General features: G+C 52.4%; 5 protein-coding genes and 1 long non-coding RNA gene across 10 annotated transcripts; 2 read left to right on the plus strand and 4 right to left on the minus strand.

Annotated features, from left to right (window-relative positions):
* Nucleotides 1-512: 512 nt before the first annotated feature.
* Nucleotides 513-3,450, minus strand: LOC137451649 (keratin, type I cytoskeletal 9-like). 3 transcript variants are annotated; one of them, XM_068159325.1, is made up of 7 exons: nucleotides 3,388-3,450; nucleotides 3,028-3,083; nucleotides 2,357-2,683; nucleotides 1,986-2,033; nucleotides 1,469-1,579; nucleotides 1,166-1,264; nucleotides 513-900 (listed from the first exon to the last, which is right to left on the minus strand). In XM_068159325.1, the coding sequence occupies exons 2-7, from the start codon at nucleotides 3,029-3,031 to the stop codon at nucleotides 878-880; spliced, it is 612 nt and encodes a 203-aa protein (XP_068015426.1). In that variant the 5' UTR covers nucleotides 3,032-3,083; nucleotides 3,388-3,450; the 3' UTR covers nucleotides 513-877. The 3 variants fall into 3 exon arrangements, with proteins under 3 accessions (XP_068015426.1, XP_068015423.1, XP_068015424.1); XM_068159322.1 differs by having other exon boundaries at nucleotides 515-900; nucleotides 1,469-1,630; XM_068159323.1 differs by having other exon boundaries at nucleotides 517-900; nucleotides 1,469-1,630; nucleotides 2,357-2,638.
* Nucleotides 3,451-3,667: 217 nt separating this feature from the next.
* Nucleotides 3,668-5,651, minus strand: LOC137451469 (uncharacterized). Its single transcript, XR_010989843.1, has 5 exons — nucleotides 5,345-5,651; nucleotides 5,039-5,106; nucleotides 4,651-4,686; nucleotides 4,229-4,291; nucleotides 3,668-3,880 (listed from the first exon to the last, which is right to left on the minus strand). It is a non-coding gene; the product is annotated as an uncharacterized lncRNA (long non-coding RNA).
* Nucleotides 5,652-19,987: 14,336 nt separating this feature from the next.
* KIAA0319L (KIAA0319 like) lies at nucleotides 19,988-54,785 on the minus strand. 2 transcript variants are annotated; one of them, XM_068159326.1, is made up of 21 exons: nucleotides 54,522-54,785; nucleotides 53,204-53,364; nucleotides 49,061-49,743; nucleotides 42,420-42,696; nucleotides 39,659-39,760; nucleotides 38,709-38,806; nucleotides 37,229-37,316; nucleotides 35,982-36,074; nucleotides 34,975-35,107; nucleotides 33,716-33,944; nucleotides 32,545-32,668; nucleotides 31,889-32,021; nucleotides 30,884-31,032; nucleotides 29,934-30,085; nucleotides 29,626-29,764; nucleotides 29,190-29,349; nucleotides 26,679-26,821; nucleotides 24,666-24,788; nucleotides 24,088-24,178; nucleotides 23,637-23,728; nucleotides 19,988-21,765 (listed from the first exon to the last, which is right to left on the minus strand). In XM_068159326.1, the coding sequence occupies exons 2-21, from the start codon at nucleotides 53,337-53,339 to the stop codon at nucleotides 21,578-21,580; spliced, it is 3,333 nt and encodes a 1,110-aa protein (XP_068015427.1). In that variant the 5' UTR covers nucleotides 53,340-53,364; nucleotides 54,522-54,785; the 3' UTR covers nucleotides 19,988-21,577. The 2 variants fall into 2 exon arrangements, with proteins under 2 accessions (XP_068015427.1, XP_068015428.1); XM_068159327.1 differs by having other exon boundaries at nucleotides 53,204-53,461.
* A 169-nt stretch (nucleotides 54,786-54,954) lies between these two features.
* On the plus strand, nucleotides 54,955-59,307 carry NCDN (neurochondrin). The gene is made up of 6 exons (XM_068159328.1): nucleotides 54,955-55,154; nucleotides 55,987-56,973; nucleotides 57,177-57,403; nucleotides 57,674-57,898; nucleotides 58,124-58,266; nucleotides 58,582-59,307. Exons 1-6 carry the CDS (start codon nucleotides 55,053-55,055, stop codon nucleotides 59,016-59,018), a joined length of 2,121 nt encoding a protein of 706 aa, XP_068015429.1. The 5' UTR covers nucleotides 54,955-55,052; the 3' UTR covers nucleotides 59,019-59,307.
* A 6,080-nt stretch (nucleotides 59,308-65,387) lies between these two features.
* TFAP2E (transcription factor AP-2 epsilon) lies at nucleotides 65,388-89,430 on the plus strand. Of its 2 annotated transcripts, XM_068159329.1 has the most exons (8): nucleotides 65,388-65,532; nucleotides 65,656-66,102; nucleotides 66,417-66,468; nucleotides 80,253-80,471; nucleotides 83,435-83,663; nucleotides 83,944-84,062; nucleotides 88,039-88,180; nucleotides 88,991-89,430. In XM_068159329.1, the coding sequence occupies exons 1-8, from the start codon at nucleotides 65,506-65,508 to the stop codon at nucleotides 89,277-89,279; spliced, it is 1,524 nt and encodes a 507-aa protein (XP_068015430.1). In that variant the 5' UTR covers nucleotides 65,388-65,505; the 3' UTR covers nucleotides 89,280-89,430. The 2 variants fall into 2 exon arrangements, with proteins under 2 accessions (XP_068015430.1, XP_068015431.1); XM_068159330.1 differs by lacking the exon at nucleotides 80,253-80,471.
* A 12,725-nt stretch (nucleotides 89,431-102,155) lies between these two features.
* Nucleotides 102,156-116,742, minus strand: PSMB2 (proteasome 20S subunit beta 2). The gene is made up of 6 exons (XM_068159331.1): nucleotides 116,583-116,742; nucleotides 115,697-115,819; nucleotides 115,044-115,114; nucleotides 105,921-106,083; nucleotides 103,964-104,013; nucleotides 102,156-102,423 (listed from the first exon to the last, which is right to left on the minus strand). The coding sequence occupies exons 1-6, from the start codon at nucleotides 116,671-116,673 to the stop codon at nucleotides 102,316-102,318; spliced, it is 606 nt and encodes a 201-aa protein (XP_068015432.1). The 5' UTR covers nucleotides 116,674-116,742; the 3' UTR covers nucleotides 102,156-102,315.
* Nucleotides 116,743-138,509: the final 21,767 nt, after the last annotated feature.

The following is a 138,509-nucleotide window of genomic DNA, read 5'->3' on the forward strand; positions in this document are numbered from 1 at the left end:
AGCTGTGGCCTGTGGCTCACAGCTGACCAGAGCCACACCAACACACAGCACTCCTAGGGTCTTGGCTCTACAAGTTTTGGACTTTTTACTCTTTTTTCTACATATTTATATAACACAACAAGCCAGAACCATGTGAAAAGGTCCTTTGGACCAGCTGGGAGCCAGGCAGCTCCCGGAGAAGGGGGCAGGTGATGACACTGGGCATCGTCCCCAGCTAAACAAACTGACTCAGCCCAGGGTGCAGGGTACACATCACATCCCTACTGTTGTACCAGTGAAGCCTCATGGTTGATCCCTTGCCAATGTGTACCTTGAGTGTACCCAGCTGTAAATTGGCCAAGCCTTTTCCTACCTCGTTTGGGCATTATGAGGCTAAATTCTGTAGGATGCTTTGCAGCCCCCCCACCCCCACCCCCCCGATGAAAGGTGCTATACAACTGCAAAGTGTTACTTCAAAAGATTTAAAACAGGTCACCAGTGCATCAGAACCTATATTAAAAGAGAAAAAAAAACAGAGAGAAAAGACTTTTTTCTTATATGAGAATTTATAGAGTCCAATGTATGGTATTCATAAGTGAATTATTGAGACCCCAACAATAGTTTTGGTTTGAATCGTTATCTGTATCCTGGAAAAGTGATTAAAACAACCCTTTAACCTTAATCAGTAGTGAGTGCATCCTCATTTCCTGCACCATGGGCCAACCTGAAGGTCAAAAAGCAGAATCTCATAGATTTCTTTCTTTTAAGGGGAAGGGAGAGGGGTTGGGGGGGTGGGGGGGTGTCTCCATGGGCTTCCCAGCTCCGGCAGCGCTGCCTGGCAGAAACCTGGCACTCAGGAACCTTCTTGGGTTTGCTCACGTTCATCAGCTGGACTTGGCTACTTCTTGGGCTTCTTGCCTCCTGCAAAGACAGAAGGAGGAGTGATGCCCCTGGAGCATTGATGCTGCCTGCTGAGGGATGAGAAACTTGAGGCTCAGGAACCATGTGGCCCTCCTCCTGGACCACCATGTGGCCCTCCTCCTGGACCACCATGTGGCCCTCCTCCTGGGGAGAAGCAACATGAGGAGGAGCATCCCGAGGAGGAGCTCACCATCAGGCTGCTCACCAGCAGACCTCCCCTCTGCCAGGCCAGCAGAATCTTCTTGTGTCTGATTGGGTTTCTCACCTCGAGGTTCAGGTGTTGATGCTGCACCGACAGCACCACCGACTGTTCCCAGGATAGATGACAGCCCAACTTGGGTAGCAGTAGAGAAACCTGCAGCTCCTGCAATGACAGAAAGGAGTTGGTACCCCAGGAGCATCAACACTGCCTGCTGAGGGACTGAGCCCTGAGCACAGACAACCAAGGCCTTGTTTTGGGGAGAGACAACCAAGGATCTCTCTGGACTGTGCCAGGGAGCTGGCCGGGGAGCAGGCACCCCTGTGGGGATGAGCCCAGCACAGCTCACTCCCTGACATCCTTACTCACCCACTGACTGCAGGATGGACACCAGGCTGCCAGCAGCCACTCCTCCACCATTGGCTATGGCAGCTGCAGACATCATCTTGGCAGCGATGGAGCCAGCAGCAATGCCAGATCCTGTAAATCCCAGTGCAAAGATGCCCGCTGGGATGCCGACCAGTGCCAATCCTGCCAGCAGCACACCATGAGGTTAGAGTGTTCTATGTGACCCACATCTCCCCCAGCCACCACAACACCAGACCTGGCCTCCCAGCAAGGTCAGAGGTGTCAGAGCAGGGAGTGAGGGATGTGGGGTGCAGCGTGGGGAACCCCATGCTGGGGGGGGAAGAGCAGAGGTGTGCAGGGCTGCAGCGAGGGCAGCTGCAGACATGATGCCAGGCACAGCCCATTGCTGCCCCTCCTTCAAAGCACCACCCGAAGTCTCCCTGACACTCCCTCCCAAAGTCCCTCAGACCAATCCCCACCGCCATCCTGAGGCTGGCACCAGGCAGTGAACCCTGTGCTCATCCTACACCAGCCTCACCTACTCCAACAGCAGCTCCAATGAGTCCTCGTGTGACTTTACCCATCCCTAGGAAGGAAAAGGGCAGGCAGGAAGGATTCACTCAGGCAAGGCCAGGCAGCCAGTACCGGCTCGGGCACCCAGTGCCAGGCAGGGCAGGGGTGGTGGCCAGCAGCAGCTCTCCCTGCCCAGCAGCAGCTCTCCCTGCCCAGCAGCAGCCCTCCCTGCCCAGCAGTGTCCTTGGGTTCAGCCACGCCCAGCTCCTGCAGCCCCAGTTGGAGGGGTCCTGCTGCTGCTGGCCAGGAGGAGAGAGTAGAAGGGGAGCACCCGAGGGTGCCCACTGCCCTGCCTGCCCATGGCCACCCCCTGACGTTTCTTGCTTTCCCACTCACCTCGTCGCCCACCGTGTGCCCCACGTCCTGGGTCACCGTGTGTCCCACGTCCTGGATCACCGTGTGTCCCACCTCCTGGATCACCGTGTGTCCCACCTCCTGGGTCACCGTGTGTCCCATGTCCTGGGTCACCGTGTGTCCCACGTCCTGGGTCACCGTGTTGCTCCTCTTCCTCCTCCTCCTGCTGCTCCTCTTCCTCCTCCTCCTGCTGCTCCTCTTCCTCCTCATGAGGCTGCATGTTTCCCTGCGTGCTGTGCTGCCTGTCCTGACCGCTGGGCCGTGCTGACTCAGACAGCAAATACTTCACAGCGGTGGGGACCTTTTCCGCTAAGAAGAGGAGGTGCCCCAGCCCCAGCCCCGCCCCGGCAGGGAGCTCTTATTTCCTGGGGCAGTACCCAAAGAGGACCCCCCTGAGAAGGAGCACCCCATGGAGGAGCCCCATCAGGCTGCTCACCAGCAGACCTCCCCTCTGACAAGCCAGCCCTGCCAGCAAGCCTGCATCATATACCCCAAAGCAGGTGGAACCCTGAGGGTCCCTGCTCCCATGGCCGCCCCAGTCCCTCCCCATGCTGCTGGTACCACCCACAGAGGCCAAAACAGGGGGTGCACTGCGGTGACCCCATGGGCACCCTGCAACCTCGGGCCAGGAGCAGTCACCAGCATCAGCTTACCCATGCTGGGCTGGAATGGGGGCAGCCACTGCAGCAGGCTCTGCTCTGAGGCTGGTCTTTCAGGGAGCAAGAACAAGAGATTCTTAAGCCAAGGGTGCTGGGGGTGGTGAGTGGAACCCTTGAGGCCTCAATCTCCCCTTGCCAGGATGCCCCCTCCCAGCCTACCCTGCCTCCAAAGTCCCTCCAGCCACCCCACTACAGACCCCTCATTTCTTCTCAGCCCAGCAGGGTCAGCTGCCCCACACTTTGGTCCCTCCCCTCAGAAAAGGGGTACTGTCCCCAACACCCATGCTGGGACCCCAACACCCATGCTGGGACCCCAACACCCACGCTGGGACCCCAACACCCTGTGCCACCAACCTGTCAGTTTGCTGCCGACCAGGAGCTCAGGTCCAGGGGAGCACACTTGACACTGGTGGCAGGAGCGAGCTTTGACCTGCTCAGATCGGCAGGTCACTGGCTTTCACTGGTCCATGCTCCAGGTCGGGATTTAACCCTTGGTGTGTCGGTTCTGCTGGAGCCAGACCTCCTGCTGCCCCATCTCACCATCCCCACTCAGAGCATCACTACACGCAGGCAGAGGGCTGCATTTGCCAGAGCCCACCCAGAGCATCACGACATGGAGCAGGAGGCAGAGAGCTGTGTTTGGGCATCTTTATTTCAGGGGTCAGATACAGCAGAAGGGGAGAGGGGGAGTGGGCCAGCTGTCACAGGAGAGACATAGCAGGTTACAGACAGGGTCCAGGTTTCTGGATCATGGCAGACATCAGTGAGGGTCCCAGGGGGGATCCAGGGGGTCACTGCCACTCAAATTGAGCCTCAAAACTTGCCTTGACTTTGAAGCCTCGTGTCCCTGAGGGAGAGGAGAACAAATCAGCCCAAATTCCCCAGCCCTGGCATTATGCTCCCATTGTCTGGGAGAGCATCCTGAGGAAGAGCACCCCAAGGAGGAGCACCCCAAAGAGGAGCACCTTCAGGTTGCTCGCCATCAGATATCCCTGCAGCCAGGCCAGCACAGCCAGCAGGGCTGCATCAAACACCCCAAAATGGGTGGAAGCCAAGGGTCCCTGCTCCAAGACCACCCCAGTCCCTCTCCATGCTGCTGGTACCACTGAGGGACACCAAAACGGGGGGTGCACTGCAGTGACCCCATGGGCACCTGGCCAAGAGTACTCACCAGGGTCCTTCATAAATTCTTTACCTGATTTGTTTGAGGACAGGGACATGGCCACAGCGGCCACAGCAACCACAGCCACACAGAGTCCTGCACCCAAGAACGGCAGTGGTTACATCCCAAAGGCACAGGTGAGTAGCCAGGAAGAAAGCCCCACAGCCCCAGCTGGCATCTCAGTCACACAAGTCCCCCACCCTCCACACTTGGCTGCATGCAGGCAGAGCTCTGGGACAGCCCAAAGCACAGCAGGTGGTGCCCCCTCACCCCCCACCCCCCAGCCGGGTCCTGCATATTGGTTTCCCGGGAGAGGGCCAGGGGCAGTGTTTTGGGGAGGGGGCAGCACCCGGCGGGAGGGGGTCTGTGGGAAAGGGTCTGTGTGTGTGCAAAGCCTCAGGCAGTGATTGATTTCTTTGTGCCATCAGCCATCCCCGTGCCAGCCAGGGCCTTACCCACGATCACGAGCGCTCCGAGGATAAAACCTAAGACTAAGGAGAGAGAAAGAGCAGTTAGACACAGGGCAAGAGCAGGACTCAGCTGTTACCCTCATTCAGGGCATCCCCTGCCCTCACCCCACACCCCTCCTGCCCCCTGCAGCAGCCTGGGCCCCTTCCCAGTACCATCCCAGCCCCTCGCAGCAGCAGCTCCGTGGCTCTCAGCTTCTCCAAGCTGCCAGGAAGTGAATCCCTGATGGCACAGCCCTGAGCTCCATCCCACAAGAAGCCTGAGCCCCCTGTGCCTTCCCTCAAAAGCAGCAGGAGACTTGCCCTGTGCCCAGGAGCCACTCTCCACTGCGCCCTGCCCTGCACTGCTGCAGGGCCCCAGACCCCATCAGCTTACCCATGTTGGGCTGCAAGGGGGGCAGCTGCTGCAGCAAGAGCTGTGCAGGGGCTGCTCTGAGCCTGGTCCTTCAGGGAGCAAGAACAAGAGATTCTTATGCCAAGGGTGCTGTGGGCAGTGAGCTGGGGCCGTGGAGATCTGAGCTCCTGCACAGGCACCAGCACCCAACCCCCACCCACCCCATCCTTGCCCCCCAGCCGCCCCTGAGCTTCTGGTTCTTGCCAGCCCAGCAGGCAAGTGTGCAATCCCCTGCTTTTGTCCCCAACACCCATGCTGGGACCCCAACAAACACCCTGAGCCACCAACCTTTCCGCCTGCTGAGGAGCAACAGCTCAGCGCTGCTGAAGTGCTGCTGAAGTCCTGGGGCTGGACTCGAGGGCGGGGTGTAAGGGGAGGTGATGCAAAATCAGCAGATTTCCGAGAAACTCTTTTGCTTTCACTATCCTGACCTCTTGGCTATCCTGGTGTTGATCCTTGGTGTGCCTGGTTCTGCTCACAGAAGGAAGGTGCTGGGCAGTGGGGCTGGGGCTCTTCCCATCCCTGGCGTCGGGGCTCAGGGCTCACCCAGCAGGGAGTCCTCTCACCTCTGCCCCCTGATGGGCACAGGGGCTGTGGTGGCTTCCCCATGTGCAGTGAGAGTGACACAGATCATAACAAACCCACCCCCAGCCCAGGCAGTGTCTCAGTGCTGCATGGGCAGAGGGGGCAGGATGGGCAATGCTGACAGCAAGCTCCTGGCCAAGCTGGCAGCCCCTGGCTTGGACAGCAGCACTCTGAGCTGGATTAGGGACTGGCTGGAGGGCTGAGCCCAGAGAGTGGTGGTGAAAGGTGCCACTGCCAGCTGGCAGCCAGGCACCAGTGGTGTCCCCCAGGGATCAGTGCTGGGCCCAATCCTATTCAATATCTTTATTGATGATCTGGATGAGGGGATTGAGTCCAGCATCAGTAAGTTTGCAGACACCACCAAGTTGGGAGCAGGAGTTGATTTGTTAGAGGGCAGGAGAGCTCTGCAGAGGGACCTGGACAGGCTGGGCAGATGAGCAGAGTCCAACATGATGCATTCAACAAGTCCAAGTGCTGGGTGCTGCACTTTGGCCACAACAACCCCATGCAGTGCTACAGGCTGGGGTCAGAGTGGCTGAGAGCAGCCAGGCAGAAAGGGACCTGGAGGTACTGGTTGACAGCAGCTGAACATGAGCCAGCAGTGTGCCCAGATGGCCAAGAAGGCTGATGGTATCCTGGCCTGCAGGAGCAGGGAAGTCATTCTGCCCTGGGCTCAGCACTGGTTAGGCCACACCTTGAGTCCTGGGTCCAGTTCTGGGCTCCTCAGTTTAAGGACGTTGAGACACTTGAACATGTCCAGAGAAGGGCAACGAGGCTGGGGAGGGGTCTGGAGCACAGCCCTGTCAGGAGAGGCTGAGGGAGCTGGGGTTGCTTACCCTGGAGAAGAGGAGGCTCAGGGGAGACCTTATTGCCATCTACAACTACCTGAAGGGAGGTTGGAGCCAGGTGGAGGTTGGTCTCTTCTCCCAGGCAACCAGCACCAGAACAAGAGAACACAGTCTCAAGCTGTGCCAGGGGAAGTTTAGGCTGGAGGTGAGGAGAAAGTTCTTCACAGAGAGAGTAATTTGCCACTGGAATGTGCTGCCCAGGGAGGTGGTGGAGTCATTGTCCCTGGAGGTCTTCAGAAAAGGCTTGGATGTGGTCCTTGGAGCCATGGTTTAGTTAGTCATAAGGTGTTAGGTATTAGGTAATAGGTTGGACTTGATGATCTTTGAGGTCTTTTCCAACCTTATTGATTCTAGGATTCTGTGACAGGCTGGGGCTGTCCCTGCAGCCCCACAAATCCTGAGGTACTTGGCTGCTTCCTGGGCCCCAACCACACTCCCCCCACAGCAGCACCAATCCTGACAACCACCACCACAATACCACAGCCTGCAAAGCACTTCTATTGATTGCGATGCATTTAAGCCTCAAGCAGATTCAGAGCTCTTCAGAGAGTGGCCAAGTCACTGAAGGGGCTGTGGAGACTTACCAGCTCCTGCCACGCTGTCTGGCAGAAACCTGGGCTCAGGAATTTTCTTGGCTTCACTCAGGTTCATCATCTGGAGTCATCTGCTTCTTGAATCACTTTCTCCTTGCAAAGACAGGCAGAGGCTTGGTGACCCAAGAGCCCTGGTGCTGCCTGCTGAGAGACTGAGCACAGGGCAAGGACAGACAAGGACCTCTCTGGGCTGTGCCAGTGAGCTGGACTGTGCCAGGGAACTGGCCTGGACCCTTCTGTTCTCCCTTTCTGGCTCTGGCCAACACTGCCACCCCATGCAGGCCTTTTTTTGAGGACAGAACCCAACATACCCCTGCATGGTGAGCCCAGCACAGCTCAGGTCCCTGCTCTCCCCACTCAGCAGATTGCTTCAGCACAGCTGTGCCCTCGACGACACGGGCACCCACGGCAGCCAATGACTGCTGCTGACTGTGACTTATCAACACTTAGGGCACCAGTGACCAACAGGACAACAAGTAGTGCCAGTTCTGCCAGCAGGACACTATGGTGTTAGGGTAGTCTCTGTGACCCACATCTCCCCCTGCCACCAGAGCACTGGGTCTGGCCTCCCAGCAGGGCCAGAGGCATCACAGCGGGGAGCCAGGGCTGTGGGGAGCAGCACAGAGAACCCCGTGCTGGGGGGAAGGGCAGAGGTGTGCAGGGCTGCAGCAGGGGAGATGATGCCAGCCACAGCCCAGAGCTGCCCCCTCCCTCACAGCACCACCTGTTAAAGATGACTCCAGGTGAAAGTTGCTGGTCACAATTTTATTGGCAATAAAAGACCACAAAAAGCAATAAAAGCAGCAAAGCGAGCGGCTGGGCTTGCGAGGGTGCCAAATGTCACCCCCACAGCACTGCCACAGCAGCTTTCTCTGTCTTGTAGAGCTACATCAGCAAACTTATGCTAAGCAGAAGGCAGGCATATGACAATGAGCTCTCAGTAGAGGTGATCAAATCCCTGCTCGTGCTCACTCTGCGTGGTAAGGGTCCTCCCGAGGCTCAGTCATCCAGGCTTCTTACCTGAAGAAAACAAACTCCTAGCCCTGGATAGAACTGGGTGTTCATCTCCATACAGCTTCTCCTCAGCCTTGGGGTCTCCAATTAGCCAAACACACAGTGTTAAGTCTGTCAGATGTGCAGCTTTCCCTTTATCCTCAAAACAGGCTCTTGCAAGCTTCTGACCCCAGGTCTCAGTGCACTCTGAATTTCACACTTTGAACACAAGTCACTGGTGTATTCACAACACCGCCCACAGAACGTGCAGCCCACTCCCACCTTTTCCAGGTCCCCACTGCCAGCTTGGGCTGGCACCAGACATCAAACACCAGACTCTCATCTGTTCTAACTACAGCTCAGATGGCTCCAGCAGTGACTTTTTCTTTCGTAAGAGAGCTGCCAGGAGGGGAGGCAGAAGGGCTGGCACGAGAGCTGGCATTGAAGTTTTGCTCAGGTGAGGCTGAGCAACTGGTGCCAGGCAGGTCGAGGGCAGTGGGGCTGGCAGCAGCTCCCCCATGCCCTGCATCTCGTCTGCATTGAGAGAAGAGGGGAGAAGAGCCACATCCAGGCTGCTCACTGCCCACGGGTACCCTACCTGCTTACCTCCTCCTTCTACCTGCCAACCGCTTATCTTCCTGTGTGTCCTGCTGCCCCTCTTCCTCCTTGCTATCCTACTCATCATCTTTTCTGCCATGCTTCTTGTCCTGCTGCCTGCCCTGCCTCCCGTGCTGTGAAGACCCCGAAGAGGGTTGGAACTAGATGATCCTTGTGGTCCCTTCCAACCCTGAATGAAACTATGAGGCGTACCTCTCATCACGGTAGTGTCCGTCTCGCTCCGAGTAGTGCCGGAATTCCCTGAATGCACACACAACCGCAGCCAAAGCAGCTGTGCAAAGGAGATGGAGGGTGGTCAGTCACAGGGTGATGGCAGGGCTCAGCTGCTGCCCTCAGGCAGGGCAGCCCTGCCAGGGCTGCTCCACCCCCTGCCTGCACTCCCACAGGCCTCCTGCCGACTGTGCCCAGGCAGCCAAACCCTCAGCCCCAGCTGGCATCTCAGTCACACAAGTCCTCCACCCTCAACACTTGGCTGCATGTAGGCAGAGCTCTGGGACAGCCCAAAGCAGAACAGGTGGTCCTGGGGCAAGCCTCCCCAGCTGGGTCCTGCCTCCCCAGCTGGGTCCTGTGCATGGGCAGGGGCAGTGTTTTGGGGAGGGGGCAGCACCCCATTGAAGCACAAAGCCCCAAACAGTGATTCAGTTCCCTGTGCCATCAGCCATCCCCGTGCCAGCCAGGGCCTTACCGACGGTTAGCACGATAAGTCCAGCGAATTGGGCAAAAGCAACTGTGCCAAAGAGGAGAGGGAAAGCAGTTAGACACAGGGCAAGAGCAGGACTCAGCTGTTACCCTCATTCAGGGCATCCCCTGCCCTCACCCCACACCCCTCCTGACCCCTGCAGCAGCCTGGGCCCCTTCCCAGTACCATCCCAGCCCCTCGCAGCAGCAGCTCCGTGGCTCTCAGCTTCTCCAAGCTGCCAGGAAGTGAATCCCTGATGGCACAGCCCTGAGCCCCATCCCACAAGAAGCCGGAGCCCCCTGTGCCTTCCCTCAAAAGCAGCAGGAGACTTGCCCTGTGCCCAGGAGCCACTCTCCACTGCGCCCTGCCCTGCACTGCTGCAGGGCCCCAGACCCCATCAGCTTACCCATGTTGGGCTGCAAGGGGGGCAGCTGCTGCAGCAAGAGCTGTGCAGGGGCTGCTCTGAGCCTGGTCCTTCAGGGAGCAAGAACAAGAGATTCTTATGCCAAGGGTGCTGTGGGCAATGAGCTGGGGCCGTGGAGATCTGAGCTCCTGCACAGGCACCAGCACCCAACCCCCACCCACCCCATCTTTGCCCCCCAGCACTCCCCACCCACACCACAACAATTCAGACCACCCTGACCCTGTAGTTCTTGCCAGCCCAGCAGGCAAGTATGCAATCCTCTGCTTTTGTCCCCAACACCCATGCTGGGACCCCAACAAACACCCTGAGCCACCAACCTTTCCGCCTGCTGAGAAGCAACAGCTCAGCGCTGCTGAAGTGCTGCTGGAATGCTGCTGAAGTGCTGCGGAAGTCCTGGGGCTGGACTCGGGGGCGGGGTGTAAGTGGAGGTGATGCAAAATCAGCAGATTTCCGAGAAACTCTTTTGCTTTCACTATCCTGACCTCTTGGCTACCCTGGTGTTGATCCTTGGTGTGCCTGGTTCTGCTCACAGAAGGAAGGTGCTGGGCAGTGGGGCTGGGGCTCTTCCCATCCCTGGCATCGGGGCTCAGGGCTCACCCAGCAGGGAGTCCTCTCACCTCTGCCCCCGGATGGGCACAGGGGCTGTGGTGGCTTCCCCATGTGCAGTGAGAGTGACACAGATCATAACAAACCCACCCCCAGCCCAGGCAGTGTCTCAGTGCTGCATGGGCAGAGGGGGCAGGATGGGCAATGTCGCCAGGCTGGGGTTGTCCCTGCAGCCCCTTGAATCCCGAGGTGCTCAGCAGGTGCTGGGCCCTAACTGCACTCCCACCACAGCAGCACCAACCACCAGGGCACAAACCAGCATGATACCAACCTCCACAGCACCAATCCTGACACCAGTCCCCAGGCCACTGCAAACTGCTTTGATTGCTTTGGATGCATTTATGGCTCAGGCAGATCCACAGCTCTTCAGAGCGTGGCCAAGCCACTGAAGGGACTGTGGAGACTTCCCAGCTCCTGCCACACTGTCTGGCAGAAACCTGGCACTCAGGAACTTCCTTGGCTTGGCTTGGCTCAGGTGCTTCTTCCAGAGTTACCTACCTCTTGGTCAATTTCTTTGCTGCAAAGACAGTAAAAAGCTGTGGTGTCCAGGAGCACCCACGCCGCCTGTTGAGGGACTGAGCAAAAGGCAGAGGTAGTCAAGGACTTGTTCTGGGCAGGACCTCTCTAGGCTGTGCCAGGGTGCTGGCCTTGGAGCAGGCTCTATGCTCTGAGTGCATCCAGGCCCCTTCTGCTGTCCCTTTCTGGCTCCAGCCAGTGCTGCCACCAAACACAGACCTTGTTCTTGGGTACAGAACCCAGTGCACACCTGCACCTCCGTGCTGCCAGGAAGTGAATCCCTGATGGCACAGCCCTGAGCTCTGTTACCAGCTCTGGCCCTGCCCCACAAGAACCCTGAGCCCCCTGTGCCTTCCCTCAAAAGCAGCAGGAGCTTTGCCCTGTGCCCAGGAGCCACTCTCCACTGCGCCCTGCCCTGCTGCAGGGCCCTGGACCCCATCAGCTTACCCATGTTGGGCTGCAAGGGGGGCAGCTGCTGGAGCAAGAGCTGTGAGGGGCTGCTCGGAGCCTGGTCCTTCAGGGAGCAAGAACAAGAGATTCTTATGCCAAGGGTGCTGTGGGCAGTGAGCTGGGGCCGTAAGGAGCCCTCCCACCCCATTCTGCCCCCCAACATCCCCCAGCCACCCCACAGTAGCTGAGCCTGTGTCTCCTGCTAGCCCAGCAGAGTGAGCAAAGCCCAGCTTTTGTCCTTCCCCTCAGAAAAGAGGTGGTGTCCCCAGCACTCATGCTAGGACCCCAACTCCCTGCGCCATCATCCTTTCTGCCTGCTGCCAACCAAGAGCTCAGGTCAACAGGAGAGCTGCTGTGCTGGTGGCAGGAGCCCTGGGCACCCTCAGATCCGCAGGTGCCATGGGGACCTTTTGCTTTCACTTTCTGTGCCTTCTGACACATCCCAGTGTCGAAGCCTGGCGTGCCCGAGTCTGCTGCGGCGGGAGGGGGCTGGGCAGCAGGGCTGAGGCTCTCCGACGGGGACCGAGGCTGCGGCTTGGAGCACACACCAGGTCAGGAGGGGGCTCCTCACAGCCCTGCCATGGAGGCTGGGTCTGTATGGGACGTTTCCCAGCCAGGCTTGGGACCAGCAAAGCTCAGCGGTGTCAGACCTGGGCTTGGCCAGCACAGAGGTTTGCACCAGCTGGCGGCAGAGGCGCAGCCCCTCCGGCTGCTTCCTATCCACTGGGCAAGCTCAAAGACCCCCCGAAGGCCCACCTTGCAAGCCCCCAAAGCCCTTCCCCCTGCTCCCCACACCCACTCCTCACCCTGAGTGGCCAAGGGCGGGCTGCAGCCAGCCCACGCAGCAGCAGCTCCTCTCGGCCTGGGCAGCGAGGGTGCCGCGGTGCATGCGCCGCCGCAGCTGGTTGAAGGGGACCAAATCCAGTTGCAAGTTGATCTGGTTCCTTTTTACCAGCCCCAGGGACACAATATCTCTCCGAAGGGTCCTCCTGGGCCAGGGTGCTGGTGGTGGAGGGTCCTGGCATGGGGGTCCCAACCCAAGGATACATACTTCTTAACATTCCATAACGCCGGCCGACTCCATATGGGCATATGAAGAAGTATGTAGGGTTGGGAGGGAGAGGCGGGTGGCAGGGGGCTGGGCACGCCAGGCCTGAGGCTGCCCACTGCTGCCAGCAGCACCCACTAGTTCCAGCTGGTGGATTCCTTGAGCTGGTGACCACGCTGAACCCGGAAGCCAGGCAGGGGCTGCAGGTGTCACCTTCTGCCCACCCAGTCCCAGGTATGTCCCCAACAGGGGCACTGCCCACACAGCCCCCAGTGCCTGGGGCCATGCCAGAGCAAGGGGACTCCTGTGTTTGGGGAGAGGGTGGCCAGAAGCTGTGCTTGGTGGGATGCTCCAGAATGTGTCTGAGGCTCAGCAGTTGGGAGAGGGGCACTGTGCAGGGCTGCACCCCCAAGGCACTATGCCCCGTGAGCAAACAGGGGCCAGCATGGGTCGCAAGGCTGGATGCCTGTGCTCACAGCCACTTCTGCAGGAGGGGTCCCCACTGCTGCTGCACCAAGTCAGGATGTACCAGCTGCACTCCCACTGCCATCCTGCACTGCCCCCGCACCCTGCAGTCCCCTGTCCCTCTCCCTGCTGCAGACCCGGTGCTACAGCAGTGGCTGCAGCTCAGTGCAGCCAGGACCAGCATAGGGCAGGGAGGGATCCACCTCATTTGGAATAGGACTCCAGGGTCCAGGTCCTCCCCCTGCCCTTCCCAGATCACAGCTCTGCCCAGGGGAAGCTGGAGGTGCTTTTGCCCATGGGAAGAGGGTTCACCTGAGATCTCAGGGACTGGAGACCCTAAGGGGGTTGTGGGGGAGCTCCCCACAGGATGGCCAGGGCAAGGTGATGGAGCAGGCAGGTGTCACCACTCTCCAGTTGTGCCTCGACCCCAGTGACCTTCCTACCCCTAAACTGGCAGCCAGAGGGGTACAATGGTGGGTGCAGGGAGCCAGCCTGGGGGGCCCAGCCATGCTCCCTCCCTGGCCAGGGGACAAGGTGGGCTCAGGATGCAGGCAGGGGGAACAGGGGACTGGCCAGGCCCGCTGTGGCCGTGACTCAGCGCTGGGAGCCATGGCCACAAGCGCTGCAGCTCCCTGCAAGGAGCCCGGGGGGGTGCCAAGTGCACGCTCACTGCGCTGGCCCCACTCGTGGTGCCCACAAGCAGCAGAGACACTGCTCTGTGGCCCCTCAAGTCCCCCTCCATTGATGTGGGGCACAGGGCTGTCGCCAGCGTGGCCACAGACCCCTCAGGCTTATCTGCCGGCACCCCAGGACCTGCCGCAGAGCCAGAGCCCAGGGGTGCGGTGCTGGGGACTCCAGGGACGCAGTTCCCAGGACCCAGGTGCCCAGCCCTGCAGCAGAGCATGTGGAGATGGAGCAGCACCCCTGTCCCCCAAAAGAGCAGGCTGAGTGGGTGTCCCGAGGCTGAAGGCTGCAGAGTTGTGCTCACTTAACCCTTTGGGCACCACCAGCCCCACAGCACAGAGGGATTGTGCCACACAGTTCTGCCTAGGGGTGCAGGGGAGTCCAGGATGTGGCAGCGTGCTGCAAGACCCTAAAGCTGGGGGCTGTGCCTATGCCCAGCCCCCAGAGCCAGGACACAGGGTCAGGGATCTCACACCCCAGCCTTGATCCGCTCCAGCCACCTCCGCTGACCTTGGGCAGCCTCCCAGGACTGTGGTGCTAGAGGTGCCCCGGTTTGGGTGCCCACGCAGCCCCATCCCACTGCACACTCCCTGCCTCCCTTAGCTGGGCTCTCCTGGTGACCTTGGAGGTCCGCACCCAGCACTGCGGGATGCTCACCGTATCTGGGCAGCTCCACCTCCCCCAGCCCCAGCCTTGGCCACCCCTGCCCGCTCCCACCCCCCACCCACACCCTGCCCCATCACCCTTTGTGCCCAGATGTTCCCAGTCCTCACTACGAGCTCCCCTGCAGCTTTAGGGGTGTCCCACGGCCACAGGCGGCACCAAGCCCTCCCCAGCCCCCCCGCTGCCCTTGTCAGCTGCAGAAATGTCCCCAGGCTGAAGCCCTCCGGGGAGCTCAGCCCTGGGGTAGCCTCTCTGCCGTAGCTCCTCCATGCCCCGGTGCTGGCCAGGAGCCCCCAGCCTGGGCAGTGCCCAGCTCCCTGCCTTGAGCAGGGCAGCTTTGAGGGTACCAGGAGCAAATGGTCTTGCAGGAGGGAGGCAGAGGAGCTGCTGGGGCCAGCCATGGTAGCACCCAGGCGCTCACACGGCACCCAACAGCCCCAGTCTGTCTATAAAAGGAAGCATCTTTTTTCCCTGCTCCCCCCAGCCTGGCTGTGCTCTGCAGTTGCTGTCTCTCAGGGGCCTTTCCAAGTTTTACTGTTTATTACTAACAACCCCCCCTCCCCTCCCCTCCCCCAAACAGCTCCCCCCAAGCTCATCCATCCCCAGCAAACCCACTGCAGCAGCAACTCTAGTCGCTGTGTGGCTTAAAAGAGGCCCAGTGAGGAGGAGGAGGAGGAAGGTGGGTGTGAGGGCAACGCTGGAGGAGAGGGGCTGGAGGAACACCCCAGCCCCTGTGCTGCTGCCCTGTGGACAGTGCCTGTTTTGGGGCTGAGGGCAGGTGGCCTGGGAGCCCCTAGGTGTGGTGGTCAGGTCTCCCCCCCAGGCACATCCAAAATATGACACTGAGGTTCATCCATGTCCAAAACATGACACTGAGGTGCCCAGGAGTTGGGCTTCCCTTCCCACCCCATCCCACCAGCATGGAGTGTCCCTGCTTCACGGGGCTGAGGGCACCCCAAGCTCCCTGGGGAGGGGTTGACCACCCACAGAGCCGAGCACCCACCGCCCTCCTGCAGCCAGAACCTGCCAGGGCTGCCCCATTGCTTCCCCCCCAAACCCACAAAGAGTTTGCTGCTGTCCCCTCTCCTCCACCTGCGTTGGCCCAAAGCGATGGGGGGACACCCGTGACCCCCAGCCCCAGGGCTGCCCCCTCCGAGCTGCTGCCAGGAGCTGAGCACGGGGCTGCCAACAGCAGCAGCAGCCCCAGCTCGGCACCAGCCGGGCTCGCTGAAGGTTAAACGCTGCTGGTGGGGAAATCCCCGCTGCCCCCCGCAGACCCCGCACCTCCCGCCCCGCATGGCCACTTACGGTCCTGGAGGTGACACCGGCCGGGTAGAGAGCCTCGGCTGGTGGCAGCGGCAGCGGTGACACCCGGCACGGCCACGCTGCTTCCCCGCTTGCCTTGACTTTGCCACAGGACTCCTCCGGCTCGTCCGCAGGAGCTTGCAGCATCCTCCAGTTCAGCGAGAGAAGTTCCTCGCCAGGGAGGAAGGGAGGGAGGGATTTAAGGCAGACCCTGGCTGAGATGCGGATGCCTCCAGGCGCAGAGGAAGACCCTCTACTCTCTGGGCATCCCTGCAGCCCCCTCCTCGCAGGCACCATTCCGAGCTCGGTGCCCCTGGCCCACGATTCACGGTGTGCCCAGCTCCGGGGATGCTGCGTGGGTGATCACTGCTGAGAAACCGTCTCCCTCCTGGATGAAGCAGCCATTGGCATGCAGCCAGCCAGCCACCTCTGTCCCTCACCGCCTGCCCTGTGTCCCCCGGGGTGCCCGGACAGGGTCCCAGAGCAATGCCTGGGGCATATCTGGCATGCATGGCTGGGCCCGGCAGCAGCAGGGGGCAGCTTGGAGGGTGAAGCAGAGCCCGGGGGGTACTCGAGAGGGTGACACTTCGCACCACTGCAACCAGCACCAGCGGCACCCCGTGGGGATCCCCAGGCTACCCCAGGCCACACACTCTGGGTGTCCCCAAGAGCCACAGGGCAGCTGCTCCAGCACACAGAGCAACAAAGCCCAGGGGGCACAGGGTCTGCTTTGCCTACTGTGCGACCAGTCCTACCTCTGCCTGCAGAAAGCTGGCAGGGTGAGGGGAACCCGCTGCTTAGGGCTGGGATGGCAGGGGGCGGGGGGCAGGATGCCAGAAGATACCTTATTGTGGTTCCCAAAGGGAAAAGCCAGAAAAAGCAGCGTGGCAGCCCCAGCAGCTCCCTGCCCGCCACACCACCCTCCCCACCCCGGGTGCACTCTGTTTGCCTGCTATTTTTGGCAGCCTCCTCGGAGCTCCTCTCGGGCTGTTAATAACAGGAGTGAGAAACTCGTTGGGCCTCTCCTATATAAGGAAAGGTAGAGGCTGAGAGGCAGCTAAATATACTGGGGCAGGCAGGAGCAAGCAGGGAGACCTTGGCACCCAGCATGGAAAAGAGATTGTGTGAACAATGGAAAGATGGACTCACGGGGAGCAGGGGCCCCGGGTGGATGGACAGACCGAAGGACGGAGGGAGGGTGGAAGGGTGGAGTGAGGGATAGATGGATGAGGACACTGCCCATGGGTGATGCTGCACACACAACACGCCCTGATGCCCCTCAGGGCCCTGCTTCAGCAGGATGAGCACTGGGAGGGCGGGAGCAGGGGGTGCCCCTGTGCACAGCCCCCATGCCAAGCCAGCTCTGCTCCCCACAGAGCGCCTATGGCAAATCCGGGGGGCCCGTGGTGACCCAGAGACAAACACAGGGTCTGTGCTGGGTGTGGGGAGCAGGGAGGGCTGTGCCAGGATCACCAGTTCCCATTGGGAACGCAGCCAGCACAGGGTCGCTCCTCCAGCCGAGCCCCCTGCAAATCCCAGCCTCCTGTCCCAGCTTTGCCCCCCTGGCACAGCTCCGGGGGCAGCTCCTGTGCTGAGGGGGGCATGTCGGGGTGCTGGCAAAGCCACACTGTCCCCAGTAAGCCACTAGCATCCCTGCATTGCCCTTTGCTCGCCCACACTCATCATGCCGGGGATACTGAAGGAGCAGGTCGGTACCGTCACCGTGTCACCCCCGTGGCTGCAGGGTGTGGGAGCTCCCGAGGCCGGGGAGAACCCGGCTGGGAGAGGTAAAGCAGCAGCAGCTCAGGGAATCCTGATGACAGGGAAGGCGCTGGGGAGCGGAGCCAAATTCACATGGTCGGAGCAAGGACAGCGCAAGCAGAGGGGTGAGAACGTGCGGAGAGAAAAACCCCGGAGCGCCCCCGGGGCTCCCGCAGGAGCCTTCTGCTGCTTTAACTCCTCCCAGTCACGGGCGCTGCTCGGCGAGCTCGGAGCGGCGAGCTCGGGGCTGGATTTGCAGCTCCGCCGAGCTCCCTGCTCCCAGGCATCTGCAGCGTCACCGTGTCGCATCCACGCACCCCCTTCCCCAGGGGGCTCCACGCATCCCCCCAAGGGACTCCAGGAGCTCCCCGGCTAGCAGCCGCCAAAACTCCAGGACAGCGTGAGCCGAGTCCTTGAGCTGCTGCCCTGGCACGGTCACCACTGCCTCAGTTTCCTGAGCTGCAACACCCCTGCAAGAAGCCCTCTGTGGCTCCAAATACCCAGCAGCCTGGGGCTCCTCTGGAGGCTCTTTTGCATGACAGTGAACTTCGCAGACAAGAACAGACATACTCCCTACCTGGACAGCGGCAGATCAGGGGCCCTCCCGGGCTCAGGCTGAAAGTTGACTTCAAGTAGCAGAAGCAAGTGGTGGTTGTGCTAAGGCAGGGGCAGATAAACCAGGGGTCAAAACACGAGGCCATAGCATGAGGCTCAGCATCTCCCACTCCCCGCACACAGCACAGCTCCCAGCACGCAGAGGTTGCTGTGCCGGTCACCGAGCAAGGAGAGGACTTGGCCACCTGTCAAGCAGGCTCCTGGCAGCTCCCTTCACTGCACTGGCACTGGAGCCCCACCACGAGCTCCAGTGGTTGGAGCAAAGGCAGCCCCTTGTCCAGCAGCCCCCACATGGCACCCTGACACCAGGCAGTGAGCAAGAGGAACAAGGGAGAAGTTCCAGCTCTTACACATGGAGTGCAGTGGCCTCAGGAGGAACCATCCAACAGCTGCAAGTGGGAGAAAAAAGCAGCAGGCTGGGCAGCAGCAAAACATCTTCCTTCTTCATTTGCAAGAAACATTTTGTTAGAAAAGGGAACATGAATTACTTTTAGCCATGCCCCAGGTAACACTGCAGTCCACAAACACTGCTGGACCTGAGCTGGGCAGCCTCTGCTACACAGAAGAGCAACAGGAAGGAAAAAGGTTGAAGAGAAAACTCTTTCAAAACTAGAACCCAGCAGTGGCCTCGGACACCTTAACCAGAGGAAGAAAACAAAATCAAGCAAAGCTGATGGATCATCTGACAGATGTCTCAGCTTTTAACTTCCACACATGGGTAACTCGTTGCCCATGCCTCTAATTGTGGAATCACCAAGCATAGCAATGCAGAAACCATCCCCAGCAAGGTCAGCCCTGCTCCAGGAGCTCGGGGAACAAGCCAGCAGCGATGGTAGTGATGCCACGGAGCAGGAGAGGCCGGGGAGGGCTCCGGAGTCATGCCTGTGCTCTGCCCATGCACACCTTGGGAGAGCTCTGCATTAGCAGGGTGCTAAAGCAGGCAGCCACCCCATCCCTGCGGTCGGGGGGGTGGGTGGGTGTGCTACACTGGGCCAATATCTCCTGCTTCAGCCTGGGAGGGTCTCAGCAGCTTCGTTTGCACTGCCCCGCAGCCGGGGTGTGGGGGCTGAGCGTCCCTGCTGCTGGCAGCCTGTTGAGGGCTCAGTGACACCGAGGGTTAACACGTGGAGCTAGGAAGAGGCTGCACAGCCAGGGAATGCTAATGGGAGCCGGGAGCCTCCCGCAGCTTGGCTGTGCTCTGTCACCAACCTGCTCTGCTGGGTGATGACAAATGGGGAGTGAGGCAGCTGCCCAGAGCGAGCGCTCGGTGCTGCCGCTGACCGCAGCGCCCCAGCCCCGGTGCTGGATCCCCACCCAGGGGAGCCTGGGGGCAAAGGAAATACCCTGGCTTTATAAAGCAAGGTGGTGCTGGCAACAGCTGCACAGCTTCCAGTTCCCTTTGCCTGAGCAGCAGCCAGGCTGGCTGGAAGCACAAGCTGCATCTCCTCTGAGGGCACTGATCTCTGCAGCAGCCATGGCTGAACCACTGCACACAGCTCTGAGCCACTGCAGCAGGGGCTTCCCTGCATGGGCAGGAGAAAGTGGCTGAAAAAGAACAAGCCCCAAGGACCAAAAAAATCAACCAAAGACCAACAGCTCTCCTGTAACAGCCCCAGCACATCTGATCCATCCCTGCAGCTTCAGAACCTCCTTTTCTCACAGTTTGTTCATCTGCCACCCACATGGAGGGAAGCACATCAGAGAGTGGTGGCACCCAAGAGTTAAGTGTCCAGCCACAGTACAGCTCACAGCCTGGTTCTGCCCCTTTGAGGCACACCACAGGGAGCATCCCAGCGTCAGCCAGCCCTGTGTGTGGTCCCATTTGGGCTTGGGGGGAAGGAGCTGTTGGGAGAGAGGGTGCAGGAGCAGCCTGGGAAGGGGAAGCCATGCTTGGAGCACCAGCTGAGTGCCAGACAGGCTGGGGGGTGGCCTGTGGCAAGAGGCAAGCCCTGTGCCTGGCCGAGTTGGGAGGGCAGGAGGCTAATGTTTGAGTCCTCAGGAGAGCAGCAGGCTGCAGAGCCGGTGCCTGAGGAGAAGAGCTGATTGTCCAGACAAATCAAGTCAGCAGCAGCCAGGACTACATTCAGCGAGGGGAGATTCCATCGCCTTCAATAGTGTTTAATCTTCATCTAGCTCAACACAGATCAGTAGTGCAGCAATATAAATACAACCAAGGAAGTTGAAGCCTTTTGGCTTTCACAGCTCAAAAAACAAAAAATCCAAACCAAAGAACCAACCCCCCAGTAAAAGCCAATTAAACAAGGTTCCAGTTCTTAAATTAAACACAAAGAAAGGCAATGAACTGCCCAGCCACCCACCCAGAGAGGAGCACTGGCATCCTTCGTGCCAGCAAGAGGCTGGGTTCTGCCCCAGGACAGGGGTGCAGCTCATGAAAGCAGCACAGTGAGGGAGAGGAACAGGTATAGGAGAGGACCAACCACTCCTGCCTCCAGGCAGCAGAGTCATGGCCACTTGCTGCTGGCACTCACTGTCATGCCCTCAGCCACAGAGTTCCCTTCTCCATCCACTGAAGGACACTGAGTGCACCTCACGCTGTGTTGCACACAGGGCTCTGCAGCCACTCAGCTGCCAGCCAGAGGGAGCAGCCAGCTGCTGGGAACTGAAGAGACCAAGTTCTGTTTGCCTGGGTTGTGCAAATGTCCAGGAAAACAAAAAACCAAACCCCAAACCCACAAACCAAAACCCAACCTCCCCCTCCCCAAGACCCCAACAAACCACAGGATCTAGTGTTTGAGAACTGAGACGGGGTCAGTGTCCAGGCTCACGGACGGCTTGGTGACCAACAAAGTGCTGGGGACACTGGACAACATCTCACAGCTTTGGATTGAGCCAGACTTTAGACAAAAACAAAGGTACCAAAGGTGGGTGTCCCCTCCCAGCTCTGGTACCCAGTGGGAGAGCTTGCTGCAGGAGAGGTCTCCTAGCCCAGCCAGATCAGCTTCTCAGGTGTGAATGGGCACCGTGTCATCAACACTCCCAGGCAGAAAAGCCTGACAGTAATGTAGAAGAGCTACAAACCCCTTTCCTACCTGCAAGCTGATGGAGTGTGACCAGAGTGTTTAGATCCCCCCCTCCCCTACACTCCAAACACAGCCAAGTGCATGTGAGAGGACAAGTCTAAATTAAAATAGTGCTTAAACTATTAGGGAAGGTGGGAGTAAAAGAGGAGAAAGCTGTTGGACAGAAGCAGCAGCCTGTGGTAGGCTACTGGAGTCTGAAGGGAGCTCAGAGCACAACTGAAAGCACAGCCTGGACCTTCCTTCTCCAAGGAGCTCCCAGGGCAACTGAGCTGGAAGTCCATGGGTGTTTCCTCCACTGCAGTCCGAGGTGGGCTAGGAGGGCCCTGGGCATTCACAGTTGCTTCAAGTGGTTCTGTCCTGCTGCTCTCCAGATGCCAGCTGTCTTCTCTATGACACCTGGCCTGGGCTTCACAGCTGCCTTCTCCTCCCTTTGATTTCCCTTGAAGGTCAAATTCAAGTACAGCCAGTTTGAACTGAATGAAAAGAAACCCACACAAAGAACAGTTATTTTCTGTGAAACGAGTTAGCAGCGTTGTCCTCATCGAAAGGGCCACCAAAGGCCCTGGCAGGCTAGGGGCAGGAGTGGCCTTTCCCACTGAGCTCCAGCAAATGGCCACCTGAGGGGTCCTAGAGGATCTCCTCCCTCTGGTTCTTGGGTTTGAGCATCACTTGTCCGTTGCGCACGGAGCCGTTCTGGCTGCGGAGCAGCTTCCCTTTCTCACGGTCAGGCCAGGTGAAGATGGCTTCATCGCTGTCCAGCTCAGACTCTGAATGCATCAGGCTAGTGTTGAGGACCTGGGATTTCTGTCTGCCCCCTTGGAAAGAGAGAGATTCCCAGGTTAGGAATACTTCTAATGATGGTCAGCAGCCTCCCCTTGTTCCACCCCCTGCCACGCTAAAGGGGCGGCCTCATCAGGCTTCCTCTGTGTGCCCCTTTATCCCCTCGAATGCTGAAGCCCATGTGATGCTGTTTGAGATGCTTTGGTGTAACAGAGGCCACACTGACACCTCAGCACAGTGCAAAGCACAACAAACAGGGAGAAAGGCAAATTGTGTTAGCAGAGGGGGCTGTGAGGACATGTGGGAGCTTTGTCTCGCTGACTTTGCTCAGGGCACTGCCTGGAAAGCTCTCCCAGGGCTGTAGAGAGGAGAACCTGCAGGTGTGTGAGGGAAGTTCCCTCTGTTCTTATCACCCTCCCTACTCTCTGCTTCTCCTGCCTGCAAAGGGAGAGAGAGAAATGAGCCAGGCTGAGTTTAGATTAATGCACAAGGACAGGAGAGAGACATTTACTGATCCTGTCAGCAGAGGGAATATTTAAATTTAGCTTTTCCTCATTGGAGAAATGCAACATTTCCTCTGTGAGCAGCATGCTCCCTGGACATAGCTAGCAGGGGGAAAACAACCACCAAACAAAAAACTACTTTAGTCAGCAGCCAGCCTCAGAAGCAGCAAAATGAGCACAGTTACCAGAGAGCAAATGGTTGGGGCACATTTGCCACAGACTGCAGAACAATGAGGCCTTTACTGGGCTCCTCAGAGCAAGGTGACAGATGGGCAGATGAAAGCAGAGCTGGGTGCTGAGGGAGGAAAACACACCCAGGGTTTCCTTCAAGGGTATCTCTGTGGGTGCAGCTGGGACAGCCTGGTGCTCAGGGGAACTGCCTGAGCAGCTCTGTGGCTGCAATGCCCTCCTCTGCTGCTGCTGGGCACTGCTCACTTTGCTGGAACAGCACTCAATGGGACAGCACTGGGCTGAGCAGTTGATAGGTTGGACTCGATGATCCTCGAGGTCTCTTCCAACCTTAGTTAGTTAGTTACACTGTGATACTGAGCAGCTGCTTTCCACTAGCAAACAAGGATCAGGGACTACTTTCCATGTACAGTTACAATAACCCCTCCTCTGGAACAAACCCAGGAGGCATCTTCTTGTTTGGAACAGGGATTTCATCAGCTGAAGTGCTCCCAGCATACAGAGAAGGCTGAGGAGACCTCAGAGCAGCCTTCCAGTACCTGAAGGGAGCTACAGAAGAGCTGAGGAAGGACTTTTTGCACAAGGGGCAGTGGCTTTGAGCTGAAAGAGGAGAGATTGAGCCTGGATATTAAGAAGAAATTCTTTCCAGTGAGGGTGGTGAGACGCTGCAACAGGTTGCCCAGGAAGGTTGTGGATGCCTCCTCCCTGGAGGTGTTCAAGGCCAGGTTGCTTTCAGATGTTGACACTGGCCCAGAGTGGATCAGTTCAGGGAAATGATTCAGCATTGAATTTGTGCTTTGCTGTAGAGCAAAGTCAAGGAACTGCCTATTGGCAAGACACAAACTACCAGAACCCAGCAGAAAACTTCAGAGCAAGAGAAGTTACAATCAAGGCCCAGGTTTGGGCTCCCTGAATCAAGCCACAGCAGAGCTTATGTGCATCCCCTGAGTACTTCAGTGATATGGAGATGTTAGGATGAGGCCAGTTTCAGCCTCAACTTCTAAACCAAACACCCTGTACACAGATCTGGAACAAGCTCTGAGATCTTCTGAGGCTTGTCTGTCAGTGCCCAGCATCACATCTGTCTCACCCTGTGATTTTAAGTCCACTGAGGAAGTGTGATAGTTTTAGGCTGATACCTTGGAACCCACCACAGGAAGGGTCTTGTTAGTCAGCATTCTGGAGACACTGAGCTCTTGCCTCTCATGCTTTACCTGCTTTGGGATTTGGTTTTAGCTCCAGGCTTTCTTGATCTGTTGCATCCAGAATCTTGTATTTGCTTTTCCTCTTGGATTTCCCTTTTCGTCTAGAGGGGAAGAAAAGGCATTATGAGGCAGGCCACTTGAAAAGAGCCAGAAGAAAAAAAGCCAGCTGAGCTTCAAAGCCAGGGTACTTGCTTGTTTCAGATTATGGCCCTATCACAAAGCAAACCACTCAAGACACTGCTTCAGCTGCACATTCAGAGGCTAAACCAGATCTGGCTTCTTAACTGAACCCAGAGTTGCAGGACTTCAGCGCTTCCCTTGAAACACCAAGTGACACAAACCAACATCCCAGGGCTAAGCAGGTGACCTGCTGGGATGATGGGTTTCAATCTTTCACCTCCTACTGCAGCTACTTGGCTCTGAAGCACTGACAGAGTGAGGGTTATAGCCTCAGTCCCACCTCTTGCAACAGCAGATCACCATCCAGGAGAAGATCCCAAGGGCAACCACGATGACAAAGGACGCAATGATCACATACAGCACACTCCACTCTGAAAGCAAAACACCCCACAGAGAATGTTGGTTTGGCACTCTTAGATGCCTGACCTTGGTAAAGAAAGAGAAAGGCCTGAGCCTTGCAGAGCTGGAGGCTGGCATCCACCACTGGCAGCACCACCAGCCCACCTCGGGAAGCCAGAGGCTGGAGATCCAGCACTGCACACCGGCGCCTTCCAGCAGGTGCTGCTTTATGGTGCTTGCTTTCCCCTGGCAGGGAAGCCTCTGCAGGAGCACAACAGAAGAGAGGTGCCACCTGTACACTAAACCCAGACTCAGCTCCTCAGGAGTATTCACTGAGAGGGTCAAATATTGCCTGCACAGGAGGCTCATATGAGGACACCAGGGCAAGGACTATCTCCTGGTGTCAACATCATGTTAAGAGGCTCTAGGGGGAAGCAGGTCCCTGTTCCTCTACCCACCCTGAGTTTCTAACACTGCTTGCTGTTCACAGATGGAGAACCCCAGGCAGGCTGCACCTACCACAGTTGCTCTCTCCATCCCCCATCTGCACCCTGAGGAAGTTCTCCATCCAGAAAGGGTCACAGACGCAACGCTTGGTGAAGGAGTCGCAGCGGCCGTGCTCAGAGCAGTTCAGCTGACAGGCTGGGGGACAAAACCAGCAAGGTGACCTCAGTGACTTGCATGTGAGGCAAAAAGCATAGAACTGCAGAATTATCACAGCTGGAAAAGATCTCCAAGGTCATCCAGTCCAACTGTTAACCTAACACTGCTAAGTCCAGCACTATACGATGTCCCTCACGCACAGCTACACCCTTCAGGAACACTTGCAGGGATGGGGACTCCACCACTGTCCTGGGCAGCCTGTTCCAGGGTTTAACCACCCTTTCAGAGAAGAAATTGTTCCTAATGCTCAATTTAAACCTCCTTTGGTGCACCTTGAAGCCATTTTCTCTCATCCTGGTGCTTGTTACCTGGGAGAAGACATCAATCCTCACCTGGCTCCAGCCTCCTTTTGGGGAGTTGTAGAGAGCCAGAAGGATTCCCTTCAGCCTCCTTCTGTCCAGGCTGAAAAACTCCAGCTCCCTCAGCTGCTCCTCACCAGCCCTGTTCTCCAGACCCTTCATCAGCTTTGGTGCCCTGCTCTGGACTGGCTCCAGCACCTCAATGTCCTTCTTGCAGCGAGGGGCCCAAAACTGAACCCAGGATTTGAGATGTGGCCTCACCAGTGGTAAGGCACAGGGGGACAATCTCTGCCCTGGTCCTGCTGGCCAGGGCCAGTTTAGTTCAACATGGCCAAGCCCTGAAGGCTCTAAACTTGAACCCAGTCACTCTGTAGCTCACCCATAGCTCAGCCATCCTCACAAGCAGTCAGGAATACAAACATTAATTTGGCAGGAGGCCCAAGTGCTTCAGTTCCACTTCACTAACAACGTAACACACACGCACACAATAGGCTCAGAAATTTTTTTGCCTACTAACTGATGATTTGGATACAATTTGTAGCTTTGTCAAGGAGATGCTTTTCAATAAAGTTTTGATTTTCAACTTCAAACCCCAGCCTGGGAGAGAGGCAAGGAACAAAAGGCCCATTAAGGGACCAAACAGAACTGAAGAGTGGTTTTGGAAGGCCACAAAATCCTAAGATCAGGAAGGCATGAAAATAATGACATCAGTCTAAAATATCTAACTGGCAAGTGATCCTCATAGGATGGAGCTCCTGAAAGGCAACCAATGCTGCTGTGAGCTGGTAAACAAATGACAGAAGGGGAAGCATTTCCTCTGCAGCACACATGTCAGGCTGAAGGAAACGAGCATGTTCACAGCTACCAGGATCTGTGGGTTTAATGTTTGCAGTGTGACACTCATGTCGTTGGCAGCAGTCCACCAACACACTGTTTCAGTTGCATAAGCATCAATCTGCTTCTGATTTGGTGAATCTTTCTCTTCCCAGCAGCATCACAAGTAACCATTTATGGCAGGTTGAAGAGTGAGCAGAATCACTTGGTGCAGAACTGATTTGTGGCCACTCTACCAGACTGATGTTTCTGTTTCTCATTTACTAGCACATGAAAGCTCTGTGTGTGCAGGCAGCTGCTGTTAGCAGACAGGAAGGACTTTATTCTGGCAGGCACCTGGGAAGGGCTCTTGGTTTCACACAATGGCTTAGGTTGGAAGGTACCTCGGAGGTCATCTACTGCCATGGGCAGGGAACCCTCCCAGCTAGACTTGGTTGATCATGGCTTCACCTAGCCTAGCCTTGAACACCTCCAGGCAGGAGGCATTCACAACCTCCCTGGGCAGCCTGTGCCAGAGCCTCACCACCCTCCTACTGAAGAACTTCCTCAGCTCCAGTCTAACCCTGCTCTGCCTCAGCTTCAAACCACTCCCCCTTGTCCTGTCGCCAGACATCCTCATGAAAAGTGCCTCTACAGCCATCCTGCAGGTTCCCTTCAGGTACTGGAAGGCAGCTGTGAGGTCCCCCCAGAGCCTCCTGCTCTGCAGGCTGTTTGCAGCACAGTGACCCTCACTTACTGACTGTGTTGATCTCCAGGGCCCGGAAGATGAGGAAGTCTGACTGCTGCTTCCGCAGCTCATTTTTCAGCGTCCAGGCTACCTCTCGCCCTTTGAATATCTGATGGGGAGGCTGATTCTGCACAAAAAACACCATCTTCGTGCTGCAAGGCAGACAGAAATGGTTACCTGCTGCTTCTCCACACAGCAGCTACACAGCCCTTCTCCCCAGCCTGTCACCAGAGGGATTTACCCAGAATGGCAGATTTGAGGACTGGACTTCTGGCTCCATCCAGGAAGCAGCAATGGCCAGAGAGCAGAAACCCCTTTGGGACAGCTGATCCATCCATGCTTTCAAAGCTAGGGCTGGACTGCTCTCAGAGTTTGCTACTCAAGCACATCTTTGCATGTCCATGCTAAGCATGCAAATCCCCAAATTCTGTGGTCCTGCCATTTTCACAGTCTCTTCCCTCCCTCCTTTAAGGATCCTTAGACCTTCCCACTCATGGAAGCTGGGGCCTCATCTGAGTGCTCAGCACAGAGCTCCACCATCAGAGGAGGCAGTGAAGGTTTACAGCCTTCTGCCAAGCTTAGTTTGAATGCACAGTGTGTTATAGCTAGAAGAAAAAGCACAGGTGTAGAGGACACTGCACTCTGCATCTTTTACTTGCAGAGGATCTTGCTCCCCTAGGTTGCAAGCCTTGCAGAGCCCTGGGTATCCTTCAGAGTCACCGAAGGATGCACGGAGGCTCCAGATGGATGAGTACCAGGGAGCCTATGAGTCAAGGGGATATTAGTGAAGCCCTCAGTGTCTGAAAAACCCTCAGCAGCCAGGGAAAAACAAATAATCTTTCTTAAACAGTCCAAGTTACTTTGATAGCTGAGGCAAAAATGAGATCTTAAAGCCACCTGCCAGAAAATACTCTCTGCTCCTTCGTGGCACTTGCCACTCTTTTGTCTGCTTAGTAAACGCAGAACCAGAGGAAGCAGCCATCCCAAGTGAAGAACAGTGGCAAGTGGCCTGGTGGTGGCAGGGATGGAGAGGTAACATCACCCCAGAAAGTGCTGGCTCCTCTCTTCTGAGCTACTCAGGTTTGCATGGACAATGAATTCTGATTTCACTGCCAGAGCACAGGCAACGTGGGCACGGAGGAATCGATTCATCACCGAGCTCAGGACAGTGCAAACTCTAACTGCAGATTTATAGCTGACTTGCTGCATCCCTTAAATCTTCTCCAGTGCTTTATCCACCTTAAAACTACTCTATTTTTAGTAAAAAGTAACTGCAATATTGCCTTTATTTCAACAGATGACCACTGCACCCTCCAGAAGCTCACTTCCATGCCATTCAGGCAGCCTCAAACACCCACAGGAGTGATGGGATGCAGCTGGCAGTGAGGGCATCTGGGCAGCTACTGCTGTGATGAGACTGAAGGTTTCTATGGAAGAGTGAATTTCCCTCACCAGCCATTTGGGCTGAGGTGGAAAGCTGAAGTTGATCAGGTTCTTTCATGCCAAAGCAACATGGCCAGAATCCAGCTGGGCCAAACCACCCTGTGCATGACTCTGTGGTTACTGAGCAATGTTGTCCAGGCAGACAACATGACCCTGGCCCACAGCCCTGCCCCTAAGCAAACCTCCACTTGTTTAGAAGAGACCAGCTTTAGTTTACTGTAAGCTAAAGAGAATCATTCAAAGCCAAGTTTTCCTTCTCTCACCAAACAAGAACTGCATTGGCTTGCAACATTTTCCTTTGCATTAAACCTGAGCAGTTGTGTCTGCAGTAAAGCTCATGTAAAACTAAAGCTGGCAAGCAGGGCTGCTGCTGCTGCTCAGAGGGTTGCTACACCACTTCCTCTGGTATGGGGAATCCATGTTTCACCAAACTGCTCCTGTACCAACCCACATTATTGCTCCAGTTATAAACTGCAGCTGCAGAGCATCCTTCAGATCACAGAATTGTTTTGGCTGGAAAAGACCTTTAAAACGATTGAGTCCAACCGCTCCCTAACTCTACCAAGGCTGGTGCTATACCATGTCCCTCAGCACCACATCTTTGCCTCTCTGAAACACCTCCAGGGATGAGGATTTGACTAAAATGCCTCCAGGGATGAGGACTAAGGCCCCTCCCTGGGGAGCCTGTTCCAGAGAGCTTTCATGATTTTCAAATCTAAGTAAGAATTAGTTCTTGTTTTACAGGTCCAGGGGGCAAAGACAGTAACAGCAGCAAACAGCTTTAGAGGACAATGCATCACCTCCAGAGGGTAAAGACACCCAAGATCTGCTTGGCAACACACCTTCTCTGAGCCAAGCAAGCAAGAATATCAAAGTTAAGCAACATCTCCACACATTACAGAATCCCAGAACAGTAGGGGTTGGAAGGGACCTCTGGAGATCAACTCCAGGCCCCCTGCCAAGTGAGGTTCACCTAGAGAAGATGAGTGTCCAATCTGCTTCCCAAAGGAAAACAGCCCTGGGTTTACTAAACCCTCAAGCAATTCCTCACCACACAGGCTCACAGACAAAGCTCACCTTTGCTCAGTGTAGGGCTGGATCTTCTGCACAGTGATGTCCGAGTCGAGGACCCCCAGCAGGACACCGATCTGCCGGATGAACATCCCCTTCTGCCTCTCAGTCAGCTGGCTGACATTAACATCCAGAATGATCTCCACAAGGTTATTTTTCCTGGGATCTAGTCAGAAAGTAGATAATACAGATGCTCAGAACTTCTGCTGGGCACAAGTCAGGTTTCTGGTGTGGTTTTTGCTTTGAACACAAGATTACAGCTCTGCAGGGACAGGAGTCTGTGGCTTTCACAGCAAGCAGTAAGAGTCAGCCTCCAAGAACTACATGAGAATAGAACCACATCCCCCCAGCACTTTGGACTTTCACAGTTCTGAGCTGGATTAAACTACACATTTTCATCTCAGTACACTGTATCCAGGCACAGCACAAAAGCCAGGCTCACCAGGTTTGACTTCCACCGTGCTCCTTTCCACATCACTCTCTCCTTTAGCATCTGTCACTCTGAGGTGAAATGTGTAGGTCCCTTCTACTAGGTTGGACAGGAGGAGGACTGGGTGATGGTCTGAATTATTTAAGACCTCCTGGAAGGCAGAGCAAAGTAAATATCAGGAACCAAAGAATGATACTGGTGTGATGTATCCTCACACTAGTAAGGTGTAACAGGAGCAACGATCAGCTTTACACTTCCCCAGCTAAACCTCTGACTGATTTTGTGGTGCTGCAGACTGCTATTGAGAACAGAAACCTCACCCCAGCTGCAGGGCTGCCCTCATCCCGGGTCCACAAGTAGCTGACAATTCCCTTGTCATCAGAGGACTTGGATCCATCCAGCTCTGCTGTGTTTGTGGGCAAGGTGATGACGACGTTGCCAGCGATCTTCGCAACCGGCGGCTTGTTGATCTCTGAGGGGAGGAAAAGCAGTTGGAGAAGAGTCTGGTAACACCCAACCTAAAACTACAGCTCCAGAGCTTCACTGTAACCCAGAAATCCCTATCTAGCCCTGGGAGAAGGGTTCTGCAGGATTCAGCTGAAGGTGCTGCTCCCCTAGAAAAGGGTAAACCCGAGCTAGAGAAGACCATTTCAGTGCTCTCCGCACAATTTTCAGCCATTCCTCACTCCTCTTGTGCCTCTGAACACAGCTTTTGTTCAACTGCTCAGAGACAGGCACCAGGAGTGCTGCTTCAGCTCTGGAGCCCCCAACACAAAACCAACATGGAACTGTTGGAGAAGGTTCAGAGGAGACCAGGAAGATGGTGAGAGTGCTGGAGAACCTCTGCTCTAAGGGCAGGCTGAGGGAGTTGGGGCTGTTCAGCCTGCAGGGAAAAAGGCTTCAGGGAGACCTTAGAGCAGCCTTCCAGCACCTGAAGGGGGCTTCAGAAGAGCTGGGAAGGGACTTTTGACAAGGACAAAGGAAAATGGTTTGAAACTAGAGCAGGGGAGATTTAGGTTGGACATTAGGAAGAAATTCATCACAGTGAGGGTGGGGAGGCACAAGAACAGGCTGCCCAGGGAGGTTATGGAAGCCTCATCCCTGGAAGTGTTTAAGACCAGGCTGGATGAGGCTTTGAGCAACCTGGTCTAGTGGAAGGTGTCACTGTCCATGGCAGGGGGTTAGAACTAGATGCTCTTTAAGGTCCCTTCCAACCCAAACCATTCTGTGATAACCTGCCCCAGGCTCTGTGGCTCATGGCTGGCTGTACCTTCTTTGACAATGACGTTGACAGAGCTTTGGCTCTGCAAGTTCCTCTCATCTTTAACTGTCAGAGTGAACTCGTAGGTCCCAACCTGCAGGCCTGTTACAGTGGCAATGCTGCTGTTTGCATTCTCCAGCTTGACACCATCTGGGCCTCTAACCAAAGCAGAAGAGGAGCAGTTTAAACTTTGCACAGACCATGGGAGCCAGCTTCACACCAGACTCAAACACTTCACATGGATGCAGAAACAGAGAGTTCAAGACAAAAAGCAACATTATTTTCTCCAGTTACAGCAAGATAATCAAAAGAGTGAGTTTGGCATTCAGAACAAAAGAAAATATATAATTTCTGGTGCTTCAGTGCTTTGGTTATTTTTAAACCAGGGGAGCACTGACAGCAGCATTTAACTGGGGTTTGCAAACAGTGGTACTTTGTGAACTGCACAATAAGCCAACTTGTAAGAAGAAGTAGAGAGCAAAAATAGTTCCTTTCTAACTTTTCTGTAACAGACCTTTGATTAGCAAACAGCAAAATCTCCTGCAAGTCACTCACAGGCTTTCTCCTCAATACCCTAAAGCACATCAGGGAATTCAGTGTCTGAAGGGAAGCATGACAATGAGAAGAGAAGAACATGCTGCAACATTCAAACACACTTGCAACAGCACCAAGTTTAAAGGCCCTGCTGCTGTTTGATCACAAGAGTCAGCCTCTTCACATGACCAAGACCACATTACAGTGCTGTGAATCAAACACAGTTGGTCTCCTTTGCAAGCCACAACCATGCTGAGAACGGGAATCAGGCCTAGAGGCGACAGCAAAACTATTTCTAATGTTCACAACTCCACCTCTCTTCCAATTAAACATCAATCCTTGCCTCATTTTAGTCACTGGTAAAGCCTGTCAGGCCCAACATGACCAGGATTTAACACAAGGGAGGGATGTGGGAGGCTGTCTTGTTCCAACTGAAGACTCAGATAGCGGCATCAGAAGAGTCTGGAGGTTGATACTCACCGTGTTTTCTCCCAGAGAAAGGAGACAATCTTCTGGTCATCTGAGCTCTTGCTGCCATCTAGAGTGGTGCTGTCCACAGGAAGAGTTAATTCTTTATCTGGACCAGCATCTGCCTTTGGGGGCTTATTGTTCTCTGCAAAAGGATGTGGTGTTTTTCATACACATGCCATAAAAGGTGGAGCTTCAAACCCCAGCATGAAGAATTTTCTCCATCATCTCTAATACATTTCTTTCCCACTAGCTCAACCTTGTGCTCAGGAAAAAAAAATGAGGTCAGGTCAATGTTACATTCACATATCTGCAGTAAAATGAGAATGAAATCTAAGAGTTCTGGGTTTTGCTCTCATTTTCTAAGTCCTACTCTTGTCTCAGGACCTTGCAGTGTGGTTAGAGACAGCTGATGGGAAATACAATCTTGTTCTGATGGGGTAATGCCAGGTACAAATAACATTGTGCAAAACAAGAGAATAGCCTAGAGGAGCAACATTCCTAGAGACTTTCTCCTGTTTCTCAGCACTTTTCCAGCCCAGAATGGTCCTGAACTAGAGCTGCTGGAAGCCACACAAAGCTCCCCTAAGATCTAGAGCAGCTGACAGATCGATGCTCACCTCTAACCCATGGGATGAAAATGGCAACCACAGCTGAAGGCAGCTTACCTGGCTGGACTATCACAGTGACCTCTGCAGTGGACTGGTGCCCAGCAGAATCAGTCACTATCAGCTGGTAAGTGTAATCCCCTTCTTGCATTGCAGAGAGCTGCAGGACTGGTGTCCTCACCCCCTTGGAGAAAACACAGGCTGGCATTAAAAGGAATCCTCACACAGATGATGGTGGATCAGAGCAGACTGCTTCTAAACCAGCTGTTATCAGCAGATTCCAGGGACTCATTACTACCTCCTGCTGTGGGGCCAGAAGTCTGTGTCACACCAGCATGAAAGGTGCTTACAGCTACATTTATGCACAGCAACAAGGACACTGCTGTGGCAAGAGTAACACCATGCAGGTGTTCAGACCTTCTGGGATTCAACAGCTAACAGCTCAAGCAGAACCTCTGGGGAGCTCTGTGTGAAGCATGCACAGTGAAGGTGATTCATGGCCTTCTTATTCCACCACTTTGACAGCAGTAAATCTTCAAAGGACCAATGATGTCCTGAAAACAAGTTCCAGCTTTTATTGTTTAGGACTGAGGAGTGTCTGGAGAGTACGAGCAAAGTTTAGACTTCATGGTTCAACCCCCAAGAGCCTGTCCAGTGTGTTTGACCAGCATGACCTGGGACAAGGAGTTATCTGTGTCTAAATGTCATCCTGAGTGAGTCACCTAAAGATCACAGCCTGGCTTCCACACCTGCTGAGAGAGAGCACTTAAAACATCCCTATTTTACCATCATTGATTTAGCTACCACTGATGTTCTCAGAAGTCAGCAACTGAGCAGAGGAAGAACACGTTTCCCTAACAGCCACGTAGGCTGAAGTGAGGTACAGAGGTGGGATCAAGTTGTGCTGAGATCTGTTGGATGGGACATCAGAATCCAGAGCCACCAGATCCCACCTCTCTGTCCTCCACTCTTCAGCAGTATTTAAAACTGCTGCTCAGGACAGGAAACAGCATGCCAGTGAAAACCTGCAGCTGGACTGGTACACCTGCTCAGCCACTAAGCTAATACCAGCTTGGCGTGGATTTAGTTTTAAGCATCTGTTTAATCATCACATACTCACTCTGTAGGATTACAAGAGGTATTTGCTAACAGGCAATTAAAAATGGTTTGATTATAGACAAAATTCCAGCTAGAGAGTAATCCAGGTTGGGCAGCAGAGATCTGCACTGACCTGCATCTCCATCACCTTCCCTTTGCTGTTGGGGCTGAGCAGCCACTCGTAGCTGACAATGCTGTGGTCGTCGGTGCTCTGGTTCCCGTAGAGAGTGATGGAGTTCTGGGGCAGGGTGATCACCTGGTTTGGGCCTGCATTTGCCACTGGAGGGTAATCCACTGCTTTGTTCACTGTCAAGTTTGCAGTGGTGGAGTTGCTGGCACCATCTGAGTCCACTACTGTTAGACTGAAGAGGAGGGTGGAAAAAAAAGGGGAAATCAGTGAAGAGTTGTGGTTATCAGAGCTGAATACACCACACTGGCTTGAAGTCAACTGAAAGGCAGAAGAAGAGTTAGAAAATGAAGACATTTTTAAGGGCAGGAGAGTCTTTTTTTTCCCCCCATGGTTTGAAGCAGCTGTTCTTTTTCTGAACAGAAGATTCCCCCAAACACCCAAATATCTCCCTCAAAGTCACACAAGAAATGAACTCATCAGGTCCATCTCTCAGCTTGAAACCTATCAGCTAGCTCCAAGATAAAACTGTGCTAGTAAAAGAGCATCAGCTTCCACATGCAGAATTGTGATGGAAAAGACCTCCCAACAGGAGACACTCATTAATGTGCTCACAGAAGTTCAGCATTAACCCTCAAGTGGCCTGAGAATGGCTCTTCAGGCAGGCAAGGACCACAAAACTGAATGAATCCGGATCTAGATTTGAACAGCAACCTGATTAGTTCAGCTAGTAACTGCTCAAGAGGAAAGAGTGCTCAGGTACAGGTACTCTGGATTATTTCAAATAGATCTGCTGAAGCACTGCATGGACATCACACCAAAATGCAGGGCACAGAGGAAACAGAACAAACCTGACAGTACAACCAGCTCAGGTATGTGCATAAACCCATCAGGCCTCACTCACTTATCTGGGACAAACACATTGCATTTAAACACTGGATCTAAAGACTGCATTTCTTCCTAAGCCCAAACAGTTTAGATCTGACATTTCAAGAGACATTTTGTAGTGCTGGCAGACCTTTCATTCCTTTCTTGCCATCCTCTTAAAGCAGTGCTACAACTCAAGAATAAGAAGTAGCTTGGTAGCTTATCTCTTCTGAAGTGAAAAAGCTGTGAACGACCTTAAAGTGCAGGAGCAGGGAGAGAGTCCATCACAAATTGGAGTTCTCTCTCCTTGTGGTTTAGGGGCTTTTTTATTTACCAGACTAACACTTGAAGGATGTGGATAGATGAGATCTGGTCAACTCTTGCAGAGTATAACCCACCTGAATGTGTAATTGCCAGGCACCAGGTTGGTCAGTGTCAGTATGGCAGTATCGCTGGAAACCTTCTCCTCCCGCAGAGGGCCTCTCAGCTCCTCCCAGTGATAGCTGACAATTTTATCATCATCAGTGCTCTCTGTTTCAATCAGGATGAAAATACATACATAAAGGAGTTGGGAAAATGCTGCATCACAATACCCAGATGTTCAGTCCCCTGTTTCAGCGCTGAGGCATTTTTGGTCCTAGCTCTGAGGTCTCTGTTATGCCCCGACACCTAAACTGAATGTTCTCCTCCACCCTGTTTCACCCTTAATCCCAGGTTTCTCTGTGTGCTGGGGGAAGACACAAAGCCCCTAACAAAATACCAGTTGGGGGTAAGACAATATGAAGCTTGAGGAGAGAAGATGTAGACTGGAGATCAAAAAGAAATTCTTTACAGTGAGGGTGGGGAGACACTGGAACAGGTTGCCCAGGGAGATTGTGGATGTCCCTTCCCTGAAGGTGTTCAAGGCCAGGCTGGATGAGGCCTTGAGCAAGCTGGGCTGGTGGGAGGTGTCCCTGCCCATGGTAGGGCAGTTGGAACTGGCTGGGCTTTAGAGTCCCTTCCAATCCAAACCAAACCATTCTTTGAATCCATGAACACATTTAAACAAAGTCCTGCAAGGCTCTGGGGGGGGCCAGGATCAGTAGCAGTGTTAGCTAATTACCACCTCTGAAGCTTAACACAAGAGATCAGTCATTTTGACTGAGAGCAACTGGCTCTATTCTAAGCAGCAACCTCTAGAGCTTCTCCTCTTTTAGGAGCCTGGCTCATGCCAGTGCCCTTCCAAAGCGGAAGGATGGAGAGGTGCTGCTGTGGGTGCATTCCCCTCTCCTGGCAAGAGAAGCTGGTTCTGCTTGCTGAAGTGTGTTTGACAGTGTCACAGTCAGTTCCTCTTAAACTTCACCCAAAAGGCCAGCCCAGACCCAAGCCCTGCTAGACTGCTGGCTTTCAGAGTGCAGGTACTCACGGCTGCCATCAATAACAGTTGAGATGGTTGGCAGTGAAATCTCCTGGAACTGTGGGGACACGATGGCAACAGGAGGCCGATTCACCCGCGGCTCTGCAACGAGAACCAAGCTGTTACAAGGCCATCTACAGGCAGATCACGACAACGAGCCCTGGCCAAGGAACTCTGCAAAACCACTCTGCCTCCCTGAGCCAGGAGTAGCAAGCAGAATACATATTGCACATCCTCTGCCTTCTCTCTTGTACTCAGCCAATCCAGGAGAGGAGTCCAGAGTGTGGAACTGCAGCTCACAGACAGCCACAGTTCAAACTGACTGCAGAGAACTGCACCATCAATCACAGTGGTTCCTGCTTTCAGCTGTTGCTGTACCAGCTCAGGGAGTCTGCTAGCAAAAGGGGTTTTAAAGAGCAAGGAGGTGAGCTGCCACCACACCAGGACTCTGGCAACAGCTGCATCACTTCTCCCACACTGGGTCAAGCATTCAAGCACAGACCTCTCTCACAGAGCAGCACCTACAGCTTCTTGCCAAGGTTTGGCTGCTGCTCTGAAAAATGGAGGATTTTGATGCATGCTGCCAGCTGCAGATTCACTGCTTATAAGGCAATGATCAGCATCCAGAAGGCTGGCCACACACTCCTGCTAACTTAGGGATTGTAAAAGCACTTCTTTGCCACAAAGGTTATGGAGAAAGTCTTGCTGAAGTGGGCAAATTAAAGGGATTTTTGCATAAGAGGACCTGTGGGTGCTTCTTCACACAGACCATCTAAAAAGTGAGACCTGGTGAGAGAGCACAAGCTGCTGTACCCACAGCAGCTCATCTGCAAACCATATCTCACAGGAGGGAATGAGATTTAACTTCACCTGCCTGTGGCTGGGATGACAGGGGATGAAAGAGCCTCCAAATGGAGCTTCAAAGCTCAGCCTTCCCTTCATTTTTTTTTTTGCTCCTGCTGCAGTAAGCATTTAACCTGGTTACAACTAGCTGTTGTGGAAGCAGGGGCCTCCCAGGGCCAGGAATTTACCAGGCACTTCTGTAGCAGTGGTTGCAGCTCTTCGACTGAGTGGTTGGACTGCGTGCAGCAGAGCAGCAATACCAGTGTGCTTGGGCAATGGCTCCTCGCCTCAGCAAATGCCTCAGCACACGTGCATGCACCCTGAGTTCACAGCACAGAGACTCTTCTCTATGTTAAAGCAGGGTTGAGTCAAACAAGTGCCACGGTTGGCCAGAGGAAGGGGACACAACTCACTTGGATTCACCGTGACATTCACGTAGCCCTCTCCACGCGCGTTCTCCCCATCCACCACGACCTTGAACTCATACAGACCCACAGTCAGCTGGAAGCAAAGACACAAAAAAAGAGTACAGAATTGTTTGGTTTGGAAAAGCCCTCTGAGATCATTGAGTCCAACCATCAACCTAACACCACCATGGCCATTAAACCACGTCCCAAAGGCCACAGGTTTCTTCAACGCCTCCAGGGATGGCGACTCCACCGCAACCCCCGGCAGCCTGTTCCACTGCCTGACCACTCCTGCAGGAAAGAAATGCTTCCTCATTTTTCCCCCATTTGCCTTCAGGATGGTGGCACCTTGTCAGGAGCAATTAGGAGGTCAAGTTACCACGCTTTGGCACAGCAAGCACATTAGCAGCACAAACCACAGGCGATTATGCTTCAACCTACGTGTACACAGCACAGGACGGTGTCCATGCCAAGGGGGTATTATGTGTCTCTTCCTTTACAAAGGCTATGCAGAAACCAAAGCCTAATATTTCTTTCTGCCCCAGGATTGTCAGTCAAGCTTTATTTTCTACCAACAATAGGCAAACAGAAGAGAGATAACAGAGATTAGTTCAGGTTGTCTGCCCACAGGAATCTGTGGGCAGATTGCATTCGAGATGAGAAATGCTGCATGGAAGGGAAGAGGGGAATAAAAAAGGAGAGAGCTTTTCTTGTGTGTTTTAACAAGGGAAAGTATTTCTTCTTTTCCTCCTAGGTGACATGAGTTAGGCAGTCACCCCTCCATCATTCACTACCAAACCAAGATAAGAAGGCAAAGGGCAGCACCCATGATATTCAAAGGGCTGAAACCCTGACAGAGGCAGACATGCTCCTATCAGAGGGCTTTCCTCTGCACAGTATTGTGACTAAAGCCTGCAGATGTTTTTCTGAGTGCAGCAGAACCCAAGATGCTGCAAAGAAGGTCTCATAAATACTGGATATTCACACAATATTTAAAGCCATTTCCTTGTTAAGATTCCCATGTGCAGAACTTGGCAACTCTTTCACTGGCAGGGCTTAGCCTGAAAGCAGCAGCCAGGGATGTGCTGGGAGGTGCTCCCCAGCTCTCGTTATTGGAATCAGTGAGTCCTTTTTACAGCAGGTAGCACAAAGCTTCAGCCCTGAACAGCCCCACCACGCTGTTCCAGCAGCAGAAATATTCCCAGCCCTTTGTTCATGTTAAATGGTGCTGTTTGGGTGGCTTGACACACCACTGGTAGGCAGCTTTTAGATCCTGAAATCAATTTCTTCTTTCCCTCATGCCAGATCAATCTCCTTTTCATAAGAGATTTAGAAGAGGGCTTGCAGACAAATGTTGGCTGCCTGCCCATCATGCAATTTCCTATTCATCCTGAAATCACACACAAGTCCTTCCCTGGCTGCCAGGGTCCCCATCTCCTCCACTTGGCATTTAACACAACAGGATACAAAGCAGCAAAAGCTTTACCTTAGATAACTTAAGGGTCTGGGAGTGCTTCCCTTCCATCTCTCCACTGTAGTCTTTTGGATGAGTAATCAATTCCCACTCATAGGAATAAGTGGTTCCTGCAAAACAAAAGAGAGCAATAAAAAAGGTGCAGATGTTTGTTTTTAAGGCTGCCTTTCTGCCAGGCTACAGAAAAGCAAAGGTATTAAACATTTATAAGGCACATTCTGCTGCACTATGGAGAAAGGAGGCAGCTTGGAATTTGGGCTGCAGCTTTTTGGGAATATACCCAGGAAAAGAGACAATCTGTGCTTCTAAAGACATTCACTCTGTCTTCAGCCAAAACCCATCCTGCAGCCTCAGAGGCATTAAAGAGCTTTGGAATGATCACTGCTCCAGGATAAGGAGAGAGAAAAGCCTTATCATGCCCTCAAACCCTGCAGGCACAAGGTAAGAGCAGTTTCTGAAGAGGAATTCATCCCTGTTGCTACACCACGTGCCTGGCTCTCCTCTGCAGCCTCCCCCTGCCACCGTGGACAGAGCTACAGGCAAGAGCTTCCCAAATACCTCTGAACAATTTGCCTGATGAAACAGGGAATGTATAGAAACCAGTTCCTCAGCATGTCAACACCCCCCCAGATCAGAGCCCAATCCACCAGACGAGACATCACCAGCTCAGACAGCTTGTCACCTATCAGTAAATACCCCAAAGAGATGCTGCAGACCCCCTGCTCCCTCACAGCCCACTTGGAGAACTCACCACCTCCCAAACCTGACCCTGTAGCACCTTCGGTGGGCTTCGTCTTGCTGTTTCCTGAGAAGCAATACCTCAGGCTGAAAAACTTCTACAGGGAAGTGTTCCCCAACAAAAGGCATTTCAAGATTGCCCTCATCTAATGCCACATACAAGAAGAGTCCATTTCCCACTTCCCCACCAGAAGCCCTCAGCAGGATTCCCAGGGAAGCCTTACGAGGTGGTGGCTCAGGAAGCACAAAAGCATTCAGCTGCACTTCATTCTTGGGCAGGGTCACTTCCACGCTGTCCCCAGCAGAAACAACCAGCTCCTTCATAACTGAGAGAGGGAGAAACACAGGATTGAAAGGGCAACAGGGGAAAAAACCCACCCAAAATATTAAACATATGCACAAACCCTGCCTTGGTTGGAGAGCCTGAAGAATGGAACTGCCTAGAAATGGCTTTATTTTGTAAACACCTCCTCGCTCAGCACAGCTCCCGGTTCAGGTTTCCCTCTCTTCATTAATGCAGAGGCACTAATGGGGTTTTACAACTTGAAGACAAGCCCCAAATTACTCAGTCATCTCTCTCTCTGCAGATACTGTGCAGCTTTTGCTCCTTTTCTAAAGAGCTGAAATGTGACCCTCAGGCCCTGTACGGGAGAATCCATTCAGCCAGGCCCAGCAGGATGGGAAGGGCTTTTACCTGAGAGGTTTGCAGCAGAGAAGCCAGCTGCAGTCTCCTGGCACAGCAAGACAAACCCTGTCATTTCCCAAGCTGCAACTCCAGAGCTTCACAAGCAGGTGAAGAATCTGTGGTATTTCTGCTCTGAAGAATTGCTTGGGGGCTAAGGGATTTATTTTTGTTCTTGAAACCTGCACAGCTACTGCACCAGGAGGGGGAACTCAAAACACAAACCTCCTCTTTTTATTTGTATTTCCTATCCAATCTCTGCTTAAGAATTTTCTTGCCATTCCAGTTCAGATAAATGGACAGGTAGCTTGTTTTGAAAGCCTAGGGTTGGAACTGGATGATCTTTAAGGTCCCTTCCAACACATTCTATGGCTACAGGTTAAAGACTTGGTTGCTGACATGAAGGGAGGCAGAAAGTTGACCACATTTCTTCTTGGCCTCCTCGTCCTCTTCTTCCTTCCCATCTGCTTTATTTTCATCTTTTTATTGTTGGGCCTGGGAAATTATGCACAGACAACAAGACTTTAAGCTGCTTTACCCTAGTTTGACCCTGTCACTGTTTCAGAGGTATGCACAAGCAATTCAAGTTAGAAGAGATGAGGAAAATGGCAATAAACCTTTCTTCCTTTCTTTCCATCTGTTCTTTCATCCTTCCTCCATCTGTTTATTAGCTACTGGAATGAAGTTGTTAACTGAAAGAAAACAAAGTCATCCCTTTTTTTGCTTTCCCCTCTCAATTACACCAGGTCTTGAGATGATATTGCCCAGGGAGGTTGTGGATGCCCCCTCTCTGGAGGGGTTCAAAGCCAGGTTGGATGAGGCTTGGAGCAACCTGGGCTACTGGGAGGTGTCCCTGCCTATGGCAGGGGGGTTGGAATACGATGATCTTTAAGGTCCCTTTCCAGCCCAAACTGTTCTGAGACTTTTAACTCTTTAGGTCTTTCATCTGTAAAAGAGTTCCAAGGTAACAAGAAATCTGATCCCAGTAGGAAAAAAAATCCAACACACTGAAACCCAAACAAACAAACAAAGCCCCACATCCTGCTTGGAAAAACGACCCTCCAGCTCCTCTTTCTATTACTGAGCAGAACAAGGAGACCCTGATTATGTTATTTTTCCACCACAAGCCACTGAAGACATTTCAAAGGGATTTTCCAGCCTGGGCTGGGGTAAGCCCATATTAAGAACACTCTTAACTTGTGGACACAAACATCCAACGAGCTTCCTGCCAAAAGAGTCCTTGGATGCAGTGTTTCCTTTACACTTTCCATTTGTTCCCTTGTAAGGGAAAAGAACCTTAAAATCAAAAGAAATTCAGCTGGGAATACTTCAGCACACTGGGTGAGCTCAGTCCTGAGGTATCACCCAAGCAGCACACACCAAGCACCACGTGCACACATCCTGACAGGGTGAGCTGATGACTGGGTGAGTTAACAGAGCTCTCCAAAGAGCAGTTTGGCTTTTACACATCCTCAACACTTTGAGAAATACCAGTGTGGCCAGAAACATCATCATGCTGCAAAGCAGAGCATGAGCTAACAGCCAAACAGGCTGCTCTCCATGGCTCAACTCTGCACTGACACTTCAGGGACAGAAGGGAATCAGTCACACTCTGTTTTGAGCAGACATTAAGAGGTCTGCTCAGTTTGATAGATAGCAGCATGTCAAGACTACTGGAAGAATGCTTCATGGGACTGTGCCTTGCACCAGGTCTCAATTTTCACTTTGAGAGCATCACCATTATTTCAGGCTGTTCTTGGAAACAGAGTCAATGCTCACAGGCAGATTTATGATGCCAAAGTGCCACTCTCAGAGCTCAGGAGTTAATGGGGTCCAATCAGCACATGCACTGAAGCACTACCTCAAAGGTAACACTTCTGAAATCATAGAATGGCAGAAGGGACCTTAAAGGTCAGCCAGCTCCAAACCCCCTGCCTCAGGCAAGGACACCTCCCACTAGATTATATTGCTCAAAGTCTCATCTAGCCTGGTCTTAAACACTTCTAGGGATGAGGTGTCCACAACTTCTCTAGGCAACCTGTTCCAGGGTCTCACCACCCTCATAGTAAAGAGCTTCTTCCTAATCTCCAGTCTAAATCTCCCCTCCTGAAGCCTCAATCCATCACCCCTCACCCTAGCACTACAGGCCCTTGACAGAAGCCCCTCATGTCCAACCTAAATCGCCCCTGCTCTAGTTTCAAACCGTCCCCCCTTGCCCTACCCTAAAAGGAGCTCATTTTTTCCAACACCGTTTTTCCCTGGCTTGTCACCCACGGGCAGGTGGCACTGCTGTGTGCCCTCACCTGGTGTGGTGGCAGTAGTGCTGGGTGGCAGGGCAGTGCTGGGCTGGGCTGGGGAAGCGCTGCCGTTGGTGGGAAGCCCGCTCGGCACAGAGGTCGCTGCCTGCACCTTCGCTGTGCTCCTCGCGGGCGCGGGGCTGGCTGTGGGCAGCACGCCTGAGGCCTGAGGGTGGCCCAGAGCATCGGCTGCCTGCCCAGGCTTCTCGGTCCTCCCTGTGGCTGCAGGACTGGAGAGCGTAGCCAGCACTGGTGGCTCTGCTGCAGGTGTTCCTGTGTGCATCTGGAAAGGACAAAGTTGTCTTAGTTTGACTTGAACACTCAGTGGCAGTCTTGTTCTACTGCAGCTGCACTTCACCTCCTTCCTCCTCCTAGGGAGGCTGGAAAGTCCCTGGTTTGTTTTTTCCAGGACATATCTTTTACTATTTCCTTTCTTCTCTCCTGTTTCTCCATATTCTTCACAGGAGATTCATAGAATGGTTTGGGCTGGACAGGACCAGCCCCTGCCATGGGCAGGGACACCTCCCACTAGACCACACTTCTCAAGGCCTCATCCAGTCTGGCCTTAAACACCTCCAGGGTGTTCTTAACTGAACCCCAGTTAAGAACACAGGTTCAACTGCAGCATCTGAAGTACCACCATGGCTGTTGATGTGGCAACCTTAGAACTGCTGAGGTTGGAAGAGACCTTTGAGATTGAGTCCAACCCCTCAGCTAGAGCTCACAGTCCCACCACTACTACTAAGCTACTACCACTAAACCACATCCCTCAGCACCACATTCATGCAACAGAAGATCTAGGTTTAAAACCACAGTGAGTGGAGCTAAAAGAGCAGAGAGGTGAGATAAAACAGGAGCAAAAAAACACCAAATCCAGGAACCAGGAGCTGGGGTTCAAAATGTCTTTCCTGCCAGAGTGGTCAGGCATTGGAGCAGGCTGCCCAGGGAGGTGGTGGAGTCCCCATCCCTGGAGGTGTTCAAGAAACCTGTGGGACTTTGGGCCATGGTTTAAGGGCCAGGGTGGTGTTAGGCCAATGATTGGACTGGATGATCTTAGAGGGCTTCCAGCCAGAGCAGCTCTCTGCCTCTGTGATTTGCTGTGGCCACACATTCCTCTGTGCAGCGGCGAGCACGAAGCAGGAGGATTGCGATGGCATTTTTATGTAATCACCAAACCACTGCAGCAGGAGGAAATTCATCTCAGGATCACTCTTCAAAGCAAGGTGACCTGACAAACAGCTCCCTGCGTGCATGCCACAGGAGATGCTGCTGGGGCAGCGAGCTGAGCTTGTGGGCAGAGTTTGCTCACACAGGATGAGCCACTTGATTGAAAACAATCAAAGGGGCAGGAACAATTTCCTCTCTTTCATCAGAAAATTCCTTTCACAGTACCTAGCCCCCACTCCAGCTCTTAAGCCTGCCAGGAAATACTCCTGACAGTTTACCTTCCACCATGAAGCACATGTGTGGAGCACATTGGGGTGAGCTGACTATTCTGAGAGCATCTGCTAAATGTTTCAAAGGGAGCAGTTTAACATCTTCCACTTGGGAAGTGGTGTGGAGCTGAACTGCCCACCACCACTCCAGGCTGGAGGAGCTGATCTGAAGTTCATAGTGGAGGAAATATTCTCAGACTTTTACATCTTGCTGTTGGCATTCAGTTCAGGAAAGAGGAACTGGAGAAATCACTCCAGAGCGTGGTGGGCAGCATCCTGGTCACTAAGTGGGCAGGGCTGCAGAAAACACTAACTGCCAGTTGGAAAACTAAAGCCATGCTGCACACAGTAAGCAGCCAGCCAAGCCAGGAGGGGCAGTGAAGGCACTGAATGCTTCTCTGCAAGGTCTGACTGCAGGTTTGGGCAATTCTTTTCCTCTCCCATACCTCAGGTACCTTTCTTTCAGCCACAGAACCGAATGAGCTGGGGTTGTTCAGCATAGAAGAGCTGCCTTCCAATACCTGAAGGGATCCTGCAGGAAGGCTGCAGAGGGACTTTTCATGAGGGTGTCATGAGACAGGAGCAGGGAGAATGGTTTGAAGCTGAGGGAGAATAGGATTGACTGGAGCTTAGGAAGAAGTTCTTCAGTACAAAGGTGATAGGACACTGGAACAGGCTGCCCAGGGAGATTGTGGCTGCCTTCTCCCTGGGGGTGTTCAAGGCCAGGCTGGATGAAGCCTTGAGCAGCCAAGTCTAGTTGAGAGACATTCCTGCCCATGGCAGGGAGGTTGGAATAGATGATCTCTGGGGTCCCTTCCCACCTGAGCCTTTCTATGATTCTGTGAACTTCAACCAGTTCAATTCATTTGTGTTTATCAACATTTTAGCTCTATGGACCAAAGACTCAATCTCTGTTACAGACATCAGCTATCTTCCCTCCATCTGCTTACTTCCTGACAGGCTTCCTTTATCTTCACCCAAACTATGGATTCCTTGGAACAAAGGTGAGGGCAAAAACCTGCCCTCTGTGCTGCTCTTCAGCAGCTGCCCCAGGACAGCTGGCTGTGCAAGCAGCAGCATCTTACACCCATCCATAACAGGTCAGCTCAGGATGCTGATTCCCTTTCCCTTTTCAAGTACATGAATGAAATAAGTTAGGAATGGTGGCACTAGAGGGGAACAGCCAGGAAGGGGCTTGGACACTTGAGATAAGAGTCTGGAGGAAAGGCACAGGAGCAGAAATCTCCACAACTTGATACCATTAAGGGAAAATACTTTTTGCTGAGCAAGAATCAGCTCAGCTGGGTCACAAGAGCCATGACACAAAAAAACATGCAGGAGACCACCATCCTCCTGCTGGCCATGGCAGCCCCATCTCCACTCTGCCTGGTAACAACTTCAGCGAGCCAAACGCTTCCCTGACTCACTTTTTAATGCCTAAAGAAAAAGCACTTTCCAGTTAAGAGAGATCCTCTTCCTCCCAGAAGTCTTCAGGATAAATTGACAGCCAAATGTCTGCAGAGAGCTTGAATTAGATAAGCTTTGCCTGGGGCAACATAACAGTCAAAAAATGCCTGTAATGCTTGCAAGCTGAGACATTTCTTATCTTTACTCCATAACCCTGAATTCTTTACAGCAAAGAACAGAAGAATTCATACTTGAGGATAAATGAGGAGGAGGCCAGAAGCTTGCCAGCTGTCCTGTCTTGTTAGCTTGGAAATCAGAGAGAAGTGGCACATTGGCCTGCGTGAGCAGAGGAGTGTCAAACACCTCTGACTCCAACCCCTAATTGCCCTTGGCCTGGGATAGGTGACCTGAGTGTTTGATGTCTTGAAGGTGGGACTAGAGCAGCTATGTGCATCAAAACCCACACTGAAGCAAAGCTGTTTGAAAGAAAAATATCTGTGCTCTGCAATTCTAATTGAAATGGGTCTTGCTTTGCCAAGCCTGGTCTAAGCTTACAAAATAAGCTCTTTTCAGCTTCCACTGTCCTTAGCTGTTTGTGAAGCTTGCCTGTGAAGACAAGAATGTCTTGCCTTAAGACATAAAAATATGGATAATGCCACACATCATTAGAGTTAGTGCTGGCTGTGAAGAGAGACCTTTCCTCCCAGCTCCCAGGGTGAAAAGCACCCAGCACTAGCAGGGAGCTGGACAGCAAGTGTCAAACTGGGCTTGCCAGGAACAGCAGCAGCCAGAATTGTGAGGACAGGAAGGAGTGCCCTGGCTCTGTTCTAACAACTCCACTTTGAAAGCTGCAGCTTTTTCCAGCCCACCTGCAGAGCTGCTGCAGTGCTGCACTTCACCACCTCTCCCAACTGGCTGGCAGATGCATTGCTGCATTTGGAAACTGCTGGGCAGTTCTAGAAGGCAGAGAAAAAAAACTGGTGCCTGGAAGAAAAATGTCTCTCACCTTAATGGAAAAGTACAAATTGTTCTTCCCTAGTCCAGAGCTGAGGAGCAGGATGCCCTGTGCCTTACCCTGGGCCACTCTCCTTCACCTATCCCTGGTTCCATCACATGGGTACAGTAAAACCATGAATTAATGGGGCTGCACATTAACGAGGGACACTGCAGAGGGCTACAGAGCCACTGCAACTGAGAGGGGGAAATTAAAACCCTGAATCAATGTTTCCCTAAAAGGGTCCCCTGGCTTCTCCCTGAGTCTCCAGGAGCAAAGGAAAGTCTCCAAGAGCAAAGGAAAATATCTGCCTTCCTCAGAGCAGAAGAGGGGAAGATGCACATTCATTTCTTTCTCCTCTTTTAGAGGGGAGCAACTCTGCCCTCAAATGTCCTTTCTCACTTCAGCTGTTTGATGCTCCCAGGTTTGAACTGCTTGGCATGCAGCAATGACCCAGTGCTGTCCCCACCCTGCAGACTTTAAAGAATACAGCATTGAATTCACAGCATTCCCCTCCTGGAGCCATGGACACGAGGGACTTTTTAGGGTGTCAGGGAGTGACAGGACTAGGGTGAATGGAATAAAAACCAGAAATGGGTAGATGATTCAAAGTGGGTGTTAGGAAGAAGTTCTTCCCCCATGAGGGTGGTGAGACCCTGGAACAGGCTGCCCTGGGAGGTGGTAGAAGCCTCATCCCTGGAGGTTTTTAAGGCCAGGCTGGATGTGGCTCTGGGCAACCTGATGTAGTGTGAGGGGTCCCTGCCCATGGCAAGGGTTTGGAAGCAGATGATCCTTGAGGTCCCTTCCAACCCCAACAATTCTATGATTCTATGACAGGGCCACATCTAGTCCAGGTGAAGGTCCACTGTCACTTCACTTACTCTGGCCCATCACCAACTGAACCTGGAAGACACCCTGCTTCAGCATCTCCCTCCTGCAAAGGCTGGCCATGTCCCAAGTACACAGCCTCCAATGTTATATCCTTGGCCTAAATTAAGCTGTCTCAGATCAGGGACACAGGGACAGCTGCAGAGCTTGCCTTGGACTTTGCAGGTGAAAGTTGGATGGTTCAATAATCAAGGAATTATTAGCTCAGGGCTGGGTAGAACCAGCTTCAGATCAATCCTCCTGTTAAGGTGGATTGTTTTAATTCCTTCTCCTCCCTCCAAAACTCCATCCTAAAGCTCAGAAATGTGCCTGCCAGGAATTCCAGCACAGCCAGTTTATTTTAGTGAGGTTTTATTCTGGTGAGCCTGCATTTTGGTAAGAGATGCAGATCTTCTTACCAGCAAAAGCCCAGTAAGGAGAGGAAAAACCTTTCCCCAGCACCTATCTAACAGCACACCTTAAAGACAACAGGACCCCTTCCTAAAGATGGGAAAATCTGGATACTCAGCAATATTCAGAAGCTGATTAATCCATGCCATTTAATGTGTGTCACCAATTTACTGGGCAGGCACTGAACAGGCAATTCAGAATGCAAGACTGAAAATGGGACAAGCAGGGAGCTATAACTGTTACCCAAGAGCAACAGAAGCCTTTTAAGACTGGCAGTGAAGAAGTCTCTCTTCTGCTGCATGTGTAACAACTGAGAGAATGAGGTCACTGTGTAAACCTCAACTGTTAGGAGGAGAAAAGAACAGGCAGGGTGGAAATGCTGCAGTACTGCAGGGGAGAGGGAAAGCTGAGATCTTGAGTCAACCCTAAATGCTGTGGGGTTCTGGAAAATCAAACATTTGTAAAGCTTTAGTGCATGATTTCACACAGCAGCCAGGCTGCCCTGGAGCTCTCAGCAGTGTCCCTTGGCTGCTCTCCACATCCTGCTCTGCAGGGTGGTGGCTCAGACCAGTTCCAGCTCTACCTGCAACTAAGGTTTGAATACAAGGGAAGAGAGAAAAATTCACTCAGGTTTCCAGAGCAAGAATGTAACTAGAGGAAAAAGGCATCAGGCTTTAGTGGTGCCAAGTCCTAGAAACAGGGCAAAAGGTATTTAAGGACCAGTGGCACCAGGCAGAATTCTTTCACTTCCACCAGGGGCTTTTTGGTAATTCTAAGGCTCAAAATCCACACAGTTGCAGATCTGAACAAATCCAAATATCATTTAACAATGCAGTTGTGCCAATTCCTCTTTCCACAGCCAGATTTACTAGCTTAACATGCCATGTGTTTGGAGCAGAGACTAAACTGGTTTCATTCAACCAGTGCCAATGGAAGCTTTCATGGCTTTGAAAAACTGAAGCAGCCTTCAAAACCAGAACAAATAAAAAGAGGGGAAAAAAAATGGTTGGCATTAAGGTGCCAACTCAAGCAGACTGAGCTGAAAGCACACTGGAAACTCTATGCCTGAGTCTATAAATAACATTTAACTGCCTCAATTCAGCACTCAAAGGAAAAGAGCTTATTTTGGTTTGTGGCTTTAAAAAGGTACTTCTACAGGTGATGGTTTTCAGCTCCCAGGCACTGGCAACACATCTCACCTTTCCTTCTCATCTGGCTGTGTGATCAGACAAAGGACAAGCATTATCATGACCTCCATCTCCCCTCACCTTCCCAAAGACAATTTATCCCAGAAAGGAAGAAGAGGGGAAAAAACCAACCAACCAACACTCCAAACCCACCTCTGTGCTCCCCCAAAACGGAACAAAACCCTAACCCTTGGCTTGCCTTGTTGAGAGAAGGCTGAAAACAGGCATCCAAGAAAGGTGTTCTATTGCTTGAGCAGTTTGAAGTCAGTCTACATACAGCAAGGCTGAGCAGAGCTGGGTGACAGCCACCCAAGGCAGCCCTACCTCAGCCCAGCAGTCACTCACCTGTGGCAAGCCAACGCCATCCGCATCACTCGACCTGTTCACATTATTGCTGTTAGGAGGGGGCAGGCTTTTGGGTTTCTGCTCTCTTGAACTCTGTCCTTCTTTCAGGAAGTCTTTCTTTTCATGGGGATGGTCACCAGGAGCAGACCTGTCTGCCACCAAGTGCCTCAGCACCTGCTCCTTCAAGCTCTCTGCTTCACTTTGGCTCCTCCTGGATTTGCGGTTGGATGTCCTGGCTGCAGGCTCAGTGCTGGGGCTCGCTGCTGTGTCCCTTTCCAGGAGTTCCAACCTGTCACCTGCCAAGCTCCACCTCTGGAATGACCTCTGCAGTCTTTTTTTCCTCTGGACAGGGCTGCCCCATTTGGGAATCCAGGTCTTCACATCATCTTCAGTGTGCAACTTCAAGTGCTCTGTGCTGTCAGATTTCTTCAAGAACACCAAAACAGAGTCAGAAAAGCCAGTCCTGGCCACCTGGCACATGCCAGGCACAGTGCAGTTCACCTGGATGCACATATCTTCCAAGAACCAAAAGGCATCACAGGTGGGACTCTGGCAGCAGGCAGTTTGACAGGACTGAAGAGTGTGAAATCCTTCCAGAAGCTCTAAGTGGTGATCTTCCCACACCTGCAAACGGCCAGACAGGACCTTCCCTGGCTCACATTTAGATCTATTCCAGTTTGCATCTGGGAGAGGAGAGGGAAGACAAAGACAATTTGCAGTCTTTTGAAGCACTGGACAACAGATCCTTGTCAAGGTGAATTTAGGGCACAGGAGTAAACTGGGGGCTTCTCAGAATAGATGCCTGGCCTCAGTACAGACCCAAAACTTCAAGCAACAATCTGCACCTCCCACCAAAGGGACCACAACTCTTCTTGACAGTAATGGAGCTAAAGCCATCTGACAACAAAAGAAGTGAAACCAAGAATGCTCCTGATTCAGAGAGGACTCCAAGGCACAGACTCAACAGAAGAGCCAGAAACTGAATCCCAACTGCAGGTTCCTGCTGTGACCAGTAAGCAGCACTGCCTCTCTGCCCACAGTGGGCCTTGAAGGGGAACACTGCAAACAGTGACACTGGCTTGGTTCACAGCACAAAGGCATTTCCCCCCCACCCCTCTTCCAGGCTGACTGTTTTTTAAGGTCTGTTACTTCTTTTGACTGAAATGGCTTCACTTGAAGTCTTTACATCTTCTAGAACAGAGCTCTGCAAGGCCTGTTCCCACCACCTGCTCCCCCATCATGTTTTCTGCCTGTCTGTATGTCTTTTTTATTTGTTTAAGAGTCAGATCTCAGATCAGTGGTAAAACAGCAACAGCTTTGCATATGGATTTCTTGGGGTTCCCCCCCCCCCCCCCTCTTTTAGCATCAAAAATTAAGAGTGCTTGCAGGGATCAATGGATTAAAGGCTTCCAAAATTCAGAGCTCTGCAGATTAAGGACTCCCTAAAAATAGATTAATGACCTAGGGGGACTGTTAAACTCTGCTGTCTTCAGCAACCAAGGGATAATAGGTCACTGGAAGATTACTTTACAAACTGCCACTGGACCCTGAGTAGTGCCAGCAGAGAATATGCTCCAGATCTCCTCCCTGTCTGTCATGGAAGGAGCTCTTGAGTATAACACAAACAGGAAACCTTCTCCTCTACTGAAACAGCCTGAATTTAAATGCCAATACTCTGGTCCCCATTTCTTGACAAACAGAGGAGGATGGGGAAAACCTCTCAGTGCTCTTACAACCAGAGAAAGCAGGTGGGGAAGGTGGAGGACACACTTCATTGTAATTCAATTATCCCAACCACCACAGTAGGTCTAACAGCTTTTAGACTCCTGCTTATTAAAGGCACCCCCATGCAATGATTTCCTCAGCCAGCCAGCATGGATTAGTCACTTGTTTGAAATGAAGGACAAAGGTCTCAGTCACACACCCTTCGTGTGGAACCTCTTGCTACACCACGAATTTCAGCCCCAAAAGGGAACCTCACATCACCAGCAGGAAAAGTCTGGTTCTGAGACATCAGAAAGCAGGAACCAGAAGTGTGATTTATAGTTTACTGTGAGGCCAGCTCAGCAAAGGCACTTTGAAAACAAGGCTCCAGAAAGCATCAACTGCAGAATGCACTCAAGATCTGTGAGCATAGCACAGGGCACCAGAGCTCCCTGTAGGTTTCTGAACCCAGAGCTGGGAGGGGAAGCTCTTACTTGGAGCAATGTCCAGCTGCAACATGTAAATGAAACTTTGCACATGTTCAACACAGAGAGAGAAGTTGACATCAGCACCTTTGAAACCATCACCAGCATACTTTTTTCCTCCTCTGATCTATCAAGTCCAAACCCCACTGCTCCTCTCAGCAACTCAGAAGCTCCTGTCAGAGCAGTGCAGCTCGCAGCTGCACTGACCAGCAGGGGAACGGAACAGACAAGAACAGCTATTAATAAACTGAGGTTCACAGACTTGCCCAGGCAGTTAATTCCTCCTGATATCAGATTAATGATTAAGGACTTGACTCAATAGACTTTTAGAATCTGTCACATGTAACTAATTATGTCAACACAGTGCCTCTTACCTAACTCTGCATGATCACACTAATTGCAGGCAGCCATAATTCCTCCTCAGTGTAACTAACTCTGCTGCCTCAGCCACACAAACAACCACCAAAAGAAAGACAACAACACAACCAAACCCTCTAACAATGGAAAAAGTGCCCACATCAGGATAAGCTGGGCTTGGATAATTATATTTCTTTCCAAACATGCAGTGGCCTTCATGGTTTTAACTCTCCCAAGCAGAGCAGCAACTGCCCAGAACATTCTGAAGATGCTGCAGCAGCCCAGAGAACATAGCCACATGGCCCAGAAATTAAGCAAATCAACTCCCTTTTCTCATCTTGCTCTCATTAAGGCAAAGAAACCTTTCCAGCAAAAAACAAAGCTGGAAATGTGGGTGGATAATAAGAAGTGAGGTCACCACCTCAAACCTAGAACTCACTGCAATAAGGGGAAAAGAAAGCTGGAAAGGGGGCAAAAGGAAAGCTGGAAACGTGGGTGGATAAAAAGAAGTGAGGTCACCACCTCAAACCTAGAACTCACTGCAATAAGGGCAAAAAGAAAGCTGGAAAGAGGGCAAAAAGAAAGCTGGAAAGAGGGCAAAAAGAAAGCTGGAAAGAGGGCAAAAAGAAAGCTGGAAAGAGGGCAAAAAGAAAGCTGGAAAGAGGGCAAAAAGAAAGCTGGAAAGAGGGCAAAAAGAAAGCTGGAAAGAGGGCAAAAAGAAAGCTGGAAAGAGGGCAAAAAGAAAGCTGGAAACGTGGGTGGATAATAAGAAGTGAGGTCACCACCTCAAACCTAGAACTCACTGCAATAAGGGGGAAAAAGCACAAACTTTCTTAGCTAGGATCTGGTGTAGTGGGGAAAATACAACCTCTTGGTGAAGATGTGGCCCCAAAACACTCAACAAGTCTCTCTGGAAAGTCAGAATCTGAACTTCAACACCACCACCCCAAACCCAGCCAAAACAAACTAAAACCCTCACACAATCCATTACATGAGAACTTCCAGACAAGCCACTGAGTTGGTTATTTACTTGAGCAGGAGGTTGGTTGCTCAACTTTGAACAGGAAAAAAACAAACCCCAAACATAACAATTGCCCATAAGCAAACACAGGCTATTGACACACTGAGTCTGGGGAGAGTGTTAAACATCTGAGGGCTTAAAAAACCCCAATCCCATTCCTGCCTCCCAGCTTTGCTTTGAATATTCCTCAGGTGGAGTTGTTCTCCAGATTATCACTTGTTCCTTTAAAAAAAAACCAACCAAAGGAGATTCTCAGCTCAGAGAAAGCTCTAAGAGATACAGGCAAGTGTGTAGTTGGGGGACAGACACTCTGCTGCTGAGCACTTTGGTTACTCCCAACAGCAGCTGGTTCCCCGAGCCATGAAGGGCTGGAAAGGGACCCCCCCCCGCCTCATGCCCCACATCTCTCCTACCCTTTTGTCAGCTCATTTAGTTAAAGGTTGTTGCTGTTTGCCTTTTAAAGCAGCTACCATGTCATGCAGCAAATAATTTCACTTTCAGAGCATTCTGAAGAAGTGGAAAGGATAAATATCACAAAATCCACAGAGCCTTCCCCAAGAGTCCCAAAAGAATCACCTGCTGAGGAGCACAAGGCACACAGGCACAGGTAGAACAGCTGCAGGCTTCTCAGCTCCCTTGCAGGTTTTCCCAGGCAGTTTTGGGGCAGAAACTGGGCACTATTGCTGGACTTGGCTTCCAACCTCTTCTCCATGGCCTCTGTGGGCAGCAGCAGGGTTCTGGAGGCATGTGAGATACAAAACACAGAAGATCCACCGGCAGTCGGTACGTTCTTGCACAGACCTGGTCAACACTACGAGGAGCGTGGAGCGTTTGCTGAGGACAAGGAACATCTTATCTTATCTACAGTGACCTAGTACAGCTGCTGCTAAGTAACTATCAATGTGCAATACTAAAGTGAAATCCAGAGTGGAAAAGTTTCCAGTGCCGACCTGCAGCAGGCCGCCACCATGGCCCTTCCCAGCCCCCTGGTGACCTCCTTCTCCAGCCTTTCACTGGCAAAATCTCCAACATCACAGCCTTCCAGATTGCAAAGGCACAGCTGGGGCAATCCCAGTTTCAGATATACCAGAAGGAAGGGACACCCTGCCAGCCCCAGGAGCACAAGGCAGGCACTGATAAACCCAGCACAGCTGCCCAGCGATGTCATCGCCTGCATGCTGGTGCTGGCTGGTACCAGCCAGACACAAAGAGGAACAAGAAGATGGCAATGCTGAGAAACACGGAGCTGAAGACCTGGTGTGCCTCTTGTTTTGCTCCAGAGGGCAAAGATCACACAAAGCACTGACACTCCGTCTCAGATGTCCCAAGGCAAAAGGCTCTTTTACAGCCTCCTATGTCACGGACATCCAGATTAGCTCTGGGTGATGTGTAACTGAGCATTTGCCATTTTTAAAGAGTAACGAAGCACCACTTAGGCACAAGGAGTGAAATTTGCTGTTCCCGAAGAATTAAAAGGGAATACTGCCACAGATACGACTTAGCGTTGTTACCCATCCGACTCAGACGGATCCCTCGAGGGGATTTCGCTCTTTGCAAAGCCCGGGCGCTGCAGGAGCACCGGCAGGGCCGGGCACGGAGCGAAACTCCCGACCGGACCTGTAGAACCTCGGCTGTTCAGCCAACAGGTCCCTAAGGAAACTTCTCGCCCACCCTGGTTCCCACTCCGCCAGCTCCTCCCTCCCACGGGGGCTGCCCCCGCCGGACCACACGGTCCGGCCCAAGCCACACGCGGAGCCGGGTCTCGCCCCGCACCTGCTCGGCTGGCAGGGACAGGCTGATTGCGGAGGCCCCGGCGCAGAGCCGCTCGCAGCCCGTCGGTGCCCCCGTACCGGGCCCGAGGAGGGTGAGCGCCGGTCCGCCAGCGGGTACGTACCAGGGGCGCATGGCGAGGAGAGCTCGGCGGCTCCTCGGCGGCCTCAGGCGGGCGGCAGGACCGGGCACCGGGCGAGGCCGGCCCTCCAGCACGGCGTGCCAGGGGGCAGCGCGGCCTCCTGCCCCGCGGCCATGGCGGCGGCGGGAGCCCGCTCACCCCTCACCCGGAAACTGAACCACCACCTCCCGGAACCGGGACCGCCTCTATGGGTGCCGGCCGGTCAGTACCAGAGCTGCGGAGCTGCCTGTCCCGGTTCACACCGGCTCGGGGCGGGGCGTGCAGGAGTGTGGGCGGAGCCGACCCCCGCAGCCAACGGGCAGAAGGCCTCTCAGCAACAGGTGATTTGCCCACAGGCCGTGTGGAGGCGGTAGCTTCAGGGACTACTCAACAAGGCGGCAGGCGGTTGGCCGGCCGCGCAGCGAGCCGTACTCGGATTGGTTGAGAGGCGTAAAGGAACCGGGGGTGGCCTGGCCGAGAAGAGGTGAGGAAAGGAGCTGTGGGAACGCTACTGCCAAGCGACCCTTCTTGGCCATGGCCGCTGACGGCGGGGACAGAAACTCGACGCTGAAGAGGTGTCTGGATGTGCTCAGAGACGCGAGAAACGACAGCGAGCAGTTCGCGGCCCTGCTGCTGGTAAGGAACGGCTGCGGGGCAGCACCGTGGGCGCCATCACCTCGAGAGTGGGCAGGGGGCGGCGAGACCCGCGCGGGAAAGCGGAGCGGAGTCTGCTGCTGGGCCTAGGGGCTTCAGGGTGAGGCGATGCAACATCCCCGTGTTCCCCTCAGCACTGTGAGGACAGCCTGTATCTGCACTTAGGCCCTCCCTGGGGCTGAACCACGGCAGATGGTCCACCACCCTGTGAGCCATCCCCAATAATGAAGGGGATCAGGAAAAGGAGAGGGGAGCGGAGGGGTGAAATAAAAACGTATTTGAGTGAACAGCCAAGCGAATACCAATGCCAGCAGAAAGTATGCAAAGTTATAGTCAGCTCAACAACTTTATGGTAGTCACCCTGAACAGGAGAGCAGTGGTCTGGAGCAGAAGGAAGATGAGCAGGCAAAGGATGCTGAGCAGGAGCTCAAGCAGGAAGCCTTTATTTTCAACAATCTTTTCTCTTTCTCCTGAGCAGGACGTGCCTGGGCTGGGATACACCTGTAGCCAGCTCAGGTCAGCTGCCCTGACTGACCCCAAACTGCTGTTGGCCTGCAACCCATGGCTACCCTCATGTTGTGTCCCAGCAAAACCAGGACAGCCTGGCCTTGGGTGTGCTAGGGGATAGTCAGCACTGCTGCATCCTGACAAAGCTCTGGGTTAGCACTTGGACCAACCACCCAGCTCAGTGGTCAGGGGTTCACTTTTCCATCCTAAGGAGAGCTGTTTAGGTTCCTTATTTCCTCCATTCAATCCTGTATGTTTAGCAAAGCCTCTCGCTGTGCTGCAGACTCAGCCCTGCTTTGCCTTGCAGGTGACCAAAGCAGTCAGAGCTGGAGAGGTCGATGCCAGGACTCGGCGCCAGATCTTTGATGCCATTGGGTTCACCTTCCCCAGCCGCCTGCTCACCTCCAGGCAGCCCCCAGCAGGCTGCCCTGAGCACACCTTCCGGGCTCTGGGCCTCACTCTGCTGGCATGTTTCTGCACTGATCCAGAGCTAGCTGGGCACTCCCAGATAATCAACAAAATCCCAACCTTCAATGACATCCTGCTCTCCCCCTGCACTCCAGACAGCAGGTCCATGGTCGATGATGTGTACCAGTGCTTGAGTGCTGTCATGGCCACTGCCAGGGGCCCCAGGGAGCTGGTGACCAAAGGGACGGTGTCTGCCTTGTGCCAGGCCTACGTGAGCTGCAGTTATGGCTCTGAGCGTGCTTTGGCACTGCTCTTGGGGCTGTTGGCCATAGCAGAGGCAAAGTGCTGGCAGAGAGACACTCCACACCTCCTGGCTGTGCTGAGCAAGTTCTCCAGTGATTTTCTCCAGAGTGAAGACATGACCAAATTCGAGCTGTGTGAGGTTCTGCCTCACTTCATCCCCCTGTCACCACCCCTCACACAGGACTCACAGGGCTCTGAGTGCCTCCACAGACTCTACAAAGGGCTGGCTGCCATCTTGGGCAGTAAGCTCAGCCAGGCGCAGCGGGACCCTGCTTTGAAGCTTGCTGCCTGCCTCGTGCAGGCCTGTGGTTCAGAGTGGATCCCAGCAGAGAGTGCTGGAAGCAAGTTCCTGGCCTTACTGGTGAACTTGGCTTGTGTAGAGGTCCGCCTGACCCTGGAGGAGCCAGATCCCCTGGAGGTGGAGGGGAAAAAACAAGTTATAACAGCCTGCTATGTCCTGATGGAGATGGGGATCCAGGAGTGCCTGAGGGAAGAGAAACCACTACTGGAAGAGGTGCAGAAAATGCAGCTCATGAGGATCATGGAGGAAGCATTTGGAGCTGTAATATTCTACTTGAAACAGGTAATGCAGGGCTTTCAGGCACAGAGCATGGTTTTGTGGGCTTCTCTGGGGTGCTTAGTGGATGCTCAGCAGCTTGTGGCCCTACCTGGGTAGAGCAAAATGTCCACCTTGGCCTACTGTGGTTTCATAGCTGTGGTAACTTGATAGGGCAGCAGCTGTGGCCTGTCATTTGTCATTTTCTGCCTGCTTGCCTCTTCATGCAGGTTGAACAGGAGCAGCTACAAGATCCTTTCATATTTGCTTCTGTTCGAATCCTTGGAGCCTGGATGGCAGAAGAGACATCCTCCTTCAAGCAGGAGATCTGTGAGCTGCTGCCTTTCCTTGTTCATTATGCCAAGAAGCTTTTCAAAGAGGGCAGCCCAGCTGCAAGTCTTCCTCAGCCAGATGTGGTCAGCAGCGAGGGCTCTGGCTTGCCCCAGGATGCTCTCAGGTGTGTATTTTAAGCAGAGGGCTGATCCATTTTAGCACAAACCTGCTCAAACCTCTTTCCTTTTTCCCATTCTCCCTGCAGTGCCAATTCATGGCTCTTTTTCCCCCCCTAGTTGGATGTAAATGCAGGGCTTAGACCCATTCTACCTCACTGGCACTTGGGGACATGGTTTACTTGTCATGGTGGTCTTAGGTGGATGGTTGGACTTCATGATCTTAGAGGTCTTTTCCAACTGAAACAATTCTATGGTTTCCCTGATTTCTTTTCCAGATTTCTGCTGCCTGGCTTCTGCCATTTAACAGCAGAGGACAGGCCCCGGGACATCCTCATCCAAGAAGGGGCACCAGCACTGCTGTGTGAGTACTTCCTGCATCAGTGGGAGGTGCTGAGCTCCCAGCCCACGTCCCTGGCTCCTCTGACAAGCACTGAAATGAGCCTGCAGACTGCCTGTGGGATTTTCCTTAACCTGGTGGTGACTGCACCAGACCTGATCAGGTAACAGAGCTGCAGGAGCTTGCTTTGGGATTGTCAGGGGGATGAAGGAGGCTGTGTGATGGAATGAGCTCCCAGGGTCTTTTCCCCAGACTCTTCAGGAAAAGAAATGTCCTTTTTCCTCCCAACACCAGGTGCATTTTGTTGCTGCTGCATTTAATCTTGACTTTTTCAGGTGCTTCTGGCTCTGCTCAGGAAGTGTGGCTCAAGGTTTGCTTTCTTTTCCAGGCGAGACAAAAGCTTTTCCTCTTTGATGGACCTGTTGCTGAAGTCTCTTCCACTGCTGCTGCCCCAAAAGGATCACTTGGTTCTGGCAGCCAACATTGCCACCCTGGGCCTGCTGATGGCCAGAGTCCTCACAGCCTCAGCAGGTAAGGAGGCTTACCTTTGGCAAAGCTGCACCTTGCTCTGCAGGTGAACAGCCCAGGCTCTGGGAGGTTGAGCTGGAGAAAGCAAACACAAAGGAAGTAGGTCCAGGTGGAAAATGACCAAACCAAGAGCCTGGAGGAGCAGACACCTGCAGACCGTTCACCAGGCCAGTGAAAGGGCAGTAAGGCCAGTGAGAGGGCAGGAGGGTGATGGGTGTTCTGCATTCCCTGAAAGCCCTCCTGCAGATAGAGCCACCAAAAGGTCTCTTGTTTGGCTGAGCAAGGCCTGCCCTGAGTCATTCCTCCTTTTTCTTCCAGCTCCTCAAGGAACGCAGCCTGCCAGGGAGTTTTTCCGAGCCGCCATTCGCTTCCTCTCAGACGCCCACACCGCCCAGGCAGACCCTGGAGGTGACAGCCTGGCCATGGCTGTGTCCCCTGCCTACCTGAGTGCCTGGGATGATATCCAGGAGCTCTGGTTCCTGGGCATGCAGGCTCTGGCTGGCTGTGTGCCACTTCTTCCTTGGTTGCCCCAAGCTGTCCTCCAGGCACAGTGGCTGGAAGACCTCTCGCAGCTCCTGAGCCGTGTCGCTCCTGCCTCGGTGGACTTCGAGCTCATTGCTGCTTTCCAGGGTGTGTTGGTTGAGCTGGCCAGAGCCAGCAAACCCTGCAGGGACTTGATCCTGTCACACCATGGCAGGGAGTGGGCCAACCTTTATGGCATGGCAGCTTTGGAGCAGTGTCTCTCTGAGCCATGAAGGACCGGCAGTGCCCTGGTGTGGGAACGGAAGGCAGACATCCACACAGGATCTGTTCAGTGTTTCTCACACACACTTTGGAGCCAGCTGGGGACAAAAACCCATCAAAATCCCCAAACTTTGTCAAACTGGAGTGATGGAGCAGAGCTCAGGACTAGTTGCCTTTCCACACCCTGAGAGGCAGGTTGGTGCTGCCTCAGAACATCTCCCTGTTCACCTGCTTCACCTCTGTAGTTCTTTCCCAAACATTTTGTTAATAAAGACATTTTCTGCTGCTTTGTTTTTCACACTTTGGCTGTGTTGGGATTTGTTTCTGCTCTGAGAGGTTGCCTGCTTCTCCCATTAACATGCTCTTCCAGTTTGGTCACAGTAAGCCATTCAAGATGTCACCTTTTTATGTCAGAGAGTAACCTGGCTCTACACAGAGAAAGCTGCAAAAGGGAAGAACAGGAAAAGCTTTAAGATTTGTGACCTGTCCCCTTCTGGTGTGACTACACACAGGCTGTGGGACAACACAACTGCTACCATCACCCCAAATTCATGACTAGCTGCCCAGGGAGGTTGTGGATGCCCCTTCCCTGGATGTGTCAAGGCCAGGTTGGATGAGGCCTTGAGCAATCTGAGCTAGTGGGAGGTGCCCATGCCCATGGTGAGGGGTTGAAACTGGATGATCTTTAAGGTCACTTCCAATCCAAACCATTCTAGGAGTCTGAGCCTCTTGCTGGTGTCCTGTGAACTGCCTTCTCAGGGCTTTTCCAGGGGGTTTGTATCTGCTCAGATCCCCTCCCACTGCAGGAAGGGGGTGTGAAGGGAGAGTGTTCCACTTTTACACGTGGAGGGATTCAACCTGCAAAGGTCTGGGCTCTCTAGAGCCTTTGGATACAGACCGAGCTCATAAATGAGCGAGTTACACCTTGCTGACCCCACAGACCTTGTGGTTTGCCTCACGGAGGAGAAAGGCCACACACATGCCGGGAGTAAAGCACTTGAGACACTGGCTGTGCAGCCCGGGCTGCAGCTCTGAGTTAGCTGTGGGCCTGAGAATAACTTCCCCCAAAAGAGGGGCTGGGATCTGGGAGCTTGGCTGGCAGGGGATCTGCGGGCGAGGCAGAGCTCCCTGCTCGGGCTGCAGGAGGCTTTTCCACCAGGTGTCAGTCGAGGAGCTCTTTGAGAGCAGCACCCTAGCTGGCCAGCTCCGCTGCCAGATCAAAGCACTGAGCCTGGCTGCCGGCGGACCCCACCATTCCCGGGCTGTGGAATCGTCTGAGTGAGAGAAAAAAAAAATCAAGCAAGAAGCTGGCCCAAAAGGAGGGCTGAGCCTGGGTGTGCAAGTTCTGTGTTAAGGTCACATTTTCAGCTGACCACATTTGCTTTGTGAAAGCAAATGCCCTCCCCAGTAAGGAGTGGAAGCCTCAGTGGTTGCTCAGGAAAAGTTATCCTCCTGATCTTTCCAGCTTAGCCCAGAAAAGTGAACACAGGTAGGTGCTACCCGAAGAAAGGATGCAAGCCAAAGAGGGAAAGGAGCCTCCTAGCCCTGGAGAAGAGCAGAGCCGTGCTGGAACACAGCCTGAGGGAACCCCCCCAGCCTGCCAAGAACTCATCTCTGCACCCCAGGAAGCAGCAGCTCCTTGGAAGATTCAGAAACACACTTCAGATTGCCAGAAAAAAAGCACCCAAACCTTCCAATGTTTCACCTTCAATTCTTCCTAGTCCTGTGCACTCTTCTGCCGCTGGCCAAAGGGTGTGGGCTTCCATTAATGAGAGGCAATGGTTACTGCTAATGAGAGATAGGTGCCTGCATCAGCAGGAGAGTGATCCTCTCTCCCTCAGCGTGGCTCTGGGCTCACTGTGGTTCTCCATGCTGGCTTGGCTGCTGTTCATCCCTCTGGGCAGCAGCAGGAACTTCCAAAACACCTGATCAGAGATCCAGGCTGGGCCTGCAGGACCCTGTCTAGCACCAGGGCAGCCCTAGAGGCTTTTGGCTGCTGGTCTTTAATTCCCAGGCAGGCTACTGGCAGCAAACAAAGGAGGCTGGGAAAGTCCTCCCATTTATCCTTCCCCACATCCTGGGGTGGTGGGGTTTGGCCACCAGCAGGTGCCTAGAGAGGAGCACCTGCCCCTCATTCTCCTGCTCTTCAATGCAAAGTCCCATCAGATGTGAGAGGGACCACCCATGCCTTGCTAGAGCTGGACCCTCCCAGAAATCCTGATGGTTCATCATATTTTGTTCTTTCACATCACTCAAAGCCCCTTGGACTGCTCATGGGCTGACAGAGGACAGGATGAGACACTGGCCTTGCTCTGGGAGGTTGCCAGGCTGAATGCTGGAGGACATGCATTATGTAGTTTCTGGGGTTCCTTGAGCTCTATCAGGGCTCTCTAATCCCAGAACACCATTTCCCAAACTCTTTTTCAGACAGAGAACCCCTAATAGGCTGGTTCCCCATCCTGAGACCCCTGGGCTCTGATAAAGGGAGCAGAGCATGTTCAGGAGGGCAGAGAACCAGAGCTGGTGGAGGCCTCCTGCATCTCCATTGGCTCTGCTTGGGCTGGTCTGCAGGCCCCAGCATGCCCAGGGTGGCTCAACCCAGCACAAGGGAGATGGTGCCCCAACAGCCTGGCCAAGGCTTCAAAGCTGCAAGGTGACTCCTGGGCCACCCAGAGCTTTACAAGCCCACTCACAGGTTCTGCCATCTGTGGGCAGCTGGCATCTTGCAGGCATCCATCCTTTAGTGGCAGAAAGGTGGATGATGGCATCACCTAATGTCCCCTGCCTGCCACAGCACTTTGAGATCCCAGCATGGAGTGGGATTGCAGCCAGCAACACCCAGAGCAAACCATGCTCAATCTCCCAGTTTGTTTTCAACAGCAGGATGAGCTCTCCAGGAGCAAGATGATCATTCACACAGCTTGGACAAGATGGATAAGGCCCCAGAGGAGCAGATGCAACATCGTGGTTTGCTTTGACAGCTTAAATGTCACGATGCCACTGCAAAGCTGACTTGTGCCATACATTATCTCACAGTGTTTGTTCACATCACCCCAAAAGCACTGCCAATAAAATTAAATATTTCATAAGGTGGTTATTTGGCTGCTGCTGCTCTGCAGGAACCAAGTGCAGCCCCCTCCCACCCACAATTTGCCCCGAGGTGTAGCAGGAGTGGTGAGGGTGGGAGGCCTGAGCAGCTGAGAGGAGGGGGGGGGCTGCCCTGTTCCCTGCCCCCCTCAATGGGGCCCTGTCCTTCTCCCCAGAGCCCTGCCCAGATCTCCAGCCCCATAGCAAGGAGCTTCCTTCCCCACCTGGATTCCTGAGAAGACAAATGGGGGAAAGGACAGGAGCAGCCCACATTTCTCTGAGGTGTTGTGCAGAACCAGTTCATCTTTGTCTGGGGCAGAGACCTGTGCTCCATAAATACTTTTGTTTCCACAGCCCTACTGCACTACTCCAAAGGTATGTTCACTGCTGACCCCTGACAGCAGAGGTTGCTGCCTCAAGCCCCTCGTGCACTCCTGGAAGAGCTGACGTGGACATTGATCTCCCTGCAAAGGAGCACAGGAACCTTTGTTACAAAACCTGTTTTTCAGAGATTTCTGGCTTGGGTACAAATGCAACAAGTGGTCCCTGGGGTGGAGAAGTGGCCCAGACTGACAGATAATGCTCCCCATAGCTGGGGGGTGAGGGGGAAGCTCTCATGTGGAGAACCCCAACATGATCTTACCTTCCTGGAAGCAAACATGAAGGAGGTTGGGAAGAGCAAAACATGAACACAGTGGATGAGGACCTTCAGCTGGGAGGCTGAAGAGCTGTGTTGAGCACCCTGTGTCCAAATGACCCCCAGCCATGACCCTGGCCATGCTGAACCAGTAACAGAACCAGGGAGCTGCTGGGACAGCCTGTGTGTAGCACCCAGTGTGACAATCTTTGGTCCTGCCTGGGCCCTTGGGAGAGCAGGTTAAAGTGAACAATTAATTTTTCACCATCACCACTGGTGGGTTAACCCCTGGGAGACCCACAGGGTTAGTTTGCCCTCAACACCACCCAGGTAACAATGCTCTCAGCAAAGCTGTACCAGAGGGGCTGGGGCAGTGAGGGACTGGGGCAGGTCTCAGATGTCTTGCAAGGACTATTCAGGTGGTTACAGGCCTCTGAGTGTGCTGCTGGGCAGGACCTGAGGGCTGGGAAGTGCTGGTGGTGCTCACTGAAAAGAGGGTGCCAGGGTGGAGATGCTGCTGGGGGCTGTACAAAGCCCAGAGGAGAGGTACAGTCAGAGCTCACCTTTGGCCTGCAGCAGCAGTCACAGCCACTTGCTCTTGCCTGCTGTGAGGTTCCTTCTTCCCTTCCTGGCCACACCTGGTCTGGGGAGGGGGGATAATAAATACCCCATCACACCCCTCAGCCCCATCAGGCCCCCCAGTCCACCACCTTGCCACCATTCCAGTTTGTCCAGCATGGCTGGTGGCAGCAGAGCAGCTTTGCCTTTTGGTTTTCCTTCCTTTTGTCTGTCAGCTTTGCAGGTTTCCTCTGCCCTGATTCATTTTTGGGTGGAACGAGGCTTTACCTCCGGGCTGCCACAAGGAGCATCCTCCCGCTCACCCCGCGGCTCTTCCGATCTACGTTTTACACTGTTTCACCTCTTTCAGAGGAATAAAACCCCAACATTACACGGACAAGACAAGCAGGGGACTTCAAGAATGAACTGGAACACAACTGCAAAATACAGCATGTCCAATCCAATTTTTCCCAGCAAAACGCAACGGATCTGGTGGAAAAATAAACACAGAACTTTCAGGAGCAGCGTCCTTGAGCAGCGTCTGAGAGGGATGAAGAGATTAGAACAGATCAACCCTTTCCACCCCTGCACATCCCTCCTCCCTCCCTTAAATGCCGTCGTTGATAGAAATAAATTAGAATAAATGATCAGCCCCCGCCTCCTGAAGACAGGTGGCAGGGAAATATTAAAAGAAAGGAATAAAAATTCATTTAATGAGCATTGTTAATTAAACCTGGAAATCAAAGAGGTCTGAGTTGTGGGAATTCGGAGCGGGGGGCGGGGGAGAGGGGAAGGAAAAAAAATGAAAATGAAGGGAGCTGTAGCTCCGGGCAGGAAGAGTGGAATTAAATTAACTGCGAGGTGGGATTGGGTTTGTTAATGTCGCTCAAATACCGCGGAGCGTTCCGGCGGGGGGAAGGCTCCTTCTCCGCTCGCACACGAGTCACACGCTGCCACCAATGGAAACCCCCGCACAGCACCGGGCAGCACGGTGAGACCACGGGGACCCAGTGGGGATTCTCCCCTCTTTCCCCCTCCCCCCCTCCCCCACCTCCCCGCCATCCTCCCAGGAGCCCCATGGGCCGCGGAGAGGAGCGGACTAGTATGCGCGGCTGTCCGTCTGTCGCGACAGTGTGTCGGAGTGCGCGGGAGCATCATGGCACTACAGCCCCCGCTCCCGGGGTCAATGGAGATAAATCCATGCCCAGTACCCGATGCACGGTGCCCGATGCTGTGCCCAGAGACCTGGTGCTGCTGGCCCTCCTCGTCCTAGCCCAGAGGGAGGTCCCAAAGAGAGGGAGGGATGGAGGAGGGATGAAGAGGAGGAGGGAAGAAGGAATGGAGGAGGGAGGAAGGCGGGCGAGAGGCAGAAGCGCTGCCTCTCCTCGCTCCTCGTTTTCCCTAGTTGTGTCTCGCTCGGTGTCCGCCCTCCCGCCCGTCCCCTCGGGCCAGGAACCAGGCCCGGAGCACCCCCAGACATTTTTCTCTCTCTCCCCAGGCCAGGGCTGGGGAACTCCTCGCCCCGTCTGGCAGGACGGAGAAACACCCTTGGGGGACCCCCGGGCTCTCCCGGCATCACCGGCCTCGGGCTCCGCTGCGGTCGCCGTCGGGCAGGGGCTGTAGCTGCCGCCGGGGCCCTCGCTGTGCTGCGGGCTGGGTCCCCGCTCCCTCCTCGGGCTAATAAAGTCAAACCGTAGATCATAGCTGTTGTCCCGCACACCCGGGACCTCCCGGTCCTCGGGGCTCAGTCCTTGATCCTCGGGGCACTCCCTGAAAGAAATCTGAAGTGGCGAGGCCCGGCGTGGGGGGAATCCGGGGGTGACACCGGGTGGCGGGGTTCTGCAACACGGGAGCGACGGGAGCCGGGCCGCCCGACGGCGCGGAGAGCGGCAACGGCCGCGCTCCCGGGGGGTGGGGAGGAATGAGAGCCCCTCGTCCCCCGCCCCGTCTGCCTCCCGCCGCCGTCCCACTGCGCCCACCGTCGGGAGCCGTCGGGTCCCCGCGGGAGCGGGCGGCGCGTTCCCGTCTCTGCGTTCTGACGCGCGCTCCCGTGGCGGCGGGCGCGCCCCCGCCGCTATAACTGGCGTGCATGGAGTCGGGGCCGGCGCAGAGGAGCGGGCGGGCGATGGGAGACGCCGCTCCGGCGGGATAGAGGGGCGGAGACGGGGGCACCCCCGGGGCCCGGCCCGCCCGGGGCTCGCCGCGGGCCCGCACCGATGCTAGTGCACAGCTACCCGGGCATGGTGAGTGCGGGACGGGGCGGGAGGGGACAGCGTTGACCGGGCCGGGCTGGGCTGGACGGGGCCGGGGGATCGGGGCCGGTGGGGTCCGCTCCCGCCTCACCGCCGTTGTCTCCGTCACCGCAGGACCGCGCCGAGGGGCTGCCCGGGGCACCGGCCGGGGCACGCCTGCCGCAGCTGCCCGCTCTCAACCAGGCTCCCTACGGCTCGGCCCCGCCGCTCTGCCACACGCCCGCCGCCGACTTCCAGCCGCCCTATTTCCCCCCGCCGTACCCGCAGCCGCCGCTGCCCTACCCGCAGGGCCAGGAGCCCGGTTACCCGCACCTGGGGGACCCGTACGCGGCGCTGAGTCCTCTTCACCAGCACCAGCAGCCCGCTTGGCCCCCGCAGCGCGGCCGGCAAGACGACGCAGGGCTGCTCTCACAAACCCACCGGGCTCTGGGGCTCGACCCCCGCCGCGAGTACCCCGCTGTGCCCCGCCTGCTCCACGGGCTGCCCGACGGCGGACACGGACTCGCTGACGGCCCGCTGGGCCTCCACGGGCTCGGACACCACGGCATCGAGGATATCCAGGTACCGGGGAAGGGAAGGAGTGTGCTCGGGGGATGCGGGTGTGGTGCTGTGGGGACCGAGCCCCCACCACCATCTGTGCACCCCGAGAGGGGCGTCCCGGTCTGGACGGGGCGAGCCCCGTCCGTAGCCCAGGCACAGAGGTATGGGCCCCGGGCTTCCGTTACCCAGGCTTGTCCGTGCTCGAATGAGCCCTCCCGAACGCAGAGCAGCGGGGGGACGGGACCCCGGCCTCTCTGACCCCACGCGCCGAGCGGCCGGTGCCCGTCGGCACCGAGAGTTGCACGGGCTGATGGCTCTTGCTTCCGTGCTTTCAGGCCGTGGACGACGGCGGGATGAACCTGCTCGATCAGTCCGTGATCAAGAAAGGTAAGAGTGCGGCGGCCCAGCGGAACGCGGCACCGGCTCGGGCTCCTCGCCCTGTTCCTGCCCTCGGGGCTCCCCCTCGTCGCGTTTCCCCCACCGAAAGCCTTTTTTCCCGTCGATATGGGCTCGCTGCTGTCCCCGGTGAGGCTCAAACGAAAGCAGTGGGGCCCGGCGGGATAACGTTTCTTTCCGCCCCCGGCCCGCCGGAGTCCCTCGGGCGGTACCGAGGCAGCTGCTCCTTTCCGGTACCGAGAACAGAGGGGCCCGGATAGGCGAACCCGGCTACCAGGGAGCCTCGGGGACCCCACCCCACCGGCGGCCGCGGACGATTTGCGTGGGAAGCCCCTGGGGATGCCCCGGAGGATGATCCAACGGGGCTCGGTGGAAAATCCAGGTGCTCCCCGTCCCAGTGACTGCAGCCCGGGCCTCGCACCGCTCCGAATCGCCTTGGGCGCGGAAAGAGCTGGGACAAGCGAGCCCGTTTGGCGGGGCTCGTACAGGGGGAAAGAACGCGTTTAACGGGGGTGAGGAGACGACACGGCCATAGGAACCGGTGCTGTCCGTCACTGCGGTCGGGAGCATCCTGCATCCCACCTCGGCTCGGCCCCAGCCTCAAAAGCAACCCGGTCCCGCACGGCCCCTGCCTCTCCTGATTTACTGCCGGTTCTATTCCCACCTCGCTACTAACCATCCCCTCCGTTTCCAGACAAAGCCCCGCCGTTAAAACTGCTCGACTCAGTGAAATATTCTTGTAATAAAAACTTCACCAGGGCTTTCCCGGGACCTGGGGCACGGGGCCGTAATTTGTACCCCAAATTCAGGCGCTGCCCTCGGCTTCTCCCTGCAATGCTGTACCAAAACCGTGTCGGTGGCGGGACGGGGTAAATCTGCTCCGGGGTTCGGTTTCTAAACGAAACGGCAGCCGCCGTTGTGGGCTCCGCGCCGGATTACCGGGGACCGGCTCGGTGCCCCCAGACCGGTGGCGTAGGGGATTGCCGGGGAAAGCTCTGTGCCTCCGACAGGGCTGTCTCAGGGCGGCCCTCGGCCGGCCAAAACGCCACGGAAACCCGCAGGGTTTAGGTTGTAGGGAGCTCCGGTCCCGTCCCGGTCCCGTCCCGGTCCCGTCCCGGTCCCGTCCCGCCGCGGCTCAGGGGTCGCTTCCCCTGGTCCGTCCGCAGCCGAACTCCCGGCAACTGCTGAGCTTCGGCAAGTGGGGGAAAACACCCCGATTGTTGAGGCTCTTTCCCCGCCGACAGCGGCGGTGGTTGCACGGAGGGGAGCGGCGTTCACGGCGCTTCACATCCCCCTTTTTTTCTATGGAAATCGGGATTCCAAGAACACGGCTTCATTACACGCGGCGTTTCAGTGGAGCATTAATGACCGTAATTATTTCAGCTTTAATTAGAACACACTAGAGGAGGCTCATTAAGGATCCTTGGTGAGAAAAGGCTGCAACAAGCTGCGGGGTGCGTTGGGCAGGAGGGTTAGTTGATGCCCGTAGGTGCCAGCCGCCCTCGGGCTTCTCTATCCAGAGCAACGGAAAAATTTGTCTGGAAGTTTGATTGAAGTTAGAGTGGGTTTGGGGGGGTTGGGAGGTGTCTTTTATTTCCCCCCTCCCCCTCCCCACAAACGCGCCAATACTCAGAAATCTTCGTTTCCCGTAGCGGGGATTTTGTTGCAGTTTAGGGTCACGTTGATGCCCATTTTTATTTTACTTTTTTTTCCCTTTTGGGATAAAAGTAAAGAGAGGAAATAACCCACGTGAAAAGTGGGGCTGGTGGTGCGAGTCTACAGTCCCTGTCCCTTCGGATTATTTCTCTCCCCACTCTGATTCTCTGTTGTTTTTTCCTTTGCTCCGCTGTGTTTGAGATGAAGATATAAAGAATGTTTTGGGGGAATAAGGGCAGTTTCGGGGGCGATGCACTGCGAGGGTCCCCGGCTCTGCACCGACTTTGCTGGAGCAGCCGAGCAATCGATAAATCCAATGCGAAGTGAATTTGGTTTAGACGAAGAAGCCAAGAGGGGAATTTTCCTGTAGCGGTGGCTGCACCGGGGCCCGCAGCCTGAACGGAGGCCCGGGCAGAGCTCCGGCTGGGTCCCAGTCCCGGTTCACCGGGATTTCGATGGCCGCGCTTCCCCTCCAAGATACACCCCAAAACGGGATAATTCGTCTCAAAAAGAAACCATAGGGAATTCTAGAAGCTGTAGCCTGGGCGGAGGATCCCAGATCCCGGGCAGCAGCCGAGCACCCTGGGCACCGGGACGGGTCCCGGGAGGCAGCGAGCAGCGCTGGGTCAGCGGAAAACCGGACCTTTCCTCCGCGTCGGGGCAAGAGCTGCGAGCAGGACAAACACCGCTGCCCTTCGCCCGAACTGGGCTAATTAATCACTTCGCAGTTAATTTAATTTAGTTTATCTAATGTGTAAAACGGCTCCGGTTTTACACCGCCACGGCTGCTCTGAGCTGACTCCCGGAGCTGCAACGAGGGCGAGAGCTGAAGCCGGGCTGAATTACACCCCAGGATAAAAAAACATTACAATATCAGAGATTTTGTCAGATCCGAGCAGTTTATAGGGCTGGAAGCAAGGAGGATTGCGGTGGGCAGCGGGTTGCTGCCTGGGGGTTAGCGAGGGGAAAAGGCAAAAATCGCAGTTTTGTCCCAAATTGTGCCGAGCTCGCACGTACCGCACCGGGGTTGATTAATCCTAGAATTCCTGATGCTGTGGCCCTCGGACAGAAACTTGAGCTCAGTCTATACGAGTGAAAACATAAATCTCTCCTTAATTAGTTGCTGAGATATCGTTGTCCTGCTTCGACAAAATATTAATTACCTGCCTCGAATCCCCACAGCCACCGCTTAACGCCTCTGCTCGCAGGCGATTGAATTCAAGGAGCCCCAGTTAAAACCAGCACTAACTTGGAGGCTAGGGGCTCGTCCCCATGGTGGGGAGCTGTCATTGTGCATGTTACCCCGCCACGAACCGGCCTCCGCAGCGGGAAGGAGCTGCCCGGAGCCCGCAGCCGCTGCCGCAGTGCTCCTGACTACGGGTCCGCTTCTGGCCCCTTTTCTCCCATGGAATTCAGGGGGTTAGCAGCTCCTGTCGCTAAGGGAGGTTTTTGGGGAAATCTGATGGGTGCAGGGTCTTGGTACACCCCGGTTGGGGTGCATTTCCCGAGCTCCGTTTGCTGGAGGTGGCCTCGGATTTAGCCAGCGGTGGAAGGAGCAGAGAACGGGGAGATTGGGAGAGGAGAAGGGGAATACCGGCAGAGGAGCATGGCAATATCGGGAGAGAGGAACTATCAGGAGAGAAGAAGGGGGGCTGTCGCCTCAGCGAGGTCTCCTCAGGGACGCCCCCGGGTCTCTGTCCCGAGGCTCTGTCTCGGGGAGTCGGGGGAAGCCGCCTCCCGGCTTGGGGAACGGAACGGCAGGACAGAGCCGGCCTGAAAACAGGCGGTAAAAAAAACCCACATTTTCCACGGTAACTCTCTTGCCTGGCTCCGGTTCGTTATTCCCAAAGGCTGGAGGCGTTGGGGTGAGCGGAAAGACGAGGCCGGGGTGCGTCCAGCTCGGCTGTGAGGTGGTGGAGGGGAGAGGTGGGGTTGCACTGAAATCTGGGAATAGCACTGAAAAACAGGGGGTCAGTTGCCCGGGACCGGCATGACAAATAGGGGATGTGTTTGGTTTGGGAATTAAATGGATGAAATCTTGGGTAGAGCAGCAGAGCTCTGTGAATCTTTCGTGCACACACTCGTTCCCTCTCCCTCTCTTTCAAAGGTGTTTCAGAAATGGCTGTGTCCTTTCTTTCATTGTTTGATTAGTTTCGAGGTGGTTCTTTTAATTTGTTCGTTTTGCTTGGTTGGCTTGGTTGTTGTTTTGTTTTTTAATTATTTTTATTATGATTGTTTTTTCCACCCAACCATTTGTACAGCACCTGGAAGATCTTTGACTTGAAAAGAGCAAAAATTAACTCTGGAAAAAGTTTAGTCCAAGGCTCTGCTTGCTTTAAGCTGCAGCAGCTACTGAAGGCTTCCGCTCTGTTCACCTGCTGCTCGGGCTTTAGGTGCTAGGGACAGTGATGTGAAGCCCCTGGACCCTGGGCAAGCCCCAAGCACCATGCAGGCTGAGGAGAGGATGATGTCCTGTTTACGAAACCAAGCGTAGCACTCGGTAGCTAAAAATCCTGCAGCCCGGTCATAAAGTAAGGAGAGGTTTTATGGCTTTGACGTCCGTTCAGGCTCAGTGGAAAGCTTCTGATGGAACCTTTTTATTGCTAAGAAAACCACAAATCTCTCTCCCTGGAGCCTGGGGACATGTTGGGTGCAGGAGCAGCCCCAGGTCCTGCTGGAGGTGGCTTGGGGTGAGCCGTGGGGGCCCTGTGAGCCGCAGAGGCCTGCGCACCCTGCTCGCGGGCAAGCGTTTTGGCTGCAGTGTTTTACAACCTGGAGTAAAGGTGGAGCAGGGTGCAGCTCATGCTGGCACCCAGGAGTGCATGCCCCATGGGTGCTGTGTGGCTGGTGAGGACAAAACTTGTCTGGCCTGGTGCTGAGGCAGCAGGATTTGGCCACTACACTCTCCCTCCTCTTTGGGACCTGGTTAAATCTTCATCCAAGGGTTTTAGGCTGCTGCAGAGCAGTGGTGTGAAGGCTTCTACTCAGGAATGTGGACCTGTTTGGCTGGCTGCTGGACAGACAGACAGATGGAAAGCTGTGCCTCGGAGTGCTCTGAGCCCACAGTTAGGAATATGGCAAGAAGTAGCTGTCACTGCTAAAGAATGCAGCAGAGGAGGGAGATTGAGACCAAGATCCTCAGATCCACCACATGCGAGCTCCAGGTTTTGAAGCAAAATCTCTCCATGGGCTCCACATGTTGGGCTGCTGGTGGCACTGAGACACTGGCATGGTGGCAGTGGTGACATTTCTCCTTTGTTTCAGCACAGAGAGGAGCTGAGCTGTAAGAAATGCTGCATGAGGCCAGATGTGGCTGGAAAAAAAAATTAGAAACCCTGAAAGAATGGTAGATTAGATAAACCTCATTTCCTGTGATGAGCAAGGTAATAAATGAGGTCACCCCATAAAACACCTGGGGCTGTGAAGATACCTCTTTTATAAGAGTGTCCAGGGCCGTGGGTGGAGGAGCTTGGGCTCCAGCCAGGTGCAGGGTGCTAAGCCGGGCTGGCAGAGCCCTGCTGGCTCGCTGCGGCTTTATCTGCTGCGGTAGTTTGCCTAAGTGGGAAAAGGGGCTCACCTGGGACAAGCTGGGTCTTGACTGGAGGCTTTGCTGCCTTGGTGCTGCTCACAAAAGCTTTAAAGTTCAGACAAGCCCTCGCAGACACCAGGAGATACCAGCGCTCATCCAAGCCCCGTCCCACCTCCCGGTGCAGCCGCTGCTCCCTCGCGCACACATGCGTGCGCGGCAGGAACACCTACTGATCACGCAGCAGGACTTGAAAGAAAGTTTTTACTCTGAACTGCATCCAGATCACCATTCCTCCATCAAAATTCTATTTTTTAATGTCCCATAATTGCACCAGGCTAAACCCAGGTGTGTGTTCATGCGAGATAACACATGCGGGTACCGGTGAAGGCGCTGGGCTTTGTCTCAACCTCCCCGCTGCCTCCCAGGCATGTGTTATCTCCAAGTTTCATGTACCTTGTCATGACTTACTGTTTAATTAGATGTTTTTAAATGAATTTTTCTCCCCTCTTTGTTAGAAGCAAAGAGCAGTTCTTAAAGGGTAGGTTCGGAAAAGCCAGCTTGGGTTGCTTTTATAGCGCGTGGCTTCTGAGGCAAGCCAGCAACTTACTTATAGAATGGTTTCGGTTGGAAGGGACCTTAAAGATCATCCAGCCCCTGTCGTGGGCAGGGACACCTTCCACTAGATCACGTTGCTCAAGGCCTCATCCAACCTGGCCTTCACCACCTCCATGAAGGGGACATCCCCAACCTCCCTGTGCAACCTACTCCAGTGCCTCAACTGTAAAGAATTTCTTCCTAACCTCCAGTCTATATTTGCCCTCCTCAAGCATCAGTCCATTCCTTCTCGTGCCCTACCACAACAAGCCCTTGTACAAAAAAACCCCAAAACTTCATGAAGTGGATCCCAGGTGTGGCTCCTCCATAGGGCACTGTGAACATGCTGGAGTGGCTCTGGAGAAACTCTTCCTCCATTTCCGGGGCTGTGAGAGATTTCTGCAGCTTGGTGCTTAGCTGCTGCAGAACCTGCTGGTGGCACAGGCAGGGTTGCAGTCAGCCATGCTGTGCAGTAGAGCAGAGGCAAACACAGACCATTCCTCCTTGTTTAGCAGTATTCCAATACAGGTGACCTCAGAGAAAAACATTTGCAGTCTGTCTTAATTATTTGAAGAGCCCAAACGAGGTTCTCTGAAGTTCTAGACTAGCACCTTAACCACTAAACCATCCCACCCTTTCCTGTGTGATCCTAGGGAATTACTCACTCCTGCTGTCCTTCCATTTGTTTGTTTATTTTAATTCTTCATGCAGGAACCAATTAGTAAATGTGGATATAAAGCATGGAGCTGCTGCTTGCTCAGATTTCATCTCCATGCCCAGTTCTGCCGCGTCTGGGTATCACCTTTGCTTTGGAGAGAGGTTAAGTGTTGTGGCTTGGTGGAACAGAGTAGGGAAGCACAAAGGAGTCAAGGAGGAGTTGCTAGAAAGCTGCCCACTGCAATTAAATACCCCAGAGCACAGTGTGGCTGCAGCTCAGGCGCTTGGGGCTCTAGAGCAGGGCAAGGGGAGCTGTGAGCAGGTTCATCTCTGCAGCCTAAAAAGCCATGGCAGCTTCTGCAGCGCATGCTTGGGATTCCAGCCAGGCTGAGTCTCCCCACCCTCTATCTCAGGCATTTATCTGGCATCAGTCACCCAAGTGCTGAGGCGCCAGGGAGCAAAGGATTGGGTCAGGCCCTATTCCTTCCGGACTGGTCAGACAGGTCCCAGGGAGCAAGTGGTGTCCCCATTGAGGTGGTTGTGTGGGGGTGGCAAGTCTCCAGGGTTCCCTGGGAGCCCCAAGATGGGCCCATGCACTTGGGAAAGCAGGGCTGGCAGAGTGGGAGCAGAGGCTCTGAGCAAGGGTATTCAGGGTGGCTTCAAGCACAAGATCCAAGTTAAGCAGAGATGAGGACAGTCATTGAGGAAACATCAGCAGAAGGTTTTGTACACACTGCAAGCATTATGTCATGGTCACCCCCACACTCCTATGCAGCCAGCCAGACTCTCCCCATGCTATTTCTGTGGCTGGTTGGGGCTTTACCCATAGAGACATGGACACTGCTCCTTCCCCGTGGCTCCTTCCTGGCATCACGGTGGGTCCTAGAGTGGTGTCTCAGTGTGCGTCCTGGCTGGGGCACAGTGCTGTCCGGGCTCAACATGTCTGCTTTGCTGGACATCCTGCCAATATACAGGAAAATCTGGGGTGTCTTCTGAGTAAGGAGAAGCAAGACCATTTTGTCTGTGATGGTGGACAAGTGGTGCCTCTCCCAAGGTGATCCCTGGTGATTCCAGCAGGCAGGTGAACTAAGACTGAGAGCACTGCCGAGTCTCCGACCGAATCCCTCCCGCGCGGTCCTCAGATCAGCATCAAGTTCTGCAGGAAGAGAAGTATTTTTCCTGTTATTATTCCTGCCTAATCTTTGCTGAAGGGTCTTTTGCCCTTCAATAACCTAAACAACATTTTAACAAATTGATAGCAACGCTGCTGTGGCTTAGGCAGGATCCGGCGCCGCTCGCACGAGACACTGCAGCTTTGTTCTCCCTTTTCAGATTATGTAGATCCAAAGCTGCACAAATTTAGGCTCTTCTATGGGGAATAGAGGGAAAAACCTCTCAAGCATGTTACTGGAAAATGGATTATACTGTTTAAACACATAAAGATCCCGTAGACTGGTTGCCAAAATGTAATGGGAGTTTGTGCTGCTAAATGAATAAACCTGTGATGGTTTCTGCTACAGGGCACTCGTGGCTGAGCTGGGATGGGGGTGACATCAGATGAGGCACTTTCCTTGTTGTCAGCATGGAGCAGAGCAGGTTTCCAGTCCCTTTGGCTTAGATTCTTGGGTTCTCCCATTTCAGTTCCTTGCCTTCACCCACACCTGGGTGCTTTGTGCTGTGGAACACAAAATTCTAACCCAAGCACATGCAGAGCTGCGAAGGTCCGGGCAGAGCAGGCAGGAACTGAACTGAGTGTTAACTAGTTGTTATTTTTCTGAGGTAGGTATGAAAGGGCTTAGCTGCAGAGCCAGAAAACATTCATTTTGAATCAGGGGGAGTGAAATAATCTGAATGACCTCATTAAACTGACCTTTCAGATGAAGTCACAGGGGTAGGAGTGAGGAGGGGCCAGGGCTGTGCCATGTCAGTGTAGCTCTTCCAGCAAGCAGCAAAACCCATGAGCAGTAAAGACCTGCAGATACACTTTGGTGTTCAAAAGCAGGATCCAAATCCTTTTTCTTTCATTTCCTGTGAAGCTTTGAGCACTTGGGGTTCACTTGGTAGAGGAAGTGTTGAATGCCCTTGTTAGGAAGACATTTGAATGTCTTCATCTCTGGAGTCATTCAAACCCCACCTGGATGCCATCCTGTGCAACCTGCTCTGGGTGAACCTGCTCAGGCAGAGGAGGTTGGACTAGATGATCTCCACAGGTGCCTTCCATCCCCTATCATCCTGTGATTCTCTGATTTTAATCATCAACATTTGCTGCTTTCCAGTGGGGTATCACTGAGGTTGCTGCTCAGGTTGCACTACCAGAGGCTCCCAACCCATCACATATGAAGCACAGCAGGGACACGTGTGGGAGCTCACAAAAACCCAATGTGAGCAGCTTCCAGGAACTTCACAAATATTTGAGCAAGCAAACACATTTGAGGCCAAATCAACCCTAAATGGGAAAGCATTAATTGAAATTATTAGTTGCATACCACTTACTAATCCTCCTCCCAGGTGGGAAGGAGCACAAGGTGTGCTCACAAAAGCCTGAGCAAATTTTCTTGTTACACTGATTGGCCATTCCTGCCAGGACAGGATGTGCTGAGCATTTCACTGAGCATCTCCTTAACTGAGATGTTGTAACCACCAGTCTGGAGGAGGCTGAACCTTCCTGCCCCATCAAACCAACCTGAGGCTCCCCAGGAGGCACCTGCAGTGACACACGGCCAGTGCTGGGTGAAACAGAGGCAGAGGGGGAGAAATGCAAAGGCTATCAGCTGGCACCTTCCCATTCAGTTCCTAACCTAACGTATTGATTTGCATGGGAAACAAAATGTTAAGCACAGGAGCTTTGCATAGGCATGGGACTGCTCCTGATTAGCTTTCTCATGGGAATAGCTTGAGGCTGCCCGAGTTGTATCCCTGCTCCCTCTTCCCTTCCAAGTGTCCGAGATCCATTTACCTATCAGGAGTCAGCAGTCTGGAAAGCACAGAGATTTAACAAAGACGACCAAAACCCCCAAACCAACCCAAAACAACAAACCCCCCAAGATTCTTTCCATCCTTCCATTTGAAAAAGCCTTGGAGCTGATTTCCTAGAGAGGCTTTGACACAGGGCTTCGGTTCAGGTTGTGCATTCGAGATAAAGAAAATACCTGTGTAATCCCCTCGGGGGAGAAAGGATAATTACAGACTGTGGGGTTGAAATATAGCTGATGGCACTGACCTCCTTCCCTGGACCATCAATAAATACCTCTCTGCTGAAACACCAGGAAATGGAAGCAGCTGAACTCTGCTGCACCTCCCCAGTGAAAAAAAAAAAGGGCTTTTAAAGGGATGGTCGAAGCAGTTGCCTCTGGCTCACACCCACATGCAGATCCTCCTTTATGTATCTCCATCTTGTAATTTACATCAGAGACATTCAAACCAAGGTTAGATGAGTTCACTGAAAGCTCTTCCTGAAAGAAAGCAGCAATCCCTTGCCTTTCTGGAGCACTTTCATCAGGGGCTACTCACCAACCTCCATCAGTCAGAGCTTCCCCACTACTGCCTAACCCTAGCCACAGGACACTCCCCAGCTACTGCAGGAACAAACCGGGAGGCTCAAGGCTGTCCCCACTCCACCTACAATGTCCTGGAAGCCAAACTTCAGCAGCTGCAGCAGGGAGCAGCCAGAAAAGGTTTGCACAGTGCAGCTGTCCCCTTGCAGGGCAGCACAACTTGTGCCTCCTGCAGACTTTTGGGGGGCTGCCCTAAACCCACAGCGATGCCCAGCGTGGCTGAGCTGGCCAGCATACGGCTCTGGTGAGGAACCAGGATCTGAGATGCTTCTGGGATGGCTGGAGACAGCCCTGTGCCTGAAGATGAGTGATTCTTTGTCCCAGGTAACCCCTAAGAGGATTAGCTGATACCCCTTTAAAATGCAATCTAAGCTGTAGCACACTCCCGCTTCTGAAAGGGATGTTGCAACAAAAGCTCTGATATCCAGGGATTCCACGTAGCTGAGGAGGAGGATTTACCTGTAATGCATCTAAGGAGGGAAGAAAAGAGACTTGTAAGACAGGCAGAAATTTGCATCTTCCCTCTGGACTTGTTTTTTCCCCCCTCACAGCACCCCAAGCTCCAGCTGGAAATGGAACTGCACAAATCCCACCACAATAAACAAGTCAGTGCCCAAGTACCACAAATTTTCCTGCTTGCACATCCTTTTGCAAGCAGGCAGCACATTTCTCATATGGAAAGGAGCCACTCCTTCACCTTTTTGTAGGTAAAGTCTCTTTTGCTTTCAACCCTGTGCTGTCAGGCCCTGAGCGTGGGCATGGTGGTCCTGCAGCTCCCGGCAGCACCCAACACACAGAGCCTGAGCTGCAGATTCACCTTTTGCACTGAATATTTACATCTAAAAGCAGTGGTTTCCAGGAATCACAGCAGCAATTTCGGGCACAAACGTTTGTGGACACAGAGAAGGAGTGCAGGAGCTCGTGGATGTAGCACCATCACCCTGGACCGTGCAGGAGAGGGGAGATGAGGCAGGAGAGGGAGGATGAGGCAGCAGAGCAGGTGGGTGAGGGTTGTTCTGTGCTGAAAGCTTGTTGGGGAATAGCAGGAAATTCTCCAAGGCTTTCTAGCTCCCTGGCCAAAAGCTTTTGAAGAATGGGCTTCCTTTGCTCCTCCATTGTACCTGGAATTTAAAAGCCAAGAGACCAACCTCTGCAAATCAGAACAAGTGTCAGAAACTTTGTGCTTTGTCTTGGGACACATGGAAGACAGAAGGCTCCTTACTCTGCTCACCGCAGTCACAATGGTCAGTGGTCCTTCTCTCACTCTGCTGTGTGGTGTCTCCTGAGCAGCCCTCACAGAAACAAGGTTGTGGCATCCCATCACACCTCCAGCAGTGCTGGATGTCAGGACCTGATGTCCGTGGGGATCACCTTTCCACACCTGTCTGCCTCTCCAAGGAGCATCATCACACCCCATGCTTAGGCACTGGACCAACTCCTCCTGGCTACATTTCCCACCTGGAGAAATCTTTCATCCAGGGATCACTTGACAAGTTTTAATTGGGCATCCCAGCATCCCTCCCAGGTAGATATTATCATCCCCACTTTATTGATGGAGACAGTCAAGCCCAAATTGGGGACGTGACCTGCCTGGTGTTGTAAAACAATTCCCCAGCAAAGCAGGGAGCCAGCTGCAGCCAGCCCAGCCCAGCCCACTGGCCTTCAGCTGCCCCCAGGCTGCTGGGGACACAACCACACACAGGCAGGGTGCTCTGCAGCTCAGGAGAGCCAAGGGATGAAGCCCTTGGTGTTCTGAGAGCCCAGGATATGGCCCCAAATCACTCACTATGGATCAAGGATTTTCAAGTCACAGCAAATGGAGTCGTGTGAGTTTCACTGACAGCTACACCTGAGGGACAGTTAAAGGCCAAACTGGAGCTGACTCAGCACAGAAAAAGCATCTCAGATGGGAGAGCACAACCCTCATGGGTTCAAAGAGAAGTCACAGGTACCCTGCTGCACCAGAGCAGGTGACTCGTGCTGGAGTTGCTGTCACCAAAGCACCCCTGAAACATGTTGGGTACTGCTCCTGTACCTGCCTGGCAGCATTAAAGGAGGCAGCAAAATGTTGAGCTCTGGGGATATGTTTCCTGTGATGTTAAGCAGCTCAAGTGAGGAGAGTTTCCCTTCCCAGGTTCAGCAAGACACCATACAGCTCATACTGAGCACTGCCACTCTCAGCAGCTTGCTCCAAGTGCAAGAAGAGCACCATGAAACAAGATGCTGCAGGGACAAATATTCCACAGCATTGAAAAGAGTCTGGACTGATCAAAACAGAGGCCAGGCTCAGCCAGCCTTTCAGACACCAGTCAGCCTTCCAGATATCAGACAGCCTCTCACTCCCCACATCGAGTTCTGTCATTGCCTTGAGGCTCCTCCTCAGAAGCCACCAGGAAAGAGTGCAGCACCCAGCTTTTGGGAACAGCCTTTTCCCCACCTCACTCTGCATTCTCCCATCCATCACACAGCCTGCAGAGCTCACAAGGGCCAATGAGGAAATAATAATAATGATAAGGGCAGATAGCAAAGCTGGACACCAGAGAAAAAGGCCTCACCTTCCCCAGTGGTTTTCTGAGCAGCTGCTGAAATCGTTCTTCCTCATCTCAATCTTTCTTTGGCTAAATCAGCCCACAAAGAGCCAGCAGCTTGTGTCCCGCCCTTTATAGCTTGCTGGGAGAGGCTGCCCCAGCTGATTCTTGTCCCACTCATCAGAAATGGCTGGAGAGAGAGGGTCAAGCACCTGGGCACAGGGTGATTTAGGCACAGTGGTTTGGGCACCAACATCTAACCCTTTGCCTTGGCCCGTGCACTGTGCCCGACTATCATTATAGGAATGAGCACCTCTGGGGGTGCGGCTGCTCCCCTCTCTCCCCCACTCCCCTCCTGAGTGGGAGCTGAGCCTGCCCAAGCCTCTGGCATGGGTATGAGCAGGGTGACTGCCAGCTCACTGAGAGAAAGGAAGAGTTGCATATGAGGAAAGGCTGAGAGAGTTGTCTTTGTTCAGTCTTGAGAAGAGAAGGTTTAGGGAAGACCTTATCACCATGGACCAGTACAGGGTGGCTACCAGGAGGATGGAGACTCCGTTTTAACAAGGACTCCCATGGAATAGACAAGGGGTGATAGGGACAAGTTACTGCTGGGGAGATTCCCATTGGACTGCAGAACATTTTCCCCCATGAGAACAGTCAGAGATTGGAATCATCTCCCAAGGGAGGCAGTGGATTCCCCTACACTGAGCAGTTTTAGGATTCAGCTTGCCAGGGTGCTGGGCCAGCTCATTTCAACTTCTCTATCACCTGGAAAGGTTGGACCAGGTGATCCTTGGAGTCCCTTCCAGCCTGGCATTCTGGGATTCTTTGATGTCCTGCCCCCATGCTAGGGACTGGTATCTCCTTGTGGCTGAAACCAGGAACCCTCAGCAGGGGTGACCAGGGCAGTGCCATCAATGTGGTGTCTCCGTTCCCAACCACAAAGCACCGTGTGGGGCTCAGCTTGGAGCCTTGCCTGGCTGCTCCTACGCTTGGGCACCAAGTGCCTCCCACTCGTGCCGTGGCTGTTGGGCACCTCACCATCAAAGCCCCATCCCTGGTGGGTGTTCTGTCCCTCTGCCCGCAGCTCGGCCAAACCCTTGGCACGGGGCCGTGCGCGGCAGCAGGCGGCGATGCCCGGCGGGGCCAGGCGCCTGCATGCACCCAGCTTGGTCTGGAAGGGTCGGGGTGCCCCCGGGGTGTTGGGCTGGCACCGTGCCCACCCGCAAGGCTCTGATGCTTCCTTCTTGTCTGCAGGCTGGCTCAGGTGCTCCGATCACCTGCTGCTTGCGGGAACAGGAAAGCAGCAGCTGAAGATCGAGGGGGACTTTTGGTTTACTCAGATGGCAAGAGACAATTTTGGTTCCCCCAAAGCCAAGGAAACAAAGCTGTCAGGCTTTAATGGTAGCTTGTCTCCCTCCTGCAGCATGTTTATGGGCAAACAAGCTGCAGATCAGACCAGGCACACAGCAGCAGGTGAGGCCAAATCACAATGATTAATAATTGATGGCAAATGTGGCTGTGTTTATTGTTGTTGTGTGGAGGCAACCTTGTCTGGTGGATGAAGCACTGCTCCGGGACCCCAGGGACAGCTCAGTCCTGCTGCTAACCGCTGTGTGATGCTGGGCCAGCTGCCTGCTCTGCTCTTCCCTCTGCACCCTGTGCCCTGCTGCCTAGGGTGCCAGCTCCCCATGGTACAGGTGGCCTTGTCCCACTTGCATGTGCCAAATGCGATGGAGTTCTGACCTCGGCTGAGGCTTCAAGGCAGAAGAGCAATGCCAATGTTCATGCCCACGATGGGAGCCCAGTGCCTTGTGGTTTGCTTGTGGGATGGAGCAGAGTGACCTGGCTGCTCTGGGCAGCCACCTTGGCAGTGGCAGGCTCTGGGTTACAGCTTGGAAAGGGATTTGATTCTGACAGTAGCATCATTCCTAACAATGCCAGCCTGTGTTTCAAAGGTGTTGTGGTGTCTCCATGCTGTGCATCAGCATCCATCTCAGCCTTCCCTCCACCCTGCCTGGCACCTCCCGCACGCTGCCCGTGGGGCTGCTCTCAAACACACCCCAGCTGGGTCACATCCATCTCCAGCCTAGTTTGCCACAGGCTCCACACTGGTACCAGCTGGGTTTGCCTCCTCCCCAGTGCCATGGCCTGCGTGTGTTGAGGGACAGCTCCATGATTCCATCAGTCTCCCCTGCATGGCTGCTCGGTCCCTGGTGTGTGCACAGGTCCCCAGCCACGCATGCGGCTGGAGCAGGCCCCTGCATGACTTCAGGCATGCTCGAAATCTGTGTGAGTTATGCAGAGCTCTTCCTGGATCTGCAACTGCAAGCAGCACCTGCTCTCCAGGGTTGGCCTGGTTTGGGGGTGGCCAGAACCCCCACAGCTGCCTGCCTGCCCCTGGAGTCACACACGCCCTGGCAGCGGCAAGGGGAGATTTGTAACACATGCTCTGACTTCTTGCTTTAAGGGTGTCTCCTAGAGACAAACATAACCTGTTTTGGGACTGTGGAAGAAAGCTTTGAAGTTGCTGCTTCCTGGAAATAGCTCTGGTTTCCTACACCTCGTAGTGATCTTCCCATGTCTCTTCTTCCCTGACCAACCCCTCCACCAACTGCAGTCATGGCAAACGCCAGCACCGCAGCAACTCCAGCAGGGCACCAGCTCATCCTGCCCCTTAGCCCCCTGACTCTGCACCAGTTCCATGCTGAGAGGGAACCTCCTGTTCCTCAGCTCCTTTCCATTCACCTTTTGATCTTAAAGCATCAACCATTTTTGTGGAGCATGCTGGGGGTTTTTTAGTGCCACACTCCCAAGTTCCTGGGCTGTTCTTACAAGATGCTGATTGTAAGCAGCCTCTAATAGGTCCAACCCGTGGGCTGTTGAGCTGTCCAACCCCAGCTGTTGGGCTTTCAGTTTCATTCTGGGGATGTTTATTCCCTTTTACAAGCCCTGATATTCATTGCTGCTTACTTGCAGGAACCCTCTGAATGTTCACAGTGAGATCATTACTGTGGGACCACAAAGATTGCCAGGGCTAAATCCACCAGGAGTGGAGGCATTTGCAGCCCTCTTTGGATTCTTTCTAAGCCTGGTTGTGTGGCTTTTTTTCTCTCCCAAGTTAAATCAGTCATTACTTGCAAAACATAAAAGCCAAGGAGATTTAGCACAGGTTTCAGCCACAGTTTGAACCCCTAAACCTTTACTGTGCCTGAGAAGGTTTCTCACTGGCATGACACTGGGAAAACCTCTGCCCACTTCACCCTGCGAGTGATGCCACGGGCATGATGTGCTGCTGCAGTCCCCAGTGCCCATCCAGCCTCCTGGGTTCAGTCTGGAGAAGAGAAAGCTCCAAGGAGACCTAATTGTGGCTTTTCAGTATCTTAAGGGGGCTACAAGAAAGCTGGGGAGGGACTTTTAGGGTGTCAGGGAGTGATAGGACTGGGGCAGAATGGAAAACAGACAGAAATGGGTAGATTCAGATTGGATTCAGATTGGATGAAGTTGTTCCCCATGAAGGTGGTGAGAGACTGGCACAGGTTGTCCAGGGAGGTGGTGGAAGCCTCATCTCTGGATGTTTTTAAAGCCAGGCTGGATGTGGCTGTGAGCAACCTGCTGTAGTGTGAGGTGTCCCTGCCCATGGCAGGGGGGTTGGAACTGGCTGATCCTTGAGGTCCCTTCCAACCCTAACAATTCCATGATTCTGTGACTTTTGCCCATTAAGTAAAAGGAAGCCTGTGTTTGATTATTTGGGTTTGATCTTCTCAAGCTTCCTTTAAGACAGGGATGATGATAGGGTTAATCCCAAAGCTGAGGTCAAGAAGACTCTCCCCACTGGTTCCTGTGGGCACATAGTGACAAATACAACTCTTGACTACCCCAACATCTCCTGGGTTTTACACAGGGCATGATGGTCAGGGCTCAGCCCTGCTGGTCCTGTCCCACAGGATGCAGCCATGCAGCTGGGATGAAGTTCTGATCTTGTCCTGGAGTCAGGAGAGAAACACACCCTGGGTCAGCATAACAAGCCCATGCTTCACCCTGCCAGCCCACCCAGCATCCATGGAAAGCCCAGAGGAGACAGGGAGGGGAAACTGCTCCCAAATCCAGGCAGCAAATGACTGCACACAGTCCTTAGCCTTCCAGACCAGCCCAAAGCCTTCACTTCCAATCCAGCAGAGCTGGGAGGCATGGGGAAGCAGGTGAGAGCAGAGCCCAGGCCTCTTCCATCTTTTTGGTCTTTCTGTGGTTTGGTTTCCTCAGCCCATTTCACTTCTTTATTGAGCAAAACAAGGCATGAAGTGAGCCAGCCCAGCACAGGTGGCAGTGAGGGAGTGCTGAGGGCTCAAAAGCTGCCAGGAGGGTCATTAAGCAGCTTCCCTGGCTCTGGAGTCTCTCAGTCATGGTCTCCTCTTCTCTCTCCCTTCCTTGTCTCCCAGTGCCCATCCCCTCGAAGGCCAATGGCACCACCATTCCCACCCTGTCAATGAACAAGGACGGCCTGATCGGAGGGGTGACGAATCCCAATGAGGTCTTCTGCTCCGTGCCTGGCCGCCTCTCCCTGCTCAGCTCCACCTCCAAGTACAAGGTGACCGTCGGGGAGGTGCAGAGGAGGCTCTCACCCCCCGAGTGTCTCAACGCTTCTCTCCTTGGCGGAGTCCTCCGCAGGTAAGCTGCTCCAGAGAGCCCTGGGACAGCCCTGGGACAGCCCTGGGACAGCCCTGGGACAAAGGGCTGCAGCCAAGCAAGCTGTGTGTCCACCCTCAGGTCCTACCTCTGAGAGTGATGGAGAGGAGAAGTTCTGGTGTGTGGGGAAAGAACATTTCTGTTGGTTTTTGTTCTTGCCTTTCAAACCCAAGGGCTTAAAGTGGGATTAGTCATCGTTGTTTTGACTTTCATTACATTATCTTTTTGGTTGTTTTTTTTTCCTTTTCCTCATTTTTTTCAGAGCAAAATCCAAAAATGGAGGTCGGTGCCTAAGGGAAAGGTTAGAGAAAATTGGACTAAATCTGCCTGCGGGGCGGCGCAAAGCTGCCAACGTCACCCTGCTGACCTCCCTCGTGGAAGGTAAGGGTCACTCTCCCCTCCCATGGAGGATGGGGAGGCTCCTGAAACTTCCATCTGCAGCTTTCCACAAAGGAGAGCACTCAAAGCACGGTGATCACCATGGCCTCAGCCTGGGAACGTCCCCATCTCCACGCACAGCTTCTGCGACTCAGACATTTCTCTTGGTCCACTCCTAGTGTGGGGAAAAGGCATCCACAGCCTGGTGGGGCTGTGAGCTGCCTTTGGGCTGTGTCCATGTCACTGATCATTGCCATGAACCAATTCTGATAACACTGAGGCAGGGTCACAGGAAGCAAAGGCCAAAAAAAGCCTGAATAAAGCTGCCAAGAATTTTGCAGCTCTCCTGTGGCATCGTGTGCCAGTGTAGGACACAGAGACTCACAGAACCCTTAAGGCTGGAAAAGACCTTTGAGATGATTGAGTCCAACCATTAACCCAACACTAGCAAGTCACCTGCTAAACCACATCTCCAGGGCTTTTAAACACCTCCAGGGATGGGGACTCCACCTCTGCCCTGGGCAGACTGGGCCAGGGCTTGACAAGCTTCAAGGGGAAGAAATTTTTCCTAATATCCAACCTAAACCTCCCCTGGTGCAACTTGAAGCCATTTCCTCTCACTCTATTGCTTGTTCCTTGGGAGAAGAGACTAACCCCTACCTGGCTTCATCCTCCTTTCAGGGAGTTGGAGAAAGACAGAAGGTCTTCCCTCAGCCTCCTTTTCTCCAGGCTGAACACCCCCAGCTCCCTCAGCTGCTCCTCACAAGCCCTGTTCTCCAGACCCTTCCCCAGCTTTGTTGCCCTTCTCCAGACCCCCTCCATCCCCTCAATGTCCTTCTTGGAGTGAGGGGCACAAAACTGAATCCAGTATTCAAGGCACAGGAGGAGAATCACCCCTCTGGTCCTGCCTGTAACAGTATTGTCATTGCCCTTCATGTCCACCTGGGCACACATCTCAGGGGCTGCTGACCATGCCTTGTGCAGCACTGACTGTTCTCTCAGGGTTCCATCACTACACTCAGGTCAGTGTCTTGTCTCATGTAAGAAGAAGATGTTCAGAGCCCTGTTCTCAGCCAAGGGAGCCATGGAGGGGATGCCACCCAGCTCTGAGGTCTGGCAGGTGAAGGTCCAGTTTGTAGCAGCTGCCCTCTGAGTGTGGGGTTAAGGGCTGAGGCATGGAGGAGGTGCTGAGGGCAGCACAGCCTCAGCAGGCAGCACCCTGCCCCTGGTGTATTTGCTCCCCTCCCACTTTCTGCACCGTGGAAATAAGGATGTCACCACCACATCTCGGGAGAGAAAGGCCTGGGACACAACATGATGACAGCCCCCGACTGCCTCGGAGCTGCGGAATCCATTGTGTCTGCACCCAGCCTGCTGGAGGCAGCTGCCTGCAGCTCCTGAATAGAAAATCATCTCCATTGTTGGCAGCAAATTAAATGAGCCGCTTCATTAGGCCGAGGTTGTCACTGAGGGCAGTTGGTTGGTGCTGAATGAAAGGCTGATTTCCATCAGGAGAAAAGAAAGAGAAGAGTGAAAGGAAGGAAGAAAGGTCCGTTTTGGTTTCAGGTGCCTGCTGATGTTTTGGTTACTCCTTGCCAGCTCCTAGTAAACAAAGGAGTGGTGCCATGTGTGCCTGACGGGTATCACCTCCTCCTGCACAGAGTGTTCTGGTGCTGGGAGGTGTTGCACCAGGGGAAGGTGCTATTGCCTGGTCATCACTCAGCATGCAGACACTGGCTTCTGCCCCAGGCACCTCCTTTCCTGGGCATGTGCTGTCTTGATTTCATTTATTTTCTCCCCTCTGCCTTGCCAAAGCCTGCTCATTTGAAAACCCCACTGATGGGCTTTGTCTTACACGGACCCACAGCCATTCCTGCAGAACAGGGAGTGCTTAGTCTGGAGAAGAGGAGGCTAAGGGGAGACCTCCTTGCTCTCTACAACTCTCTGGAACTAGCTTGGAGCTGGGTGGGGGGCAGTCTCTTCTCCCAAGTAACGAACGGTGGAACAAGAGGGAATGGTCTCAAGTTCCATCAGGAGAGGTTTAGGTTGGAGATTAGGAAAACATTCTCTCCTGCATGAGTGGTCAGGCATTGGAACAGGCTGCCCAGGGAGGTGGTGGAGTCACCATCCCTGGAGGTGATCAAGAAATACATAGACATGGCACTTCAGGGCATGGTTTAGTGGCCATGGTGGTGTCAGGTTGGTGGTTGGACTTGGAGGTCTTTTCCAACCTTGATGATTCTCTCCTATAGATGAGGAGAACAGGAGCCCAGGGAGCACTGTGAGGGCTGTGGGTAGAAGGGCAGCTTCCCTTTGGAGCCCTTGACATGAATACCCAGCACTTGCCCCCTCCTGTATACCTGCTCCATGGGAGTAGCTGCAGCCTGGACCCAGGGGTCAGTAGGGCTGCGTTTCAACTCCAGAAACATTCTTGAGCTCTCAGAAAATTGTGTGCATCCAGCCAGGCTCCTGTGGCTCCTCTCCTGCCTGGCCTCTTGCCCCACCAGCACTCTCCTCCAACCTTCTCTTCTCCCTTGGGCCCTGACTTGCTGTGGCTTCAACACCACATTCAACAGCTGGACCCTTTGTCCCCTCCTCTGAAGCCTCTCTAAGCAGCATCCAAACTGCTCTCAAAGCACTCAGCTGTGAGGACACCCACACACAACTCCTGGCTGCAGGCTCAGCTCTCACCATGAGATCACACAGCTCATTTAGTGTCAGCAACTATTAATTTCTGGGTGTTCTTTGATTGGTATTTTTTTTACACACAAACAGCTGCAGTTGTGACTCTCTAGCTTTACCTTGTTTGCTCCTTCTTTGGAGGAGGAGATGAAGTGGAGATCGTTGTTGTTATATGGGAAGCACAGACACTTCCCCCCCCGTAAGATGGCTTCACAGACAGAGCTGCAGGAGCTGAGCAGCCTGTGGTGGGATCTAGGTTAATGCTATCAGGATGGATGGCCTCATACATAGGAGCAGCAGGGGGGCAGGGGGGAGTCAAATTAGCTCTGCCTGCCCAGCCAGGATTTCGGGTGCTGGGCATGATCAATTGCCATCAGCTCGGATTATTTCCACAGGGACGCCTGGAGATGGATCAATTCCATCAATGGGTGGCACGGCCAGGGGGTGATGGATACGCTGCCTGCACGGCCAGCCCCAGGGCCCCTGCTCCCTGCAGGGGGATGCAGCCCCCTTCCTCCTGCCTGCTTCTCACAGCCCAGTTTGTCTGGCGGTCACGGGGCTAAGGTCACTTTTTCACCCTCCAGCCCCTGTTTAAATCTCAATCTAGGGAGGGCAGGCAGGAAATTTTGGAAGAAGCAGGGAGAGAAAGATTCAGGGAATGAGAAGCGTGGCTGCTGTTCTTCCTTTTGGAGGAGCAGCCCAGAGAGGAACCCTTCATCCCACTTCAGCTTCAGCACCCTCTCAATGCTGATTTATCCTAGAATCATGGAATCTTAAAATCATGGAAGCACAGAATGATGGAATGATGGAGTCACAGGATCATGGAGTCACAGGATCATAGAGTCACAGAATCATGGAATCTTAGAATCATGGAATCACAGAATCAGGGAGTAATGGTATCTTAGAATCATGGAATCACAGAATCATAGAACCACAGAATAACAGAATCAGGGAATCACAGAATGCCAGGTTGGAAGGGACCTCAGTGATCATCTGGTCCAATCTTCCTAGCTAATAATGTAAAAGCTAGCAAAGGAAAGAACCAGCTTCTGTTTAGAGTGGGCAAGGGTTCATTTGGACCCATGTAGATTAATTGTCTGACAGCTGAATATAAGAATCTCTGAGTGAAGTCTCTGCATCAGCCCCAGAGCAGAACTCTCGGGTGGCAGCTGAGAAAGGAAAGTGCTGCAGTCCCAGCAGAAATGGGCCACCTGAGGGAGGTGGCTGAAGGTGCTACAGAAGGTGTTCCCCTCTCACACAGGCACTGACACAGCTTGTTCTTCTGTCCTGCTCCTAGGAGAAGCTGTTCACCTGGCTCGGGACTTTGGGTACGTGTGTGAAACGGAATTCCCGGCCAAGGCGGCGGCAGAGTACCTGTGCCGACAGCATTCCGACCCCACGGAGCTCCACACCAGGAAAAACATGCTGCTGGCTACCAAGTGAGTAGGAGAGGGACGTGAGCCACCATTGTGCTATGTGCCCACAGCCTAGAAGGGCAGCATTAGATCCAGAATCACAGAATGCTTTAGGCTGGAAGGGACCTTTAAAGCTCCTCCAGTCCAACCCCGCTGCAGCCAGCAGGGACAGCTGCAACTGGAGCAGGTTGCTCAGGGCCCCAGACAACTTGATATGGAATGGTTCCAGGGATGGGGCATCTCCCACCTCTCTGGGCAACTTGAGCCAGGGTCTCGCCACCCTCAGCATATAAAATCTTGTCCTTCTCTCTTGTCTAAATCTCCCTCATTTAGCTGCAAACCATCATCCCTTGTCCTGTCACAACAGGCTCTGCTCAGAATTCTGTCCCCAGCTTTCTGATCAGCCTCTTTTTGTCCTGGAGATTGCTCTCTTGCAGGGAAGGGATGGTTTCACAGGCTGCATGCAGGGGGTTGGACTAGATGACCTTTGGAAGTTCCTTCCAACCCAGACCATTCTTCTCCTTCTCTTCTCCCATTCCATTCCATTCCATTCCATTCTATTCCATTCCATTCCATTCCATTCCATTCCATCCCATTCCATTCCATTCCATCCCATCCCATCCCATCCCATCCCATCCCATCCCTATACACCAAGGTGAAGAGTTAGCACAGCTGGGTGGGTATGCTCCTACACAGGACAACTTCACCTAACCCCAAGAGAACCTCCCTTGACCTACTGGCCACACTCTTAATGCTTCCCAGGAGGCCACACCACACGTCCATCCCTGCAGCTCCCCACCAGCATTTCTGGTAACCTCAGCCTCTCTCTTTCAGGCAAATCTGTAAAGAGTTTGCAGACTTGATAGCCCAGGACCGCTCGCCGCTGGGGAACAGCCGCCCCTCACTCATCTTAGAACCCGGAGTCCAGAGCTGTTTGACTCATTTCAGCTTGATAACCCACGGCTTTGGGGGCCCAGCCATCTGTGCAGCACTCACAGCCTTCCAGAACTACCTGGTCGAGTCCCTTAAGGGGCTGGATAAAATGTTCATGAACAGCACAGGGAACGGGCACACGGCCGGAGACTCCAAAGCGTCAGAGAAAGAAGTGAAGCATCGGAAATAACGCCCTGGCCCCCTCCCTCTCCCCACTGGGAGCTCTCCCTGGTTGCACTGGAGGGGGTTAAGACGATCCAGTGCACTGTTTGCTGAACTGCTGCGTTTGAACTTGGGAGGGAAGTCATCAAGAGAAGAAAGAAAAGACAAAAGAGAGAAGATGTAAAGAATTTAAGAAGCAACCAACGCTGATGGACGCAGGGAGAGTGAGGAAATCGGCCAGGTCGAGGGCTTTGGGGTTTTGCCTTTTTTGTTACGTTTTGTTTTAAATCGTGGAAGCAGGAAGCCAAGTCATGTGCAATTTTATTTTGTTTTGTTTTTAAAAGACCCATTAGTGAAACCCTGACACGCTCCAGGAATCTGTTCCAACTGAAAAACTGAGAAGAACGAGCCAAAAAGCCGCATGGATGGAGGGAGCAGGAGCAGCAGAGGGGCAGGGAGCCGGACCGCTGGCTCTCCCTGGATTTATCAGCTGCTTTTGAGAGGCAAACACAGAGGAAACCTCCCCATTTCCCCACCGACAGCCCAGTCCTAAAGCCAGGCCACGAGAAAACTGCCAGCAGAACTGCTTTGGATTTAAAGCCGTTTCAGACTTCGTTTACAGATTGCAAACTGAGATTGCAGGTGGATTTTTCCCCCCCCCACCCCTACCCCCACCCCTCCCCAGGCTGAGGAGCTCTGAGCTGCACCAGAAGGGCAGGAGCCATCCCCATACCCAACGGTTCCTAAGGCAGGAGCTGCTCGAGGAGCTTCCCAACTGCTGTGGTCCCAGATGCAGAGAGAGAAAGAGAGAAAGAGCAGGTGAAGTTAAACCCAGGACTAAATGGAACCTCCACAAGCTACAGCGAACAGCACACACAGAGTTTCTAAACCGGATAAACGACGACTAAAAGCACAAGGAACAGAACTTGAACCAGGCCAAACTGAACTGTTCTAAATCTGTATATATTTATTTATGTGTAATTAAAATCTGAAAGTTTTAAAATGTCCAGTGCAAGTTATTTATATCAAATTGAGAGGGGGGAGGTAGGGGGGGGGGGGGCAGGGAGGGAAGATTGGTTTTGCTTTGACTTTTCTTTTGGGTTGTTTTGTTTTGCCTTTTGTTTGGTTTGCCCCTTTTTGTTTGTTTGTTTCTTGTTGGTTTTGGGTTGGGGTGTTTTTTTTGTTTGTTTTATGGGAAAAGACGAAAAGTCTTTGGATTTTTCTGCCATTAGAAATGGGAATGAAGTTTTGGATACACGAAACTGTAGCATGGACAAGATAGGCTGTGATGAGGCTGATGATGATGATGAGGATGATGATGACTTACAGAAGTTCTGCAGGATTTTGTACTTGCTGTCGTTTCTCTTAATGCTGCAATAGATGTACAACACCCACACCATGATGTCATTCTCATGATCTTAATAAACCTCTTTTTATTTGAAGAAAGCCCTTCCATTGTCTTTGTGAGCCAGGGTCCTTCTGCCTCTGGGGTTGTGTCTTGGATCATCTCCCCCGTGTCAGGTGATAGGACGAGAGGCAATGGCCTGAAATTGCACCAGGAGAAGTTTAGGTTGGGCATTAAGGAAAAATCTCTCTCCTGCAAGAGTGGTCAGGCGTTGGAACAGGCTGCCCAGGGAGGTGGTGGAGTCCCCCACCCCTGGAGGTGTTCAAGAAACCTGTGGCCGTGGCACCTGGGGAGGTGGTTTAGTGGCCATGGTGGTGTTGGGTTGAAGGTTGGACTGGGTGATCTCAGAGGTGTTTTCCAACCAAAACAATTCTATGATTTTGTGATCAGATAGACCTAAGAAACTCCCTCCAGCTTCATGGCCGAGGTTGGGCTGCTCTTTGCAGTCCCAAACAGCAGTGACAGGAGTTGGTATTAATGCCCTCAGCTCAGGAGCCATGGGTGCTGAGCCAGCCGGCGCCGCGGCTGAGGCTGGAGATGAATAGTGAAATGATGTGTTGGCAGATGTTCCAGAGCTGTTCAGGATAGTCAAATCTAAACCTGTCTGTGAAGAGCTGCAGAAGGGCCTCATGGTATCAAGACAATGAGTGATAAACAGGCAGATAAAATAACTCCACTCATCTAGATGCAATGAAGCTCTCCAGAGGAGCTGCTGTGTTTGGGTTGTGATTATGGATGCCAAGAAGGGACCAGTCCCTTTCCAGTGGTGCCCAGTGATAGGACAAGGGGTAATGGATACAACCTGGAGCTCAGGAAGTTCCACTTCAACATGAGGGAAAACTTCTTTACTGTAAGGGTGACAGAAGCTGCCTGGAGATGTGGAATCTCCTCCTCTCGAGACTTTCAAGGCTTATCTGGATGTGTTCTTGTGTGGCCTGCCCTAGGTCATCCTGCTTTGGCAGGAAGGTTTGACTCTGAACTCCAGAGGTCCTTTCCAACACTTACCAGTCTATGATCCTCTGATTCTATGGACAGGACTCTGAAACCAGCCACCTTGTGCTTGCAGGAGCTTAGAAATAAACAAAACTGTTAAAAAAAAGGATGAACAAAGCAGAAAACAGATTAAGCTGTAGGACAGAGGTCTGCCTGCCTGGTAGTGCTCTGTCTGGAACGCCACTTGCAGCTCTGGGCAGCCCAGGTGGCAAAGCCAGGGAGAAAGCAGTCAGGGACACGTCAAGTGGGAGCTGACTTCTGTGTGAGGAGAGACCAAAGGGCTGGAGCTACACCACTGGTGAAGGACATGAGCAGTATGTGGCAGAGGTATGGAAACAGGGACAGATGACCCTGACAGGAGAGACAGGACGTGAAGTCAAACAGAAAGAGAAGATAAGAAGCTCTGGGATTTCATGGTCTTGTAGTGGACTTTGGACATGATGGAAGAGGGGGATTTTAGAGAAGAGGTCTGCAGCCTTCCCTCAGCACAGCTAGAGACTGGGCAGATGGACACAGGTTCAAGTTGTATTGGACCTTTCTCAGAGCTGTACCCATCAGTTTTCTCTGAAGGTTGCAGGATGGGCTGATGGTAACAGAGAAACCACCAGACAGTCCCAAAAGGGACTGTGGGAGGTGAGAGAAAACCCTTCTCCCTTTCAGAAAAGTGTGAGAGGAAACATTTTACATCCTAAGCTAAGCTGTGGGGACAGCTCAGAGTCAGAAACTTAGACTGAAACCTCCCCTTTGGAAAACTCAGGGATTAATTGCAATTGGGAATGGGATTGGAAAGGCCCTTTGACAAGAAGTTTGTGAAAGCAAAGAGCTCAGTGACGGGCTCCACAGGTCTGGTTTTGCTTTGGACCTTCCCAAAGGAAGAGGCAGGGAGCAGAATGAAAATCCTACAGACACATTAGAGGTTTGTTTACACTTCAAAGCTCTGCTGGATAATGCAGGGTGTGAGCAGAAAGCACTGCTCCTATTTAAAACGATTCCAAAATAGGAGTGCCCTGTTCTGCATCAGCATAAATCCAAGTTTCAAGTGGATTAGGATGAAGGAGAGTGAGGTGCTTTTGTGCTACAATACAGGTTTCCCTACCTGGAGTTGCTTGGGATAATGATCCTGAAATAACTCCATCAGCAGACCTCCTCTGGTGTGTGGATTCAGAGCGGAGCAAACCCCACTGGGACACCTGCTGAAAGGAGCTGTGTGCACACTGTAAGACTGGGTCATGAAAAAAACCCGTCACTTCATGAGGCAGCCACCTCATGGAAAGCTGCCTGGGTGAGGGCACCCTTGGAATATCAAGGAATTCTTAGACACAGCAGAGATGAGCAACACAAAGAATCAGGAGATGCTGACAGTAATTACACACCAGGTCCATGGGAGGCAAAACCTCCTCCCTCCTCATTTCCCTCTTGGGGTAACTGCAAGGCTTTGGTATGTTTGATGAGGAACAGCCAGGCTGGTGCCTGAAAGGCCAGGATGCCACCAATTACCTTCTAATTGGGAGGAAGCTTGATGATTCGAATTCACTTGTTGATTCCCGTTTAACAAGGAGTCCCAGGGAAAAGACCAGAGGTGATGGGGACAAGTTACTGCTGGGCAGATTCCCACTGGAGTCCAGAAGAACATTTTTCCCCCTGAGAAGTTAGAGACTGGCATCATCTCCCAAAGGAAGCAGTGGATTCCCCTACACTGGGTAGTTTTAAGACTCAGCTTGCCAGGGCTCTGGGCCAGCTCATTTCAGCTCCACTATCACCTAGAAAGGTGATCCTAGGGGTCCCTTCCAACCTGGAATGCTGGGATTCCACCACAGGACATGTGGTGTAGGATCAGCTTAGACTGGATCTTAGGAAGAAGTTCTTCAGTACAAGGGTGGTGAGACTCTGGAATAGGCTGCCCAGGGAGGTTGTGGATGTCTCCTTCCTGGGAGTGTTCAACACCAGGCTGGATGAGACCTTGAGCAGCTGAGTCTAGTTGAGAGATGTCCCTGACCATGGTGGGGAGGTTGGAGGAGATGAGCTCTGAGGTGCCTTCCAACCTGAGCCATTCTAGGATTCTGTGACCATTCTAAAAGCATTGAGGCTTCCCCAGCTTTTGGACCTCTCATTTCTGCAGGTCCAGAGAGATCCCAGAGCAGAACACAGCTCTCAGAGGTTGTTCCAGGCCAGCTCTTGTTTGCAGTGAGTCAGTACCAGGGCTCCCCTCCCTGCTTGCTGTCAAACAAGGCCACCCCTGATGTGTTCTGTGCTTTCCCATCTTAACAGAGGGGGGGGAAAAGGAAAAAGATATTTGACAATTTGACACAACTGAGGGCTCAGCCCTGCTATAAATTCCCACACTGATTACAAACATCACTGGGGGAAAATCCATGGGATTGTGTCAAGGACTAAAAATAGATCCAGGCTCATGGTTTTTATGCCTGTTATAGAACATGCTGAAATTTCAGTCCTAAAGGGGAACTGGGGAAAACAGAACAAAACATAAGGGTAAGGAAAAAGAGAGAAAGATCTTTCCTGAATTAATGTTGAATGAAGAGCAAGTCCAGGGAAACCACACAACAATCCCTGACAAGTGAAAAAGAACCAGAACATGAACAAAAACTCCTCCACTCCTCCTTCCCCAGGAGTCAGCTATCCCAAGGGCAGACTGAGGTTACCACTGAGCTGTGACTCCAAACTGTATCATCAGCAGAGGTTGTGCTGGCATTCTGCAGGGCTTTGGGTAGACTCAATAATTACCTTTAAGCAGACTACCTCAAAAGCACCCAGAGTAATAATAGCTCTCTGCACTAAACCAACACAAGAAGCAGACTTTGCTGACCTGTAGTTACTGCATTCTTTCATGTATGAGAGAGTCCATTATATCCCAAACTTTACATGCAGAATATCCCAGGAGCCACCATCAGGGAGCAAAGGATGGGCTTCCTGCAAGTGCAACCGGATCAAAACATCAACCTTCCCTCCCATCCCAAACATTTTCAAACCAGGCAGCAAAACAAATCTGAGTTGCAAAGCTTGCTTTGGAGATGATTGATTTAGCAGCCCAGAGAGAGGCAGTGGCAGGGCAGCACAACTCCAGCCTTAATTATCCTAACAGACTTGGGGAGAAACAGGCTAAGCCCAGTCATTACACAGAGTCTGAACACGCTGAGCCAGAAGGTAGCATTTTGGTCTTCCTGCCTGACCTCCTTTATATTGCAAAGAATCCTCACTGTGGCCACCTGAGCAACGTTGCATTTCCAACAGGATACCATAAATAGCAATAATTCTTCCAGACATTGACTAGACAGCCAGGCTTTGACCCTGTCATCACACTGCTGAAGCATCTCAGTAACCTTTCTCAGGCAGGCAGGCAGCAAAAATGATGGCAGTGTTGTTCTGCATGGCTCCTTTGGGTGGTTTTGTCCTGACACCTTCAGATGCTTCTCATTTGATTCCTTTGAGCAGAGAAAAGGCTAAAATGAGCCCCTGAAAATCACTAGTGTTCCCCATAGGGATAGATGCATTTTAGTAGCAAAGGTTAGAGCCAAAGAAGAGTTGTTAAATGGAGACAACTCAGCTTTTTGGGGGGAGGGGGGGAGGGGAGGGGGTGTGAAATGAATTCAGAGAAAGATCAAGCTGTGACTCCAAGTCAAGGAGCTCTGCAAGTCAAGATGTGTCTGGATCCTCCAGGCTTCTCACCTGTTGATGGGTCTGCTCATGCAGAAGTGCCTTGAGTTCCCCTTGCAACTGGCCAGAGAACTCTCAGGAGGGAGCATTTTTTGTGGTGTGATTGAATGATCTGCAGTCAAAAAAAAAAAGCCCCAACAGTCCACCCATCCTCCTCTGCCCACATCCCAAATGCCCTCTGTTCTGTGTGGTTTTAGTTATTAACTCACAGGACAGGTAAATTCCAGCTAATTTCTGCAGTGGCATCTGGGGTTTACTTTGTCCTCAAGTCCACGTTGCAAGAACTAAACCACACTCTTCCAACTGGACACTCATCATCTTCCATAGCCAACCTTCTGCTCTGATACAGACCTGAGGAAGGAGGATCCATGGAGTCCTTTACTGGGTAAGCTTCAGAACATCAGTGCCTGGAAACCTGCCTGCTTTTGTTCTGGAGCTCAGAGTTTCATCACACCTTGGAGACTTTGATAGCTACAGGGAATTTGCTACAGAGATTTTATCACCCACGGACATTTCTTTCCTCAACACTCAGAAAATACTTCCAAAAGAGCAGCATTTCCTATGGAACCAACCCAAAGCCATCAGCACATCTCACCCTTGGTTTCTGAGGGTTACATTTACATTCCAGTAGTACTTTGTTGTGCCATCAGACATCAAATCCTTGTATCAAGCCCTGTGCAAAGAAGTCTTACCCCCAAACTCCTCTGGTTTGGGAGCAGATGAGATTACAAAGGCTACCTGCACCTAGCAGAAAACAGCTACAGAGTTAAAGTGATTTGTGGAGTTTGGGGGGAAAAAAGCTGGGATGCAAACCCAGACAGTTCAAGTCCTAACTACCAAAACCCACTCCCAAATCAGTTTCAACAGCCTGTTTCAGACCAAGACACAGTCTATAACATTATTATTTCCAATGATTAGAAGCTATCTCCTCTCAGAGTCCCTGCTCCACTTTGCTGTCAGTTGGGCTTGTTGCATAAGCAAAGGCAGAGAAGCATCCAAAGCAGGGAGGCAACACACCAAGTGTTTGTGCTGCAGGTGCTACAGGCACTGCTGAGGAGGAGACAAGTGGAAAGGCCAGTTTTCTCAGCTTGGACAATGAAACCAGCCCTTCTTACACCCTCTTTGTAATGTGCTGCTGTTTTGACTCTTAAATGGACCCTGGCACCACAGGGAATTGCTTTAGCCTCAGCCTCCCACTCCTGACCCATTTTCATTTCATTTCCTCTCGCCCAACCTCATCATATGTCAGGAGCATATTATAGCTTTTGGAGTTTCCTGCTAATTTGGTCATCACAAGGAGGCTGCAGAGGAACAGTAATTACCCTGCTAAATCAGCCTGGTCTTTTAGAACAGATAACTCTGACTCTGCCCCAGCTGGGATCTCTTTGTGAGGAAGATGGGGTTTGAAGAGTTGGAAGTTTGGGGTTCCTTCCATCCTGGGTTTGAAAGGTTAGAAACTTAGGGTCCCTTCCAGCCTGGGTTTGAAAGGTTGGAAGCTTGGGGTCCCTTCCAGCCTGGGTTTGAAAAGATGGAAGCTTGGGGTCCCTTCTAGCCTGGGTTTGAAAGGTTGGAAGCTTGAGGTCCCTTCTAGCCTGGGTTTGAAAGGTTGGAAGCTTGGGGTCCCTTCTAGCCTGGGTTTGAAAAGTTGGAAGCTTGGGGACCCTTCCAGCCTGGGTTTGAAAAGTTGGAAGCTTGGGGACCCTTCCAGCCTGGGTTTGAAAAGTTGGAAGCTTGGGATCCCTTCCAGCCTGGCACTCTGTGATTCTGGTATGGTTCTCTGGAGCTAAAAAGGAAGTGAGGATGTCCACAGCTCTGTGTGAGATGAGGAGTCCATCACCCCATTGCACAGGAAAGCCACAGATGGTTTGAGGCAAAATGGGAAGCACTTGGCTGTCCCCAGGAAAACAAGGCAGGACCTGATGATCCTAAGGATCACTTCCAACCTGGCATCCCATGAAAAAGAGATGGGAAAGCTATGAGCCCTGTGGAGTGTCTTTCATCATCTCTGGAAGACAGACACTTTAGAGAATCTACTGTAGGTCTTAGCTGGTAAAGCTTCTGACACAAATGAAGGAAAAAAATACTAAGAATAAAGGAACCTTCTTGTTTCAGAAGTATCCTTTAAAGCCTTTCAATCTGCTGAGCTAAGCAGCAGTTCAGCTGAATGCTGGGAGGGAAAACAGCTCTGTTCAGATCAGGGCAAGAAAATGCCTCTGTAAATGCCATGTGTTAATGAGCAGCCTTTTTTTTTCTCCTTCCCCCCCCCAACTTTTGAACATAAAGAACCTTTTGGTTTAGTCCTCCCCAAATTTTGGAGCCAAGGTGGAAACCCAAACCAAAACTGTATGGCTTTCCAGCTCCTGAAAACATCAGCAGAGGTTAACCTCAAATCTTTACCCAGCTTATGTCAACATCTGAAGATGAAGGGAAGCTGACCTCTGGCAGTGTTCACTCATCCAGCCTTCCCCATGCTCCATCAGGGCACAGGCACTAAACACCAGGGTGAAAGCAAACAGACAAACCCTGCCACATCAGCTGGACCAGAGCAGAGCCCCATGTGGGAGGACTGGGACAGGTTTCTCCTTGTACTTCAAGACAGATGAAGTTAGAATAGAACAAACCAGGTTGGAAGAGACCTTCGAGATCGTTGTGTCCAACCCATCATCCAACTCCATCTAATCAACTAGGACCCAGTTTGAATTGTTTACTGCTTAAAAAGTGCCCAACTCAGAGCAAGGGGATTTTAAGGATGCTCATTAAAAATGAAAAGAGAAACAGGTTTGGATCAGGTCACTTTAGATGAAAGACATTCTTTACAGTGAGGATGGGGAGACACTGGAATAGGCTGCCCAGGGAGGTCCTGGATGCCCCCTTCCCTCCCTGGAGGTGTTCAAGGCCAGGTTGGGCAAAGCCTTGAGCAATCTGGGCTGGTGGAAGGTGTCCTTGCCCATGGCAGGGGGGGTTGGAATTAGCAAAACCTTCAAGTCCCTTCCAACCCAACCCATTGTATGAATAAAACAAGAAATAAGTAAACCCTGGAGATCCTTTCAGATCCTGTACTTGGCCTTGCCCAGGAGCAGAAGTTTCAATGATTCAAGAAATTGCTGTGCAAAAAAAAAAGCAGCAGCAAACCACAAAAGGCTCTGACAGCTTAGGAAATTTCTGCCTAACTCCCAGATGTCAGAGTCTGGCTACATTCTTTATACTTTGACTCCCACATACTCCAACTGTGGATATTTGAATCACACAGACAAGTGGATTTCCTGCTGAACCCAGGGCCACAAGGATGCATTCAGCCACAACCTCAACACATGTCATGGGTAGGAGTAAATGAATCTGTTGGAATGCTCCAAACCAGCCAGACTTCAGCTGAAGAGAAAGAAAATTGGGGCTATTTTGCTGTGAAATCCCAGAAAATCCTTTGCAAGTAGAGTCTCCTGGTGCTGTGGCTTTTCCTCTCCAGCAAACAGTTGATGCTAAAGCACTGTGAGCATCCTCAGTTCGAGCACAGAGGAGATGGCAAGAGGAGTAGACCTTCAAAATGGAAGAGGTGCTTTAACTGTACCGCTCAGCTTGCTGGTGCTTGGACCAGCTCACAGAGGATGGGTTCCAGTTTCTCTCTCTGATCATTTTGGCAAGCCATGAGTTCTCAGCCTTCACTTGGGAAGCCACAGATAAATATCTGCTTTGTGATACTTATGAAAAGTAAAACATGCATCATCCAAGGGAACAACCAACCTTGGACATCCTGGCTGCCCCTGCTGGACAAGGCATTAGCCTGTCCTCCACAAGGCCAAGTTTGTGATCATCAGATCTGCACTGAGATGAAGAGGCCCAGCAAATCTGAGAGGAGGTGTGCATGCAGGATCAGTGCCCTCTGCTGAAGGGAAGAGGCTGCTGGGAGGCACAGGTTCTTCTCCAGAGTCACAAGAGCTCTGGTCATGGGCTAGTGGCATCTGTGGCAGCATTTAGCGAGAGGAGATGAAGGACCACAGGCATTTTGGTGGTACTGGAGGTTGTGGAGTCTCCTTATCTGGAAAGATTCCAACCCCACCCCAGCCACTATGATCCTGGGCAGGCTGCTGTGGGTGCCTTGCTTTAACAGGAGGGTTGGGCTGGTTGATCTCCAGAGGTCCCTTCCAAGCCCCACCTAGCTGGGGTTCTGTGATTATGCCAGCTGAGAACTGATGTCCTCCTCTGTGGCAACACTTCCTGCATGTATGAAGGTCTACCACCAAATGCAGACTTTTTCCCCCCCCCATGAAAAGTGCAAGTAACCCCAAGAAGATGATCTAGGAGTGCTGCACCTACACTCACATACTTCTTTCAGCAAAGTACTCCCAACACAACATGGCCTAAGGCACAGAGGCTCCATTCCCTTGTAAACTGATCTCAGAGCAACCTCCAAGCTCTTGAAGAGATGAGCTGGTGCAACGATCTGTTACACACACAGCTCTCAGGAAGAGACCATCTTTAAACAGGAAACCTGAAGAGAAAAAGTGCCTTGTTAACTCTTTAGGCCCTGAGGCTTTGGGAGTCAAACATATGGTCAGAATTAGCAGCCAAAGCAAAGCAGAGCAGCTCACTGGGGCTACAAAGCCCTCAGAATAGTTACCTTGGGTTACAACATCCAAGCTCTTCACATGAAGAAAGACAAAAAACTCTGTGGAAAGTAGGAGTCTGATCAATTCTTGCAGAGATTTCTTATGAAAGAGCAGCCTGTCATGATAGCTACAAAATGCTTTTTCAAGTGGAAAGGTCAATTCCTTGCAAAAGGGATTCCTGGATTCTAGGCAAAACACTTTCCAAAAGCTTTAGGGCTAAACTTGAAGAAGGCAAGAAATGTTTCAGCTCCTTCAGTAATGTAAAACAGTTTTCAAACAGATTCCATCTCTCAGGCAAAAAAATATGGAAGCTGAGTGTTTCTGAATTTCAAGATCAGCACAGTACTTTCAAAGCAACCCAAAGTTATCCACTGCCAGCATCACACCTTCCTTACAGAATCTCTGGGGTTGGAAAAGACCTCTGAGAGCATCAAGTCCAGCCTATGACCTAACACCATGACATCAGCTGAACCATGCCACCAAGTGCCACATCCAATCTGTTCTTAAAGACCTCCAGTGATGGCAACTCCACCTCCTCCCTGGGCAGCCCATTCCAGTGCCTTAAAACAGTGTAAGCTCCTGGAAGGCCCTCAGAAGGATCTGCTTCAGAGCCTGCAGTCCAACCTCCCTGTGGGCCAATTCTTTTGTTCTGCTGGTTTGAAATAAATAAAGGTCTGTATTTATTCATTCCTAGAAGGTTGCTGCTCTGTTGGCTTCTGATGCAACCCCTTGGATCTTTCACTCAACGGGGGATTCAGATCCTGGGCCCTGCCCTCAGGCAAAACATATGTTCCTCTCCAACCTGACTCCAGCAAGGGTGTTTGCAAGGGAATAATTGTTTTATGTTTATTAATCACCTGCATGCAAATAGGTGCCAATAAAAACTCCAGGCAGCTTCTCTCTGCCAGCCTCACATCATCTAATAGCACCACACCCCAGCTCTGGTGTCTGAGCTAACGAATACCTCCAGTGGAGAGACGCTGCTGTGTTGATATGCAGTGACAAAACCAGCACATCAGCTCAGCCACTCTGCAGTGATGGCTCTGGAAGAGACAAGAAACCTGCAAAAACAGTCAGCAGCAGTGGGAAAATAAATTAAGAGATGCTGCATATTAAGCTAAACAAATACATTAATGCAAGATGAAGGGGTGAGATTTCCAGCTCAGAGCTGGAGCACTCAAAGCTACACTCGTGTTAAATGTGACCTGCCAAGAGGAAAAACAACACATCAGGCTGGGGGCTTCAAGAGCTGGAAAAAGGATTTTAAGAGACAAAGTAAATTTTAGCCAAGTGCAGGAGCCACTGCAGCCATGGCTGCAGCACAGGCAGCTGATAATTAAAGTCACTCTGGAAAGGATTAAACTACAAAGCCTGGTGGGACCAGGGCTAAGAATTAAAGAGGTAAATGGTAAGACACTGGAACACGTTGCCCAGGGAGGCTGTGGATGTGCCCTCCCTGGAGGTGTTCAAGGCCAGGTTGGATGAGGTCTTGAGCAACCTGGGCTAATGGGATATGTCCCTGTCTGTGGCAGAGGGGATTGGAACTGAAGGATCTTTAAGGTCCCTTCCAACCCAAACCTTCTAAGAATCCATCCATGAGTTGAGGCACTGGAGCTGCAAATTTCTTCTCAGTTTCTAACCTAGCTCTCACTGCCCAGTACAATGGAAACACTTGGTCTTTAAGATGGAGAACTGGACACAGTATTTAAGGTGGGGAGGGGGAAGGTGTCTCAAAAGATGACTTTATAAAACACTTACCTGTGAACCCACTGTGCCAGCAGGATTTCTCCTCCCAGCAGACCCCTGGCCAGGTGAGTGAAGCGACACCAGCATTTTAAAACCTACTTGATAAAACAAATATATCTTTTCTTTCATCTTTCACTTGGATTAGATTGAAACAAAAGTCTAACCAAAGCAAACTGAAGCTTTGAAAACCTGGCTTGTTATTTGTTGTAGGAAGCAAACAGCTCTGGAAAAAAAAACAAAAAGAGTCAAGTAGGTGCTGAATGTTTAGCATGAAACACTTGCCTGGTGTTTGTTGAGATTTAAGTGAGTGGAGGAGAGCATGCTCATGTAGAAAACACAGCCCCAGCTTTCCCCACACAAGAATACTTGGAGGGAAGCAAAACTCTAAGAGGAAAGCAAGCTAAATAACCTGAATGTACCCCTCCAGGAATCCAAGTTTCACTGAGAGACTCGGGAAGGATGAGTGGAATCCAAAAGACAAAGCTTGCTGTATAAATTTCAATCTTTATTTCAGCTCCCAGCACAGCACACGACCTGTGTGCTTCCACTGAATAGAAAAAAAAACACCCCATAACACCCCCAAAAAACACCACCAAACAAAAGTGAACAAAAGGAGAAGAGTGCTAAAGAAAAGCTCTCAGGGGTTAGGTCGTTGCTTTGGCAAGAGGTACGTTTGCCACTTCATGGATGCCGTCCTTGTCGATGAACCGGGCGTTGAAAGAAGTCAGGTTGAGGATGAAGCGTTTCTGAAGCTGTTCAACAAAAGACAGACAGACAAAAGAGGTTAGAGTCATTCACAGCACAAACAGGAGCATGATTCAAGGGTTGTGCTGCTGTACATCAGCCCTTTCCAGCCTGGTTCTAGGACATCGAGACACTTGAAGGTCAACAGGCTGGGGAAGGGCAGAGAAGGGCAACGAGGCTGGGGAGAGGCCTTGAGCACAGCCCTGTGAGGAGAGGCTGAGGGAGCTGGGGTTGCTTAGCCTGGAGAAGAGGAGGCTCAGGGGTGACCTCATTGCCCTCTACAACTACCTGAAGGGAGGCTGTAGCCAGGAAGGGGTTGGTCTCTTCTCCCAGGCAACCAGCACCAGAACAAGAGGACACAGTCTCAAGCTGTGCCAGGGGAGGTTTAGACTCAAGGTGAGGAGAAAGTTCTTCACTGAGTGAGTCGTTCGACATTGGGATGTGCTGCCCAGGGAGGTGGTGGAGTCATCATCCCTGGAGGAGTTCAAGAGGAGATTGGACATAGCACTTGGTGCCACGGTCTAGTCATGAGGTCTGTGGAGATAGGTTGGACTCAATGATCCTCGAGGTGTCTTCCAACCTTAGTTATACTGTGATAGTGTGACCCTGAAATCTTAGCAGCCAGAGTGGACTTTTCACTGCTGAGGAATCCGTGAGTGTGAGTTTGTTCCCTGCTTGTTGGACAAGCCAAACACCTGAGCCTGTGAACAAGGGAGATGCTGCAGCAGGATGATTGGAGTGAGCTACAACTTGGGGCACAAGATGTCAAATAGGTACAGAACAGAACCTCTTTAGTCTTCCTGATGTTTCTTAGGAAGAAGTTCTTCCCCATGAGAGTGGTGAGACACTGGAACAGGTTGCCCAGGGAGGTGGTAGATGCCTCATGCCTAGAGGTTAAGGCCAGGCTGGACATGGCTCTGGGCAACCTGATCTAGTGTGAGAGGTCCCTGTCCATGGCAGGGGGGTTGGAATTAGATGATCCTTGAGATCCTTCCCAACCCTAATAATTCTATGATTCTATGATTCCCAGGTACATTCAATCCAGTCTCTTAAAGACAAGGATATTTCCCTGGGATAAAAGCCTTGGAGTCTGAGAGGTTCTGTTTACACTAAAGCTGATCATGCACTTTAAGGTCAAATCTTTACCTCAGCTATCACTTCAGAGGCTGGAAGCAGGCTTAGAAGCACAGACTAGTGGAATGGAACACAAGCAACAGGAGGATGCTTGCATCATGTTCAGAAGAAACATGAAAGCAGAAAGTCAGAGACTGTCTGTATCAATATTATGCTAAGCATGGAAGAAGTAAAGCAAAGCAATTAAGCTTCAAGTTTATGTTCTGGAGGACATGAACCATGCTAAGGCAACACAAGTGCCCACAAATCCTTTCCCTCAGTAGCTGGCCCACATCTGGCTGATGTGCATTTATTAGCCCTTCTGGCAAAGGAAGCCAAGAGAGGCGACAAAAGGAAGAGGAAAAACATCAGCCAATGAATGCAAACAACTCTTCCTTTCTCAGGATCTTAAGGGCCTCAACCTTGGCAACCCACCTCCTCTAGACATTTCTTTAGCAGCTCCATGGCTTCCTCACGTGTGATACCTGAAAGAGAGAACATCCACAGATTGCTTTCATTAGAGGCCATCTCTCTCAGCAGAAACTTTTATTAAATTTAAACAACTTTTCAGCTGAGCACCAAAACCTCCTTCCCAGCTCCCAAGCAAACACTTTCCAGATGTCCTGAGGACGCCCTGCACCGAAGCACTCACGCTGCAACAAGCCATTGAGAATCGATTTGTTCCAGGGAACGGGAAGCATGACGGAATTCTGCCTCCCATGGCCAGGGCCTGGGCTTTGGACAACTCCAGCCCTCTCTCCCTCTCCTCCAGTTTATTACAGCTTTAAATCAGCTCCATCTGGCCGCAGCCGGCTGCAAGTCAGTGACAGGAGGTGGAGATGGGTTTTAGCACTGCGTTCCCTGCTGGGTATTAGCTTTAATAATGGGGGAGGCACGTGTGTGATGGCCCTGCTCCGCTCGCATCAGGATCCAATCCGGCGCTCCACAGGGCTGGCAGCCGTGGCAATGCTCTGCAGCTGGCTGCTTTGCTCTTTTCATGAGGCATGGTGTAAAGAGAGGGACTCTTTTACAAAGCCATGCAGTGACAGGATGAGGAGTAACAGCTCTGAACTGGAAGCAGCTCAATATAGAGGAGGCATTAGGAAGAAACTCTTCCCCATGAGGGTGCTGGAGCAGGCTGCCCAGAGAAGATGTGGAGTCTCCTTCTCAGCAGAGATGCCAAACTCCCCTGGCCACTGTGATCCTGGGCAAGCTGCTGTGGGTGCCCCTGCTTTAGCAGTGGGGTTGGACTAGGTGCCCAGAGGTCCCTTCCAACCCTACCACACTGGGATTCTGTGTAACAATACTCCAAGCTCTTTACATTTCCTCATCTGCAGAGCAGGGCTGGGGCCATGTTTATTCCTTGGCAGCACAGAGCTGAATTATGACTCTAAATTTAAAGCTTTAGACAGGCACAGACAGGTACAAGAATTATGATCAACTGCTCCCACATGCATTAAAAACAAAAGCTGCAAAGCAAACCAGCTCATCCTCACCACCACCTACTTCAGAACACTGGAGGGAATCTTGCTAGGAACAGCTTCTCACTTGTATGTCTTACCTATCACACAAGATATGGAGCAATAGGATCTGGGGCTGCCCTCTGAAGATTGATACTCTGGGCAAGTGCATGTGTCATGGCCAGCAGAGCAGCAAGGAGAAGATTAAGTTATCAAAATGCTATTTATTAAGAACAGACTAGTGGCAGCTAATGGGCCAGGAAAGGCTAGGGCACGTTGTAGAATAAATTGAAACTTCCTTCACTTCCAGTCTGTTACGCTTCACACAGGAAAACACTTCAAGGAGTTGACTAGTTTCACATTACCATGTCAGCAAAGCCAGCAGGCAGTCTTTATAGCTACAGTGATTCTAATAAAGACTCCAATTCCAGTCTATAGCATCACAGCATTCATGCTGGACCATCTGACTCAGCAGATGTCAGTCTGAGTTTGTAGATTCTTAGAAGGTTTGGGTTGGAAAGCCATAGGCAGGGCCAGCTGCTCAAGGCCTCACCCAACCTGGCCCTGAACACCTCCAGAGAGGGGGCATCCTCACCTCCCTGGGCAACCTGTTCCAGTGTCTCACCACCCTCACTATAAAGAGCTTCTCCCCAATCTCCAGTCTAAATCTCCCCTCCTCAAGCTTCAATCCATTCCCTCTCATCACTACAAGCCCTTGTCAAAAGTCCCTCCCCAGCTTTCTTGTAGCCCCCTTCAGGTACTGGAGGGCTGCTTTAAGGTCTCCCCAGAGCTTTCTCTTTTCCAGGCTGAAGAGCCCCGACTCTCACAGCCTGTCCCCATAGGGGAGGTGCTCCAGCCCTCTGACCATCTTCATGAGCTTTAATGAATTAATTGGCAACTGGAGAATTTTGTTCCCCAGAGTCTCAACTTACCTGGCTTGTAGTAGCGGTCAAGGATGCTGAGGGTAAGGAAGGAACCATAGCCATGTGCTGCAAAGGGGACCTTAGCCAGAGAGGCCAGGTAATCCATGTAGTACAGGGCAGGGCCCTCGTGGTCATCATAGCCAGCCAGGAGGAGGTTGACATGGTAAGGAGTCTGCAAGCAGAAATGGGTTCTTTATTTACAGCAGCCACATCCAAATCATAGAATGGTTTGGCTTGGAAGAGACCTTAAAGAACATCCAGTTTCAACCCCTCTGCCATGGGCAGGGACACCTAACAGCCCAAGTTGCTCAAGGCCTCATCCAACCTGTCCTTCAACACCTCCAGGGCATCCCCAGCTTCAAGTGTGATCAAGTGCCACCTCCACCAATGGAACCACTCACTCCAGCAGATCTTGGATGCAGTGGAAGTCTGTAGGGTCCTTAATCAGATCCAGTTTGCCAAGCCCTGTTGAAGTCCATTCCTACCCCAGACCAACATGGCAGCACTTCCAGTGGTTTAAATGAGCTCTGAATGAAAAATCTTTTCCTCTGAGGAACTACAGATGTGACAGTAAAGGTAAAACAGCCCCAGCCTGGCTGTGATCTCCATGGCAGTGCAGCCAGTGGTACAGAGCACATCTGGCCTGCATCCAAAGCCAGGCTGGAATCTACCTAGCAACCAAGGGAATAAAGCCCCAAGAGGGAGAGCACAGAATCACAGAAACCTGCAAACACTTTCAGCAATCCCATGCAGCTACAGAACAGCAGCATAGTTGGTTTCACAGCTCCTGGCCATAAACCACTACTACAACTACACCAGTAGTGTCTGCAGGAGACCACGGGGCTCAAGCTAAGAAACCATCAGGACTCTGGGTACCACAGAAGGTGTAAGCAAATAAAGCCATCAAACTCTGATCCTCCTGAAAGCTTGGGCATTCTTCAAAGCTTTCACAGCACATTGAAAGCTAAGAGAAAAAATTTAATTATGTTTTCACACCAGGGCCTTTCATCTGAGCATAAAACCTGTTGATTTTTCCTGTCAGCATGTGAGCACAACGTGAACGCTTTGCAGTCCACAAGAAGGCCTCTGTTAATTCAGCCTGCTCTTTTCTCAGTCACACTCCTAACCACAGACCATTTTAGCACATTTGGGAGCCTACACACAGCACAGTTAGTGTTACACTGCCTTGTTAACTGGCACCTAAGGATTTTACTGCTTGCACCAAGTTTAATCTGCAGTATTAGGGCTGACTGGGGCAAGCGAGTGAAGAGGATTCATGGATGAATAGAATGGCTTGGGTTGGAAGGGACCTTGAAGATCATCCAGCTCCAACCCCCTGCCATGGGCAGGGACACCTTCCATCAGCCCAGGTTGCTCAAGGGCTCATCCAGCCTGGCCTTGAGCACCTCCAGGGAGGGAGCAACCACAACGTCCCTGGGCAACCTCTTCCAGTGTCTCTGCAAAGAATCTCTTCCAGATGAGGGGAAGCAGGGTCACACTGGATGTTAGGAAGAAGGATGATGGTCTCTTCTCCCAGGCAGCCAGTACCAGAACAAGAGGACACAGTCTCAGGCTGCACCAGGGGAGGTTCAGGTTGGATGTTAGGAAGAAGTTCTATACAGAGAGAGTGATTGCCCATTGGAATGGGCTGCCCGGGGAGGTGGTGGAGTCGCCGTCATTGGAGGTGTTCAGGTGGAGACTTGATGGGGTGCTTGGTGCCATGGGTTAGCTGTTTGGGTGGGTTGGGTTGGTTGATGGGTTGGACACGATCTTGAAGGTCTCTTCCAACCTGGTTTGGTTTATTCTAAATAAAGTTCCTCAGTAGGAGGGTGGTGAGATTCTGGAATAGGCTGCAGATGCCTCCTCCATGGAGGTGTTCAAGGCCAGGTTGGAGAGGGCCCTGAGCAATCAAGTCTAGATCAGAGGCAGGGAGGTTGGAGCAGAACTCTGAAGGCCCTTCCAACCTAAGCCATTCTATGATTCTGTTTTTAAATGCAGGCTCAGAAACAAAACACCCAAAACATTGGAATTAGGTATTTTTCCAAGCCCTCTTTTCTATACCTCCAGTAGTTGCAGGTTCACATAGTCTGATTAATTTAATAAGAAACATTAAGAGGAGAGCTCTTAAAATGCTGGGGAAAAAAAACAACCAGTCTAGAGCCACAAAATAAGAATGAGAAAGATGCAGCTAACAATGGACTAGAACAAGCAGACACAGTTTCACCCTAAGGCCAAAACATTAACTTTATCATAAGAAAGAGTTCATTTTGATACTCAGAAGAGTGAATTTGCTCTCCAAAAAAACCACCAACATCACAAGATATTACATTTTTACTTTCACCACACAGTGAGAGAGAAGAAAGGAGGCTACAGTTCTGTATCAAACATATCACTGTAGATGCTGTGATTTAATCTTCAAAGCAATCAGGAATCTCTGGAAACAACTCACCATGCAGCTGCCTTCCTTTTAATTACTCTGGATTTCATCATTTATTTGTTCTGAAACATCACACAAGTTGATACTTAAGAGCCATGACACAAGATCACTCAAAACTGTTTGTGTGACTGAGTTACCCAACACAGGCACATGGGAGAGAGTCAACCATAAATAAATGGTGGGCTACAGACCTGAACAAAGCTGAGCTCTTCTTCAGCTGCAAGGTCTCCTGCTAGTGATTCATGGATGGGAAGGGATTGTGAAGATCATCCAGTTCCAGCCCCACTGCTATGGGCAGGGACATATTCCACTAGCCCAGGGTGCTCAAGGCCTCATCCAACCTGGCCTTGAACACCCCCAAGTAGGGGGAATCCACAATCTCCCTGGGCAACCTCTTCCAGTGTCTCACCACCCTCACTATAAAGAATTTCTTCCCAGCCTCCAGTCTAAATCTTCTCTCCTCAAGCTTCAATCCATTCCCTCTCATCTTATCACTACAAGCCCTTATCAAAAGTTCCTCCAGCCCCCTTCAGGTACTGGAAAGGTGCTCTAAGGGCTCCCCAGAGCCTTCCCTTCTCCAGGCTGAACAGCTCCAACGCTGCCTGTCCCTACAAGAGAGGTGCTCCAACCCTCTGATCATCTTTGTGGCCTCCTCTGGACCCACTCTAGCAGCTGGATGTCCTTCACTGTGCTTAGTATCAGACATGAGCAAATGCACCCAGTCACTGCTTCCACAACTCCAAATGCAACTTGCAGCCAGCACCTCTCAGCAGGAGAAACATCTCTGTGCTGGGACTGATATTCCCTGCACATCCCAATCCTTTTCTCCACTCCAAAGACAGCCTTGGCTTTTGTGACCAAATCCATGCCCAAAGTTCTGATCCCTCAGAAGAGTGGTGTGATGAAAGGGCTACCAAGAGACTGACACCCCAGGAGAGAGGAGGTTTATTTTCCACTCCCCAAACTTACCTCCCCATTAGAGGCACGAGGCACGATTTCTCCTCCCAAGTAGCTTTGCACTTGATGCTGTTTGATTTAAAATCACCACAGCAATTAAGAGATGTGTGAAATTCTTCAGGATTTACAGCTGTGAAAAGAACATGAAAGCTCCAAGAGGAGAGGTGGGGTGGTGACAAGCAGCGGCGTGACATCTGGAGGAAGCCAAAGTCACAGCAAGGGGGAAAGGTGGGCACCAGGGAGCACCCTGCCAAGCATGGACAAGGAGAGAGGAACTGACAGTCCTCCTCTGGACTCGGGCCAGGCCCTGTCACCTACAATTAAGCAGAGAATCACAACAAGAAACTGAACCTCACCCTGTCTGGATGGGCAGGGGATGGTTGCTCCTATCCCCCAGCACCACACAAACTCAGCTGTTAAGTGTCCTAAACCCAGCAGGTCAGTGAGATGCTGGAGTAGGTACCAGTGGAAGAGGAACTAGAGAGTGCCAGCTGGCTCCAAAGCAGGCTCTGGGTTGGCCTCAATTGAATCATGTAAGTGGAAATTTTAACACCAGAGAATAATAGAATGGTTTGGGTTGGAAAAGACCTTACAGAGCAAATCAAAGGTTCTTTTCAGAGTCTACCCTGGAGCACAAACCCTAAGCTTTAAAGAGAAATGGGATGAAAAACCACAAGTTGACTATTAAGTAAAAAGCACAGAGAGCTGATGGCCTGAAGTTCCAAGCCCAGTGCTGTTAGGCTTGATATGATCCACCAAAAGAACAGCCCCAAGGCACAGCCTCACAAGAACCATTCCCATGGTGTCAGGAACCTGGATTGCACAAGCCAGGAGGTTCCTACATGAAATTAAGCTAGACAAGAGGGAGAAAGCCAGCTGGTGGTTACCAGTGCAGAATAAGCTCCATACAGCAGGGCAGTAGTGAGTAGGTCAAGGTTCTCCTCCCACTCTACTCTGCCCTGCTGAGGCCACATCTGGAATATTGTGTCCAGTTCTGGGCCCCTCAGTTCAAGAAGGACCTCAGAGAATTGCTTTGAGTTCAGCATGAAGCCACAAAGATGCTGAAGGCAGTGGAACATCTCCCTGCTGAGGACAGGCTGAGGGAGGTGGGGCTCTAACTTGGAGCAGGGGAGGTCTGATCTCATTCATGTTGATAAAGATGTTCAAGGCAGTGCCAGGAGGACAGAGCCAGGGTGTGCTCAGGGATGTCCAATGACAGGACAAGGGGCAGTGGGGGCAAGCTGGAGCAGAGGAGGTTCCATGGGAACAGAAGGGAAAACTTTTTCGCTGTGAGGATGACAGAGCCCTGACACAGGCTGCCCAGAGTGGTTGTGGAGAGATTCAAAACCCACCTGGATGCATTCCTGTGTGACCTGCTCTGGCAAGAAAGTTTGACTGGATAATCTTTTGAGATCCCTCCCAACCCCTAGCACTTTGTGATTCTGCCCTGCTTCTGTTTGCCACTCCCTTTCCTGCCTCCCAAGACAGAGACCCTTCACAGAGCAGCAACACAGCAGCAAACTCCTCTTCCCTCAAACTTCTTACTTCTCCACTACTTTCTTGCTCCTACCAGGAAGCAGGGGCATGGCTTTTTTTACCTTTTCATTTTGTATTTCTACCATCCACCTAATTAAATTAGTAGCCTGCAGGAATCCTAGATGCAATTGAAATGCTCCAGAGCGCTGGTGCTAATCCTTCTGCTAGCCCACAGATTGCGAGGAAAACCTAACAAAATCCAGGGAGGAAGGAGGGGGGAAACAATTCTGATGGCAAGGTTTGTGCCATCAAATTCTAAACCCCACAAACAAATCATGAAGTGCTAGGGTTTAAAAAGGAAGAGCTCTCCCCACAGTAGAGAGCTCAGTGCAGTGTGACAGCCGTGTCAGAGTGCGCCAGGTGCCCCAGGGCACTGCCATCTGCATCAGCACAACATTTTGTCTCCGGTAAATAAACACATCTGCCTCTGCCAGTGCCCTCCCCACTGTGCTGCCCATCTGGAGCAGGTGAGCTGGAAGACAGGCACACGTGGGCTCAGGGAAGGAGGGGAGGCACAGGGAGAATCAGGCCTCAAGGGACATGGTACAGAGGAAGGCAACAGTGCCACATCAGCGCCACGTCCTGCTGGGCGAGCTTACCACAGCGCCTGTGGAATTGCTCCTGTTGGAGGCACTTTAAATCACATGGAAAAGACAAGGGGTGGTAGGGACAAGTTATTGCTGAGGGGATTCTCAATGGAGTCCAGAAGAAAAGGTTTCCCATGAGAACAGTCAGATTGGAATCACCTGCCAAGGGAAGCAGTGGATTCCCCTATGCTGAGCAGATTTAAGACTCAGCTTGACAGCCTGCTGGGCCAGCTCATTTCAACTCCATCACCTAGAAAGGTTGAATCAGACGATCCTTGGGGCCCCTTTCAACCTGTTTTAAGTGAGCAGGGCAGTGTCAGCCTCACCTATACCATCTGTGTAGGTCACATGCCCCTGACAATTCACCAGCACCAGGCAGCCAAGAGCCATCTGGGCCAGGCAGGAAGCAGCATTTCTTTCACACAGACCTCAAAAGAACTGCAGAGAGCTCCACAAACCACACCCAGACCTTCCAGTTCCACCTGAACAAAAGCTAAAGCAAGCAGCATCACTGCTAACAATCAACCAAACTTCACCCAGAGAGTTGGCTGAACCAATTTTCACAGATTCATAGAAAGGTTTAGGTTGGAAAGGACCTTAAAGGTGACCTAGTGGGGTGGTGAGAGAAAGTTCAGCTCTCCAACCCCCACACAAAGAAACCACAGCTAACTCAGTGGGAGAAGCAAAATGGATAAGAGCTCTGTTTACAAGCAGGATGAGATGCAGTGAATACATAAATACAACATACAGTATTTACAATGTACACAGAAATATACAGCAAAGAACTTAACACTGCAAATCTTTCCCTTCTCCAGCCAACCAGGAGAGTCCCCCCCATTGTATCCCTTTCTTTCCTCCTACCTCCCTTTTTCCCCAAAAAGGGTTAGAGAGAGAAAAAGTAATTATTAAGGAGGAGATTCTGTTAGCTCAAAGCATAGGCAAGAATCAGTTTCTTATCTGGGTAGTTGAAGGTCAGCACCCACCAGCAAAGACAGAATACAGCTGCTGCTCAGGGAGACTGGAACAGACAGAACTGGCTGAGATTGAAACTGAACTAAAGCTAAGATTTCAAGTTGCATTATACCAACCTGCCACTGAAATTCGTTTAGGCTTATCTTTGTTTTCATTTCACACCAAAACATTCAGCCAGAGTGTTCCAGTAACTGTCCCTTTCTTACAGGCACAGCCTGAAACGGTCACACCTCCTTCCAAGCCCCTGCCATGGGCAGGGACACCTTCCACCACACCACATTGAGCAAGGCCTCACCCAGCCTGGCCTTCAGCACTTGCAGAGAGGGGGCATCCACAACCTCCCTGGGCAAGCTGTTCCAGTGTCTCACCACCCTCACTGTAAAGAATTGAAACGAGAAGAGCTGAGTTTTATGTACAAAACTGAGCTAGGATCCTCCACTGACTAATTTCAGTAGCTTGGAAACTTGCTGCCTTCAGCTGTTACCCATGTCAGAAATGAGAACAATGATCTCAGGCTGTCCCTGTAGAAGAGTTCTTGAGGAACCTCACTCAACAACACAGCTCTGATATCAGTACTGGCATTTATTTGCCCCTGTGAAACACCATTTCAGGCCTGTGCAATCCAGATGGCATAAATGTTGTTCTATGTCCTACCCCTGATGGAGTTCAGCTTCATTCTCTACATATTCACAGATTGCATCAGAGTGGAAGGGATCCTCAAAGACCATCTTGTCCAAGCCCCCTGCAGTAAGCAGGGACATCTCAAACCATAGCAGGCTGCCCAGGGCCATATCAAGTTTGACCTTGAATGTCTCCAGGGATGTGGCCTCAACCACATCTGAGCAATCTGTTCCAGTATTTCACAACTCTCATGGTGCAGCACTCCCTCCTACAACCATTCTAAATCCCTCCTGCTCTGGTTTCAAACTACTGCACCTTGTCCTATCACCACAAGCCCTTCAAAACAAACCCTCCCTAGCCTTCCTGTAGGTGCCTTTCAGATGTAGTTGTAAGGTAGAATAAACTTTATTAGAATTAGAATAAACCAAACCAGGTTGGAAGAGACCTTCAAGATCGTGTCCAACCCATCAACCAATCCAACCCACCCCAACAGCTAACCCATGGCACCAAGCACCCCAGCAAGTCTCCTCCTGAACACCTTCAATGACAGCGACTCCACCACCTCCCCAGGCAGCCCATTCCAATGGGCAATCACTCTCTCTGTATAGAACTTCTTCCTAACATCCAACCTGAACCTCCCCTGGCGCAGCCTGAGACTGTGTCCTCTTGTTCTGCTGCTGGCTGCCTGGGAGAAGAGACCAACCTCTGCCTGTCTACAACCTCCCTTCAGGCAGTTGTAGAGAGTGATAAGGTCACCCCTGAGTCTCCTCTTCTCCAGGCTGAGCAACCCCAGCTCCCTCAGCCTCTCCTCACAGGGCTTGTGTTCCAAACCCCTCACCAACTTTGTTGCTCTTCTCTGGACTCGTTCCAGCAAGTCAACCTCCTTCCTAAACTGCGGGGCCCAGAACTGGACACAGTACTCGAGGTGTGGCCTAACCAGTGCAGTGTACAGGGGCAGAATGACCTCCCTGCTCCTGCTGGCCACACTCTTCCTGATGCAGGCCAGGATGCCATTGGCCCTCTTGGCTGCCTGGGCACACTGCAGGCTCATGTTCAGCCTACCATCAACCAGCACCCCCAGGTCCCTCTCTGCCTGGCTGCTCTCCAGCCACTCTGACCCCAGCCTGTAGCACTGCATGGGGTTGCTGTGGCCAATGTGCAGAACCTGGCACTTGGATGTGTTAAATCTCATGCCCTTGGACTCTGCCCATCTGTCCAGCCTGTCGAGGTCCCTCTGCAGAGCCTCCCTACCCTCCAGCAGATCAACTCCTGCCCCCAGCTTGGTGTCGTCAGCAAATTTACTGATGATGGACTCAATGCCCTCATCCAGATCATCAATAAAGATGTTAAAGGTCACACCCTATTCCTTGTATTTTTCACAGCATGTTGAGAAGACCACTGAAATGCTTCCTCACCTCATCCTGGATGTCTCCAGGGCCAATGAACCTGGAGAGATCCGACATGAGGAAGCATTTCAGCATTTGGGTCAGTTCATTGGCCCCACCACCACATCTACCAGAAAAAAACACCCTGAGAAAAAAATCAGTAACTGCAGTTTAATAACTTGAAAACACAGCTCCAGCTGGGGGGGGTGGGGTGTGGGTATTTAGTGAGAGGCTCATGCTGCTGTTTACAAAAGGGACTTGTTTTGCTAAGCACATCAAACAGCTCTGCTCCACTAAATCATTTCCCAAGAAGATTACACGGCTTCAGCACATTTGCATGAAAACTGCCAACTTTATCTCGATGTCAGAGGCTTAACTCACTCTGCTGTCTGCAGTGTTTATGACTAAATGTTTACAGGGCCCAAGGCTGCAATTTTAAGCCTAGAGAGCTCTATCAGTTATTGATAAGTGATCAGTGTAAAACGAGCAAATCCAGTTGCATTTTAAGGAACAACAATCCTCTCTAAGTGAATTCCTCACTCAGGACAGAAGCTGCCATCCCTTTTCAGACTGAAGGACTTAAAAATGGATATTTTTGCCTGCAGGTCATTGCCAAAATCCTCCACCCATTACTCACTCGACTCCGGAGATAGTCAGCCAGGTTCCGCCGCGTGAAGTTTGCAGCTGCAATGGGAGACAGCTCATAACCTGGGGGAAGAAATGCACTGGGTAACAAATCCATAGCCATGCTTCCCTTCCTGCCTTTCCATCCCTAGCTTGAAACAGGACAAACCATTCTGCCATTTGCAGCCCTTTCCAGTTTATTCTGAAAGCTGCAAGGATAAAAAGGGCTCTCAAAGTCCAGGGGGCTCCGTTCCCTACGGACCATGGAAAGAGCCTCGAAGAAGTCAAATGCTGTGAGCTTGCAGCCTGAATTTTTCAGTGTAGAGGGAAAGCTGCCAACAGTTGGCATGCAACAAGATGCATTAGGAGAAATGGTTCACCACTGAACCTCTTATTGTGCCATTTCTATTGCAAATGGGTTAGCTGGGCTCTGGATAAACCTCTTGGTTTATATGATACTTGGACTTGATGAGCTCAAAGGTCTTTTGCAACCTGGTTAATTCTATTCTAAAGTTATAATCCCACCTCCCTTTCTTCCATCCTGCCTTTACTGCCACTTCTGCTTAAAGCCAGAGCAGCTCTGAGAGCAGCACATTGCCCCAGCATTCACCTCTAAACTCCACCTTTCTCCTGAAGCCACAGCACTAGCTGTTCTCCTTCACTCACCATTCCTCATTTTGTAGAGCTGGACGTTTTTCTGGATGTATTCTGCAAACTGTACAGTGTCTCCAGCCTCCCCAACACACAGGAGTAAGATCTTTTCACTCATCTTAAACATTTTGTCATGGTCTAGGCAAAGAACAAAAAAAAACCCCAACATTAAGAGTGGTGGTCATGAGAAAGAAGGAATTATTTTGCCAGTATCATAACACATCAGGACTTTTCAGAAGGATGAAGCTTGGGGAATCACATTATGACCTTCTCACAGCTTCTTACAGCTGGTGGCACTCAACTTGTTAAACACATAACCCAGAGAAACAGAGTGGAAGAGCTACAAAGTGTTTCCCTCAGGAAGGGAGATGGTCCTGCACTCCTCCTCCTCCAGCGGGGTGGGGAGAATTTCGTTTAGTACCTGCTGCTAGACAGGTGTGAAGCATCACACCCCTCCAACGTGAGTGCAAGAGCACCCAACAGCTACACAGTTCACTGCTCAGCCCTTGCAATCCAATCACAAATCAAAGCCACCCTCACTGAACGCCAATGTTGTAAAAATTGCTTAAAATTTGGGAAGGTTTTTTGTCACCGCAGCCCCAGGCCTCCCAACCCTTCCTCCTCACAGAGATGCTCCAGGGAAGAACTCCTAAACTGACACAGCAGCATTTACCCTCCCCCCGCCCCGCTGCTCCGCAGCCTTTCCTCAGGCTCAGCACACCCAAACCATACCCAAGGAGCCCCTCCCCGGTGTGGCTTGCTCCTCACTGCACCCCAAGGCCATCCCGCCGGGCCCGTCCCGGGGATAGCAGTGCTACCGTCCCCCCCCCCCCCCCGCCCCATTCAGCCCCAGGGGGAGCAGCTGCGGGGCTGCCCGGGCAGCGCAGGCCTCGCCTCTCACCGTGCTTCATCTGGACAATGCTGGAGGCCGCCACGGTGTCGGCGGCCACCAGGACGAAGTCGGGGCCGCGGATGCCGATGAGGTACTCCATGGCGGTCAGCGCTGCGAGCCTCGGGCCGCGCCGTGACACAGCGAAGCGACACAGCGAAGCGACCCCGCCGGCCGCGCAGGCGCCGCGCACGCGGCTGACGTCACCGCTCGCGAGAGGCGTCACGTGGGGCGCGGCGAGCGCCCGCGGCTGCGATGGCGACCCGGGGCGGTGGGGGGGGGGCGGAGGGGCTGCGATCCGCTCCTTTTATACCCCCACCGACCACTCACGGGCCCTAACCAACCTGGGGGCGGCAGCCGGCAGGGGGGCGGCGGTGGTGGGAGGTGTCGGTTGGCTTCTCGGCATGCCGTGGGGCTGGGCTGCCGGGCTGGGTCGGTCCGGAGTGGAGCCGGAGGGGCCGTGGTGCTCCCCGAGGGCAGGCACCCAGCCGCAGCTGTTTTACCCTAATGGAAGGCTTTTATTTACCCTAACCGGAGGCTATCAGCGGAAATGTGGAAAGCAATACGAGGCGGGATGGAAGTGTGGTTTGCTGCATTGCGTTTTCTCCGTTTCTGTTTATTCGGGACGAAGTCTGTCTAGTAAAGATAAACTTGAAAAGATTTCTTTATTGTCGCTGCTCTACTTGCAGTCCCAGTGTTTGGAGCATGGTCTCTCTGTGCCAGGATACAGGTAAGAGTCACTGTACAGGTTTGGATTTGGATCAGGTGTGTGTCCAGGCAAGTATCTTCCTCCCTAGATCAATCACACTCAGCTTCAGGTTCTTCATGCACTCTGGGTTTGGTGGCAGGTTCGGGCAAACAGCTTTCCTGCCTGCAGATGTCCTGGGTTTTTTGTTTGGGACAAAAGCCCTGTGAATCTGCTGCCATTCCCAGCCAAACCACACAGTGTTTGCTGTTTAAAAGCACAACTCCAAGGCGGTCTGCGTGAAGTGATGAAAATCAGCCACAGAGTACAGCAGGGCTGGCCTGGCTGCCTCAGCTCTGGCTGCTTGCATGGAGGTCCCAGAAGGAAGAAAAATACTGCAAACCCTCCTTGTATGGCTGCTGTTCCTTGGGCACAGATTCTTTTGGAAATAAAGGATTGGCTCTCCCACAGCCTCTGATCTGTGTAGTCAAAAGGAACTGAACTGTGAAGAGACAGTGAAATCCTTCCAGGAGCGATGCAGTGATTGATTTGCTGCCCATCTTTCTGTGTCAGGAGCAGCCAGCAGTGCCAGCTGCATCTGGAGCTGAGCCCCAAGCCATGGTGTGGGGCTTCCTGCAGCTCATGCTGTGGTTTCTGGTGACAGCCTGGTCCACAGCCAGTCATGAGAGGTATGTGCCCTGCCTGGGGTCCCTCCTGCTACCCCAAACACCATCCTGAGCAGAATGCCCCATAGTCAAAGGGCCAAGCTTGACTCACCTCTTGAGCTGTGACAGGATTTTTCCCCCTGACTGATGTGCCCCTGCCAGGCAACAAGGGAAAGCCTGTGTGCTGCAGATATCCCTGTGGATTTTCCTGTCAATTGATGGCTTCAGAGCTCCTCTGTGAGCTCAGGTACAGAGCTTGGATGGTGTCTGTGTTCCATTGCTTGGCCAGACATGGGTTCTGCCAGCTGCTGATCAGCAAATGCTGTTCTCTGCAACTTAAATTTCTCAGGGCAAAAAATGTGTTGTTGGAGGTGGCTCTGCAGCACCCAGAAGCTTTCAGGTTTGGCTGTGATGTAGATAATTGCTAATGAGCAAAACAGAACAAATACTCTGATTGCCTGGACATGGTCTAACTGCAGGTGCCATCCTGCCAAGCAGAGTCACTCCAACTGGCACTTGGTTTATTGATGAGGCTCTGCCCCTGCCTGGGCCCCTTCTGTATCTTCAGAAAGTGCAGCTCCACAAAGCCCCAGGCCTACACTGATGAAAGAGGCCACCAGAGCATTAAACCCACCTTCCCCTTTAGCTCCAGGAATCAAAACTAGATCCACAGCACGTGGCAAACACCCCGCTGCACCTAAACCAGGAGAAGTCCCTCTGTAAATCAAGAGAACTGGGCATAACCTTTGTGTGGTTTCAAAACTACTGAACATGCCAAAAAGCAACAGCAAACTGTCTTCAGGAAACTGTACAAATGAGCACAAGCAGCAAATTCACCATTCTGACTGTTTTCCAATTGCCTGTAGCTACACTTGTTAAATTGAGTGCTGGGTGCATAAATCAAAACAGGATGTTTGCTTTTACCTAACAGTGGCCACGCTCCACACCAATGGATCCACAGAGAATCTGGAGTTTGAAACACATCCTCCCCCTCTTTCCACGTGTGCTTGCACCCAGCCAGCCTAACTTTGCAGGTATTTTTGGAGGCTTTTTGTTTGAGAGGAGGGTAACACAACAAAGTATCAACAGCTCCCATCCTTGTTGATTTTTATTGGGCCCTAGGGTGCAATTAAATGGTAAGGTTGTTACTGAATTTTCTTGACAGATTGGATTTCCCTCTTTAGGAAGCAGGCTTGCATCCAGTACACACCTACTGCTCCTCTTCACGGGGTGGAGGCACTCCTGCCATCAGGACATCAAGAAGGACACAGCAGGAAACCCCTGCCTAGAGGAACTTGAGGAATCGTTTCTACCAGTAAAGGGAAACTGCCCCTTGGGGGTTAATCCAAAGACAAAAGCTCTGAAGAGCACAGGGATGCTAAGCAGCCTGTGTAAAACTCTTACATGTACTGAGATAACCTGGTGCACAAGGCACAGTTTCCAAGGTCCTGAGATATCTAAGCACTCTTGAGGTCATAGAATTATAGACTGGTTTGGGTTGGGAGGGTTATCCAGTCTAACCCCCCTCGAGTCAGCAGGGACATCTGCAACTAGAGCAGGTTGCTCAACCTGACCTGGAATGGTTACAGGAATGGAGCATTTCCCACCTTTTTGGGCAACCTGGAACAGAGTCTCACCACTCTCAGCATCAAAAATGTCTTCCTTCTCTCTTAGTTTAAACCATCACCCCTTGATCTGTCACAGCCCCCAGCAGGGGCTCAAAAGTCTGTCCTGATCTGCCCCTCGAAGCACTGAAAGGCCACCAGAAGGTTTGCCTGGAGCCTTCTCTTCTCCAGGCTGAACAGCTCCAAGTTCTCTCAAGCACTGCAGGAGGGATGCTCCAGCTCTTGGATCATTTTCCTGGCCCTTGGAGTATCTTCCCTCACTCAGTGCAGGTAAGCTGTGGAGCTGAAGCATCCTGGCATAAAGCAGTGAGAGGCTGTGACAGAGTGGGCAGCTCACTGTCCCACCCTCCCACCACAGCTTCTAGCATCTCAAGTGTGCTTTAGCTGCAAGTATGGTAGCATCTTAAAAAGGAAGGCTGATCCTGTGAGGAGCCCTGGAATTGAAAGAGAAGAGGTGACCCACAAAAGAGGGAGCAGCTTGAATTTGGTATGGAATTTACCCTAACTCCCTGAACCATCAGTGTGAAGATAAATGCAACAAAGGAAACTCCTCAGGGGCAAACTGGTTGAGAAAGGGTAAAATGGGATGGCTGAGAGGTAGAAAACCTGTTGAGGATGAAGAGCTGTCATGTTCTCTCTACAAAGGCAGGCAAGCAGTTTGTTGTGTGGGAAACCTGTAAACTAATCAGTGTGAGTAAAAAGAGTCCTCAGTGCAGCCCAGAGTCAGCTCTGCACTGAGTGTAAATCCACCAAGCCCAGTTACAGCCACTGGAGCTGTTTGAGCTGACACCAGCTGGGGATCTGGCCTGGACAGTAATTGCTCATCTCCAGTGATGCAGACTGACCAGTGCTTGCTAATTTAGGATGATATTTACAGAGGAGAACATCTCAGCCTCTTCACTGGGTGCTGATTGCTCCAGCAGAGAGCTCAGAGCTGGGCAGAAAATGCAGACAAGTCATTGCTTCAACAGCTGGTAAACAAGAGTCTGTGAGGACATGAGCTGGCTTTGCAAACCTTTCAGCACTTCTTTCTCTACCATTTTATCACTCCATCTTTACACATTGCCCATGATATATTGCAGTTGGTGCTCTTACCTTTGCACAACAAGATCAATTCTACCTGAGCAGGCTGCTCACTGCTGCCAGCCCACTGCCAGCCTGGCTGCCCTGTGGGCAACAGCTCTGGGTCATGTGTGCTTCTCATGCTGGTGCTCAGCAGACTCATTGGCCACCACTGATGAATCTGGCCCCAGTCTCTTGCCCTTCACCCTTTAGCTCTTGCTGAGCACTGAGAAGATCCCTTCTCAGGCTGCTCTTCTCCAGGCTAAACAGCCCCAGGGCTCTCAGCCTTCCCCCCTCCCAGAGATGCTCCAGGCCCCTCAGCATTTTTTTTTTAGCCTCTTCTGGACCCTGCCCAGTAGTTCCCTGTCCATTTTGGACTGGGGAACCCAGAACTGGACCCAGTGCTCCAGCTGTGGCTCAGCAGGCAGAGTAGAGGGGGAGGAGAACCTCCTTTGACCTGCTGGCCACGGTCTTCTTAATACACCCCAGGATGCCATTGGTCTTGTCCACAAGGGCAAGGACACAGCTCTGCCAGAAGAGCTGCCATGCAGAGAAGCTGTGAAACATTTGTGGTTGCTTGGCCAGGAACAAGCCCTCTGCTCACTGAACTCCTCTCCTGCTGGCCAACTGCTTGATGACTGCCATCCATCCCTCTGACACCTGCTAGAACAGCAAACCACTCTTTAGAGGGAACACAGTGCCATAAGTGTATGGCAGCAGGAGGAAAACTCTGCAGGTTCTACCTCTGGCTCCCAGCCTGGTGATCCCAGGGTGCTGTCCCCTTCCAGAAGAGTGATGCTGAGTCCTCATGGGTGCATTGTCACTGCCATTTGCCCAACCAAATATGGGCAGTGCTGGCCTGAAGCATCTGTCCCTAGCTCAGAAGGCTGTGGGATGATGCATGGCTGTGGTATGGGAGGTATTTTTCATCCTGGGGATTGTCTGACTGGTGTTTGCCCTTAGCTGTCATCTGTCCCAGTATGGAATTAGTAAAGGCAATGTTGCAGTCATTGCAGTTCCTAGGCAAGATTTCCTGCTGGGAGCTCCCTGCTTCCCAGAGAAGAAAAGGATCCTGGTGTTCCTGCTATTTCAGGTGAAGGAAATGAAGGCACAGGGAGAAGTGATTTAGTGGAGATCACAGGGCAGGATGGTGGAGTGGACAGGAATAGAAATGTCTTGATTCACTGAGCTCCTCTCTAGCTGCTGAGCTGTGCCCTTCAGATCCACAACCCCAGGATGAACTCTGCAGGGCTTACATGGAGCTTTGCTCTTAATCTCCCTGTCTGGGCTCCACAGAGCTCCTTGAGCTGACTTTCTATAGGCCTAAACATGATATAGCTAAAGAGGTTCTCCTTAGGATGGGCAGGGATGAACTTTGTGTAGGTCCTCCCACACCCAGGCTGATGGGCAGCTCCTGGTGCCAGTCTGTTTCTGTCTCTGTCCCCCACTCAGGATGCCTGTGGGACACTGCAGAGCAGCTCTTGCTGAAATTTCAGCTAGCAAAAGCTGCAGAGAGCTTCTTTCATGTGATTGTTTTGCTTGCCTCCCCTGCAAGCTCAGGTTAGCCTAGAGGGAATGTGTCCTCCTCACCTGCCAGCAAAACTCCTTCCTACTTCTCCCAAAAAACAAGCAGTAGGACAATGGGATATGGCCCCAAGGATGGGTTTAGGTTGGACATGAGGAACAAGTTCTTCCCCAAAAGGGTTGTCAAGTCCTGGCCCAGGCTGCCCTGGGCAGTGGTGGAGTCCCCATCCATTGAGGGGTTTCAGAGCCATGGGGATGTGGTGCTGAGGGACATGGTTTGGTGGTGACCTGGCAGTGCTGGGTTAACAGCTGCACTCAGTGATCATCTTCAAGGTCTCTCCAACCAAAACGATTCTGTGATTCTATTCCATGCTTCTAAAAGTCCTCATTCTGCCCCAGCTTGTGAGGAGATGTCCATGCCTGGCAGTGTTGATCCTGTGGGCTCTGCATCCCACAGCAGCCCCTCACTACCAGCAGCTCTGCTTCCCTGGTCCCAGGTCCGCTGCAGAGTGTTTACCCTTCACCTGGGATGGCAAGAACAGGGTCTCCATTGGAGTGTGCAGGTGAAAATGGGCTGTCACCTGCTGCCTGCTGTGTCAATAGAGCTGATTAGCGCTTGTGTGGCTCTGGCAGGATTGATCTGGCGGGTGAGAACATTGCAGGGACCCGCTGGGGCCCTGCTCTGCAACGGGATGCTCCTGCCTGAGCACTCCTTGACTGGTCATCATTGTCTTCTGGCAATGGGTGAGAGGATATTCACCACAAGCAGCTGCCATGGCCATGGCCAGGGGGAGTTAGTTCCCATTTTCCCCATTTCTGGGGCCTCCCCAGCAGCTGTGGCTGCTTCCCACTGAGGTAACTTTGGGTTCCCTCTCCCAGATTGCTTTGCTGCTCAAACTTTCTTGGCAAGATGGGGACACAACAAACCCTGCAGGGGAACATAGCAAAAGCTCTGTTATGCAAAACCAGGTTGGTGATGCCAGTTCCAGGTCCAGCTTTGAGGGGAGGGTGACCCAAAACCACAGAGTGGGGCTGGTGGGATGATTCACTTCACAACCATTGCTAATTGCAAAATTAAACCATACAAAGGAAAACTGCTTCAAGTCATTGGATCCTCCCCCACTGAGGATGTTTAGATCAAGAACTCAAAAATATTCAACCAAACCAAACAATTCCTCCAGTGTTAGTGTTTTGAGACAGCAACATCGAATTCAAAGCTCCTCCCTCCAGCTCCTCTATCCTTCCTAGCTGCAGCACAGGAAGTTCCATCTCAACACAAGGGGGAACTTCTTCACTGTAAGGGTCACAGAGCACTGGACCAGGCTCCCCAGAGAGGTTGTGGAGTCTCCTTCTCTGGAGACTTTCCAACCCCATCTGGATGTGTTCCTGTGTGACCTAAGCTAGATTGTATGGTCCTGCTCTGGCAGGGGGCTTGGAGTCGATGACCTCTTTGGGTCCCTTCCAACCCCTGATATCCTCTGATCCTGTGATTCTGTTTGAATTCCTGCTGGTCACTGAATTATTACTTCTTTTACCATTTCCTGTGCTTTAAAAGTGAGGAAAGCACAATCAAATTATCATCATGCTCACTTGGTTAGTTACCCATTTAGTTACTTATTCAGCCCATCGAAAAGACGCCGACCACTGTCACTTAGGAGGACATTCGGAGCTGGGAGACAGGATATAGGACACAAGAAGCCATTCCTCCAGCCCAGTGAGCGGCAATTTCTATCCCTTCTGTTCTGCCACATCACTTCTGTGCACAGCTTGCTCTGGATTGTAAAAGCAGCAGGCAACAAACAACCCAGGAGAGCAGTTCTGCTGGATGCAGAGTCCTGGGCCACTCAGTTTAGGAAAGATGTTGACTTGCTGGAACATGTCCAGAGAAGGGCAACAAAGCTGGGGAGGGGTTTGGAGCACAGCCCTGTGAGGAGAGGCTGAGGGAGCTGGGGTTGCTTAGCCTGGAGGAGAGAAGGCTCAGGGAAAACCTTACTGCTCTCTACAACTACCTGAAGGGAGGTTGTAGCCAGGTGGGGGTTGGTCTCTTCTCCCAGGCACCCAGCACCAGAACAAGAGGACACAGTCTCAAGCTGCACCAGGGGAGGTTTAGGCTGGACGTTAGGAAGAAGTTCTTCATAGAAAGAGAGATTGGCCATTGGGATGTGCTGCCCAGGGAGCTGGTGGAGTCACCATCACTGGAGGTGTTTAGGAAGAGACTGGATGGGGTGCTTGGTGCCATGGTTTAGTTGATTAGATGGTGTTGGGTGATAGGTTGGACTCGATGATCTGAAAGGTCTCTTCCAACTTGGTTTCTTCCATTCCTCTCCTCTCCTCTCCTCTCCTCTCCTCTCCTCTCCTCTCCTCTCCTCTCCTCTCCTCTCCTCTCCGAACCTCTCCGAACCTCTCCGAACCTCTCCGAACCTCTCCGAACCTCTCCTCTCCGAACCTCTCCGAACCTCTCCTCTCCGAACCTCTCCTCTCCTCTCTGAACCTCTCCTCTCCTCTCTGAACCTCTCCTCTCTGAACCTCTCCTCTCTTCTCCTCTCCTCTCTGAACCTCTCCTCTCCTCTCTGAACCTCTCCTCTCCTCTCCCCAATCCATTTAGGTCAAACCAGAAGCTCTGCTGAAGACCAAACCACCTATTTTAGGACTCCTTTTTTTATTTTTTTCCCTTTTCAGTAGGAAAGCAGAAAAAAAAACCCAAACCACCAATAATGTGCTGCTCCACAGGTCAGAGGATGCCTGTAATGATGACCCTGAATAGATAGAAACGTTGCTGCTTGAGCCAAATTCCATCTGACAGTTTTTACAGTGCGTTCGTTCAGAGCAAAATGCCCTGTCCCCTGTCACCCGGATTGAAATTATTAAGGAAGACAGACATTTCACTGACAACTCTAGCCCCAGGGGGGAAAATATTCCTTCTGTTCCCCTCTGAAGGTCAGAGCTCACATAATGCAAAACACTTAGAACAGGGGCGGACACATGCTCACACACATGAGGAATCAAAACTTTCTCTTCAGCGGAGCCCTGGGTAGAGCTCTGACGGCAGGCAGGGACCTGCTTGGCCTGCGTCCTGCTGAGTTTGGGGTGAAAAGGGTGAGCCTTGCATGGCTTCAGTGTTGAGCTCTTATTGTCTGCTGTAGAATTCAGAGATTCATAGAAAGGTTTGGGCTGGAAGGGATCTCGAAAATCATCCAGTTCCAACCCTACTGCCATGGGCAGGGACACCTTCCGCTCGCCCAGGTAGCTCAAGCCCTCCAACACCTCCAGGCAGGCAACATCCACAACCTCCCTGGGCAACCCATGCCAATCTCTCACCACCCTCACTGTCAAGAATTTCTTCCTAATCTCCAGCTTCAATCCATTCTCCTCCTCAAGCTTCAATCCATTCCCTCTCATCCCATCACTACAAGCCCTTGTAAAAATTCCCTCCCCAGCACTCCTGTAGCCCCCTTCAGGTACTGGAAGGCTGCTCTAAAGGTCTCACTGCAGCCTTCTTTTCTCCAGGCAGTACAGGCTCAACTCTTTCAGCCTGAATTATAGAATGATAGGGGTTGGAAGGGACCTCTAGAGATCACCAAGTCCAACCCCCCTTCCAAAACAAGATCGTCTTGGGCAGCCCACACAGGAATGTGTCTGGGCAGCCTGGAGAAGGAGACTCCACAACCTCCCTGGCAGCCTGTTCCAGTGCTTAGTCAGCCTCACAGTAAAGAAGGTTTTTTTCCCTAAATCATCTTCTCCCCATGCCTGTAAAAGACATCAGTAGATGGTCATGTGTGCTCACATGTCCCTGCTCCCACCCACATGACACAAAGAACCCAGCCGTGGCACATCAGTTGCTGGCAGTTCCTCTGAGGATCTGGGCTCTGGGGGAAAGTCACACTTCCCCAGCAGCTCTTTATTCTATCAAAATATTTCTTGGCTCCTTTTCCTTACTGATAAAAGCCCATTTGTGCCTTGTGTGTCCCACTTCTCACTTCAGCTGCATCTCCAGCTGTCATTTGGCCCAGTTTGTCACACTGAAATGTCCCTGTGCTGGGGATGCACAGGTCCTCTCCATAGGATCACCAACTCCTGACTGTCCTTTTTGTGCTGGAGGAAGGGCAAAGCCTGGCCCTTGGTGCCTCTACAGTTCCTGCTCAACGTGTGAATGCGACAGGACACTGCCACATATGAGCTGTCACTCACCATGCCTTGCCTGTGGATCACTTGGCTCACTTAATCTAGGGCTGAAAATTGGACCTGAGCCAAGGTGACTGGAGGTGGGAAACCAGTCTGCAGCTCATTAACCTCTTCCCATTGCTCAAAGTAAAGCAGCAGCTCTGTCTTCCTCATCTTCCCAGCAAGCTGGTATGCACCAGGCTCACGCCAGGTCCCTGCTGACCACAGATGTGCTTTGGTGTCATTTGCACTCAGTTTCTCCATCTGGACCCAGCTCCCAAGAACCGACTCTGCTTTCTCAGCCTGTCCTAGAAACACTTTTCAAGGCAGGGTGTTAATGGGCAGGGGCTTTACAGCTCCCTTCTCAACACCAAAAATGGGATCCTGGCCCGTGCCTCTCCTCCAGAAACCCCTGGAATCATTCCACTGTCTCCCTGGGGACCCAAGGAGATCCACCATGCCCTGGCATCAGTGGCAGAGCTGGGGAGAAAAAAAGAGCTGGGAAGCCTTTGTTCCATGTTTACTGACAGAAAAAGGGTGGAAATCCCAGTACAGCCCAAGCCAACCATCCCATCCCACTGGGAATGGGAATGCAGCCCAGCCTGGATCTCATCTCCCTGTCCTTGATGCATTCATCACCTCCAAAAGCCTTTCAGGAGTTCTCTTGGGACACCAGCACCTGCCAGTGCCCTCTCCCAGCAGAGGTGCCAGTGTTTGGCTCCTTTTGGACACAGATGCTGTTACCCACAGAGCAGTGGGGGTGCAGGGGGTACAGGGAGAATAAAATTGCTGTGGATGCTGGTTAAGAGCTCCCCAGAGATGCTGTGTGTGAGCTGTGGAGGGGACCAAGAGGTGATGAAGGTCTATCTCATGCACAGCCAGGGCTGAGGTCAGGCTTGTGAGGACCTAACGTGTCCAGAGAAGGGCAACAAGGCTGGTGAGAGGCTTTGAACACAAGCCCTATGAGGAGAGTCTGAGGGAGCTGGGATTGTTTAGCCTGGAGAAGAGGAGGCTCAGGGGAGACCTTATTGCCCTCTACAACTACCTGAAAGGTGGTTGTAGCCAGGAAGGGGTTGGTCTCTTCTCCCAGGCAACCAGCACCAGAACAAGAGGACACAGTCTCAAGCTGCGCCAGGGGAGGTTTAGACTCGAGGTGAGGAGAAAGTTCTTCACCGAGTGAGTCGTTGGAATGTGCTGCCCAGGGAGGTGGTGGAGTCACCATCCCTGAAGGTGTTCAAGAGGGGATTGGATGTGGCACTTGGTGCCATGGTCTAGTCATGGGGTCTGTGTTGATAGGTTGGACTTGACGATCCTCGAGGTCTCTTCCAACCTTAGTTATACTGTGATACTGTGATACTGTGACCTGAGTGGGAAAAGTGGAGGGCTGAACAGCAGGCAAAGTTTGGGGCCGAGCTAGCTGGGAGCAGCCCAAGAGCAGAGGAGAGAAGCGGAGCGCTCCAGCAGCTGCCCTCCTGCCCCGGCAAACCCCGTCTGCCCAGCTCCTCTCCCCGCAGCGCCACCAGCAGCTCCTGCTCAGCATCTCCCTCCAGATCCAGGAGAAATCTTGGAACTTTTCTTTCCTTCTTTCCCTCCCTCCCTCCCTCTTTTCCCCAAGTTTGATTCCGAACAGCCGGCTGCGTTCAGCCTGACTGGTTTGTTATGGCTTATAATTTGTGTTAGGATTAATTAACTAATTACCGACAAATGTCCGTTGGCAAGATTCTGCTTCTGCTTGTCAACTTGAAGTATTTAATTATTTTAATCATTTACTTTCATCTTCAGAATTTATGCTCTTCCAAGAGCGTTTCTAGGCATCTTTTAATTATTATTCTGATTTTTTTCTTTTTTTTTTCAGAGGGGTGGTGAGCTGCAGGGAGAGAGAGAGCTGGGGGATGGTTTCAGCTCCCATTAACTGTTTCAGTGAAGTTAACTGCCTCAGAAACTCAGCCTTGCTTTCAAATCCTGCTGCAGAGAAGGCACCAGCCTGTGAAGAAGGTTGGTTGGTTGGTTGGTTGGTTGGGTTGGGTTTTTTGGAGGGGAATGAGCAGAGAGGGCTGGGCTGGGCTTTTGCTTCTCAGCTAAAATCCTCCCTTTCCCAAAGGGATTTTTTTCAGGGTCCAGACTGGGTGAGGTGATCCTGCTTTGGCAGGGGGGTTGGACTAGATGATCTCTTGAGGTCTCTTCCAGCCCCTAACATTCTGTGAGTTGTTGGTTCCTGGTCTAGGGGCTCGAGCAGGTGTTGATCAACACAGATGCTTCTCTCATCTCCCAGCTCCGTGGGATCTCAGGACACCCCTTTGGGCACAGGAGAGACTCTGCGGGATCAAAATCCAGGTGGGCTCTCAGCTGTTGTGGCAGCAAATACATAAACAAACCCAAAGGTCCTGGGGACACCTCCACTACTACAGAGTCTTCATCTTTGAAAGGTCATCAATTGCTTAAAACCCACAAACCCAGTTCTGCTAGGGGCATCCCACAGGTTTGAAGGGGGAAGGTAGGAGCACAGCAGGACACAGCTGGGCAGGAGAATCACAGCCCCAGGATGTGCTGCCAGCACAGGGAGGGCAGCAGGTAACAGGGACAGTGGAAAATTCAGCCAAGGACATCTTGCTGCCTCAGGGCTGCCACAGATGGGACCTCACCATACCCTGAGTGAGAAGCTCATTTGCTCAGCAGAAGAATGGAGCACCTTAAGACACATCAGATAAATCCCCTGGCTGCATGAATTCCTCCCTGCCAAACACAGGCAGGGAGCCCTTGCTCTGTGGCTGTGATTTAATCCCAACAGCCAGAAGTCTGCACAGGTCTGTGTCCAGCCATGGTCCCAGCAGCACAGCCACCCATTCACCGAGCACCAGAGCTCCAGCAGAGCATTGGGACATGAAACATCCACCCCCCAGCTCCATGTGCCCGGGCAGACACTGGGCAGCCAGCCTCCCTCAGAGCCAAGCAGCCAAGCAGACCTCAACTCTTTTCTCTTTCACACATCAGAGCTGCAGCACTTTGGTAGGATTAAAACATGAGAAAAGCAAAAAGTGATAAGCTGATAGCAGAGAGTGAAACTCAGAGTCTGGCACCCATACTTTCCTGCACATTTCCAGGGGGTTGTCTACTTTTCTTCCACAATTATTATTATTATTATTATATCTTGCCAAATGCTTCATGCTGCCAACAAACCAGATTCTAAGGTGCTTGTCAAAAGCTTCTTTGGGTGGCCAGCTGCCAGGATGGGCAAGTTTTCATGTGGGGCTCTGCCCAACCCAGGCAGCTGGCCACCCAAAGAAGCTTTTGACAAGCACCCTCCTGACTTCATCCTCATGAAGGATTCAGCCCCAAGAATCTTTCTTTCCTGAAACAAAATGAATCCCTTGGACCAGAGTGTGCTATTTAAAAGGTTTCTTGAGGGTACATAATTATATTGAAAATAATTAGGGGCAAGGCAGCAGTATTATTACTCCTTATCATATCACTCTAAACTTAATCCAGACTGATCTATGGGAAGGCATGAGGAATGCAGGAGATGCACCCTCCTTAAGCAAGATGAGTCCATAACATGGCCAGTTTGCTGGGCCAGCATGAGAGGCAAGAGGCCAGTTTTCCCTGAGGAGTCACCTCTGGAGGCTGGTGGGTTTGTACAAGGGATGGAGGGGACCAGGAAGGCTGAAAGATGGTCCTGGAGTCTGAACTTCAGTGGTAATCACTTGGCCCTTTGGATAAAAATACGTTCCAGGACCTGTCAGCCTTTAAGGTGACATCCTAGACCCTTGCCCTGGGACATGACAGTCCCTGGGATGTGAGCTGTGGAGTGAGCAGAGGCTCCCCAGGAGAAGCAGCATTTCCCTGGTGAGCACTCTTGGAAAGATCTAAATGAGATGAGAAAGATTGTCTTAATTAACTGAGGAATCCTGTTAATTAGGAGCCTCTCTGCATTAAAAATTGCTCCAGTGACCAGACCAAGTCATGGCTACATGTGAAAGCAGGGGGACAGGCTGGGCAGGGGTGGATCACAGCCATGTTTGGGGCAGAGGTTGTTGAATGTCACAGTGCTAAAACTACAGCTGGACTCCCAGGGCTGCTCTGGAAGCCAGGCTGAGGACTCCCATGGCAGGGCATGGCATGGTACAAGGGGAGGAGGGCTTTTTGGAGAGGCTAAGAGGTGCTGTGGAACCCTGAGAGAGAGAAAATGTGGCCAAAGCCCCAGAGAGCTGGGCTGAAGTGGCTGGGAGAACCTGCAGATAGGGAAACTGAGGCACAGGGGAGATGGGGGTCAGGGGAAGGTGCTGCAGCCTCTGCATCCCCCAGCTCCTGGGCCATGCTCCATCTCATGTCTCTGAGATGAGCCCTATGGATGGAGTTGGAGCTTGTAGGGCTCTGGAGGCTCCTCCACTCCCTCCCAGCAGAAGGGGGAACAGCTCTGGGGTCAGCAGGGTGCAGGAGCTGGGCTGGATCCAAGGGTAGGTAGGGGTCCTTGTGGGAAGGAGAGCCTCGTCCTATTGAAGGCTGACAGAATGAACTTCAGTTGATGCCCCTGGCAGTTTTTTACAGCTCAGCTATTCCATTTAGGGTCTGGGAGCCAGTGGAAGGAAGCTGGGATCGCTTCACTGACCAGCCATAACATCCAGCCAGTACATTAACTGCCCTGCTGCCCTGATCTGATGTGGTTTTACAGACAATAGCTACTGGCTATTTAGGCAATGTATAAATTAACATATTCTGCACAAACTAGGAGCATATTTAAATTAAAGGAGAGTGCCCTTTATTTGTCAATCATTCAACATCCACATTTTCACATTCCTTTCAAAAGAAGAAGGGGGAAAAAAAAAAGACAATTTCAGCCTTTCTCCAGCCCACCTCAAACCATTCGTCCTCAGGAGGGGAAAACGTTGTTTGATTGCTCAAGTGTTTCCTTGCCCACTCCCCAGCCCCCACCCCTTCTTCTGCCTCTCTCCTTTAATTAAAACAATCCCAATCTGCTCTCCTGGAATTTCATTCCCAGTTCAGCTCAGTAACTTGTGACCTTCGAGTCAGAGCACCTTGGTTTCTGACCAGCCTCGAGTCTGCCTGGCATGCAGGGGTCAGAGATGCAGAGATAAAGAAGTCACCTCAGGAATGAGCTGCCCCAGCACAGGGCACAGGACATTGCCAGGGCTGCTGCAGCAACAAACTTGAGCTGCTGCTAGTCTGATTTTGGTGCCTGACACTGTGGTGCAGCAAAAAAAAACCACAGGCATTGGAGGTGAATCAAGCTGAGGGACTGGACAAAATGGAACTCAAAGGGGGCAGAAAAAATTTGACCTGAGTGGTGTTTTGCAGCCCTGCAGCAGCCTGAGTTCATTTATCTCTCAGGTGCCATCTTCAGTGATTTTAAGAACTCCAGGATGATGGTGCAAGAGTCAAAGGGGAATTTCCCACTTTGCATATCCAGGAATCTCAGAGTTTTCCTGGAGCTCCTGTGGATGTGGATTGTGATAGCTCAGCAAATTATCCCAGGGCTTTCCTCTTTACTGTGAACAGCAAAGGACCTTTGAATGCTGGCTGGTCTGCTCAGTCAGCAGAGCCATGTCTGGCAGCTTCCAGCAGGACAACGATGGTTCAATACTTGAGCCCCATCTCAGTTATTTTCCTGTCCACAAACAAACAAACAAAAACAAACCCACAGAAATTAAGGTAGAAAAATGCAGAAGCAGCCCTGTGCTGAAACCTTCCTGACAGCCACAGCCCGGACCTGCCCAGTCCCATGCCACAGTGCTGACAGAAGGGAAAAGACGTTGCAGAGAGGTGCCTGTTTGGCAGTGTTTGCCCTCTCCCTGACGCCAGAGTGGTTATTTAAGACCAAAGCCAGCATCGATTGGGGGCTGTCAGTCACTCTCCTGGAATAAAGCACTGGGATGCAGCAGGGTTTGGAGTGGGGGCCGGTAATGGACCCACGCTCCGATGAGCTTGCAGCCATTTCACTGACTGCCCCCAGGCTGCAATTCTTCCCTTTCTGTTTCCTTTTTCTTCTTCTTCTTAGTCTTTTTTTTTTAATGTTTGTTCAGAAAATAAACATTTTCTTTCTTAAGAAATTGTATTTAAGGTGCTGAAATGGAGCTTTCTTCAGCACCGAGGGACCTTTCCCATAGCCAGGCAGCTTCGTGGGGAATTTGCAGGATGCGAAGCCTGGTGTGTGGGGTAGCCTCAGCTTGTCCCGGGGTGTGGGGGGAGGAAGTGAAGGGAGAAGAGCTGCTCCAGCCAGCAGCATGGATCCCACAGGGCTTTGTGTGGTTCCTGGACAGCAGTGAGATGCAGAGTCCGATGGCACCACGCCTGAGAAGTGTGAATGTGCTGCAGACTGCAGGATGTTCCCAATTCCTCACACCGTGCCAGGGGAAGCCCCCCTGGCTGCCCTCAGAAGGGAGCTGCCTCCTCCCTGCTGCCCTACCCTCCTCCTCCCACCTGCCTTTCATTTTTCCTCATGCATGGAAGGTATTAATTACCCAACTGGCTCTAATGGCTGGCAGGAAGTGCCCTGCAGCACTCCCGGTGCTCAGCCAGCTTTGCCCAGTGCCCGATCCTTGGGCTGCCAGCCGAGGAAGAGGAGGGCAGTGTGAAGCTGCTGGGGCACGAGGCGTTTCCCATGGCCTTGTAGAAGGGAGCCCATTTTTCTGAGCCCTCTGAGCTCTTTTATCTCTGGTGTCCAGCCAAAGCAGCTCCTGTGCCCTCAGGCACAGCTGTGCTGGGTTTGTTAACCCCGGGATGGGCAAAGCGCGACCTCTCACCTCCCCGTAATGAGCTGGGCTGCTCACCCCCCTCACTAACTTATTGTTTGCTTCCACTGAGCCGTGCCTAGCCTTCCTGAGCTCAGTCTAACCTTGCTGAGTCGTGCCTACCCTTGCTGAGCCATGCCAAACCTTCCTGAGCTGTGCCTAATCTTCTTGGGCTGTACCAAACCTTCACCAGCTGTGCCAAACCTCTCCAGCTGTGCCAAACGTCTCCCAGCTGTCCCAAGCCTTCCTGAGCTGTGCCACATTTTCCCAAGCCATGGTTCCACTTGCTTGTCTTAGAGGTCTTTTCCAACCAAATTGATTCAATAGTTCTCTGATTTATCCCCAGCAACATCTGCCTGAGCCCTGAAGTCTGGGGTACAACTTCCTGGGGAGCTCCTGAGCTGAAACTGGAGCTGCCTCCTGCTCCCAGCCACCACTTTCCTGGGACCCATCTAAACCCAAAGGCAACGTGCTCATCAGATGGATCTGCAAACTGACTGACATGGGGCAGCTCCAGCCTGTCTGAGCAAAGTGCCTATGGCAGCAGCTGGGTCTGAGCCTCAGCCCTGAGATTCCTAAAAACCACTGGCACACAGTGCTGGGATCCTCTGGGAAGGAAGGTGGCAACCCCCCCCCTCCTGGGAATGGCTGTTAATTCATAGACCATTGCACCGCCAAGGACAAGTCCTTGGGTCAGAGTCTTGGCTCTGCCCTGCCCCTTCCTGGCACTGCCAACCCCATCCCTGCTTTTGGCATCAGGAAAACCAGGCACCATTCCCAGCAAAGCCAGTTGCCTGGTGCCCACCGGTGTGGGACCAGCTGAGGCAGGCAGGCTGAGCGAGGGGAGCACGGGAAGGGAGCAGCGAGGCGCAGGAGCAGCAGGGCATTAATCACCTCACTGTGATTAGGGGCTCAGTGAGCACAGCCAGCCTCAGGGCCTTTCTGCTCCCATACCTCCCAGTGCCCCAGTTTGCTGTAGAGCTCACAGGCAGATGCAGCCCGGCCGTGCAAGCCCTCAGTCCGGGGAGCTCTGCCTGGTTTGTATTCCCCCTGCTGGCTCCAGCTCCTCCCCACCCCCTGCCTATTGCTATGGGATGATGTGGCACCACAAATGGTCCCTTCTTATTTGCTTTCTGTGCTTTGCTGCACTGGAGACCTGTAAAAGCAGAGTTAAAAGCAGAGTCTGCCTCCCACGCTGCTCCAGCTCCTGGCTGTAAGTCACCTTCTGGGACTTAAACCTTCAGCACAACCCAGAGGACTGAAGCCTTTGGTCCATTTCTCATGGAAGATCAAGGTGATGGCAAAGGAAGGGGGACTGAAGGCTAGCCAGAGGCTGAAGCCCCAGGAGAGGCCATCAGAGCATGGGTCTGGGGAGCAGAGATGCTGGCACATGAAAAATTTCTTCCCCAAAAGGGTTGTCAAACCCTGGCTCAGGCTGCCCAGGGCAGAAGTGGAGTCCCCACCCCTGGAGTGGCTTAAAAGCTGTGTAGATGTGATGCTGAAGAATGTGGTTTAGTGATGGACTTGGCAGTGCTTGGCTTGATGATAGTAGTTGTACTTGATGGTTTTAGAGGTCTCTTCCAACCCAAATGATTCTGTGATTCCATGCTTCTAAGAGCCAGGCAGAAAGTGGGGAGGAAGGGGCAGAACACACTGCCCAGAGAGGGCAACCAGGGCCAACTTGTCCTGGGGAAGATCATCCACCTCAGAAAGCCAAGGGTCAGAAGATGCAGAGATGTTTGGGGGGGGGGGGGTGTTTTGTTTGTTTGTTTGTTTGTTTTCCATCTTGAAATAGACAAATGCATTCAGTGGGAGCCATCCTTTGCTGGGGTGGAGCTGGCTGCACGCACACACGTGAGCAGCTCACATCCAGGGCTCTGCCATCCGTACATAAAGCAGCCCAGGGAGCCGCCGTGGCTTCAGCTGTTTGCCACGCAGGATGGATCAGTTAGCAAATGGTTTTATTGACCCGCAGCTCTGCTCAAGGTCGTTTGTTTCACTGGACAAGGCAGCATGCCTGGCATGGCAAACAGGGCTGAGGAGGGCACCTCCATATGTGCCAGGCAGATCCAAGCCCCTGGGAAACTGGGCTGCTTGTGAAACATTCGGGCCCCTGGCAGCCTGGCTGCGCTGGCCGGATAAGCCTGGCTTTGGGCTTTCATGCTGCAGCCTTCTCAGCTGTCTCCAGGCTTTTATCCCTTGCTGCTGCTGGGAAAGAAAATCCCTCCTTGTTCTTCACCCAAAATGTGGTTTGAAACCTTCCTGCTTTGTTCTGAAAGGATGATGAAAATAATTTCGTAGGAGGAAGGGAGGAAATGGAATGAAGAGCCTGGGTCTGCAGCCCTCCGGGGTGAGGGACCTGCACACAAACCACACTGTGGGAAAGCTGGGTCATGGGGCTTGGGAGTTCTTAGCCTGGAGAGGAGGAGACTAAGAGGGCATCTTCTCAATGCTGATCAATAGCTAAAGGTTGGGTGTCAGGAAGAAAGGACCAGGCTGTTTTTCAGTGGTGCCCCGAGACAGGACAAAAGGTAACAGGCACAAACTCGAACATAGGACGATCCATCGAAACATGAGGAGGAATTTCTTTAGTTTAAGGGTGACACAGCACTGAAGCAGGCTGTCGAGAGAGGTGGTGGAGTCTCCATCTCTGGAGACATTCCAAACCCACCTGGAAGTGTTCCTGTGTGACCTCCTCTAGGTAATCCTGCCTTGGTTGGGGGTTTGGACTCAATGATCTCCAGAGGTCCCTTCCCTTCTGTGATTTCCAGAGATGTTGATCTGCACCTCAAGTGAGGCAGGAAGAAAAATGCAACCTGGGGGTGCCCAAGAGCTTCCTCTGTGGGTTTTGAGAGCATCCACCTACCACATGTCCTTGTGAGGTACCACCAACATGCAGAGATCCCTGGCTGTCCTGGTTCACCTCCCCTTGGAGCATCCATCCACTGCTCCAGAGCATCTCTGCCTTTTGCTGTCCTCGTGGAGCCTCCTGTGGAGCTGGGGCCTCACTAACCTTCATTGACTTATCCTAAACATTTATTAATTGATGGCTGCAGGGTTACCAGAGGCTTCTGCTTGCGTTTGGGGGAGAGGAGATGTCCACAGAGTATCCTCACGTGAACTTCAGCCTTTCCTCCGTCTCCACCGCTCAGTTCTGCATCTGCTGCTCTTGATGCTGAAACAGCTTTTAACCAAAGACATATGGGGCCCATTAGCAGGGTTTGGCTTATTTGCAGAGCCTGGTCCTAAGAAAAACTGCCGTGTTTCAGCTCATGATTCAACATCTCAAGCCTAGAGACAACTGGGTGCAGAAGCAGAGAGCTGAGAGCTGAAGCCAGGCCAGCAGCTTGCTTCAAGCTCAGGATCATAGAATCACAGAAATGTTTCAGCTGGAAAAGACCTTTAAGAACATTGACTCCAACCATCAACCTAGCATCACCATGGCCACTAATCCATCTCCCAAAGTGCCCTGTCCACATATTCCTTGAACACCTCCAGGGAAGGCGACTGTCCCACCTCCCTGGGCAGCCTGTTCCAATGCCTGACCACTCTTGCAGCAAAGAAATGTTTTTTAACGTCCAAGCTTGGCTGCTCTGGGGCAGCTTAAGGCCTTTTCCTCTTGTTCTATCACTTGCTCCTTGGGAGTAAAGGCTGACCCCCACCTAACTCCAACCTCCTTTCAGACAGGTGTGGAGAGCAATGAAGTCTTCCCTCAGCCTCCTCTTCTCCAGGCTGAACATCCTCAGTTCCCTCAGCTGCTCCTCACCAGCCCTGTTCTCCAGACTCTTCAACAGTTTTATTACCATTCTCTGGACCTGCTCCAGCCCCTCAGTGTCCTTCTTGGAGTGAGGAGCCCAAAACTGAGGTGTGGCCTCGCCAGTGTCCAAGTCAGGGGGACAATCACTGCCCTGCTCCTGCTGGTCACACTGTTGCTGATCCAAGCCAGGATGCTGTTGGCCTGGATGAATGTGGCTGAGGTTGAATCCACAATGGATCCAGAGCAGACCAATGATAGCAAAGGTATTGATATTCCCTTTTGCCCACCTTTTGATGGCAGGTCTCCTCCCACCCCCAGGCTGCTGGGATGGAGGGAAGGAAACTGGGAGCAATGGGGATGGAGGAAAAGCTGCTGGGAGCAATGGGGATGGAGCAAAGGGAGATGGGATCCTGATCAGAAGTACTTGAAGAGTACCTCTGAAATGGCTCTGGACCAAAACCTGGGCTCTCTCCATCTCTAGCCCCACCCCAACCTTCACACTTTTGTTTTTAAACTTTATAATGTGCCAGATTAGAGAGGGGGGAAAAAAGGAGGGGAGGAGGGAAGGGGGGGGTGGGAAAAAGGATCAAAAAAAAAGCAGCAGAAAGGGAAAGTAGCACATCCCTTTGTGCAGGGCTTTGGTAAAATCCCTGTTAAGTTCCTGTAGATGCTGACAGTTTTACAATTTCCCTGACAGCTGGCTTGCTTGGAGGAGAGCTCTGTTAATTAAAATAACACAAAGGGAGAGAAGAGAAATCGTGTCAGCGGATAATTAATGCGGAGCAGGGCGGCGGGCTGCGTGCCGACCCTGCTAACCAAACTCTGCAGGAATTCACAGCTTCAGGAGCCCAGCCCTGCTGGGCCTCCCAGAGCTCAGCCCCTCTTCTCCACACCAGGCTGGTCCCCATCCTGAGGGTACAGAGAATCACGGAATGGTTTGACTTGGGATCGCCAAAGGTCATCCAGCCCAACCTCCTGCAGTCAGCAGGGACGTTCTCCACTAGAGCAGGTTGCTCAGAGGCTTGTCCAAGATATTCCAAGATATTCCAAGATATTCAAGGTGATGACCTTGAATATCTCCAGGGATGGGGACTCAACTGCCTCCCTGGATAACCTGTTGCAGTCTTCCAGCACCCTCATGGTGCAGAACTTGTTCCTAACATCCAACCTAAATCTCCTCTTCTATAGTTGCAAACCATTATCCCTCATCCTGTCATTGCAGGCCTTTGGGAGCAGTCCCTCCCCAGCTGCCCTGTAGCCCCTTTCAGGTACTGGAAATCCCTGGAGCCTTCTCTTCTTCTGCCTGAACAACCCTCAGCCTGTCCTCATAGCAGAGGTGGAATTGATGGCCCAGCACCCAGGGCTGGTTTCTTCTGCCTGGTACCAGGTGACAGAATCAGAGGAAATGGCCTCAAGTTGCACCAAGGGAGATTTAGGTTGGATATTAGAAAAATTTTTTTACAGAAAGAGGTCAGGGATTGGCAGAGGCTGCCCAGGGAGGTGGTGGAGTCACCATGCCTGGAGGTGTTCAAGGAACCCATGGCCAGGGCACTGCAGGGCTTGGTTTAGTGGCCATGGTGGTGACAGTTGGACTTGACGCTCTTAGAGAGCTCTTCCAAATGAAACAATTCTGTGATTCTGGAAGAGGCTCCTCCCTGGGATGCTCTCCAAAAGGGATGCTCTCTGCTCCTGCCCCTTTGCACCACCCCACATG

The sequence above is a fragment of the Melanerpes formicivorus genome, unplaced genomic scaffold (assembly GCF_026170545.1).
Source record: "Melanerpes formicivorus ecotype bairdi unplaced genomic scaffold, bMelFor1.0.p_v2 SCAF_45, whole genome shotgun sequence".
NCBI lineage: Eukaryota > Metazoa > Chordata > Aves > Piciformes > Picidae > Melanerpes > Melanerpes formicivorus.

Excerpts from the sequence above, each read along its gene's own strand:
- LOC137451649 (XM_068159322.1), bottom strand. Across the intron at positions 1,265-1,468 it reads GTCCATCCTGCAGTCAGTGG|GAGCTGCAGGTTTCTCTACT; the intron begins GTGAGTAAGGAT and ends CTGTCATTGCAG. Across the intron at positions 901-1,165 it reads ATCAACACCTGAACCTCGAG|GAGGCAAGAAGCCCAAGAAG; the intron begins GTGAGAAACCCA and ends CTGTCTTTGCAG.
- KIAA0319L (XM_068159326.1), bottom strand. The coding sequence starts at position 53,339 with ATGGAGAAGAGGTTGGAAGCCAAGTCCAGCAATAGTGCCCAGTTTCTG. Across the intron at positions 32,022-32,544 it reads CACTGTGATAGTCCAGCCAG|AGAACAATAAGCCCCCAAAG; the intron begins GTAAGCTGCCTT and ends ATCCTTTTGCAG. Across the intron at positions 26,822-29,189 it reads CAGCCCTACACTGAGCAAAG|CACGAAGATGGTGTTTTTTG; the intron begins GTGAGCTTTGTC and ends TCTGCCTTGCAG.
- NCDN (XM_068159328.1), top strand. The coding sequence starts at position 55,053 with ATGGCCGCTGACGGCGGGGACAGAAACTCGACGCTGAAGAGGTGTCTG. Across the intron at positions 57,899-58,123 it reads ACTGCACCAGACCTGATCAG|GCGAGACAAAAGCTTTTCCT; the intron begins GTAACAGAGCTG and ends TTTCTTTTCCAG. Across the intron at positions 58,267-58,581 it reads AGTCCTCACAGCCTCAGCAG|CTCCTCAAGGAACGCAGCCT; the intron begins GTAAGGAGGCTT and ends TTTTTCTTCCAG.
- TFAP2E (XM_068159329.1), top strand. The coding sequence starts at position 65,506 with ATGCTAGTGCACAGCTACCCGGGCATG. Across the intron at positions 66,469-80,252 it reads TCAGTCCGTGATCAAGAAAG|GCTGGCTCAGGTGCTCCGAT; the intron begins GTAAGAGTGCGG and ends TCTTGTCTGCAG. Across the intron at positions 83,664-83,943 it reads CTTGGCGGAGTCCTCCGCAG|AGCAAAATCCAAAAATGGAG; the intron begins GTAAGCTGCTCC and ends CATTTTTTTCAG.
- PSMB2 (XM_068159331.1), bottom strand. The coding sequence starts at position 116,673 with ATGGAGTACCTCATCGGCATCCGCGGCCCCGACTTCGTCCTGGTGGCC. Across the intron at positions 106,084-115,043 it reads CTGACTATCTCCGGAGTCGA|ACTCCTTACCATGTCAACCT; the intron begins GTGAGTAATGGG and ends TTCTGCTTGCAG. Across the intron at positions 104,014-105,920 it reads TGACCGCTACTACAAGCCAG|GTATCACACGTGAGGAAGCC; the intron begins GTAAGTTGAGAC and ends TCTCTCTTTCAG.